This window comes from Nycticebus coucang, chromosome 11, assembly GCF_027406575.1.
Source record: "Nycticebus coucang isolate mNycCou1 chromosome 11, mNycCou1.pri, whole genome shotgun sequence".
Lineage (NCBI taxonomy): Eukaryota > Metazoa > Chordata > Mammalia > Primates > Lorisidae > Nycticebus > Nycticebus coucang.
The window spans coordinates 37,528,889-37,673,067 of record NC_069790.1 but is presented as its reverse complement, the minus strand read 5'-3'; the positions used below and the strand labels follow the sequence as shown (position 1 = coordinate 37,673,067).

The 144,179-nt window shown below is 40.9% G+C and overlaps 1 protein-coding gene across 2 annotated transcripts; it reads left to right on the top strand.

Moving 5' to 3' along the window:
• Positions 1–46,679: 46,679 nt before the first annotated feature.
• Positions 46,680–143,447, top strand: SP4 (Sp4 transcription factor). Of its 2 annotated transcripts, none has more exons than XM_053553765.1 (6): positions 46,680–46,904; positions 47,322–47,437; positions 47,949–49,503; positions 108,661–108,889; positions 114,645–114,844; positions 140,256–143,447. In XM_053553765.1, the coding sequence occupies exons 1-6, from the start codon at positions 46,898–46,900 to the stop codon at positions 140,501–140,503; spliced, it is 2,355 nt and encodes a 784-aa protein (XP_053409740.1). In that variant the 5' UTR covers positions 46,680–46,897; the 3' UTR covers positions 140,504–143,447. The 2 variants fall into 2 exon arrangements, with proteins under 2 accessions (XP_053409740.1, XP_053409742.1); XM_053553767.1 differs by lacking the exon at positions 140,256–143,447 and adding an exon at positions 132,579–132,660 and having other exon boundaries at positions 46,747–46,904.
• The last annotated feature ends 732 nt before the right edge of the window (positions 143,448–144,179 follow it).

The following is a 144,179-nucleotide window of genomic DNA, read 5'->3' as shown; positions in this document are numbered from 1 at the left end:
GATATGTTTTGGCTCCCGGCAATTGTGAATTCCTCGTCTCCTCATTAGTCCTAGGAAGCTTATTTCAAAATATGCTGCCACCCTTATTAACTAGAACCAGGACAAAATTATCAATATTAAGGATAAAGAATGAACAAAACCTATTTGATGTTTTGTCATATTGGTCTCCCTACTATAAATTCTTGTTGAGTTCGATGAGATTCTTCCTGCTCTATCAAGAAAGGAAAAAGGAAAATCTTCCCCCACAGTAGTCGAAGCTGAGCACTTCTCTGCCACTCTCGCCAGCACAATGTCTTTGGAAATGAGATACATTTTGTTCAGAGTGAGAAGAGAGGAGAAATGGTCGACTTCTCAAATGCTCTAAGTCAGTGGTTCTCAATCTTCCTAATGCCTCGACCATTTAATACAGTTCCTCATGTTGTGGTGACCCCCAACCATAAAATTATTTTCATTGCTACTTCATAACTGTAATTCTGCTACTGTTATGAATCATAATGTAAATATCTGATATGCAGGATGGTCTTAGGCGACCCCTGTGAAAGGGTCATTTGACCCCCAAAGGGGTTGGGGCCCACAGGTTGAGAACTGCTGCTCTAAGTACTATTACATTACAATAAAAAAGAAAGAGCGGTGCCTGTGGCTGAGTGAATAGGGTTCTGGCCCCATATACCAAGAGAGGCAGGTTCAAACCTGACCCCAACCAAACTGCAACAAAAAAATAGCCAAGGGTTGTGGCAGGCACCTGTAGTCCCAGCTACTCGGGAGGCTAAGGCAAAAGAATTGCCTAAGCCCAAGATCTGGAGGTTGCTGTGAGCTGTGACGTCACAGCACTCTATCGAGAGTGACAAAATGAGACTCTGTCTCTAAAAAAAAAGAAGGAATAAAAAATAAAAAAATGTTCTATTGCATATAGCTTTCCAGGGAGACTCAAGTGGTTAGGCCAAGAGAGGGTCCAGTCAGTCACTTAGGGTGAACCTTAAGATATTCAGGGTTCAGCACCCATAGTGCAGTGGTTACAGTGCCAACCACATGCACTGAGGCTACTAGGTTCAAACCCAGCCTGGGTCAGGGTTTGAACCTAAAAAACAATGACAACTGCAACAAAAAAATAGCCGGTTGTTGTGGCAGGCACCTGTAGTCCCAGCTACTTGGGAGGCTGAGGCAAGAGAATCACTTGAACACAAGAGTTTGAGGTTGCTGTGAGCTAGAATGCCACAGCAGTCAACCCCAGGGTGACTGAGTGAGACTCTGTCTCAAAAAAAAAAAAAAAGAAGGGCTGGGCACAGTGGCTCAAGCCTGTAATCCTAGCACTCCGGGAAGCCAAGGTCAGTGGATTGCCTGAGCTCACGGGTTTGAGACCAGCCTCAGCCAGAATGAGATCCTGATACCAGAATTTCACTCTTCAGTAGGTCCTTGGTCTCGGGGATTCGAAGAATGAACCCACGGACCACAGATCAGTGTTAAAATAGGACTTTTATTAGAAGTTAGAAAGGAATACAGAAAAGCATCAGAGCTTCTGGAAGGGGGAAAGAACCGAAGAACTCCCTCGGGAGTCTCCATGTGGGCTCTTTTATCTAGCAGTTTTAAGTCTAGAGGATTACGCATGGCTGGCAGTTGGTCCTTTACAGTCTTTGTCCCTGAGAAGGGATTAGGGTGTGTGCTCCTACCCAAGGTGGAACCACCCAAAAAACCATCACAGGCTGCTTTGTTCATAATCTTTTTTTTAATGTCACAAAACGTTCGTTTTTGTGCAATTAATGCCATCCAAACACGAAGAAGTATTATTAATGTTAGGAGATAGTTATTACATCCATAAAATCGAAAAGGTTAACAGGAGAAATATGACTTCCATTTGGGGACATTTTTGATACAAGGTGTCTCATTTTGAGGTGAGATTATAACTCTGAAGATGAACAGTATCATTCAAAAGTCTTGAGATAAATTAGAAAAATCCCTCGAAGAGCATCATTTTTCAATTGTGCTTTTATCTGTAACAGTTGGCATTGGCAACCTGTTCCCCAATTTACTCTCAGGGTGGCTGGCCGCACCCGTCCCCTCAGCTGGTGTCGTATCAGCGGGTGCTGGGACCAACAGAGGCAATGCCACAGGTCCCTGCTGCTCCTTCTCTGGTTTCCTGAAGAGGTGGCCGCCATGCTCAGGGAGGTGGAGCAGCTGGGAACAGGAGGCAGGGCCTGCAGTGGGCTGAGGACAGATGTCTGCCTTGGAGCCCCATACTCCTTGGGAAGGGCTGGCTGGCACCCAGATCTGCATGTCAGACCAGTGCAGCTTAGGTAACAATCTTCAGCTTTCTACATTTCCACCCAAACAAAAGGCGTAAAGCAAAGCCTGTGAACTGTTTTGGTGTTTTTGGACTTGGCACTCAGTTGAACTGCCTTGGAGAGAGCTTGAGCAGGAGTGCGGAGAACTTTGGGCATTGTCTAGGGCCCCAGACTGAGCCGCTGAGCCAGACAGAGCTAATAGTATTCAGCTGGGGGCCACCATTTGTTCATGATCTTATCAGAGCCCAGAGGGTGTATCCCGAAAAGGCAGTCTGTTTGTGCCTGCAAATGGGGGTCTGACCTCTGAGTTCACCTGGGCCTAGAGAATGAGGGGGGGGGGGGCGCTCTGTCTAGCCCTGAGTGGTGGAATCCTGTATCAAACCAATTTCTAAAAATAGCCAGGCATTGTGGTGGGCGCTGGTAGTCCCAGTTACTTGGGAGGCTGAGGAAGAGAATCACTTGAGCCCAAGATTTTGAGGTTGCTGTGAGCTATGATGCTACAGCACTCTACTAAGGGCTACAAAGTAAAATTCTGTCTCCCAAAAAAGGAAACAAAAACTTATTATTTTAAAGAAAGGCCTAATAACATGGCATTTGATTAAGTTTTAAAGGTTCAAATACTTTCCTCTAACTAGGTTAACTAGTTTACCCTCCTGCAGCTAGATCTAAGCTCCTCAGTGATGAGTTAAACAGCATATAGATTGTGAACCCCATCCATAATCTGCCCCAGATCATGTTAATTGTCTGAATAGCAGAAACTTCATGGGGGCAGACCCAGGAGGAAAGTTGTTTTGTTTTTTGAGACAGACTGTTGCCCAGGCTAGAGTGCCTTGACATCAGCCTAGCTCATAGCAACCTCAATAGCTCACAACCTCAAACTCCTGGATTCAAGTGATCCTCCTGTCTCAGCCTCCTGAGTAGCTGGGACTACAGGTGCCCACCACAATGCCCAGCTAGTTTTTCTATTTTTAGTAGAGTGAGAGCAAGTCTCACTCTTGCTCAGGCTGATCTCAAACTCCTGAGCTCTTAGGATCCTCTAGCCTTGGCCTCTCAGACTGCTAGGATTACAAGTGTGAGCCAACTCACCTAGCAAAAGAAGGAAAGTTATTTCCTTGGTATTGTTTGTTTTTGTTTTTCCCTAGACAGAGTGTCACCTGGTCACCCTCAGTAGAGTGTGGTGGCATCTTAGCTCACAGAAACCTCAAACACTTAGGCTTAAGCAATCCTCTTGCCTCAGCCTCCCGAGAAGATGGGACTACAGGTGCCCACCACAATGGCCAGCTGTTTGTTGTTGTTGTAATTGTTGCAGTTTGGCCAGGGCCAGGTTCAAAGCTGCTGCTCTCGGTGTATGGGCCTGACGCCCTACCCACTGAGCCACAGGCTGGTCTGGAATTTCTGGGCTCAGGCACTCCACCCATCCACCTCAGCCTCCTAGAGTGCTAGGATTACAGGTGTGAGCCACAGAGGAAAGTTTTTTATGGACTGATAAAAGCTTTTGAATGGACAAGGCAGAGTCACAGCAGTGTAAACTAAAATGAAATCTTAAGGTTCCCACCCAGCAGCTGACTAAGTGGACCCCCTTTTGGCCCAGGGGGTCCCTAAAACAGAATTGCTAGCCATGAGAAAGGAGATCAGAGATGCTCATCATGTCCCCCTCCCTTTGTAGAGATGTCCTTTGTGATTCATACAGGCCTAAGGCTATGCAAGACCTACCTGCAGGCCCTCCGTATACATAACAAAGCACTTGAGTCTGGGCATACTTCCAGTAATTTGTATTTGATTAACAGACCCATATCTTAACTCAAGCATTCCTTTTAACTGACTCTTGTGTTTTTCACCAAGCCTAACACTTTCAGCCAATTGTCAGCTGAAGAATCTTTAAGCCCACCTATAGCCTGTAAGCCCTCTCTCCTCCCCTTTGAGATGTTCCACCACCTTTTGGGGCCAAACCAATGTATGCCTTCCACATACTGATTTATGACTTTACCTGCAGTTTCTGTCTCCCTAAAATGTTACACCACCACAATAAATTCACTTGCTCAAGACTTCTTAAATGGTGGCTCTGAGTCATGGTCCTCAAATTTGACCCAGATTATAAACCTCTTTAAATTATGTTATAGAGTATGGCTTCTTTGCTGCTGACAGCAGCATCAAGTGGAGACAATGAGAGGCTCGTTTCTCTGTGATTCTGCCGTTAACTGGGAGGTTCAGTTCAGAGCAGGACCGAGTATGATGCTAGGGCCTGCAAGCCAAAAGGGAAGAGTTTTACTTACAAAGCAAAAACAATTTAAAGGGCGGCGCCTGTGGCTCAAGGAGTAGGGCGCAGGTCCCATATGCCCGAGATGGCAGGTTCAAACCCAGCCCCGACCAAAAAAAACACAAAAAAAAAGAAAAAAAAATTTAAAGCCTAAACTCTCAAGGCCAGTGCCCCTGGTTCATGCCTGTAATCCTAGCAATCTGGAGGGTCAAGGAGGGTGGATTGCCTGAGCTCGGGAGTTCCAGACCAGCCTGAGCAAGAGATAGCCCCCCGCCTTTAAAAATAGCCACTGAAAGACTTGGGGCAGGACCCCCCACTCTGCCCTGAGCGAAGACATATAGAAACCCTGACATATAGAAACGGAATCCCCATGTTCTTCCTTTTAACCAATCTCGGGCTTGCTTCCCTCTCTCCATGAAGGAAATATTTAGGGGGTTTGACCCTGCCCCGGTACTGCTTCTCTTTACGGTTATTAAGTTCCAAGAGGAAATGGGGTGCCAGGAGGCCTGCCCAGTCGTTTCACATTCCCATTGCTTACAATAGAAATTTTCTATCCCCCCGCATCTGTTGGCCTGGCTTCTCGTTCTCCCGTCCCAGGGACAGATATAGAATTCCGTTTGTCGCATCCGGCGCTGGGCAGGCAAGTTGCCACAGCCAGGGGTGTCTGCAATGTACTGGCCTTGGGATGTGGAGCCTCGGGTAAGCGAGCGCTTTGCCAAATGATGATCAAGGCTCGATGGGACCTCCTCAAAGGTCTCATCGGGGATATCCCAATTATTTAGCCCTGCTATTAAGGCGCAAATATCTGGGGTGAGGGATGGCCACCAGGTCCAAGGAGGGTCCTCTTTTATAGTACTCCATACTACATCACCAGTCTGAGAGAGAACCTGCCAGGTTAACCTCTGGGGGGCATGGGGATTGGGACCAGAGCTACTTATCACAGGGAGTTGTATCAGCAGGAGCAGGGCTACTGCGGTGGATGTGGAGCTTGAGGGGGTTATCCGTCTTTTCCACTTTCCACCCGGAGTCTGGCGGCGGTGCTGGTTTGACATGAGACGCGTGGATCCAGGCTGCGATGCCATCAACTTTTACTGCGGTCGGGGTTGTGAGCAGTACTAGGTATGGTCCTTTCCACCGTGGTTCAAGGTTGGCTGTCCGGTGGCGCCACAGTCTCATTACCACTTTCTTAGGTTAGGTTTAGTTAATTTGGTGGGACAGTTGACAGAACTCAGGGAAACATGTTTACTGATTACAAAGCATATTATGAAGATGAATAGTCAGATGAAGAGATGGATGTGGCAAAGTATGAAGTGGCAAGGTAGGGACTAAACATATTTCATATTATATCACAATAATACGTATTTTATATTATATTGCTGCCTAGCCCCAAATTTTCAAATATTCCCATCTTTATCTAGGAGTCCATAAGATTTGTGAGATGGTTAGAGTTCCACAGATCTTCTATGGAACTCCAATCTATGAGAGAGAGACTGAAAGTCTCGTGGAATTTCCTGGATGCTGGCCAACTTAGAAATGCATAGGGGTGGCGCCTGTGGCTCAGTGGGTAGGGCGCCGGCCCCACATAACCAGGGTGGTGAGTTCAAACCCGGCCCTGGCCAAACTGCAACAAGAAATAGCCAGGCGTTGTGGTGGGCGCCTGTAGTCCCAGTTACTCGGGGGGCTGAGGCAAGAGAATCCCCTAAGCCCAGGAGTTGGAGGTTGCTGTGAGTTGTGACGCCACTGCACTCTACCAAGGGCAATAAAGTAAGACTCTGTCTCTACAAAAAAAAAAGAAAGAAATGCGTACTCCATAGGCTCAATGTTTGTTAACTGTACACTGCAATGGTCATTCTTGAAGTCTGGACCTCAACCAGAAGTATAAACAGTACCTGGGATTTCACTAGAAATGTCTCTTCTCAGCCCTTCACCCCAGGTCTACTAAAACAGAAACTCTGGGGATGGAGATTGGCATCTGTGTTTTATCAAACCTTCTGAGGGATTCTGATGCAACTAAATTTTGAAAACCTGCTCAGTGCCTGTAGCTCAGCCACTAGAGTGCTGGCCACATACACCTGGGCTGGCCAGTTCGAACCCGGCTCAGGCCTGCCTAACAACAATGACAACAACAACAACAAAAATAGCCGGGCGTTGTGGTGGGTGTCTGTAGTCCCAGCTACTTGGGAGGCTGAGGCAAGAGAATCACCTAAGCCCAAGAGTTTGAGGTTGCTGTGAGCTGTGATGCTATGGCACTCTACTGAGGGTGACATAATGAGACTTGGTCTCAAAAAAATAAAATATAAATAAATTTTGAGAACCAGTGATTCAGAGTAGAAATGAAGTTTACCAGCCAGACTCCTGAAACATCCTTAGTATTGGTTCATACTATTATTTTTTTTTTATTTTTATTTTTTGTAGAGACAGAGTCTCACTTTATCACCCTTGGTAGAGTGCTGTGACATCACACAGCTCACAGCAACATCCAGCTCCTGGACTTAGGCGATCCTCTTGCCTCAGGCTCCTGAGTAGCTGGGACTACAGGAACCCACCACAACACTCAGCTATTTTTTTTTTTGTTTCAGTTTGGCTGGGGCAAGGTTTAAACCTACCACCCTTGGTATATGGGGCCAGCGCCCTACCCACTGAGCCACAGGAGCCGCCCGTATTGGTTCATATTATTGATCCATCAGAAGAAGGTGGACTAGTTATTCAGAAGAACACTCAAAGAAACTTTAAATAACTCCCAGCCAGGTTCATGAAGAATTATCATGGCTTTTGTGTAGATTATACTGTTTGTTAGTCATTTATTCCATAAATAAATGGACCATATAATTAAACAGAAACCAAGTAGTTTGGTAGGGTTTTCTCTTTCTCATCTATTTTATATAAATAGGCTGTTCTTACTTTCCAAATTAATAGTTGTAATGTATTCTAATTTATGTAATACCTTGTAAAATGCCATAATTACATTTCATGAAAAACCCAGCTTGTATAGTAATGCCAAAGTGATCAATATAATGTAACATTCTGTATAATACAAATACAGGAACGCATTCAAAATTTAAGGCTCAGAAAGTATTCATCACAGTTCTAGATAATAGAATATACAATAAACAATGCAACTGTGATTATATATTATTTATAAAAATAACAAATGTCAATTTGCCCTTGTTCTGATACAGAAGTGAAGGTAAAAAATGGAGACATCTGGGGCGGCGCCTATGGCTCAGTCGGTAAGGCGCCGGCCCCATATACCCAGGGTGGCGGGTTCAAACCCGGCCCCGGCCAAACTGCAAAAAAAACAAAAAATAGCTGGGCGTTGTGGTGGGCGCCTGTAGTCCCAGCTACTTGGGAGGCTGAGGCAAGAGAATCGCTTAAGCCCATGAGTTGGAGGTTGCTGTGAGCTGTGTGAGGCCACGACACTCTCCCGAGGGCCATAAAGTGAGACTCTGTCTCTACAAAAAAAAAAAAAAAAAAAAAAATGGAGACATCTAAGGAACACCAAGGCTTGCCAGCCACCACAGGAAGCTGGAGAGAGGCCGGGGATGGTTTTCCCTCAGGGTCTCCAGAAGGAGCCAACCCGGGTGACATCTTGATTTTGAATAAACTTCAGTTGTTTTAACTCAAAAAAAAAAAAAAAATTCTTGTGGCGGGCGCCTGTAGTCCCAGCTACTCGGGAGGCTGAGGCAAGAGCATCGCTTCAGCCCAGGAGTTGGAGGTTGCTGTGAGCTGTGTGAGGCCATGGCACTCTACGGAGGGCCATAAAGTGAAACTCTGTCTCTACAAAAAAAAAAAAAAAAACCCAGACAATAAGAAAAAGGTAACCACCCTTTCCCACCATGTTACCATGGCAACATAGTGAATGCCAATCAGCTGTATATGTGTGTTCTGTGTCTGTTCCTTTTTGCTATGTGTCTATCCTTATCCCAGTGCCACACTGTCTTGGTTACTACAAAGCTATAATTTTACTTTTGTCTTTACATTCTATGTACCTTTTCTTTATTTTCCACTATTATACTAGGACCTTCTGCATTAAATAAAAGTGCTGATGGTGGACATTCAAAAAAAAAATGGAGACATGAAGATGGAAATGAGTAACTGTTAGGAAGCTACACTCGATGGCCTCTAAGAGCTAACATTTATGGAGCATTTATATGTGCCAGGCCTTGTGTAATGAGTGCAGACCTGTGGTTCTCAACCTTCCTAATGTCGCGACACTTTAATACAGTTCCTCATGTTGTGGTGACCTCCAACCATAACATTATTTTCATTGCTACTTCATAACTGTAATTTTGCTACTGTTATGAATCGTAATGTAAATATCTGATATACAGGATGGTCTTAGGTAACCCCTGTGAAAGGGTCGTTCGACTCCCAAAGGGGTCGCGACCCACAGTTTGAGAACCGCTGTGCTAAAAGGTGCACCACACACTCACAAGGCTGCATACAAGGTGGAGCTCAACAGCCCTCGTTGTCAGCCACATACATACCCACAGAAGGGGTTGCGACCCACAGATTGAGAAACGTTGGTGTAGACAAACACTAACTCACTGGGGCATTAAAACATTACCACGAGATAGGTACTTTTATCAACTTTCTCCACTTCAAAGAAGAGAAAAGGGGCTTAGAACAATCCTTAGAAGAAAACATAGCAGTGATCTTCATGACCTTTGATTAAGAAATGGTTTCTTAAGTACACAGAAAGTATAGGCAATCAAAGAAATAGTAGCTAGAACTTCCTTTCAGCTGGAGATGCCATCTTCCAGCAATTCACAAAAATGACAAACACAAAGGGAAAGAGGAGAGGCACCCAATATATGTTCTCTAGGCCTTTTAGAAAACATGGAGTTATTTCTTCATATATATGCGAATCTACAGGAAAGGTGATATTGTAGACATCAAGGGAATGGATACTGTTCAAAAAGGCATGCCACACAAATGTAACCATGGCAAAACTGGAAGAGTCTACAATGTTACCCAGCATGCTGTTGGCATTGTTGTAAACAAACAAGTTAAGGGCAAGATTCTTGCAAGTTGGCATTGTTGTAAACAAACAAGTTAAGGGCAAGAGGATTAACGTTCGTATTGAGCATATTAAGCACTCTAAGAGCCAAGATAGCTTCCTGAAATGTGTGAAGGAAAACGATCAGCAAAAGAAGGAAGCAAAACCTGTCACAGATAAGTAAATGACAGAGGGAGAGTAGACAATGATTAGAATGTTTGGGAGAGTGGAGATTTAGGATAACTGTTGAGACTAACTTGATAGAAATTGGTGAAAGAGGGCAGGTGTGTGGCTCCCACCTATAATCCCAGCACTTGGAAAGCTGAGGCATGTGGATTGCCTGAGTTCACAGGTTTGAGACCAGCCTGAACCACAGTGAGACCCCATCTCTAAAAATAGCCGGGCACTGTGGCAGGCGCCTGTAGTCCCAGCTGCTTGGGAGGCTGAGGCAAGAGAATCACTTGAGCCCAAGAGTTTGAGGTTGCTGTGAGCTATGATGCCATAGCACTCAACCCCAAGGTGACTGAGTGAGACTCTGTTTAAAAAAAAAGTAGAAATTGGGCAGTGCCTGTGGCTCAGTGAGTAGGGCGCCGGCCCCATATGCCGAGGGTGGCGGGTTCAAACCCAGCCCCGGCCAAACTGCAACAAAAAAATAGCCGGGCGTTGTGGCGGGTGCCTGTAGTCCCAGCTGCTCGGGAGGCTGAGGCAAGAGAATCGCATAAGCCCAAGAGTTAGAGGTTGCTGTGAGCCGTGTGACGCCACGGCACTCTACCCGAGGGCGGTACAGTGAGACTCTGTCTCTACCAAAAAAAAAAAAAAAAAAAAACGTAGAAATTGGTGAAAAATGAACTATTTCTGTCAAGTGCTAAGAAACCAATTAAAATTAGATTGCATGCCTGTGTGGAGTGTCAACCAGCAGCAGCAGAGTTCTGTAGCCTTTCGCCCACAATCTGCAGGGTAGGGAGAATGAACAGGCTGGAGGGCTGCACACAGGGACTAAATTTAGGCCAGGGTGAAGGCTATCATTACTATGTCTTCTCTGGGTTCTTTCTCTCTTCTCTGACCATTTCTTCTTCTTCTTTTTTTTTTTGTGGTTTTTGGCCGGGACTGGGTTGGAACCCGCCACCTCTGGCATATGGGACCAGTGCCCTACCTCTTTGAGTCACAGGCGCCGCCCTCTTCATGTTTTTCTTTCTTTCTTTCTTTCTTTTTTAATAATAGAAACAAAGGGCTCGGTGCCTATAGCTCAAGTGGCTAAGGTGCCAGCCACATACACCAGAGCTGGTGGGTTCGAATCCAGCCTGAGCCTGCCAAACAACTATGACAACTACAACCAAAAAATAGCCGGGTGTTGTGGCGGGCACCTGTAATCCCAGCTACTTGGGAGGCTGAGACAAGAGACTCGCTTAAGCCCAGGAGTTGGAGGTTGCTGTGAGCTGTGATGCCAGGGCACTCTACCCAGGGCAAGAGGTTGAGGCTCTGTCTCAAAAAACAAAAAAAAAACAAAAAAAAAATAATAGAAACAAAGTATTTATATCATGGGAAGGAAGGTTTTTATTACATTCCTTTATTACGTAAAACATACAGAGTGGTAAAGTTGCTGTGGTATTTTTGTGTTACTACTGAACAGTGCACAGATGGGTGATGGTTGCTGTGTATGTGCAAGGACGGATTTCTTAAATGATGACAGTAATTCTATGATGCGCCGATCACATGGCACATGTGCCAGTACCCTTGATTGGAATCCTGGAAACACATTGGTAATTAATCACGGCTCTCAAGCTCTCCGAGCTCATATGCTCCTCAGAAGTTCTCTTGAGGCGGCACTTTCTTTTTTTTTTTTTTTATTGTTGGGGATTCATTGAGGGTACAATAAGCCAGGTTACACTGATTGCAATTGTTAGGTAAAGTCCCTCTTGCAATCATGTCTTGGCCCCATAAAGTGTGACACTCACCAAGGCCCCACCCACCTCCCTCCTTCCCTCTTTCTGTTTCCCCCCCCATAACCATAATTGTCATTAATTGTCCTCATATCAAAATTGAGTACATAGGATTCATGCTTCTCCATTCTTGTGATGCTTTACTAAGAATAATGTCTTCCACTTCCATCCAGGTTAATACGAAGGATGAAAAGTCTCCATTTTTTTTAATGGCTGAATAGTATTCCATGGTATACATATACCACAGCTTGTTAATCCATTCCTGGGTTGGTGGGCATTTAGGCTGTTTCCACATTTTGGCGATTGTAAATTGAGCTGCAATAAACAGTTTAGTACAAGTGTCCTTATGATAAAAGGATTTCTTTCCTTCTGGGTAGATGCCCAGTAATGGGATTGCAGGATCAAATGGGAGGTCTAGGTTGAGTGCTTTGAGGTTTCTCCATACTTCCTTCCAGAAAGGTTGTACTAGTTTGCAGTCCCACCAGCAGTGTAAAAGTGTTCCTTCTCTCCACATCCACGCCAGCATCTGCAGTTTTGAGATTTTATGATGTGGGCCATTCTCACTGGGGTTAGATGGTATCTCAGGGTTGTTTTGATTTGCATTTCTCTAATATATAGAGATGATGAACATTTTTTCATGTGTTTGTTAGCCATTCGTCTGTCGTCTTTAGAGAAAGTTCTATTCATGTCTCTTGCCCATTGATATAAGGGATTGTTGGTTTTTTTCATGTGGATTAATTTGAGTTCTCTATAGATCCTGGTTATCAAGCTTTTGTCTGATTGAAAATATGCAAATATCCTTTCCCATTGTGTAGGTTGTCTCTTTGCTTTGGTTATTGTGTCCTTAGCTGTACAGAAGCTTTTCAGTTTAATGAAGTCCCATTTGTTTATTTTTGTTGTTGTTGCAATTGCCATGGCAGTCTTCTTCATGAACTCTTTCCCCAGGCCAATATCTTCCAGTGTTTTTCCTATGCTTTCTTGGAGGATTTTTATTGTTTCATGCCTTAAGTTTAAGTCCTTTATCCATCTTGAATCAATTTTTGTGAGTGCGGAAACGTGTGGGTCCAGTTTCAGTCTTTTACATGTAGACATCCAGTTCTCCCAACACCATTTATTCAATAGGGAGTCTTTCCCCCAAGGTATGTTCTTGTTTCGTTTATCAAAGATTAGGTGGTTGTAAGATGTTAGTTTCATTTCTTGGTTTTCAATTCGATTCCAAGTGTCTATGTCTCTGTTTTTGTGCCAGTACCATGCTGTCTTGAGCACTATGGCTTTGTAGTACAGACTAAAATCTGGTATGCTGATGCCCCCAGCTTGATTTTTGTTACAGAGAACTGCCTTAGCTATACGGGTTTTTTTCCGGTTCCATACAAAACGCACAATCATTTTCTCCAAATCTTGAAAGTACGATGTTGGTATTTTGATGGGAATGGCATTGAATAGGTAGATTGCTTTGGGAAGTATAGACATTTTAACAATGTTGATTCTTCCCATCCATGAGCATGGTATGTTCTTCCATTTGTTAATATCCTCTGCTATTTCCTTTCTGAGGATTTCATAGTTTTCCTTATAGAGGTCCTTCACCTCCTTCGTTAGGTATATTCCTAGGTATTTCATTTTCTTTGAAACTATGGTGAAGGGAGTTGTGTCCTTAATTAGCTTCTCATCTTGACTGTTATTGGTATACACAAAGGCTACTGACTTGTGGACATTGATTTTATATCCTGAAACATTACTGTATTTTTTGATGACTTCTAGGACTCTTGTGGTTGAGTCTTTGGGGTTCTCTAACTATAAGATCATGTCGTCAGCAAAGAGGGAGACTTTGACCTCCTCTGCTCCCATTTGGATTCCCTTTATTTCCTTGTCTTGCCTAATTGTATTGGCTAGAACTTCCAGCACTACATTGAACAGTAAAGGTGACAGAGGACAACCTTGTCTGGTTCCAGTTCTAAGAGGAAAAGCTTTCAGTTTTACTCCATTCAGTAAATTATTGGCTGTGGGTTTGTCATAGATAGCTTCAATCAGTTTTAGAAATGTGCCACCTATGCCTATACTCTTCAGTGTTCTAATTAGAAAAGGATGCTGGATTTTATCAAATGCTTTTTCTGCATCTATTGAGAGGATCATGTGATCTTTATTTTTGCCTCTGTTAATATGGTGGATAACATTTATAGACTTGCGTATGTTAAAACAGCCTTGCATCCCTGGGATGAAACCTACTTGATCATGATGAATGACTTTTTTGATGATAAGCTGTAATCTATTGGCTAGGATTTTGTTGAGAATTTTTCCATCTATATTCATGAGTGAGATTGGTCTGAAATTCACCTTTTTGTTTGGGTCTTTTCCTGGTTTTGGTATCAGGGTGATGTTTGCTTCATAGAATGTGTTGGGGAAGATTCCTTCTTCCTCAATTTTTTGGAATAATTTCTGCAGTACAGGAATAAGCTCTTCCTTGAAGGTTTGATAGAATTCTGGAGTGAAGCCATCTGGACCAGGGCATTTTTTGGTTGGAAGATTTTTTATTGTTTCTTTGATCTCAGTGCTTGAAATTGGTCTGTTCAGAAGCTCTATTTCTTCCTGGCTGAGTCTAGGGAGAGGGTGTGATTCCAAATATTGATCCATTTCTTTCACATTGTCAAATTTCTGGGCATAGAGTTTCTGGTAGTATTCAGAGATGATCTCTTGTATCTCTGTGGGATCAGTTGTTATTTCCCCTTTATCATTTCTGATTGAGGTTACTAGAGATTTTACTTTTCTATTCCTCGTTAGTCTGGCCAATGGTTTATCTATTTTATTTATTTTTTCAAAAAGCCAACTCCTTGTTTCATTAATTTTCTGAATGATTCTTTTGTTTTCAATTTCATTGATCTCTGATTTGATTTTGGATATTTCTTTTCTTCTACTGAGTTTAGGCTTAGATTGTTCTTCTTTTTCCAATTCCATAAGATCTCTTGTGAGATTGTTGATGTGCTCTCTTTCTGTTTTTCGAATGTAGGCATCTAAAGCGATGAATTTTCCTCTCAAAACTGCTTTTGCAGTATCCCACAGGTTTTGGTAGCTTGTGTCTTCATTGTTGTTATGCTCAAGGAAGTTAATGATTTCCTGTTTTATTTCTTCCTTCACCCATCTGTTATTCAACAGAAGATTGTTTAGTTTCCATGCCTTTGGGTGGGGTCGAGCATTTTTGTTAGAGTTGAGTTCCACCTTTAGTGCCTTATGGTCTGAGAAGATACAAGGTAAAATTTCAATTCTTTTGATTCTGTTGATATTTGTTTTGTGTCCCAGGATATGATCAATTTTGGAGAATGTTCCATGGGGTGATGAGAAGAATGTATATTCTTTATCTTTGGGATGGAGTGTTCTATATGCGTCTATCAAGCACAGTTGTTCTAGGGTCTCATTTAAGTCTCTTATATCCTTGTTTAATTTCTGTTTAGAGGATCTGTCCAGCTGTGTAAGAGGCGTGTTTAGGTCCCCTGTTATTACGGTATTATCAGATATCATATTTCTCTGACTGAGTAAGGTCTGCTTCAAGAATCTGGGAGCATTTAAATTGGGTGCATAGATATTTAGAATTGAAATGTCTTCTTGTTGTAGTTTTCCCTTGACCAATATAAAGTGACCATCTTTGTCTTTTTTGACTTTAGTTGGTTTAAATCCACATGGATCTGAAAATAAGATTGCAACTCCTCTTTTCTTCTGAATTCCATTTGCCTGAAAAATTGTCTTCCAACCCTTGACTCGGAGCTTTAATTTATCTTTTGAAGCCAGGTGTGTTTCTTGCAGACAGCAAATGGATGGCTTGTGTTTTTTAATCCAGTCAGCCAATCTATGTCTCTTCAGTGGGGAATTCAAGCCATTAACATTTATTGAGATAATTGATAAGTGTGGTAGTATTCTATTCGTCTTATTTGGTGAGAGTCCATTGCTTAGTTTTATCTTTTGCATCAGTGTGGAGGTTTGGTTCTGTCCTTTAATTTCTGAGTTCTTACTTTGCTGCTGATCCATTGTGGTGGTCAGTGTGCAGAACAGGTTGAAGTATTTCCTGTAGAGCTGGTCTTGTTGAGGCGAATTTCCTCAATGTTTGTATATCTGTAAATGATTTGATTTCTCCGTCAATTTTGAAGCTTAGCTTAGCAGGGTACAGAATTCTGGGCTGAAAATTGTTCTGTTTAAGTAGATTAAAGGTAGATGACCATTGTCTTCTTGCTTGGAAAGTTTCATTAGAGAAGTCTGCGGTCAATCTGATGGATTTGCCCCTGTAGGTCAACTGGCGCTTACTCCTGGCAGCTTGCAGAATCTTTTCTTTTGTCTTGACTTTGGACAGGTTCATCACAATGTGTCTTGGAGAAGCTCGGTTAGAGTTGAGGCGACCTGGGGTCCGATAGCCCTCTGAAAGCAGTGTGTCAGACTCTTTGGTGATATTTGGGAAATTTTCTTTTATAATATTCTCTAGTATGGCTTCTATTCCTCTGGGGCATTCTTCTTCCCCTTCTGGAATTCCTATAACTCGTATGTTGGAACGCTTAATAAAGTCCCATAATTCTGACAGGGAACGTTCTGCTTTCTCTCTCTTCTTTTATGCCTCTTTTACTGTCTGAGTTATCTCAAGAACTTTGTCTTCTACCTCTGAAATTCTTTCTTCTGCATGGTCTAACCTGTTGCTGATACTTTCCATTGCATCTTTAAGTTCCCTGATTGACTGTTTCATTTCCTTCAGCTCTGCTATATCCTTTTTATATTCTTCATATCGTTCATCTCTTATTTAATTCTGTTTTTGGATTTCCTTTTGGTTATTTTCCACTTTATTAGCCATTTCCTTCATTGTGTCCATCATTTCTTTCATTGTTTTCAACATGTGTATTCTAAATTCCCTTTCTGTCATTCCTAACATTTCTGTATAGGTGGAATCCTCTGCAGTAGCTACCTCATGGTCCCTTGGCGGGGTTGTTCCGGACTGGTTCTTCATGTTGCCTGGAGTTTTCTGCTGATTCTTCCTCATGGGTGATTTCTTTTATCTGTTTCCTTGTCCTAATTTTCCTTTCACTTCCTCTTGCTCTTTAAGTTCTCGTGCCTGTGGACGGTTTTCCACTGTTTTGGTCCTCCTTCTTGGGGTCCAGAAGTCTCTCGCTGACTCCCTGTATCCTCTCAGGGGTGATGATAGGCAGATCCCACAAGCCAGAGATGCCTGGAGTCCTATATCCCCAGACTTACGGTGCCCAGATGCAAGGAAGCTGTTACTCAGCTGCCATCTCCTTCAGTGCAACAGAATAAATGTGTTCTGCTTCTCAGATAGGACTATAACTGTCACAATCAAAGGATTAGGCCTGAGTTAGGAAGCTCTGATCCTTTGTCGGTCTTCACATCCACCACCCGGGTGACTTCTTTGCCCCCAGGGCCTCTCCTTCACTTCTGCTCATTTTCTCTTCTTATCGTCAACTTAACTGCCTCAGACAGGGATGGAAACGTGCCGGGTCCTCTGGCAGTCGTAGTTGAGGGAAGATCGGTGCCAGCCCGATCTCCTCCCAGGGGCTGAGCGGGAGGGTGAGTGTCGACAGCCCGAAGAGGAACACACGGACCCTGGACAAAGCAGGAACTCAACTTTATTGTGACAAGCAGCCACTTATTGAGGCGGCACTTTCAACAGCCACTGCAGATTGATTGGGCTTGTCAATGCAAAATCGGGTGCATGTTCACATCCAGGATCAAGGTGCGGGCAGATTATAGGGAAGGCAACTAAGGAGTACACTGTCCACAGGCGAGGCTGGAGGAGTGGGCACCAGGACGTAGACACAGGGGAAGCAGTGTGGACAGAGATGCCAGTCATTTGAGGGGTGTGACCAGTTTTATCCGTCACCTCCCCAGCAGCTTCACAAGAGCCTGTGCCGGCTCTTGTGCAACCTCTTCCACCAGCAGGGCTTCTCCTACCACCGCGTCTTCCACTGGAACTTGCTCAAATTCATGCCCAGAAGTGGGGGAGGTGGAGAGCTGCCCCAATCTCCCGGCCTGTGGTCTGGACCGCAGGGCCCCCTTGCTGATGTCACTGGGAGGCCTGAGCCAGTCAGGAGCAGGCCTGAGGGAGCGTCCCCTGCAACCACCAGGCAACTCCTGGTGCCCAACAGCAGGCAGCGCAGTGCAGAGGGCGGCGTGAAAAGGCGCGTCTAGGACTCTGGGGAACCCACCAGCTGCTGCAGCTCAGGGCCGAACGTGACGGACCTCTTCATGTTTTTCTTTCTGCTGCCAATGTTCCTCTGTCCATCCTCCAAATTTCTGTGTCCTTAAGAGCTCCACACACCAGCCATCTACTCTTCTCCCTCCATGCTCTCCCTTGGTGAGCACACACACATTTTTGTGATTTAACTATTAATACTACATACATTACGATGAGTCCAAAAATATGTCCCTAGCTTAGATCTCTCCTGAGCATCAGATACTCTTACTCAGCTACCCACTGGGTGTTTCTACATATTTGTCCCATATGCATTCAATGTATGCACTCAATTCAATTGTATGCATGTATATTCAATTTAAAGGAGCATGTATCAAATATAAATTCCAAATGCAAATGCCCAATATTGCTCCTTCTCCATCTAGCTTATCCCATCAAACAAAATTTGTAGGAGGTCATTGTTTTGTACTAACTTTCTATACTTAAGACTAGACCAAAAATTAAAATCAAGTCATCTATGTTCAAATCATCAAACCAAGTTCTTGTCTGACCTAAGAAATCAAGACAAAGATATAATAGCCAATATCGAGATAAATATATAACAGTTTTAATCTTCAACTGGGATGAGAATGATATTCCCTCTGCTTTAATCCTTGCACAAAAAAGGTAGCATGTAGTTCCAGCTACTCAGGTGGCTTAGATGGGAGGATCACTTAAGCCCAGGAGTTCAAGACCAGCCTGGGCAACATAGTGAGACCCCAAACTATAATTAATTAATTAAATAGCCTGAAGTAACCTGACATTAACTAATCAGTTATTTTTCTTTTGTTCTAAGAGTAACTAACACATTCTTTGTTCTTTGCTCCTGTTTTCCTCAGTCCTTCTATGTCTATAGAGCCAAACTCTTATACTCAACTCACTGAAATACTAATTCTATTTTGTTGAATTAGTGGTGTCCTATTTTAGAATCACAACTAAAGCCACTTGAGCTCTTTAAACTAAGCTTTTTGTAATTTTGTCCTTTGACCACCTCATAAGATGATATGGTTTCTGGGCGGCGCCTGTGGCTCAGTGAGCAGGGCGCTGGCCCCATATACCAAGGGTGGTGGGTTCAAACCCGGCCCTGGCCAAACTGCAACAACCAAAAAAAAAATAGCCAGGCGTTGTGGCGGGCGCCTGTAGTCCCAGCTACTCGGGAGGCTGAAGTGGGAGAATCGCCTAAGCCCAGGAGTTGGATGTTGCTGTGAGCTGTGTGACGCCACAGCACTCTACAGAGGGCGATAAAGTGAAACTCTGTCTCTACAAAAAAAAAAAAAAGATGATATGGTTTCTAAGGAAGGAAGTGAAAGAGATTATTACAAAATTATCCTTTGATCAAATCACTCCTTTAGTGGAAAACTTTCAATTATTCTTTAATGTCAGAGATGAAAAATGAAATTACATGATTGCAAGAGATGATTGCAAGAGGGACTTTACCTAACAATTGCAATCAGTGTAACCTGGCTTATTGTACCCTCAATGAATCCCCAACAATAAAAAAAAAAAAAAATGAAATTATATATACTGTTACTCATAGTTCAGCTTTAGTTGTATATTCAATTTAAAGGAGCATGTATCAAATATAAATTACCTAAGTATATATTGTAATATAGACCTTGACCTGAAGTAGCTTATGATCTAGAAGGGAGGTTCAGGAGTAGTTTCCATGCAATGTATTAAATGTAAATAAAGATTAAGCACAGATGCTATGCAGCACATAGCACCTCACCCCGTAATTTGGGGGTAAGATGTGTTAGAAATGGCTTCCCTGGGGCCATGAGAATTACTGAAACAAGAAAGATGAATGACAGTATCCTGCAGTGGAAGAAGGAGTATCCAGGCAGGAGCTTAGCCTCTACTGGGGCCCCTTCAGTAATGTTGAATGTAGAACAGCTGAGGCTTGGAAGGGAAAATTGGTGAATATCAAGAGGAGTTTCAGTGAATAAAATAGGAGCAAAATTGAATGGGAATCGAGGAAATGGACAAGGGGATATAACATTTTCCCACAAACTTGGCCTTGAAGAGGGAGCAAAAAATAAGGCAAAGAGGTATGGCTTGGGAGAGTGTTTGGGGTTGTTAACACGTGTGTTTTTCTAAGATAGGAGAGAGGTGAGGAAGTCTAAATGCTGTAGGGAGTCACAGAGTGGGCACAGCTGTGTAGCAAAGTGCCTGAAGGAGGAGAAGCTGAGCAAGGTGAAGGCATCGGTTTCATTCGTGGGATTAGAGAGCAGGAGGGATGACTGTGGTGAGTAAGATGACAGCAATTTGATGGATTGTATTTTCACTGTCAGTGAGAGGACAAGTAGGGCAGATGGTTTGCAGAATGGGAAGAATGTTTGAATGACTATACTGACTACAGAAGAATTGAGTAGGAAGGACTGAGTTAATATAATAAACAGAAAATGAACTCGTATTTTCTATGAAGCTAGGGGATTAGCTAAATTAGGAGTAAATAAGTAAGAAAACTGCAAAGATGGGAAATAGAAGTTTGAAAATTAAATGTCTAATGATTTCAGAGGTAGATTAAACCCAGGTGAAGATAAGGTTTCAACCTAGCCACGGGACTGAATGGCTAATTGGTAGAAAAAGATGTGAAAGATATTAGAATAGAGACGGTCAATGAGCTGCCACCAAGTTGAATGCATCATCCAAGTGTGTACTAAATTCTCCGACCGGGGCAGCGCCTGTGGCTGTGGGTAGGGCGCCGGCTCCATATACCGAGGATGGCAGGTTTGAACCCTGTCCCGGCCAAACTGCAACAAAAAAAATAGCCAGGCATTCTGGAAGACGCTTGTAGTCCCAGCTACTGGTGAGGCTGAAGCAAGAGAACCGCCTGAGCCCAGGAATTGAAGGTTGCTGTAAGCTGTGATGCTATGGCACTCTACGGCACTCTACCGAGGGCAATAGAGTGAGACTCTGTCTAAAAAAAACAAATTCTTCAACTGACGGCAAGCCAGAGACAGGAAGGCTGGTCTTCAGAGGTGAAGATGATGGTCCAGTGGACAGTATGCTATAACTGGACAGCATGACCCTTCCTGACACATGCAGAATTTCTGCAAAATAGTGGGGAAATGATTCTCAACCTGTCTCCCTGCTTCCAGCATATTTCTGACCATGTTATCCCCTGTAAAGGGAAAAGCAAACAGTTTTTCCTTTATATTCTCACACTTGACACAGAACACTTCTGTTACCAGATGTGCCAGGGTTTTTCCTCCATTCACCAAGCAATTCTCCAGAGGGGGCTAACTGCCCATCCTATAATTCAATCAAATTCTAACACTATCTACCACAGGAGATGGTCTCAGATCCCGTAAGATAAGGGCTCAGGCCCACAAGACTGCCCCCACATCAAACGTCAGTCCCACACAGTAGGTTGTCACCTCTACTTCTGACAGACCAGTTACAAGCTGGGCTTCCCAAGACCCCTTTCTCGAGTTCAGTTACTTTGCTATGATAGCTCCCAGAACTCAAGGAAGCTTCTACTTACACTTGCAGGTTTGTTATGAAGGATGCAGATTAACAGCCAGACGGAGATGGACAGGGCAAGCAATAGGGAGGCAGGGCAGAGCTTCCCTGCCCCCACTGGGTGTGCCACCCTCCCAGCACCTCCACATCAGCAGCCTGGAAGCTCATTGGAGTTTACATAGAGCTTAATCTGCAGCACCTCCCCCCACCCCCACCCCCACCCCCCGCCCTTCCTTTTCCCTGGAGGTTGGCAGGTGGGGTGAAAGTTCCATCCTCTAGTCTTCTGTCATTTGGTCTTTGGTCTTTCTGGTGACTGCCCCTCCTTCCCCCAGGCTACATGGGGGCTTCACCTTAACCACCTCATTAACATAAACTCAGGTGTTAGAGAAAGAGGCTCATTATGAAAAATAACAGATACTCCTACCACTCAAGAAATTCCAAGGGTTTTAGGAGCTCTCTGACAGAAACTGGGGACAAAGATCAAATATACTTCACGTTATATCACGTTGCTGTACTCAAAACCCTCCCAGTACGTCCCACATCCTGCCTCTGTCTTCACCTCCCCTTCCCTGCCCAGCCCATCTGCCTTTCTGACCTCACCTCTTACCACTTGCCTGTCTTCAAGCCTCACTGGCTCCATTGCTATCCGCAAACCTGGCAAAACCTGTTCCCACCTCAAGGCCTTGCACTTGCTTTTCGTCTGCCTGGAAGCTCTTCCCCCAGTATCAGTTCTCTCAGCTGTCACCTTCCCAGCATGGTCTTCCCAGTCTCCTCCTATGCCCACCCCCACATTTACACCCCAACCTACCTCCCTGCTTGAATTTCCTCCACAGCACCCATTGCCCAGCAAACTGAATTTACATTTACTTTGCTGTATTTTTCTTTCCCAAGGGTATAAGGTGCAAGGGGACAGAAGGTTTGATCATTCTGCTCACTGCCGTATACATAAGAGGTATAATACACATTTTGTTTAGTGAAGGGAGTGGCAATGGGTGCTCAGAAGAACCCTGACCCTAACTGGTATGTGAGAGAATTCAGGGACACATTTCTGTTGAGGGAAGGCACAGGCAGGGAAAATGTGAGCATGCCACCTTCCCACATGCAGTGGCGTCCAGTGGGGACCCTGGGCAGTGTTGGTGGACCTGTCGGAGGTCACTGATAGAAGCCTAGAGCAGGGTGGGACACAAGGCAAGGAGGCTACATGGCCAAAGGAACAGACTTTTCAGAAAGTCTCCAAGGAGTTTACATAGAGCTTAATCTGCAGCACCACCACCCCAGACAGTGATGGGAAATGTGGTGGAATCTGTGATGGGGGGTGGTGCCTGTGGCTCAGTGAGTAGGGCGCTGGCCCCATATGCCGAAGTGGTGGGTTCAAACCCAGCCCCGGCCAAACTGCAACAAAAAAAAAAATAGCTGGGTGTTGTGGCTGGTGCCTATAGTCCCAGCTGCTCGGGAAGCTGAGGCAAGAGAATCGCTTAAGCCCAAGAGTTAGAGGTTGCTGTGAGCCGTGTGACGTCACGGCACTCTACTGAGGGCAGTACAGTGAGACTCTGTCTCTACAAAAAAAAAAAAAAAAAGAAATCTGTGATGGGAAATTGTGGTGACAATAAAACATATTGTCAATTGCCATCTGGATGGATTGTACTTCTGAAGGAACCCACAGGAGAAACAGCCAGAGACCCAAGGGCACGGGAGGAACACAAACATTTTGGAAGGATTTGCTCAACTTGTAGATGCATGCACAGCAAGGGCCCACAGGTAGGAAGGCAAGTAGGCCAGGGGCAGACAGAGCTCGGCTAACACCGGGCATCCCACCAAATGTCCACAGTGGCAGCTCTGGAATATTGTCAGGTCTAATCACATGTCCTGTTCTCCGTCCCCATCAAATGCCATTTCCAGCATTTGCTTCCCTTGACATCTACATTCACCTACAGTTTTCCCTGCCTGGAATGCCCTTTCCCTCCCCTACAGTTCTGTAACTATTCATATTTTGGGCATCCTTCAAGATCCAATTCAAACTCTAACCCCAGCCTAGGGAGATGGTTCCTTGTCTGGAGCTCCTATTGTAGTTACTAACTGTAGAATTCATTTAGCAATTAATCACCCACTGCCTGTGACATCTCTTCAACTATCTCATTGAACTCATATATGCCTTCTGGGTTGTGTAACTTTCCTTGTGATGAGGGCTTGTCACTTCAGCTTCCCTAGAGGCTCCTTGAAGGCAGGAGCAGGTTTTGTTGTTTGTCTTGGAGCCCCCACATCACCTGACACAGCCCCTTCCACAGGGAAGGTGGTCAGATCATGTAAGTTGATATACTGTGTTAACCATTAATGTTCCATGCTGACACCCAGACAGCTGATAGTCTTGTTTACCTTCAAATGATTTTTTTTCTTTGTATATTAAATAGAGTCTCACTTTGTGGCTCTCAGTAGAGTGCCATGGTGTCACAGCTCACAGCAACCTCAAACTCTTGGGCTTAAGTGATTCTCTTGCCTCAGCCTCCCAAGTAGCTGGGACTACAGGCTCCTGCCACAGCGCCCGGCTATTTTTTTGTTTTATCAGGCCCCGGCTGGGTTCAAACCCATAAGCCCTGGTGCATGTGGCTGGCACCCTACCCACTGAGCTATGGGCACTGCCCAAATGATTTTTTTTAAGAGTCAAGGGGTCTTGCTCTGTCACCCATAGCTCACTGCAGCCTTGAACTCCTGGCACTCAGTGATCCTCCTGCCTCCGCCTTCTGGGTAGCTGGGACTAATTGATTCATGCCACCATACTGGGCTACCTTTTTTTTTTTTGAGACAGAGTCTTACTTTGTTGCCCTCGGTAGAGTGCCGTGGCGTCATCGCTCACAGTAACCTCCGACTCCTGGGCTTAGGCAATTCTCTTGCCTCAGCCTCCCGAGTAGCTGGGACTACAAGCACCCACCATAACTCCCGGCTATTTTTTGTTGCAGTTTGGCTAGGGCCAGATTTGAACCCACCACCCTTGGTATATGGGGCCGGCGCCGTACCCACTGAGCCACAGGCGCCGCCCAATACTGGGCTAACTTTTTTTTGTTTTTGTTTTTTTATTATTGGGGATTCATTGAGGGTAGAAGAAACTAGGTTACACTGCATTTGTTAGGTAAAGACCCTCTATTGGGCTTTTTTTTTTTGCAGTTTTTGGCCAGGGTCGGGTTTGAACCTGCCACCTCTGGTACATGGGGGTGGTGCCCTACTCCTTTGAGTCACAGGAGCCGCCCTATTGGGCTAACTTTTTAAGAACTTTTTTTTTATTTTTATTTTTTTGTAGAGACAGAGTCTCATTTTACTGCCCTCGGTAGAGTGCCATGATGTCACAGGACTCACAGCAACCTCCAGCTCTTGGGCTTACTCGATTCTCCTGTCTCAGCCTCCCGAGCAGCTGGGACTACAGGCGCCCGTCACAACGCCCGGCTATTTTTTGGTTGCAGTTTGGCCGGGGCTGAGTTTGAACCTGCCACCCTCGGTATATGGGGCCGGCGCCCTCCTCACGGAGCCACAGGCGCCACCCTCAAGAACATTTTAAAACAATGTCTCGGGCGGCGCCTGTGGCTCAGTGAGTAGGGCACCGGCCCCATATGCTGAGGGTGGCGGGTTCAAACCCAGCCCCGGCCAAACTGCAACCAAAAAATAGCCGGGCGTTGTGGCGGGCGCCTGTAGTCCCAGCTGCTCGGGAGGCTGAGGCAGGAGAATCGAATCGAGTAAGCCCAAGAGCTGGAGGTTGCTGTGAGCCGTGTGACACCACAGCACTCTACCGAGGGCAGTAAAGTGAGACTCTGTCTCTACAAAAAAACAAAAACAACAACAACAAAAAACAATGTCTCATTATGGCTTGGCAGCTATGCTCAGTGGTTAAGGCTCCAGCCACATAACCGGTGCTGGCGGGTTTGAAGCTGGTCCGGGCCTGCTAAACAACAATGACAACAACAAAAAAAATATAGCTGGGCCTTGTGGCGGGAGCCTGTAGTCCCAGCTACTCAGGAGGCTGAGGCAAGAGAATCGCTTAAGCCCAAAAGTTTGAGGTTGCTGTGAGCTGTGACACCATGGCACTATACCCAGGGTGACATAGTGAGACTCAGTTTCAAAAAACAAAACAAAACAAAATACACAAACAACAACAACAACAAAAAACTATCCTTAGGTTTCACAAGGGTGATATCGGTGGCGCCCAAAGCTCAGTGGGTAGGGCACTGGCCACATACACCAAGACTGGCGGGTTTAACCCAGCCTGGGCCAGCTAAAACAACAATGACAACTGCAATAACAAAAATAGCCGGGCATTGTGGCAGGCGCCTCTAGTCCCAGCTACTTGGGAGGCTGACACAAGAGAATCACATAAGCCCAAGAGTTTGAGGTTGCTGTGAGCTGTGATGCCACCTCACTCTACCCAGGGTGACATAGTGAGACTCTGGCTCAAAAACAAACAAACAAAAAAACAATGTCTCAGTACATTGCCCACCCTGGTCTCAAACTCCTGGCTTCCTGTCTCAACCTCCCAAAGTACTAGGTTTACACGAGTGAGCCACCATGCCCAATCTCAAATGTTTATTTAATTGGAGAATACTGTAATAATATTGCTTCTCGCTGTGAACATGTTGTGCACTTTCCCTTGTCCATTACAGATGCTTCCGAGGACTGATGCTGTTGAGGTCTCTGCCAAACGATTTGATCTTAACTTTTCAGCAGAGGCAGAAGAGCTTGGTAGACTACATGGATAGCTCTGGACCTAGATGTCCTGGTTTGGAAGGGTGAGTCTGGGCAAATCATTTAATTTTTCCATACCTCATCTGCAAAACAGGGATTATAACAGTTTCTCATTGATTAGTCATAAGGGGTTAAAGTACACCATGTAGGTCAGCATCAACACTCCCTAGCTGTTATTTCTATGTAACTAGAAAGTTCAAAATTAAGTAATTAATTAATTTTTTGGAGACAGAGTCTCACTATGTCGCACTGGGTAGAGTACCCTGGCATCACAGTTTATAGCAACCTCAAACTCTTGGGTTTAAGCGATTCTCTTGCCTCAGCCTCCCAAGTAGCTGGGACTACAGGTGCCCACCACAATGCCCGGCTAATTTTTTGTTGTAGTTGTCATTGTTGTTTAGCAGGCCCAAGCCAGGTTTGAACCTGCCAGCCTCAGTGTATGTGGCCGCCGCCCTAACCACAGAGCTACAGGTGCCAAGCCGAAATTTCAAAATTTAAAAGATGAGATTCTCATATGTCTTTTCAGCTTGCCTTCATCACTAAGAAACAGAGAGCAGGTGGTGAAGGTAAGCTGTTACCGTCTCTGCCTCAGAGGACTAAACTGCAGCCTGAACTCTGCCACTTAATTCGTGTGTTATTTTAGGCAACCTCAACCTCTTTAGGGTGCTGTAAAGATCAGGGTGTAAACATCTGTTAAAGTACTTTGTAAACAGTGTACTTGCTTTACCCAAAGCAAGGAGCTGTGGTTCAGAACAGGAAACAAATTTAATTGGTTCTGTTTTGAAAGTCTTACCCTTAGAAAATTTGCCTCAGGAAAAGAGTAACTCTTTTGTCTCACACTGGTTGGATTACCCTGATTATCTTACATGGCCTTCATATTTCTTTTTCGTTTTATGTGTTTTTGTTTGTTTTTTTTTAAAACCACTTGTGCTGGGGGAAGGTCTTTTTGAGCCTATGATAGGCTTCCTTTTCTCACTTACAAATCTAGTTGGTCTACTGAACAAACAACCTCATTCACCAAAGTCATACACGTCTTTCATGACTTAAAATCTGTGGCCTGCTTTGACAAAGGAGCTCTGTGGGGAATGGTAATGTGATTAGGATGTTAACTGGCTGGAGGAGCTGGGAACACCCAAAACCAGACAGCCCTCCTTGCAGAGTTCCTAAGAGTGTCCGAGGCAGGTTAAGAGCAAGGTCTCTGGAATGAGCCACCTGGATTCCACTTATTTCCTGGGGGAAATTGCAAAGTACTAAACCTCTGTGTGTCTCTGGTTTCACATCTGTAAAATGGGAACAACTATAATACCTATAGGGCTAATGGAGGATTAAGTGAGTTCATATACATAAAGTGCTTGTGTATAACATGGTAAGTGCTAAATAAGTATTTGTTATTAATATATACACCATCAGTGGCAGCAAAGACATGTCCTTCTCTACTAAATGAGGCTTGACAAATGCCAATGCCCCTTCAGGAAGTTGTACTGCGACAAACAGAGAACTTACTTTATTTAGGCTAGAGGTTTAAAAGTAATACAGGCCTAATAGGTTTCTCCTTTTCTTTCCTTTTTTCCTCAAAGCCATAGCCAAGGCTAGGAAAAGTGAACCTAGGACACACCAAATAGCTAGAAAAAGGTAAGAGAGTGGCAGTGGCTGGCAGAGCCTGCTGCCTGGGTCTTTCTAGTGCAGAAGGAGTCATTCCTTATGAATTTATTGCCGGGCTTATTTTTTTTCAGCTGATAGTAAGACAGAGGAAGAGAAAAGGGATGGGATGGGGAGAGCATGAGAGAAAGAGAATGATGTAGTGAATCTGGGCTTCTCCCTGGAGTAGGAGCCAACCCTTGTCCCCATCATTCCTCTTCAACCTCTCATGAGGAAATGTGGTTGCCAGAGGGAGAAAGCTGGACCTTCTGCCAAATATAACTCGCACCTCAAGTTTGAACTATCCTATCTCACTAGTTGCATGAAAGGAAGAGAACCCAAACAGTGAAGGGTCAGTGAGAATCAGGTGGACTGGGCCTCCTCTTTAGGAAGAGCAGGCCAGCCACTTGCTGCTTCTCACTTCTGTAACCACATAAAAGGAAATGCATTCCAAGAACCCAAGGAGGGGTCCTCAGAACTGCACAGCAGGGGAGGGGAGCATTTTCATGGTAATCTAGATAACACTTCTCAAACTTTGCAAATCAATCACATTGGTGGGCCTAGGATTTTTGCATTTCTTTTTTTTTTTTTTTTTTTTGCATTTCTTTTTTTTTTAATTGAGACAGAGTCTCATTTTGTTGCCCTTGGTACATTACTGTGGCTTCATAGCTCAAAGCAACCTCCAACCTCTTGCCTCATCCTCCCTAGTAGGTGGGACTACAGGCGCCTGCCACAACATCCAGCTATTTTTGTGTGTGTGTGTGGTTGTTGTTTGTTTGTTTAGCAGGCCCGGGCCAGGTTCAAACCCACCGGCCCCCGAACCTGTGGCCAGCGCCCTAACCAATGAGTTTCGAGTGCTCAGCTGAGATTCTGCATTTCTAACAAGCTCTCAAGTGATGTCATCCCTGCTGGACTGAGGACTTCACTTTGGATAGAAAGGTATATAAGAGTTGTGCAGTGTGCAGGGATTTCCGCTGACTGTCACCTCCTTGATAATGCAGTCCATCTGTGTCTACTTGAACTTGGCCACCTGCTTCTTGGGAACAGAATAAGAAAAAAATGCCCCAGTCTTTGATTCTGATCCAAAGTTTGAAAGACTAAAGAGGGGAAAAGGAGGACAAAGGAGCTTATCTTGACCAACCAGTTTCTTGAGTGATTTTTCCTTCTGTTCACAACAGGTGGTTGATGTAAGCCTTATGTGAATATCACAGTTTGGCAGCATTTCATTCATTCTTGTCTTTTGCCTTAACTTGGAAGATGTGGAACAAGGTTATTCATTATCTTCATGATGACAGGTGAGATGATGCCAAGTGGTACTTTTAAAAACCTTTTCCTTATCACTACCCAAGTCTTGTTAGTCCTTTAATTTAGCAATTTCTTCTTCTTTTTTTTTTTTTTTTAGAGAGACAGAGTCTCACTTTATTGCCCTCAGTAGAGTGCCGTGGCCTCACACAGCTCACAGCAACCTCCAACTCCTGGGCTTAGGCAATTCTCTTGCTCAGCCTCCCAAGTAGCTGGGACTACAAGCACCCGCCACAACGCCCAGCTATATTTTTGTTGCAACTTGGCTGGGGCCAGGTTTGAACCCGCCACCCTCGGTATATGGGGCCAGCACCCTACCCACTGAGCACAGGTACCGCCCTAATTTAGCAATTTCTATATATCAGTGCTTTACATACAAAAATTCATTTAATTTTGCCCCAAATGTTTTTATTTTTATTTTATTTATTTATTTGTTTGTTTTTTTGAGACAGAGCCTTCAGCTGTCCCGCTGGGTAGAGTGCTATGGCATCACAGCTCACAGCAACCTCCAACTCCTGGGCTCAAGCAATTCTCCTGCCTCCGCCTCCCAAGTAGCTGGGACTACAGGCACCCACCACAGTGCCTGGCTATTTTTTTTTTTTTTTCTGGTTACAGCCATCATTGTTGTTTGGCGGACCCAGGTTGGATTTGAACCTGCCAGCTCAGGTGTATGTGGCTGGCGCCTGAGCCGCTTGAGCCACAGGCACGGAGTCGTCCCAAGTATTTTTAAATAGAGATCATCACTTCAGTCTTAGACAGGTTAAATAGTTTGCCCCAGGTTACCAGCTATGTGAAGACTTAGGCAAGAAAGGACCCCAAGTCGTCTTTCTTCATTTCTTCTTTCTTTCCACTACTTCCATGCAGTCTCAGAGATAGCAAAATAATTATTTTAAAATTAAGGAGAATTGGGCTAAGCATGGTGGCTCATGCCTATAATCCCAACACTCTGGGAAGCCAAGGTGGGTGGATTGCCTGACCTCAGGAGTGCAAGACCAGCCTGAGCAAGAGTGATACCCCATCTCTAAAAAATAGGCAAGTGCTTGGTAGGAACCTGTAGTCCAGCTACTTGGGAAGTTGAGGCATGAGAATCACTTGAGCCCAAGAGTTTGAGTTTGCTGTGAGCTATGAAGTCACAGCACTCTACCCAGGGTGACAAAGTGAGACTCTGTCTCAAAAAAAAAAAATTAAGGAGAATTATTCATTATTTAAAAATAAATTTGGTGGGCGGCGCCTGTGGCTCAGTTGGTAAGGCGCTGGCCTCATATACCGAGGGTGGCGGGTTCAAACCCGGCCCCGGCTGAACTGCAACCAAAAAATAGCTGGCTGTTGTGGTGGGCGCCTTTAGTCCCAGCTACTCGGGAGGCTGAGGCAAGAGAATCGCTTAAACCCAGGAGCTGGAGGTTGCTGTGAGCTGTGTGAGGCCACGGCACTCTACCGAGGGCCATAAAGTGAGACTCTGTCTCTACAAAAAAAAATAAATAAATAAAAACAAATTTGAGGGCCCAGCGCCTGTGGCTCAAGCAGCTAAGGCGCCAGCCACATATACCTGAGCTGGCAGGTTCGAATCCAGCCCAGGCCCACCAAACAACAATGATGGCTGCAACCAAAAAAAAAAAAAAATAGCTGGGCATTGTGGCGGGCACTTGTAGTCCCAGCTACTTGGGAGGCGGAGGCAGGAGAATCACTTTAGCCCAGGAGGTTGCTGTGAGCTGTGATGTCACAGCACTCTACCAGGGTGACAGCTTGAGGCTCTGTCTCAAAAAACAAAACAAAACAAAATATTGGGGCTTGGTGCTTGTAGCTCAGCAGCTAGGGCACCAGCCAAGTACATCAGAGCTGGTGAGTTCTAGTCCAGCTCGGGCCTGCCAAACAACAATGACAACCACAACCAAAAAATAGCTGGGTGTTGTGGCGGGCACCTGTAGTCCCAGCTCCTTGGGAGGCTGAGGCAAGAGAATCGCTTAATCCAGGAGTCTGAGGTTGCTGTGTGCTGTGAGCTGTGACGCTACAGCCCTCTACCCAGGGCAACAGCTTGAGACTCTGCCTCAAAAGAAAAAAAAAATTGAATTTCATAGTTGTTTGATATCAACTGACTTCCTTGATGTAAATTTTCTGTGAAGCTGATGAAACTTACAGTTCAAGGACTACTCACTTGTGGCATCTAACCTTTATTCATAATGTTGTATTTTTTGTTCTAAAATGTTCTCCCCAAACTTAAAAGCTTTGGTCGTTTGGGCCTGCTGCTGCTGCTTTGGTACATATAAATCCTCCTTGACGGCATTCCTGATCAGTTCAGCCTGTGCCTGAGCACCTCCCATTAAGAGGTGCTCACTACCCCAAGGGAATCTGTTTCAGTTCAGACAGTTCTGATTCTTCAGAAGTTCTTTTATGTATTAATCCTTTGACCAACATCTCCCCAGTCCAGAAGTTCTTTTTATGTTGAGCCAAAGTCTACCTCCTGACCACATCTATTTATTAATCTTCAGTCCTCTGCAACGACAGTAAGTCCTCATTTAACGTGGTCGATAGGTTCTTGGAAACCAACTTTAAGAGAAAGGACATATAATGAAACTCATTTTACCACAGGCTAATGAATATAAACAAGAGTTAAATTCCACTGCATATCTCTAGTCAAAAACATAACCAAATTTCTAAATAAAGATCCCAAACACCTCTAATATTAAACATTTAAATAAATGTTTATTTATGTGAGCATACATACTTTAAGAAAGATTTATAACAATAAAAAAAAGAAAGATTAATAAAAACAAGATAATTGTTTACTAGCTTATCCCAGTTCAGGATTGGGAGAAGCCAGCCAGAGCCCATCACGGCAGCTCAGGGTCAAGGTGGAAACCAGACCTGGACAAGCTGCCATCCCAGCCCAGGGCATGCTCACACCCACACTCACACTCACTCTGGGAGCTTGCAGACACACAAGTTTACCTAACCTGCACAGTTTTGGCAGTGAGAGGAGACCAGAGCAGCTGGAGAAAACCCACCAGAACGTGGGGGGAATGGGCAAACTCCACACAGCAGCTCAGTGGGAATGCCTTTTTTTTCCTCATTGACATCATAACAAAAGGATCTTGAGCAAACCCATGTTTATCGAGGACCTGTTGTACCTCCAGTAAACTTAATCCTTCTTCCTTGAATTGACCCAAGATTGTCTGAAGACTGTTAAAGTACTCTTTCTCAAATGGCCTTCCACACTTACAACCATTCCTCAATTTTTGCCATCCTGTCCCATCTTCCAGTTGATGTTCTTCTTAAAAAGCACCCCAGGGCCCAGCACAGTGGCTCACACCTGTAACCCAGTACTCTAGGAGGCCAAAGCACATGGATTGCTTGAGCTCAGGAGTTCGAGACTAGCCAGAGCAAGAGGGAGACCCCTGTCTTTAAAGATAGCTGGGCTTTGTGGTGGGCACCTAATAGTCCCAGCTATTTGGGAAGCAGAGGCAAGAGGATCTCTTGAGCCCAGGAGCTTCAGGTTGCTGTGAGGTATGATGCCATGGCACTCAGAGCCACAAAGTGAGTCTCTGTCTCAAAAAACAAAAAAAAAGGAAAAACATTCCGGATTTGTTTTTTTTTTTTGCAGTTTTTGGCCTGGGCTGGGCTTGAACCCTCCACCTCCGGTCTATGGGGCCGGTGCCCTACTCCTTTGAGCCACAGGCACCGCCCTCCTCTGTTAAATTTTAGTTGAATTGTTTTCTGTAAGCTTTCTAGTAACTTGTTTTAAAAATTTAAATGTATGTGAATCCTGAAACCCAAAAAGGCTACCAGTGACCCCAGAAGTCATTGTTTGCTCATGGAAAACCTTTCACCCGCTTAGATTGCTCACTACATTTCAGAACTAAGAGAACAGCAAAATTAAGGCTTAATTTTTATGAAAGATAATATAAACACTGGGAACCAGAAAGAAAGAAATCCAGATTAATGAAGTGTCTGCCATAAAGATTACCTTATTGAATCTTCCTAATAACTTTGTGGTAGGAATTACGATGAAGATTTTACATACAGATGAGACAACTCCAGAGAGGTTAAGTAACTTGTTTGCTTGGTTACAAGCCCAGCTAACATTCACCCTTCTTGACCTCACTCAAGCTCCATGAACTCTATTATTGATGTTTTCTTTTACTTTCTCTCTCTTTTTTTTTTTTATTAAATCATAGCTGTGTACATTGATATAATCATGAGGCATCATTCACTAGATGTTTTTTTTTCTTTCTTTCTTTCTTTTTTTTTTTTTGTCGAGACAGAGTCTCATTTTATCACCCTTGGTAGAGTGTCGTGGCATCACAGTTCACAGCAACCTCCAGCTCTTGGGCTTAGGTGATTCTCTTGCCTCAGCCTCCCCAGTAGCCGGGACTATAGGTGCCCGCCACAACGCCCGGCTATTTTTTGTTGCAGTTTGGCCGGGGCTGAGTTTGAACCCGTTACCCTCGGTATATGGGGTCGGTGCCCTACTCACTGAGCCACAGGCGCCGCCCCTTTCTTTCTTTTTTTTTTTTTTAAGAGACAGATTCTCACTTTGTTGCCCTCAGTAGAGTGCTGTGGTGTCACAGCTCACAGCAATCTCCAGTTCTTGGGCTTAGGCGGTTCTCTTGCCTCAGCCACCCAAGTAGCTGAGACAACAAGTGCCCGGCCACAACACCTGACTATTTTTTTGTTGCAGTTTGGCCGGGGCCTGGGTTCAAACCCGCCACCCTCAGTATATTGGGCCGGTGCCCTACTCATTAAGCGATAGGCTCTGCCTTATTATCATTGATGTTTTCAAGAAATTTGCACTTTCTGGGCATCACAAGAATCTGGATAGGCACGAACAGTAGTAGTTTGACAAACTGGAAAACAATTCTGAGCAATTCCAAATAAATGCTGCATTTCACATCTTTCCTATCTTCTTTATACTTTATTTTTAAACTTTCAATTCACCTACAGGTGGACTGGATAGTGTTCCTTTGTTGAGTGAATATACTAAGGATTTAATGTTATTACAAACCAGAGTAATCTTGGTAAATAACCATTCCTGATAAACAGAAGAGTTAAAACTAAAAATCTAAAGCATAAAGTCTCTGGCATTCGCAGAATTCTTAGATATCTAGTTTGGAGTTAATTCATTTAGCTATTTTATGGGTGTCTATGTGAATTTTTTAAATGCCCAAGGGAAACTTTTAATACAGTTTGGAACAACCAAATTATAGATTCTTTTTTTTTTTTTTGAGACAGAGCCTCAAGCTGTTACCCTGGGTAGAGCACTGTGACATCACAGCTTACAGCAACTCCAACTCCTGGGCTCAAGCAATTCTACTGCCTCCACCTCCCAAGTAGCTGTGACTACAGGTGCCTGCCACAATGCCCGGCTATTTTTTGGTTACAGCCATCATTGTTTGGTTACAGCCATCATTGTCCAGGGCCCGGGCTGGATTCGAACCCGCCAGCTCAGGTATATGTGGCTGGCACCTTAGCCGCTTGAGCCACAGGCACCAAGCCCAAGTTATAGATTCTTAAATTTTAAATTAATAGTCAATTTATTTTTTTATGTATTTGTTATTTATTTATTTTTTTAGTCAATTTATTAAAGCCATATTTTTTTCTTTTTTTTTTTTGTGATTTTTGGCCGGGGCTGGGTTTGAACCCGCCACCTCCGGCATATGGGACCGGTGCCCTACTCCTTGAGCCACAGGCGCCGCCCAGAGCCTATTTTTTTCACCTCTAGCCTTCAGGCCTAATTGTCATGTCATATTGGTTAATTTTTCAGTTTGTAAGTATTTGCATAAAACAATAAAATTACTGATCTTTGAGTTGTGCATCATAATCTCAAAATTAAAAGCTTTTACAATAATCCCATGGGGTGGCACCTATGGCTCAGTGGGTAGGGCGCCAGCCCCATAAACCTAGGGTGGTGGGTTCAAACTCTGCCCCTGCCAAACTGCAACAAAAAAGAGATGGGTGTTGTGGTGGGCACCTATAGTCCAGCTACTTGGGAGGCTGAGGCAAGGAAATCGCCTAAGCCCAGGAGTTGGAGGTTGCTATAAGCTGTGTGACTCCACGGCACTCTACCGAGGGCGATAAAGTAAGACTCTGTCTCTAAAAAAAAAAATAACAAAAATAATAATAATAATCCCGAAGGCTCATCTGAGTAGCTCAGCGGTTATGGCCCCGGCCACGTGCACCAGGGCTGGCAAGTTCAAACCCAGCCCAGGCCTGGTAGATGACAATGACAACTACAACGAAGAAAATAGCTGGACATTGTGGCGGGCGCCTATAGTCCCAGGTACTTGGGAGGCTGAGGCAAGAGAATCGCTTAAGCCCAAGAATTTGAGGTTGCCGTGAGCTGTGACACAACAACACCTTACCAAGGGCAATATAGTGAGACTTTGTCTCAAAAAAAATAAAATAATCCCATATAGGAAATTAATTAACCGATTAATTAAAGTCCATTAAATATTTTAGACCACATGCCTAAATTTAATATAATACTTCCAAGCATTTTAAATGCCTGAAATGGCAAATTCATAGCCCAAATTTGCAAGTGGCATTTACAAAATACCTACCAATCTTTAGAGCTATGCAAAGCATTGCTTCTCTCAGAAACTGGTCATTTTTCTTTTTCTTTCTTATTATGAGATTGTAAGTAGTACACCAATTGTGTTTCTCTTCTTTAGCTGCTAGGAATATCAGATTCAAAAGTAGAACTCAGATAAATCATATACATTGACACTATTTGTGGTAATATTTGGTTTTTCTTCTTCCTGGGACCTGATATTCTGTTATTTTTTTTTTTTTTTGAGAAGAAGTCTCAAGCTGTCACCCTCAGTAGAGTGCTATGGCATCACAGCTCACAGCAACCTCAAATTCCTGGGCCCAAGCGATTCTCTTGTCTAAGCCTCCCAAGTAGCTGGGACTACAGGCGCCCACCACAGCACCCAGCTATTTTTTGGCCTGGGCTATATTCGAACTTGTCAGCTCCAGTGTATGTGGCTGGCATCCTAACTGCCTGAGCTACAGGCGCCGAGCCTAATTTTCTATTTTAATCCATACTTCACTATTTTACTATCTATGACTTGAGTCCTTATGAGAAAAAGAAGTTATTAATGAAAATAAATAAGGAAATAGAACCTTACGCTATTATTACCACTAGCTGCCTTTGGATTCTCTTTCATTAAAAAGAATCCATAGGCTTGGTCCCTGTATCACAGCGTTTATGGCACCGGCACATACTTCCAGGCTGGCCCGTTCAAACCCGGCCCAGGCCAGCTAAGCAACAATGACAACTGCAACAAAAAAATAGCAGGGCATCGTGGCTGGTGCCTGTAGTCCCAGCTACTTGGGAGGATGAGACAAGAGAATCACTTGAGTCCAAGAGTTTGAGGTTGCTGTGAGCTATGATGCCACGTCATTCTATCTAGTGTGACAAAGTGAGACTCTGTCTCAAAAAAAAAAAAAAAAATCAATGCCTGTAGTGCCAGGGAGAATAATTGTAACATTGGGGTGCTTCTTCTGAGATAAATTCCTCTAGCCACCCCTACCCTCCTTGGTAAATTTCATAGTCTGTGTTTTAATTCAGGCCATTACAAGTATCCTTCAAATTTGATAAAAATAATTTCAGTCATTTTGCTGTGATGGAGTAACATTATCTTATTTATATAGAACTACTAAAACCTTAACATTTATTGACAATAAATATGTAGTGAATGCTTACCATAAGCCAGGCATTCTTCTGGGCATTTAGCAGTTAGTTGTATATGTCATGGGCAGGGGAGGGCTTATGTGGAAGGGTCAGGGGTGGGGGAGCAGAAAATAATAATCTACTTCTACCGTGGTGGAGAAAACAATTCTATCTAAATGATATAAAAGGTATCTTATTCCTATGTATACAAACATATTTTAGGGAATCATGAAAAACATTCATTTAGGTAAGTACTATTCTGTCTAAAATAGATTTCAACGTAGATTATACAGAATACATGGCAAAAGAAAAAGATAATAAATTGGGAAAAAGATATTAATACAAATGACAAGCAAAAGCTTAATATTATAAGATACATTCAGCTCCTAAAAATTGATAAGAGAAATGCAAACAATACTATAGAAAATAAAAGAGGCAAGGAAATGAACCGGCAATTTGCTGCGGTAGGCCATGCACATGGCCAGTAAGCAAATGCAAAAATGCTCAGTCTCTCTAGCAGGCAGGTAAATACACCCACCATTTACAGTAACTTACCAAGTTGGGAATAATCAGTGTTAATAAAATCTTAATTTTATTTTATTTTATTTTATTTTGAGACAGAGTCTCACTATGTCACCCTTAGTAGAGTACTGTGGTATCACAGCAACCTCAAACTCTTGGGCTGAAGTGATTCTCTTGCCTGAGCTTCCCAAGTAGCTCGGACTACAGGCACCTGAGACAACACCTGGCTATTTGCTGTTGCAGTTGTCATTGTTATTTAGCTGGCCTGGGCTGCGTTCCAACTTGCCACCTTTTGTGTATGTGGCTGGTGCCGTAACCACAGTGCAACAGGTGTCAAACCCCAGCTATTTTTTTGTTGCAGTTGTCATTGTTGTTTGGCAGGCCCAGGCTGGGTTCGAACCTGCCTGCCTCGGTGTATGTGGCAAGCATCCTAACAACTGAGCTACAGGTGCCCAGTCATGAAGGAATATATTAGTATGTTACATTAAAATAGTGATTTGGGGGTGGGGGAGCAGAGTCTCACTAACTCCCAGCAACCTCAAACTCTTGGGCTTAAGTGATTTCTTGCCTCAGCCTCCCAAGTAGCTGGGACTACAGGTGCCCATCAGAATGCCCAGCTATTTTTTTTTTTTGTTTGTTTCAGTGGTCATTATTGTTTTAGCAGGCCCGGGCTGGGCTCGAACCTGCCAGCTTGGGTGTATGTGGCCAGCACCCTACTCACTGAGCGACGGGCGCCAACCGCCAACCCAGGGATTTTCCTTTATATATTTTTTTGTCCTGAAGAGATGCCCATAATACCACATATATCAAGGTAAAAAATGCAAGTTTTCACATATATGTTTGTGCCTGTGTACATGTGCAATTTTTTTTTTTTTTTATGGTTTTTGGCCGGGGTTGGGTTTGAACCTGCCACCTCCAGCATATGGGGCTGGAGCCCTACCCCTTTGAGTCACAGGTGCCACCCCGCACATGTGCAATTTTATCTTAACATCTCATATACACGCATATGGATTTGTGTAGTTTAGAAAAAAGTGAGAGTGGGGCAGCTCCTGTGGCTCAAAGGAGTAGGGTGCCAGCCCTATATGCCAGAGGTGGGCAGGTTCAAACCAAGCCCCAGCCAAAAACTGAAAAAAAAAAAAAAAAGTGACAGTGGATATACTATCAGTTAATGTTCGTGAATTCAGTGTTTGGAATAGAGGTAGATGTAACAGAGAGAGTTTTCTTTTTTTTTTTTTTTGAGACAGAGCCTCAAGCTGTCACCCTGGGTAGAGTGCTGTGGCATCACAGCTCACAGCAACCTCCAGTTCCTGGGCTCAAGCGATTCTCTTGCCTCAGCCTCCCAAGTAGCTGGGACTACAGGCGCTCACCACAATGCCCGGCTATTTTTTGGTTGTAGTTGACATTGTCATTTGGCAGGCCCGGGCTGGATTCGAACCCGCCAGCTCAGGTGCATGTGGCTGGCGCCTTAGCCGCTTGAGCCACAGGCACCGAGCCAACAGAGAGGGTTTTCGTTATGTATACAATTCTGTGTTTGATTTGTTGCAACTAGTATTTTAGCAATAATATTAGTGATGATAATAAAAATAATGGCTAACATTTAATAAGAGTTTACTAGAGACTAATTTAAGAATTTTGAATCAAGGGTGGTGCCTGTGGCTCAAGGAGTAGGGCGCCAGTCCCATATGCTGGAGGTGGCGGGTTCAAACCCAGCCCCGGCCAAAAACCACAAAAAAAAAAAAAAAAAGAATTTTGAATCTCCCATGAAGGCTACATTGAACAGTTTGATGAGATTATTTCAGATTGTATATGAAACCAGTACATTGTACCCCTTGATTGCACTAATGTACATAGCTATGATTTAAAAATATATAAATAAATACATAAATAAAAAGAATTTTGAATCTCATTCAGTTCTTGAAATAACACTATGAGACGGTAATATTATCATATTCCCTGTTTTATAGATGAAGGAATGAGGCTCAAAGGGGTTAAATTCACTTGCCCAAAGTTACTTTTCTTTTTTGAAACAGAGCCTCAAGCTGTCACCCTGGGTAGAGTGCTGAGGAGCTCACAGCAACCTCCAACTCCTCGGCTTAAGCGATTTTCTTGCCTCAGCCTCTCGAGTAGCTGGGATTACAGGCGCCCACCACAATGCCCGGCTATTTTTTGGTTGTAGTTGTCGTTGTTTGGCAGGCCCAGGTTGGATTCACACCCACACTTCTGGTGTATGTAGCTGGCACCTTAGCCGCTTGAGCTAGAGGCGTCGAGCCCCAAGGCTACACTTTTAATAAAAGGTAGACAGTAATAGAAATCTAAGTAGTTTGAGTTTAATGCTTATATTCTTTACATAAAAATCTAACAAATGATTCTTTTATTCATAAAAATATAATAGGTGGCGCCTATGGCTTAGCGAATAGGGCGCCGGCCCAATATACTGAGGGTGGCAGGTTCGAACCCGGCCTCCGCCAAACTATAACAAAAAAATAGCCAGGCGATGTGGCAGGTGCCTGTAGTCCCAGCTTCTTGGGAGGCTGAAGTAAGAGAATCACCTAAGCCCAACAGCTGGAGGTTGCTATGAGCTGTGATGCTACAGCACTCTACTGAGGGTGACAAAGTGAGACTCTGTATCCAAAAAAAAAATATATATATATATATATATCTAAAATAAATTAGGCATATGGAATTGGATGAAATCAGCATGCTTTGGAAAGTCACAATTGCAAACACACAGGGCATTTGTGCCTTATGTTTTCATAACGTTTGATCTTAAGAAAATTAATTTTCAGCCAGGTGTTGTGGCAGACACCTGTAGTTCTAGCTGCTCGGGAGGCTGAGGCAAGAGAATCACCTAAGCCCAAGAGCTGGAGGTTGCTGTGGGCTGTGATGCCATAGCACTCTACCGAGGGCAACAAAGTAAGACTCTGTAAAAAAAAAAAAAAAAAATAGCTATGTGGTCTAACATGAATCATTAATAAAAGTAACGATGCCAAAATCACAAACTTTAATCACTTAAAGATCATATCATGAATTAAACCTTCTGAAGTTGTATATGAACATACCATGAAAGAATTAAGTGCACATGAAAGACAGCAATGCCTTCCACTCTTGCTGGAGAAACACAGACAGCCTGAGGGCTTATCTTTGTTATTTGACAGTACCTGTTACATGTGATAGTAGCAGCTACAAATATTATTTATAACTCTTAAAAGGCCTACACATATAAAATCACCTCTTTTATTTACTTCCATATAACTGTTATTTATATTTAGTTCCCAATTACATTACACTTAAACTTTCTAAAACTTTCTTGCTTCTTGAAAATTATTATTGACAAAGAATAAATTTTTTAGTGTAATTTTATATACTACCAGGGATTTATTATGGTAGCAACTATACACGATCTCTTAGATGTACTAATGAGAGTACTTGTTCTAAATGAAATAGGTTCACTGAGCCTGTGTCTAATTTATGGTTGGTTACACTCTCAGTCAATGCACTTTGGAGCAAAGGTGGATGTTAAACTTTGCCCTTTCTCTGGTTTGTGATCTCTCCAAATCTTTTTCTATCTGCTTCCCAAAGACAAAATAAAGCTGCTTAACAGTTACTTTGACAAGCAGCTTCCTGAAGGAGACATTCTAAGAAAGTCCTTTTATCTCATTCATATCTGGGCCTAAATTTCTTCCCCCGAAATATTAAATTTATCAGCCTCTGGAACTGCTTCTATCCTATTCATCCAGTATAATGAGATACCGGGAAGGCTTTGTTTTATTTTTATTTATTTATTTATTTTTGTAGAGACAGAGTCTCACTTTATGGCCCTCCGTAGAGTGCCATGGCCTCACCCAGCTCACAGCAACCTCCAACTCCTGGGCTTAAGTGATTCTCTTGCCTCAGCCTCCCGAGTAGCTGGGACTACAGGCACCTGCCACAACGCCCGGCTATTTTTTGGTTGCAGTTTGGCCGGGGCCAGGTTTGAACCTGCCACTCTCGGCATATGGGGTGGCGCCCTACCGACTGAGCCACAGGCGCCGCCCCGGAAGGCTTTGTTAAAATCCCTGCCCTTAGGGCGGCGCCTGTGGCTCAGTGAGTAGGGCGCCGGCCCCATATGCCGAGGGTGGCGGGTTCAAACCCAGCCCCAGCCAAACTGCAACAAAAAATAGCCGGGCGTTGTGGCGGGCGCCTGTAGTCCCAGCTGCTTGGGAGGCTGAGGCAAGAGAATCGCGTAAGCCCAAGAGTTAGAGGTTGCTGTGAGCCGTGTGAGCCACAGCACTTTACCTGAGGGCAGTAAAGTGAGACTCTGTCTCTACAAAAAAAAAAAAAAAGAAAAAAGAAAAAATCCCTGCCCTTGGGCAGTGCCTGTGGCTCAAGGGGTAGGGCACCGGTCCCATATGCCTCCCAAATGCCGGAGGTGGCGGGTTCAAACCCAGCCCTGGCCAAAAAAAAAAAAAAAAATCCCTGCCCTTTGGGCAGCGTCTGTAGTTCAGTGGGTAGGGCACTGGCCACATACACCAAGGCTGGAGGGTTTGAACTCTGCCCAGGCCAGCTAAAACAACAGTGACAACTTCAACAACAACAACAACAAAAATAGCTGGGCGTTATGGTGGGCACCTGTAGTCCCAGCTACTTGGGAGGCTAAGGCAAGAGAATCACTTAAGCCCAAGAGTTTGAGGTCGCTGTGAGCTGTGACACCCTGGCACTCTACCCAGGGCAACAGCTTGAGACTCTGTCTCAAAAAAAAAAAAAAAAAAAAAATGGGTGGCGCCTGTGGCTCAGTGAGTAGGGTGCTGGCCCCATGTACCTAGAGTGACGGGTTCAGACGGGTTCAGACAGGTTCAGGTTTCTGTTGTTTCTGCAACAACAGAAAAAAAAAAAAAAAAAAATATATATCTGGGCGTTGTGGCGGGCGCCTGTGGTCCCAGGAGGCTGAGGCAAGAGAATTGCCTAAGCCTAAGAGCTGGAGGTTGCTGTGAGCTATGATGCCACGCACTCTACCGAGGGCGACAAAGTGAGACTTTGTCTCTTAAAAAAAAAAAAAAAATCCCTGCCCTTTGCCCTCTTAGGAGCTTGTGGTTTCGTTGAAGAGTTAACTGATTAAATGAGTGATTAATTCAGAACTGTCAGGATCTGGAAAGTGGGGATCAGCAGATATTTTATATCTGAAAGGGACCTGTGAAAAATTCCAACAGCATTTTTCCAAATGCAATGATTCAGTGCATAGAGCAATGCACAGACTTGATTGGATTCTAGCTTCTGCAGTGTAATTAGACATATGAACTTTCTTTCCCACAAAGTAGGATTGGTAACAGGGGAGAAAAAGGCCACTTGTCACTGCTTATTTAACTCTGGGGTTGCTAGTAGAATTTTTTTTTTTAAGTCAGTGGTGGGGGGGAGTTGAAGTCGGGGAGGAAGTAGAGAGCACACCACACACAGGTAGGAAGACTATTTTTTCTCCAGGCTTTGTCAACACAATTGGTTGACATTCAACTGATAAACATTGATAATGACTCTTAACAGCTGTTACTCTCTGGATGAGTAAGTAACTAGTGTCCAAGTCATTTCCTTGCCCACCAGCATTGTTTCCCCACCCTGTGGAGGTTACTCCCTGGTTATTTCAGGGGTAATGGGTGGCAGGGGGTCCCTGGGGTACTGATTGCTTATCACAGCAACATTTGACCTAAGTCATTAGTGACTTAACATTTCTAAATATTTTGGATAAAAATGCTGGTTATTTTCTCTGTTTGTGCATATGCTGGGTCATAATATAAAATATATTTATTCCTGTTGGTCACAAGAAAAGGAAAGTTTGAAAGCCACTAGCCACTAATGAGTATCAGATGAAACATTTTTAGACCAAATGCTTCCTGAGAGAAAAGATCACCCTGGAAGTCCTGAGGCTAAGTATTTTGTTGAATTTATATTCATACTGTTAAGAAAAAATAATTCATGATACTTGTTAAAGATAGTAAAGAAGAGGGCGGCGCCTGTGGCTCAGTGAGTAGGGCGCCGGACCCATATACCGAGGGTGGCGGGTTCAAACCCGGCCCTGGCCAAACTGCAACCAAAAAATAGCCGGGCGTTGTGGCGGGCACCTGTAGTCCCAGCTACTCGGGAGGCTTAAGAGAATCGCTTAAGCCCAGGAGTTGGAGGTTGCTGTGAGCTATGTGAGGCCATGGCACTCTACGGAGGGCCATAAAGTGAGACTCTGTCTCTACAAAAAAAAAAAAAAAAGATAGTAAAGAAGACTTTATTCAAGGGAAAACTATGGAGATAGGTATACGGACCACTGCCATGGGGTCTTGAAATGGGAAAGATTGGATTCAGTTATGAATACAAGGACAAGTAGAGATCTGTATTCAAGGGGCAGGGTGGGCCAGTGAATGGAAAATTAATAAAAGAAACATCCTGGATAAAAGGGAGGGGTTCTGACTAAACCATTTTGACAGGATTATTGTTGAAGGCATGCCAGGGTGATAAGGAATCTGATAAGATAATGTGCATGATGAGATACTAAGGATGAGGGATTTTTTGCCTGAACCGGCAGGATTCTTGCTAAAACTGGACTAAATGGGCAAAACCACTACACTAAAGACAGAGCCCAAGGTCAGGAGCTGGTCAGAAAAAGGACTCAAGTTTCAGCAAAGAAAAGAGTCTTTGTCAAAAATTACCTCATATAGCAAAACTGTCTTTCCACTTACTGTAGTGATACAGGCTTCTCATCTTAAACAAATGGTTTAACTCAAAATATTAAGTAAATCATAGTATAGGTAGTACACAGCTTAAGTTAGGAAGAGTGTGTGGTAATGATTGTACTCTTGGAAATATCTCATCTAGCTAAAACTTCTATTATACAGCCAAGAAGATGTTGGTGCCTATGAAGTGATAAATTTGTCACCTGCTCTAGGTTTCATGGCTCAGCCAGAGTCTCAGTCAGACCAGAATAACACAGAAGGGGTGGCTTACAAACAAAAGCGATTTATTTCTCACATTTCCAGAAGCTGAAGTCTGAGATTAGGGTGCAAGCACAAATCTGTTTCTGGTTAGTACCCTCTTCTGGGCTGTAGATTGCCTACTTCTGATTGTATCATCAAGTGGAGGAGAGTGGAGGGAGTGGAAGCAATGTCTCCTTTGACTCTTCGAAAGGTCATCATCCTATTCCTAAGAGCCCCAAGTTCATGACCTTATTTATCCTAATTTTCTCCCCTCTCTTGGGGGTGGGAGGAGTGTCTGAGTTAGAGTTTCAACATGTGGAGTGGGGAATGCAAACATTTTAGACTGTGGGCTTTTGATCCACCATTAAAAAAGCAGGGCTTCTGGCTTGGCTCCTGTGGCTCAAGCAGCTAAGGCGCCAGCGACATACATCAGAGCTGGCGGGTTCGAATCCAGCCCAGGCCTGCCAAACAGTGATGGCTACAACCAAAAAAAAAAAAAAAAAGGCCAGGCGTTGTGGCGGGCACCTGTAGTTCCAGCTACTTGGGAGGCTGAGGCAAGAGAATCGCTTAAAGCCCAGGAGTTGGAGGTTGCTGTGAGCTGTGATGCCACAGCACTCTACCCAGGGCGACAGCTTGAGGCTCAGTCTCAAAAAATAAAAATAAAAAAATAAGTAGGGCTTCTAACTTTGCTTCCTGGATACCAGCATTACCACTCATCTACAGGTTACAGAGTATTTAGGACTTTGTAGATCCAAATGAATGGATAAGCGTAATTTTTTGGGTTCAGAGTCAGTGACATTGCCTCTCGGAAATAGGTTTTCTAAGGCAAAAAACTATAAGGACTGTCCCAATTCATAAGACTGCAAAATGTCTTTCTTCATTCATCATGGTGCATTTGGGGGGGGGCTGTCGATGGGGTGGGGGGTGTGTGTTTGCTGAGGACAGACAGCATATCCGTAAATGTCAGAAGCACTTTTGAGCTTTTTGTACATGTACTGTACATGATGGGGGAAAGCAGGTTATCTAAGGATTTTCAGCTAATTTCATAAGATGGAGTAGACAATACTATGCAATTCTTTATTCGAATTGAATTGCTTTGTCTTGCCGCACAGCTCTGTCAAGGGCTAATGTTGCAATTACCTTAACAAGCAAAGGAAATGTCAGTCAAGTTCAGCACCGGGTACCTTCACAGCCTTTCAACGTGTTAGACCTCTGGGCAGGAGGCAAAAATGCCCAAGGCTGCGTGTGGAGCCCAGGTAAAAAGGGAGTGGATGGCTTTGAGCCTCTGTGTGTACTGGTGTCTTGTCCCCAAGGCCAATTATTTACATTAGGGATCACTTCTACCTTTGGTACACTTAATCAGGTTCTCATTATATGCCTTGGCATCACACTGACTTCAGGACTTTGGAGGAAAGGAGACTGCTTAAGTGCATTTGACAATAAAAATGCTTTGTGCAACCAGATGTGAATTCCCCTGCCCCATAAGCTTACGCTAAACCGTGAACGGACTGACCCACATGGAGCAGGGCTTTTCTTCTCATGAAACCTTTAAGAGTAAGAAGTCAGGTAGGCTATTCGGCAAAATACAATGTGAGCCTAGAGGGCGGGTCATTGCTCTGCATCAGCAGCCAGCCAGAGACAACTAATAAAAATGGAAGATCCTTCTCTGTGACAAAACAGGCCTCGGACTCAAGGCGGGAGGCCTCAGCAAGGAAGGTGAGCAAAGAAAGGTAAAGCTAAGGCGCTGCTTCAAGAAGCCGGGTTCATTCAAACCCCGAGGACAGCAGACCCCGCCTCCCCACGCCGCCGCCCGCTCAATCGCGGAGCGCTCCGGGAGTAAGCTCGCCCCGCGGGGAGCGGCTTGGAGCCGAGGAGGCGGTGGCAGAGGTGGTTTGGGCAGCCCCGCGCGGCGGATAGGCCCAGGCAACCAACACCCATTCACCCTCCCCCTCGCTCAGTTCAACTCCCACTCGGCCCCGGCCACGCCCTGCCGCCACCGCCCCCTCGGGCAGCTTTCCGCTCGGCAGTCGGGCCTGGGCCGTGGGCGGGAGGGAGGCGGTGCCTTGCAGGGGCCGCCGCGGCCGCAGAAAACTACAGGCGCCGACAGCCTTTGCGGCCGCGCCCCACCCCCTTTCTCCCACCACTCAGAGCGCGTCACCAGGGGTTCAGCCAATGGGGAGCGAGCCAGGGAAAAAGGGCGCCCGGGTCCGGATGCGCCTCAGGAAAGCCATGCTCCCTGCGCGGGGGCAGCGGGCAGTTCACCCGTTGTGCACAGCCTTCCGTGGCCGGAGCGCGCCTACATCCGCCCCTCTCGCTTGCTTTGAGCGACGGCCCTATTTTTTTCTTTAGTGGCAATCCGAGGAGATGCCGGAGCGGGTTTTTGAGTGGAGGGCGCTGGGAAATGAGTAGGGGGCGGGATATCCTGAGACAACAAGTTTGGCTGTATGGAAGGCCTACCGGCAGCGCGCCCAAGCTAGAACGCCGAGAGAAAGAGCGAGAGGAACCGAGGGAGGCAAAGAAAAGCTGCCAAAAGAATAACCCCGAGAAAGGGGGTGGAGAGGAGGCGGCCCCAGCGCCCCGGCCCCCGGCAGGTCGGCGGCCAATCCGCTGGGGGAAGGGGTGGAGAGTCGGCGGCTCCGGCGGAGAGAGGCCGAGGGGGGTGGGGAGTCGGCCGGGCTCGCGCCGCCCTGGCCCCGCCCCTGGCCCGCGCCGCCGCCCGCGCCGCGCGCCGCCGCTGTCAATCAAGAGCGAGTCAGCCGGGCTCGGGCGGAGAGAGGACCTGCTACGCCACAGCCCAGCGGCGGCCATTCGCGGAAAAAGAGGCAGAGCCTGTGCCAGCTACAGCCTCCTCCGAGCCACCGCGGGCGGGCGGGACCGGCCTCTCCTCCTGCCTCGCCCCCACCCCCACCCACCTCTATCCCAGTGTCTCCGTCTGAGGGTTTGTCCTGTTAATGCGGGATGAGCGGTACGTATTCTCCACCCCCCTCGGTCTCCTTCACCGCCTCCCTCCTCCCTCCCTCCCTCCCCAGACCCTGCTCGGTTCTCCCCCTCCCCCGGGGCCGCTGAGATGCTTTAAGGGGAGGAGGAGAGGGAGGGAGGGAATCGGGGAGGGAAGGAGGGTTGTGTTTTGTCTTAATGTCTGAGAGAGAACAACCTCCTTCTGGGTGTTGCTCTGGAGCCGATGGGTCGGGTTTCAAACCACGTTTTGTGATATCCCCCTCCTCCCTTCCCTCCTTCTCCCCCACCCCCTGCCGGTGTGCGTGGATCGCGGGTTTATGGAGATTAATGTTCGGGGGGAGGGGGAAGAAGAGGAGAGGGGGAAGACGAATAATAATAATCCTAATAACCTGTTGTCCTGTGTGTATGGGGGGGTTTGTTGCAGATCAGAAGAAGGAGGAGGAGGAGGAGGCGGCAGCGGCAGCCGCGATGGCTACAGAAGGAGGGAAAACCTCTGAGCCAGAGAATAACAATAAAAAACCCAAAACCTCAGGCTCCCAGGTAAAAACAAACATAAAAAAAATTCATCACAATACATTAGGAGAGAGAGGGAATTATGCCCTTTAAATGCCCAGAAGAAGTAAAGAACAGAATAAAAATGTTTATACACTCAAAGCATCTTTCTGAGAGTGAGGACCTTAACTTGTAAATTCATGAAGGTTTCACGTATTCGAGGGTATAATATAGTTTAAAATTACGTCAAGAACTCAGACTACATAAGAAAACTGTGTGTTTTCCCAAGGGCATTTTGAGTTTAGGAAAATAGCACTTTAAAAAGTTTGTTAGAAATTTTCCTTTTATTTAAAGTTTATATTACAGTATCTGTTTCCTTATTCATATAGCTCTTACCTGCTTTTGTTCATATTTCTTTTTGATTTTCTGCCGTTTCCCGAGTAAGTTCTGATTTGTAGAGCTGTCAAAATAAATAAATAACCCCCTTCCAACTACTGGCCTCCACTAAATACACCCGCTTTTTTTTCCCCTCCTCTCCTTTACCATCCCATTTGGGTAGGATTCTCAGCCCTCTCCTCTGGCTTTACTGGCAGCTACTTGCAGCAAAATAGGGACTCCTGGTGAAAATCAAGCAACTGGACAACAACAAATTATCATAGATCCAAGCCAAGGATTGGTGCAACTTCAAAATCAACCCCAACAGCTAGAACTGGTAACAACGCAACTTGCTGGGAACGCTTGGCAACTTGTTGCCTCTACTCCTCCTGCTTCAAAAGAAAATAACGTTTCTCAACCAGCTTCTAGTTCATCTAGTTCTTCCAGCAGTAATAACGGGAGTGCATCTCCTACAAAAACTAAATCAGGTAATTCTTCCACTCCTGGTCAATTTCAAGTCATACAAGTACAAAATCCAGGTGGTAGTGTGCAGTACCAAGTGATTCCGCAACTTCAGACAGTGGAAGGTCAGCAAATTCAGATCAATCCAACTAGTAGTTCATCTCTACAGGATTTGCAGGGTCAAATTCAGCTCATTTCTGCAGGTAATAACCAAGCTATACTCACAGCTGCTAACAGGACAGCTTCTGGGAATATTATTGCTCAAAACCTGGCAAATCAGACAGTTCCAGTCCAAATTAGACCTGGTGTTTCAATACCACTGCAATTACAGACCCTTCCTGGTACTCAGGCTCAAGTTGTAACAACTCTACCAATTAACATTGGAGGAGTGACTTTAGCTTTGCCAGTGTTAAACAACGTGGCTGCTGGAGGAGGGACTGGACAGGTTGGCCAGCCCACTACTACTGCTGATAGTGGGACTTCCAATGGGAATCAGTTAGTTTCCACACCCACCACCACCACTGCTTCCGCCAGTACTATGCCAGAATCTCCCTCCTCCTCCACTACCTGCACAACCACTGCTTCAACATCACTGACAAGCAGTGACACATTAGTGAGCTCAGCAGAAACGGGCCAGTATGCAAGCACATCAGCCAGTAGTTCTGAACGCACCATTGAAGAATCTCAGACACCTGCTGCTACTGAGTCTGAAGCCCAGAGTTCCAGTCAGCTTCAGCCTAATGGAATACAGAATGCACAGGAGCAATCAAATTCTCTTCAGCAGGTTCAAATTGTAGGCCAGCCTATCTTACAACAGATCCAGATCCAACAGCCGCAGCAACAGATTATTCAGGCTATTCCACCACAGTCATTTCAACTCCAGTCAGGGCAGACAATTCAGACCATCCAGCAGCAGCCTTTGCAGAATGTTCAACTTCAAGCAGTAAATCCGACTCAGGTGCTTATCAGGGCTCCAACTTTAACACCTTCAGGGCAAATCAGTTGGCAAACTGTACAGGTACAGAATATTCAGAGTCTTTCAAATTTGCAAGTTCAGAATGCTGGGTTATCCCAGCAATTAACCATCACCCCAGTGTCTTCAAGTGGTGGCACAACTCTTGCTCAGATTGCTCCTGTGGCTGTTGCTGGTGCCCCAATAACTTTGAATACTGCCCAGCTTGCTTCAGTGCCTAACCTTCAGACAGTGAGCGTTGCCAACCTGGGTGCTGCAGGCGTTCAAGTGCAGGGAGTTCCAGTTACAATCACAAGTGTTGCAGGTAAGTAATGGCATCTTTTCTCTTTACCTCTTAAATAGTTTTTAATAATGATCAATTATTGCTTTTCTTTGCTAATTTTTAGATTTGACAGAACTCTAAACAGATAGTCATAAGGAGTCAAACAAGAGTAACAGCCTAACAGCAATAACACAGTGGTAATCAGTGTGACTTTTTCACTTTTGTAGATTTTAGTGTTAGGTTTTATGTGTTACATTTGTTTTTAAAATGTATTGTTTCATGGAACAAAACTTTTTTGTTAGAATCATAATTGCCTTTTGTAACCTAGTGATCATACTTGAGTACACTTGAACTCTAAAGAAGGAACCCTAGTTGAAATGATAATTTGTCTCTTTGAGGAAAGTAGGTTTAAGCTGAATTGGTATGTAATTGTGAGTCTGTTGAAGTTTAAATTCTAGTGTCTATTAAGGCTAACTTTTTTAAAATTGGAAGTTATATCTCAGCGTCTTTTCGCCCATGCTTTTGTGTTTTTATTACACATAGAGGTAGAATTTTAAGTTGTAAATTGTTTGATAAACTTTTTTGTCTACTGTTGTGCTAAAATCAGGATTTGCCCAGGATTTTGAATTTATGGTCATGTATTTGTAAAGTTATACTTAAGTAAATCTGTGGGCATTATGTTATTTATAGATGTTTACTGTGAGGTGTGTGGAAAGCAATTAAAAATGTAGACAGTAAAATGTCGCTAATTTGAATTACTTGTGGCAATAATTTAACCCAGTTATAAAAGCTGTTAGGTCATACAAATAGATAGGTACTTTCAAAGTACTTGGAAAACTAGTGTAATAAGTTGTTTAATCTTTTGGACCAGTCGTCTTGTACCTAATACCTTTTATTTTGCTGAAATTAAATGCTTTTAATTAATTCTGATTTGGTGAAAACCTAGTTACGGTTTTAGTGACCGATACTTTTAGACCTTGTTAGTTAAATATTTCTATTTTGATAATCAAAGATAAATAAGTTTATCACTTTTGAATGCCCTTCAAAAGTGCTGAAACAAGTTGCTGAAAAATTATGCTAAGGTTCTTTTTTTACAGTATATGCATATGTATGTAAAATTGGAAATTGCCAGACAGAGCCTTCTGATTCAGGAGAATTGAGGTTAGATTTTTTTCTTTAGATACCCACTACCTGTACACTAGAACTATCCAGCAGAACTTTGTGTGATGCTGGAAATATTTTCTATCTGTCCTATTCCATATGTTAGGCACAATCTACATGTGGCTGTTGAGTAGTTAAAATGTGGGTAGTGCAACTGAATTTTTTTTTTTTTTAATCTTCTAAAACAAACAAACTTTTTTTTTTTTTAATTTTTTTATTAAATCATAACTGTATACAATGATATGATTATGGGGCATCATACACTCACTTCATAAACCATTTGACACATTTTTATCACAGTGGTTAACATAGCCTTTCCGGCGTTATCTCAGTTACTGTGCCAAAACATTTACATTCTACATTTACCAAGTTTCGCAAATACCCCTGTAATATGCACCACAGGTGTGATCCCACCGATTCCCCTCCCTCTACCCACCCACCCCCTTTCCCACTTCCCCCTATTGTTAAGTTGTAGCTGGGTTATAGCTTTCATGTGAGAGTCCCAAATTAGTTTCATAGTAGGGCTGTGTACATTGGGTATTTTTTCTTCCATTCTTGGGATACTTTATTAAGAAGAATATGTTCCAGCTCCATCCATGTAAACATGAAAGAGGTAAAGTCTCCATCTTTCTTTAAGGCTGCATAGTATTCCATGGCATACATATACCACAATTTATTAATCCATTCGTGGATCGATGGGCACTTGGGCTTTTTCCATGACTTAGCTATTATGAATTGGGCTGCAATAAACATTCTGGTACAAATATCTTTGTTATGTTGTGATTTTTGGTCTTCTGGGTATATGCCCAGCAGAGGAATTACAGGATTGAATGGCAGATCTATTTTTAGATCTCTGAGTGTTCTCCATATATCTTTCCAAAAGGAATGTATTAATTTGCATTCCCACCAGCAGTGCAGAAGTGTTCCCTTTTCTCCACATCCACGCCAACATCTCTGGTCTTGAGATTTTGTGATATAGGCTAGTCTCATTGGAGTTAGATGATATCTCAAAGTAGTTTTGATTTGCATTTCTCTGATGATTAAAGATGATGAGCATTTTTTCATATGTCTGAAGGCCGTGCGCCTGTCTTCTTCAGAGAAGTTTCTCTTCAAATCCCTTGCCCAGCCTGTGATGGGATCCCTTGTTTTTTTCTTGCTGATGCGTTTGAGTTCTCTGTGGATTCTGGTTATTAAACCTTTGTCAGAGTTATACCCTGCAAATATCTTCTCCCATTCTGAGGGCTGTCTGCTTGCTCTGCTTACTGTGTTCTTAGCTGTGCAGAAGCTTTTTAGTTTGATCAAGTCCCAGTAGTGTATTTTTGAAGCTGCTTCAATTGCCCGGGGGGTTCTCCTCATGAAATACTCACCCAGACCAATTTCTTCCTGAATTTTTAATTTAAGTAGCCACATGGGGCTAGTGGCTCCCATATTGACAGCACAGTAGTCTAGGCAATATTTTAAATGTGGCATTTTTCCCCCTAAACTATTATAACACAATTATATAAATGCTTCTGCAGAATAAAATCTTTAATTTGCTTTGTGTCTAACTTTTCTAAAAACAATGATGACAACTGGAATATTTCAGAAAAGTGTATTTTTGGTGGGTTGAATGATAGTTTGCGTTGTCAAAGCAGAAGTTGTTTCACTTACATTTCATCTTGTCTGTTAAGCATTAGTGAGTTGTGATTAAGAGAATTGAGTAACTTGTACTTTAGGTTAGAAATAGTCAATTCTGCTCTCTAATTGATACCTGTTAGAATCCAGAGGTTTTCCCTTACACATTGTGAGGGTAAGCAAAAGCTTTGGCCTACCAACTCAGATTCACTTGAGTGATGCTTAGTAAGCACAAGATCCACCTTCTAGAACGTTTAAGTTTTGAGGTATGGGGTCTAGGAATTTGTCTTTCAAACAAACTTTCCAGGTGATTCTAAAACTGACTTAAGTTTGAGAAACAAGGGATCTAGTCATCAGCAATGAACCAAAAGACAGTATTATGGAAGCAGGTGGGTGTTGAGCTAGTTCTTCATTAGCTCATTAGTGTTAATGTGTCTTAGAGCAGTGGTTCTCAACCTTCCTAATGCCGTGACCCTTTAATACAGTTCCTGTGGGTTGGGACCCAGAGGTCGAGAACCGCTACCTTAGAGAGTAGATTTTGCCAGCAAGTGCAACTTTTTAGTTTTAATTCTACAAATACATATTAAGTGGCTACTATGTGCTGAACACTCCAAAGAGGTGTGATTATTCCTTCATTTTCAGGGATAAGTTTTTTCACTTAAAGAATTGAAATGATTTGGGGAGCTTCACTTAAGTATATGAGGAAATTTGAATTTTATGTAGTTGGACTTTTTTTTTTTTTTGCTGAAACCAAAGATTTAAAATTTTATTGATGTTAAAGAATTAATGTTCAAATAGATATGTTCAATAATTTTTAAATGTATCCTGATTTGTATAAGACACCGCAGTTATCTTCTAGGCCTATTTGGGGATTTCACTCTATTGCCTAGTGTAGTAGAGCTTTAGAAATGCTTTTTGGGGCGGCACCTGTGGCTCAAGGAGTAGGGCGCCGGTCCCATATGCCAGAGGTGGCGGGTTCAAACCCAGCCCCAGCCAAAAACCACAAAAAAGAAAAAAAAACAGAAATGCTTTTTGAATGAAGGTATAAAAAGGTAATGGAGAAAATAGAGGAGTTTGGAATGGGTCCCTCCAAGGGACCCATACCTTGGAGTGGTGTTAATGAAGCTAATCATACAGCTCTGTTTTCATTAATTTCTTTCAGCTTTATGTTTTTAAGACCAGAGTGGGATACCAGGTACTTCACTGTCTTGAGAAAGGAGAGAATGAACAATAATGACCTATAGGTCCCTTTCTATGATATCCCTTTTATACCTACAAGTTTAGATGTTTTACTTTGTGTCCCCATTCACTTCTGTAAGTACTGCTTTGGTTATTTCACATTTCCCCCTGGACAATGGTATTTTTTTCATTGATGGAAAAAATTTTGCTCTAAATATTCACTACAGCTATTATCGAGGTTTTGAAAAAGTATTAGCTTCAACAGAATGTAATGGCTTAGTCAAGGACAAAGGAAACTCTTACCATCTATCCTCATTTTACTCTTCAGCAAGTAAGGGAATCTAGATGATGTGGACAGAGAAGGAAAAGATCACGCAGGAAACTAGTTACTGAAGCTGGGTAGTTTCATACTTAGCTTTTGTTGTTTTGTTTGTTTGTTTTGTTTTTGAGACAGCTTCACTATGTTGCCCTCAGTAAAATATTGTGGCGTCACAGCTCCCATCAACCTCCAACTCTTGCCTCAGCCTCCCAAGTAGCTGGGACTGCAGGCGCCCACCAAAATGCCTGGCTATTTTTGTTGTTGTTGTTGCATTTGTTTAGTTGGCCCCGGCAGGGTTTGAACCCACCACCTTCAGTGTATGTGGCTGGCGCCGCTAGCGCTGTGCTAAAGGCGCCAAGCCTCATACTTAGTTTTTTTTTTTTTTTTTTTTTGTAGAGACAGTCTCACTGTACCGCCCTCAGGTAGAGTGCCGTGGCGTCACACGGCTCACAGCAACCTCTAACTCTTGGGCTTACGCGATTCTCTTGCCTCAGCCTCCCGAGTAGCTGGGACCACAGGCGCCCGCCACAACGCCTGGCTATTTTTTTGTTACAGTTTGGCCGGGGCTGGGTTTGAACCCGCCACCTTCGGCATGTGGGGCCGGCGCCCTACTCACTGAGCCACAGGCGCCGCTGCCCCATACTTAGTTTTATAAAATGAGAACGTTACTGACTTGTGGGACACTTCTTTCCTTTATAATGCATTCTATAATGTGTTTTTATGCTTTGTTTTCAACTGAAAATTCTGAATTCCAGGCTGAGCCTTAGTTAGAATGAATGTATCTAAATACATTTAAATATACGTATCCTCTGTAGAAACCTAATTTAAATAATAATAATAATTATTTTTTTATAGACAAGGTTTTGCTATGTTGCCCAGGATAAGTTTCAAAATCTTAGGCTCAAGCAATCCTCCTGCCTCAGCATCCCAAGCAGCTGCAATTATAGATTGTGATTACAGACCCACACCACTGCACTCCAGCACAAAGATAACTAATTATAATTCTGTCTTAAGAACTTCTTTATTTTAAGGAGAATGGAAGGTCTTTTGCTGAAAAAGAACTACCTGTTTTTGCAGTGTCCTCAAGTAGCCCTACATAAAGTGAATTTCGGGAGTTACATTTCCTTGATTAAAGAATTTAGAATTTGTAGGAACCGTTGGTATCTAAATCTGTAATTAACTTGCAGTGGCCAGCAATTTGACTTATTTGGGGTCATAATTACCATGTATGGTTATAGATCATATTGTAAGCCTTTTGGTTGATGAATGGATGTTTAGCAATTTAAATAGAGATTAACATTTTTATGCTAGTTCTCCCATAAAAGAAGTCCAGACTTGATAAGATGCTGCTTGCCCAATCAAGAACTTGACTTTTCTTACCTAATTTCTTCACTTTTCCATGTAATTAAAAGTATGAAACCTGGACATGTAGTATAAAACCAGGAATGGGAGGGCCAGTTTTTCATTGATAAAAATGGAAACCAAAGGAAATAATTGAAATTTCCTTCCTTCCTTCCTTCCTTCCTTCTTTCTTCCTTTTTCTTTTTTTCTTTCTTTCTTTCTTTTTTTTTTTTTTGAGACAGTCTCACTTTGCTGCCCTTGGTTTTGTAGAGTGCTATGGTGTCGTGGCTCACAGCAACCTCAAACTCTTGGGCTCAAGCTATTCTTTTGCCTCAGCCTCCCAAGTAGCTTGTAGTAACAAGCACCTGCTACAAAACCCGGCTGTTTTTAGAGATGTGGCCTCCCAGGGTGTATTTTTTCTTTCTTGAAAGAGCAAGTTTAGAACCAAACAGATAAATAAATACCTTATGTAGGTAAGGAAATCCTTAGGCCATTGAGATATTGTAGTATCTTTTCTCAAATTATAGTTAGAAATGGATTTTTTTCTTAGACTTGTGTCAAAAAGAAATGGACTTTTTTTTTTTTTTGCAGAGACAGAGTCTCACTTTATGGCCCTCGGTAGAGTGCCGTGGCCTCACACAGCTCACAGCAACCTCCAACTCCTGGGCTTAGGCGATTCTCTTGCCTCAGCTTTCCGAGTAGCTGGGACTACAGGCGCCCGCCACAATGCCCAGCTAAGAAATGGATTTTTTTTTTTTTTTTTGGTAGAGACAGAGTCTCACTTTATGGCCCTCGGTAGAGTGCCGTGGCCTCACACAGCTCACAGCTGTTGAGCTTAAACTCAAACTGTTGGGCTTAAGCAATTCTCTTGCCTCAGCCTCCCAAGTAACTGGGACTACAGGCGCCCGCCACAACACCTGGCTATTTTTAGAGATGAGGTTTCTCTCTGGCTCAGCCTGGTCTCAAACCTATGAGCTCAGGCAACCCACCCACTTTGGCCTCCCAGAGTGCTGGGATTACAGGTGTGAGCCACCATGCCTGGCCTTATCATAGCTTCTTATGTTGCATGAACAACAACACTGGGATCAGAGATAACTTTGAGTCACGGCTCTTCCATTCACTGGAGAGCAAATGCTAAAGAAATAAAGCTCCGTGAGGCTATCTGTAAAATGGACATAAAACCTATAAGGATATTATGGGGTTTAATGAGATAATATAAATACTTAAGCCAGAAGTAGTAAAGGATCACACCTGTTAACTCAGCACTTTGGGAGAGCAAGGAGAAGGATTACACTAAGCCAGTTCAAGACTAGCCTTGGCAACATAGAGGGATCCTATCTCTACAAAAATACAGAAAAATTAAGCAGGTATGGTGGCGGTGTGCCTATCATCCCAGCTACTCGGGTGGTTAAGCCCGAAGGATCACTTGAGCCCAGTAACTTGAGATTGCATTCAAGCTTGAGCAAGAGGAAGACCGTGTCTCTAATACATATTTCATACACACATACATATCATGCCCAGCACTTGACATGTATCAGTAAAAAATGAATGTTCGTTTCCTTCCTCCCCAGGCTTCCTTTTTTAAAAAAATCCATTTCTGGGCGGCGCCTGTGGCTCAGTCGGTAAGGCACCGGCCCCATATACCGAGGGTGGCAGGTTCAAACCCGACCCCGGCCAAACTGCAACCAAAAAAATGGCTGCGTGTTGTGGCGGGCGCCTGTAGTCCCAGCTTCTCGGGAGGCTGAGGCAAGAGAATCACCTAAGCCCAGGAGTTGGAGGTTGCTGTGAGCTGTGAAGACACAGCACTCTACCGAGGGTGACATAGTGAGAACCTGTCTCAAAAAAAAAAAGCTATGATATATCTATAGATAAAGGCTACTTTTTTCTGAATGGCATTTTTATCAGATAAAATGACCTCCCAAAAGGCTTGATATGCATACTTAAATTCTTTAAAAGGTGGACAGTTTTCAGCTCTTGGGAGGACGAGGCAGGTAGATTGCTCACAGGCTCCAGCCTGAAAAGGAGCAAGACCCTATTTCTAAAAATAGCTGGGCATTGTGGCAGGAACCTATAGTCCCAGCTACTTGGGAGGCTGAGGCAAGAGAATCAATTGAGCCCAAGAGTTCGAGGTTGCTGTGAGCTGTGATACAATGGCATTCTACCGAGGGCCATAAAGTGAGACTCTGTCTCCAAAAAAAAAAAAGAATAACATTAGGAATGCAGAAATTCATAATAAAGCTAGGCATTTAAAATTATTTAAAATAACTTATACGGCTTTGTATCAATGCAAGAAAAACACATTGCTTGAGCAAAATTGTGTAGTACTGTACGTATTAAGAGCGAATAGATTAAAAGCAGAGCTTCTTCACTCTGCTTCTGTTAGTAACCAGCAAGGAAAATGAAGTTGCAACTGAAATGACTAGCAGTGTAATTCTCTGAGATGTTTGTTCAAGATAAGGGGATAGAGGATATTTTTTGATTTTTAGAAGTCAGGATGATGCAAATGAATACTATCCTAGGACCAGGAGGAATTTTCAGATTTAGTTTCAGGCAAGTATCAGTGACTTAAAAATTATGTAACTTGGCAATTGTTAACCAAAATATATGGCAAAAGTAAACACCTCAGTTTTTCAAAACGCCCTAAACTTTGGACAAATGAGCTTGATAACCATCCTTAACAGAGTCTTTTAATGAAATATTGAGTGGTTGGCCTCTGAACATTAAAGAAAGCATTCAGGAATCAATGGGAGCCACTGTGGGTTCACTAAGAAACTAGATTTGTATTCTCTTTCTTCAGGATTTCCAGATGAGTATACAAAGGAAGTAAAGTTAACACAATGTATCTTGATTTTAGTGTTGGTAGTCAGGATTTCTTTAAAGGCTCATAGTTGCTTGTACAATGACATGAAAAGTGGTAATTGTCCACCTCAGTAGAGGTTTCTGGTATTAAGGTGTGGGGTTCTGTCTTTGATATAGTCCTGTTTAACTTTTTTTTTAATATCATTACTATATTTTATTTTATTTTATTTTTATTTATTTTTTTGCAGTTTTTGGCCAGGGCTGGGTTTGAACCCACCACCTCTGGCATATGGGGCCGGCGCCCTACCCCTTTGAGCCACAGGTGCCGCCCTTAACTTTTTTTTTTTTCCAAAAACCAGGCCAAAGTATGGCCTTATTTACTGAATTTACAGATGAGACAAAGCCAAAAGGCAGTGCTAATATGACAGGATGTAGAATTGATATTCAGAGTAATCTTTTTTTTTTTTTTTTTTTTGTAGAGACAGAGTCTCACTTTATGGCCCTCGGTAGAGTGCCGTGGCCTCACACAGCTCACAGCAACCTCCAACTCCTGGGCTTAAGCGATTCTCTTGCCTCAGCCTCCCGAGTAGCTGGGACTACAGGCACCCACCACAACGCCCGGCTATTTTTTGGTTGCAATTTGACCGGGGCCGGGTTTGAACCCGCCACCCTCGGTATATGGGGCCGGCGCCTTACCGACTGAGCCACAGAGTAATCTTAATAGGCTGGAAGGCTGGGCCAGAGTTAGCAAGACCAATGTAACAGGTAAGATCCTCTACTTAAAGTGTGTGTGGGGGGGATATATCCTTACAAAATAAAAAAGTCAGTGTGGCAGCAAGGCTTGTGAAAATGATTTGGGGTTTATTGGCTTAATGTGAACTTGAGAGTAAAGCTCCTTCTGTACTTGGTGCTTGTCAGACTTTCTGCGGTATTGTGCATAGTACTGGCTGGCACATGGTAAATGGGACATTGACAAACTGGTAAACATATTGGGAAGGATTCTTAGAATGAAGAGTGTGGAAAACATTTCATTGAAGAGCAGGGAGTTTTATTGTTAAAAGAAAATGAAAGAAATTGTGACCAATGTCTTTAGAGATATGAAGGCCTGCTTTTGAAACTAAAATGGCTTTATTTTGTTTTATGTACAGAGATAGACTTTAAAAGAATTTCTTGTACTGCATACAGAGTTCAGTTAGAGAAACTATAAACTGTGAGTCTTCTAATTCTAAAATTTTAGGTTCTATGAATATTTGATCGTATGGTCCCATTCTGGGTATTCCATTACAGCATATAGACGCCTCTGTAAGTCTTACTTAAACTTAAATGATTAAGTATTTAGGGATTTGTGGGGGTGGTATTGAGGCTGACATTTACTATTTTTCTTATAAAAGCAGCATAATTAAGGTGAATCTAAGCAGTTACTTTATTTAATTCACAAATACATTTCTTCATTATTTGTAGACTGTGCTTAGGTACGTTTTTCTATGTCATTTGTTCTTTTATTTGATAAATACTGAATCGTTAGTATTTTAAGCACATATCCCAATGCCTAACACTGAATTCGGAGGCAAGTTATCTTATCTCAGTACAGGAGTCCTCTCTTCTCCATGGTTTCAGTTACCTGTGGTCAACTGTGGTCTGAAAATATCAAATGGAGAATACCAGAATACAGTTCATAAGTTTAAATTGTATGCATGCTGTTCTGAGTAATGTGATGAAATCTTAACTTTGTTCTGCCTAGAGCAGGAATCTTCCCTTTGTCCAGTGTATCCGCTCTGCCTAAGCTCTTCTGTTGGTTCCTTGGTAGCTCTCTCGCTTACCAGATTGATTGTCATTGTTTCACAGTATTTATGTTTAAGTAACCCTTCTTTTACTTAATGATGGCCCTAAAGTGTAAGAGTGGTGATGCTGATAATCTGGATATCCCAAAGAGAATAAAATATATGCCCAAGAGAAGTTGTTAATCTTTCACTGTGCCTAAGTTAGAAGTTAAACTTTATCATAAGTATGTATATATAGGAAAAAACACAGTATATATAGGGTGCAGTACTGTCTGTGGTTTCAAGCATCCATTGGGGGTCTTGAAACATATTGCCTTTGAATAAAGGGGACTGCTGTAGCCCTTTAGCTGCAGTTGTGTTTCTAATACTGTCTTTAGTATCAGTAATGTGATTATGTTGATTCAAATTAAACAATGGTTGGAAAATCTAGGATCCTAATAAGAATCCAGGCTCGGCACCTGTAGCTCAGCGGCGGGGGCACCAACCACATACACCAGAACTGGCAGATTCAAATCCAGCCCGGCCTGCCAAACAACAGTGACAACTACACACACACACAAAATAGCAGGGCGTTGTGGTGGGTGCCTGTAGTCCTGGCTACTCAGGAGACCGAGGCAAGAGAATCGCTTAAGCCCAAGAGTTAGAGGTTGCTGTGAGCTGTGATGCCATGACACACTGAGGGCGACATAGTGAGACTGTCTCAAAAAAAAAAAAAAAAAAAAAAAAAGGGCAGCGCCTATGGCTCAGTGAGTAGGGCGCTGGCCCCACCCAGGGTGACAGGTTCAAACCCAGCCCTGGCCAAACTGCAACAACAACCAAAACAAAATAGCCAAGTGTTATGGCAGGCACCTGTAATCCCAGCTACTTGGGAGGCTGAGGCAAGAGAATCGCTTAAGCCCAAGAACTGGAGGATGCTGTGAGCTGTGCTCTCATAGCACTCTACTGAGGGCAACAAAGTGAGACTCTATCTCAAAAAAAATAGAGTCCAAACTCTGGGAAGTACTCACAACTTTAAATTTGTTAATTTGCCTTAAGGAGTAAGGAAATTCAGTAATGTCTTTCTTTTTGGCTTAAAATACTTAGCAGAGCTTTTTATTTATTTTTATATTTTTAGAGACAGAGTTCCACTTTATCACCCTCAGTAGAGTGCTGTAGCGTCACAGCTCACAGCAACCTCCACCTCCTGGGCTTAGGTGATTCTCTTGCATCAGCCTCCCGAATAGCTGGGACTACAGGCACCCACCACAACGCCCGGCTATTTTTTTGTTGCAGTTTGGCCAGGGCTAGGTTTGACCCCGCCACCCTCGGTATATGGGGCTGGCGTCCTACCCACTGAGCCACAGGCGCTGCCCAGCAGAGATGTTTTTTGAAAAATCTTTGAGACTGAAGAACCCAATGAATAGAAGAAGTAATAATTCACATACATAAAGGTTCTCTTTTCCTCAGAGCTGATAATTAAGTTAGGAAAATAGGAAATGTCTGTGCTTGACCAAAGGTGTGGTTCAAATAGTGTGCTTATTATTGCAGACACATGTATCCAGAGGCTTCATAGAGCACAGGACTAAGAATTAAAACTTCTGTTTTTGCTTGGGTGCTACCCCACATTACCCCTTTCCCCCCGGACAAAATCATAATTCTACCTTCATTTCTTTTTTCACTTCTAAGTGATATTAATTCCTTCCCTCATTATCTCATAAAGTTTCAAAGGTCAAATAAGCTAATATGTATAAAAAGGCTTTGAATATTATAAAGAAAACTTTATGCAGAAGATAGAATCTCTATATAGTGACACCCACTAGAGGAGTGTGAAGTATAATAAGTAAAGTGGGAGAATGAGTTATTTTAGGTTATGGATATTAACTTGACTAACATGTCAGGAGTAAATGAGAGGAATACCAGAAAGCTTTGGTAAAGTGCAACCAAGGGTATGGGGAGGTTTATAAGTGGAAAAAGAAGCAGTGTATTTCAGTGTAGTAAGAACTAAATGTCTAGATCGTTGCCCGTAGCTCAGTGAGTAAGGGTGCCAGCCACATACACCGAGGGTGTCGGGTTTGAACCTGGCCCGGGCCTGCTAAACAGCAATGACAGCTGCAACCAAAAATAGCCAGGTTTTGTGGCGGGTGCCTGTGGTCTCAGCTACTTGTGAGGCTGAGGCAAGAGAATCGTTTAAGCCCAAGAGTTTGAGGTTACTGTGAGCTGTGATGCCATGGCATTCTACTGAGGGCGACATAATGAGACTCGGTCTCAAAAAAAAAAAAAGAACTAAATGTCTGCTGTGTGCTTAACCTTTGTTAGGTTCTGAAAGTAGTAACCTGTCTTAAAAGGATACTTAGGTTGGGGGAGATAAGGTTTATATACATCATATATGGTCACCTTAACTGCATGTGAGAATTTATACTTAAGTACATGTTTCTTTTTGTTTTTTGGTTTTTTTTTTTTTGTAGAGACAGAGTCTCACTTTATGGTCCACGGTAGAGTGCCGTGGCCTCACACAGCTCACAGTAACCTCCAACTCCCGGGCTTAAGCGATTCTCTTGCCTCAGCCTCCCGAGTAGCTGGGACTATAGGCGCCCGCCACAACGCCCGGCTATTTTTTGGTTGCAGTTTGGCCGGGGCCGGGTTTGAACCCGCCACCCTAGGCATATGGGGCCGGCGCCTTACCGACTGAGCCACAGGCGCCGCCCTGTTTTTTGGTTTTTGTTTGAGACAGTCTCAAGCTCACCCTGGGTAGAGTGCAGTGGCATCACAGTTCACAACAACCTCAAACTCTTGGGCTTAAGTGATGCTCTTGCCTCAGCCTCCCAAGTAGCTGGGACTACAGGCACCCACCACAACGCCCGGCTATTTTTTTTTGTTGTGGTTGTCATTGTTTACCAGGCCCCAGCTGGGTTCGAACACGCCAGCCCCAGGGTATGTGGCCGGCGCCCTAACCACTGAGCTATGGGCGCCAAGCCAAGAGAGAGGATATCTTGAGTTAAATTGCTGAACTTAGAGAAGATTGAAAAACCATAGAAGATTGAAAATCCATAAAGTTGGGTGGCGCCTGTGGCTCAGTCGGTAGGGCGCCGGCCCCATATACCGAGGGTGGCGGGTTCAAACCCAGCCCCGGCCAAACTGCAACCAAAAAATAGCCGGGCGTTGTGGCGGGCGCCTGTGGTCCCAGCTACTCGGGAGGCTGAGGCAAGAGAATCGCTTAAGCCCAGGAGTTGGAGGTTGCTGTGAGCTGTGTGAGGCCACGGCACTCTACCGAGGGCCATAAAGTGAGGCTCTGTCTCTACAAAAAAAAAAAGAAAAACCATAAAGTTCTCGGGTGGCGCCTGTGGCTCAAAGGAGTAAGGCGCTGGCCTCATATGCCGGAGGTGGCAGGTTCAAACCCAGCCCTGCCCAAAAACTGCAAAAAAAAAAAAAAAGAAAAACCATAAAATTCTCATATGGAACCTTACACCTAACACATGGAGGGTGTGGTGATTTCTGTGTACTTCATAGAGAGGTCCAGGGTTCTCCCAGATTAGTAGCTCAGATTTGCCAATTGAACAACCTGCCACCCCCGCCAGAGAAGTTGTGTTTTAAACTATTTCCTAACATTTTATCTGAGGAAGAGATTCTGCCAAAATAATAATAAAAATAAGTTTGAAAAAAAAAAAAGTTTGAAATGGGCGGCACCTGTGGTCAAGTGGGTAGGGCGCCGGCCCCATATGCCGGAGGTGGCAGGTTCAAACCCAGCCCCGGCCCAAAAATAAATAAATAAATAAGTTTGAAAAACCTGAATCTTGTGGATAGAAAGATTGAGTGGAAATAGTTGTGATGCAAATGATACTTATTGGTATGTTTCCCTGTAGATCAAAGTGTAGAGAAGTTAGAAATTAGGAGCCCAGTTAAAGGTATGTTATTGGAGGTATTTAGTCATGAAATCACAGTGATCTTTAGAAAGGCTATGGTAGCGAAGTAAATGGTTGCTAAATATGGAAAACAAGTTGTTAAACTTCTCTTTATTGTCTAGGATGATAACATGAAAGAAATAGTAAGGGATTAGGGAAAAACATCATGTTTGTTTGTTCTTTTCCACTACTCTGTATCAAGTATGGTAATAGGTATTGAGAAACTAAAGATAAAGTGAGATATATTTTCCACCCTCAAAGGATAAGTTAGCTGTTATGAGTTGGGTGGTGCCTGTGGCTCAGTGGGTAGGGAGTTAGCCCCCTATACCGAGGGTGGCAGGTTAGAACCAGGCCCGGGCCAAACTGCAACAAAAAATAGCCAGGCATTGTGTCAGGTGCCTGTAGTCCCAGCTACTCGGGAGGCTGAGGGAAGAGAATGGCCTAAGCCCAGCAGTTGGAGGTTGCTGTGATCTGTGATGCCATAGCTCTCTACTAAGAGTGACAAAGTGAAGCTCTGTCTAAAAAAAAAAAAGAAAAAGTTATCTATTATAAGAGATATACTATATTTCCTTCTAGAATGTACATTTTAACATCTTTGAAATTGAAATACACTTTATAATCAAAGGCATGTCATGGTTTAATTAGTAGAATTTTTTTCTTTCTTATAGTTACTTGTGTGTTAGACTCAATAGAATATGATGTATATATGGTTAATTAAATTACTATGTGGTGTTCAGTTTATAAAAGCTATGAATGAAATGTTACAGAAGCCCATAGGAAAGAGCAACTAGTTCTGCTTGGTGTAGTGTTCTGGGAGAGGGTAGTATTGAGCTGAGACTTAAAAAAATGACTAAAAATTTGCCAGATCAGAAAGAGGAGGAAGACCATTTCAGGTTACATTGGATTCCACACACAGGTTGGCAATTCAGTTGGTAGTTTGTCAAACATGGAAAAATTCATACTTAGGCCTCAGTGCCTATAGCATAGTGGTTATGGCGCCGGCCACATACACTGAAGCCGGTGGGTTTGAACCTGGGTTGGGACAGCTAAAACAACAATGACAACTGCCACAACAACAACAACAACAACAAAACAGCCAGGCACTGTGGTGGGCGCCTATAGTTTCAGCTACTTGGGAGGCTGAGGCAAGAGAATTGCTTAAGCACAAGAGTTGGAGGTTGCTGTGAGTTGTGATGCCATGGCACTCTACCCAAGGTGACAGCTTGCTTGAGAGTCTGCCTCAAAAAAAAGAAATTCATACTTAGATCAGGGAATATTAGTATATATTCAAGTTGAATTATAAGCCTCACATAGGTAGAGTCTGTATCTTATATATAATAGACCCAGTAGAACAGGCGTCCTCAAACTTTAAACAGGGGGCCAATTCACTGTTCCTCAGACGGTTGGAGGGTTGGACTATAGTTTAAAAAATAAAACAAAACTACGAACAAATTCCTGTGTACACTGCACATATCTTATTTTGAAGTAAAAAAACAAAGCGGGAACAAATACAATCACACTGCCTCATGTGGCCCGAGGGCCGCAGTTTGAGGACCCCTGCAGTAGAACCTCCATAGTGGACCACCTCCCTGAGTTGAGCAATGAAGTTGCTCTAATTTTCATAGGCTACACCTGCACCATGTACAGTAGGCCTGATTCCTTTTTTTTTTTCTTTTTTTTTTTTTTTGTAGAGACAGAGTCTCACTTTATCGCCCTTGGTAGAGTGCCGTGGCGTCACACAGCTCACAGCAACCTCCAACTCCTAGGCTTAGGCAATTCTCTTGCCTCAGCCTCCCAAGTAGCTGGGATTATAGGCGCCCGCCACAACACCCGGCTATTTTTTTTGTTGTTGTTGTTGTAGTTTGGCCGGGGCCGGGTTTGAACCCACCACCCTCGGCATGTGGGGCCGTTGCCCTACCCGCTGAGCCACAGGCGCCGCCCCTAGGCCTGATTCCTTATGTTGACTATCTTCATATGTTCCCTAGTTTGTTATAGTCCCTTGGATGGTCAACTTACAGAAGTTCTACTGTATATTGTTTTTCTCATAGCTCTATGAGCATTGCTCAGTACATAACAGTCCTGATATTGAATTGGAGAATGAACATAAACAGAGAATTTTGATTTCCTAGGGGAATGTGGTGGCTGGAACCTTGGAGTAGACTCAAGATGAATACTTACAGGAAGAAGAGAGTTTATGGTCATAATAAAAAAAGTGATTAGTAAGGTGAAATAAATGGAATTTACATTAGTTTGTTTCATATGTTTTGGTAGATAGCTGCAAGTGACCATCTTAGCAGTCAGGGGAGTAGTGAGGAGAAATTGAACGTATGTAAAGTTTTCAAGTTGTTTCTGTCCCTCTGGAATTATTATGCAGTTGCCTTTTAATGTGGCCAGTCAGAAGGTGTTTAGTACAGTTCTGTAAATAATGAGTCAAGTCACCATAGCTTTTTGTTCACAGAAGCGGAGCTGCTTTTGCACAGGAGTATAGAAACCAGATAGTGATCTGTGCCGTGGTAAGTGGGTACCTGTGCCTGGAATGGGGTTGAGGGAGGGGGTGGAAAATACTTGTTTGGATATAGTTGAGGATGTCTGTGCCAGGGAATTGAGGCAGAAGGAAGAAGAAAAGCTTAGATGAATTTGATGACAGGTACTAACTGCAGTAAATAGGAGAAATAAATACTTAAAGTAGTTTATAAATCCTACAGGCTTTCTTTTTTTTTTTTTTGTAGAGACAGAGTCTCACTTTATGGCCCTCGGTAGAGTGCTGTGGCATCACACAGCTCACAGCAACCTCCAACTCCTGGGCTTAAGCGATTCTCTTGCCTCAGCCTCCCAAGTAGCTGGGACTACAGGCGCTCGCCACAACGCCTGGCTATTTTTTGGTTGCAGTTTGGCCGGGGCTGGGTTTGAACCCGCCACCCTCGGTATATGGGGCCAGTGCCCTACCGACTGAGCCACAGGCGCCGCCCCCCTACAGGTTTTCTTAAATATTTAAATATACATATAAGCCAGTTCGAGGTATAAACATTTGACAGATATTTGTCATAAATACTATGAAGTATGGTAATACACTGCTGTAAGCAAAATTTGATTATTTGTGATTTCATTAATACAGTTTTGTAAAGTTAGAGCATACCATATTTATTTTATTTATTTTTTGAGATGAGGTCTCACTGTGTTCTCCAGGTTGGTTTTTTTTTTTTTTTGACAGAGTCTCAAGCTATCGCCCTGGGTAGAGTGCTGTGGCATCACAGCTCACAGCAACCTCAAACTCTTGAGCTTAAGCGATTCTCTTGCCTCAGCCTCCCAAACAGCTGAGACTACAGGTGCCCATCACAATGCCTGGCTACTTTTTTTTTTTAATTGTAGTTGTCGTTGTTTGGCAGGCCTGGGCTGGATTCGAACCTGCCAGCTTCGGTGTACACTAGCTGCTTGAGCTACAGGCATAGAACTTCCAGGTTGGTCTTGAACTCCTGAACTGAAACACTCTTCCCAAGTAACTGCGATTATAGGCGTGCACCACTATGCTAGGCCATACTGTATTTTTATTTCTAGACTTTCTCTCACCTTTTTTCCTCATTGATAGGATTCACTGCCTGTATTGGTGGGGCAGGTAAATGATTTTAATAACTGCTTGACAGACCTTCCTCCATTTCATGGACTACCTCCTGGCAGACTGTATACAGGAATTCAGTCAGCAACTAGATATTTGGCATCTATATTGTGCAGCTTGATATGTTTCTTAGAAGGTGGAATAACATGGGACTGAACTCTTGCTTCTGTAATGTTATAATGGAGACAGAAAATGTGCCGTTTTCTTTCTTGTATAGAACAAGTAATAGGTCCTCCTTCTTTGATTGTTTATTTGTTTTATTTTTCGGCTGACATTTACTGCATCTTTATAAGTATGTAGCACTTGACATAACAATTCATTTAATCTTCAGGACACATTATAAGGCAAGTATTATTACCTTCCTGCCTTTTAGGTGTAGAAACTGAGGCCTAGGGCGGCGCCTGTGGCTCAGTGAGCAGGGCGCCGGCCCCATATACCGAGGGTGGCGGGTTCAAACCCAGCCCCGGCCAAACTGCAACCAAAAAAAAAATAGCCGGGCGTTGTGGCGGGTGCCTGTAGTCCCAGCTGCTCGGGAGGCTGAGGCAAGAGAATCGCGTAAGCCCAGGAGTTAAGAGGTTGCTGTGAGCCGTGTGACGCCACGGCACTCTACCCGAGGGCGGTACAGTGAGACTCTGTCTCTACAAAAAAAAAAAATAGAAAGAAACTGAGGCCTAGAGGAGTTCAAGGCCACATTATAAATGATGGAGTCAGAATCTAAACACATTCTGGCGCTAGAACACCAGACTTTAACCATTACCCCTTTTACTGCCTCTCACTATGACTCCCTATATACAACGGAGTTTGTTTCCTGTGCCCTTTAATGGAAATAATTCATTGTTTGTCTCTTACATGTCAGGCACTATGTTTAAGCGCTTTATATATATATTGTTTATTTTTCACAATCCTATGAAGAATGTGATGAAAATGAACTCTGTTTATAGAACAGGAGACCAAGGCTGTCAGAAGTTAATTCACTTGCCCAAGGTCATATAGTGGATAAGTTAGGGAGCCAGTAGGTAAATATCCTTTTTTTTTTTTTTTAGTAGAGAGCCTCACTTTGTCGCTCTCGGTAGAGTGTTGTGGTGTCACAGCTCAGAGCAGCCTCCAGCTCTTGGGCTTAGGCTATTCTCAGCCTCCGGAGTAGCTGGGACTACAGGTGCCCACCACAATGTCTGGCTATTTTTTGTTGCAGTTTGGCCAGGGCCGGGTTTGAACCTGCCACCCTCGTTATATGGGGTTGGCACCCTAGCCACTGAGCCACAGGCACTGCCCCATTTTCATTAATAGTTATAAGACCTAAAAAAGTATAGACTTTATAAGGCTTATATTTCATGACTTGCTTCATAATTAGGATGTAACATGTTATTAAATAGGAATTTGTGCTTATTTTTGGAAGGAACTAGCATTAAGAAATGACTTTAAGGCCAGGCACAATGGCTCACACCTATAATCATAGCACTCTGATTATGCCAAGGTGGGAGGATTGCCTGAGCTCAGGAGTTTAAGACCAGCCTGAGCAAGAGTGAGGTCCCAGGTATTTGGGAGACTGAGGCAAGAGGATCACTTGAGCCCAAAAGTTTGAGGTTGTTGTGAGTTATGGTACCATAGCACTCTACTGAGGGTGACAAAGTGAAAGTCTGTCTCAAAAAAAAAAAAAATGACTTTAAGAAAACTCAAAGACCCTAAGAATTAGTATATGTATAGAATTTGTGTTTGTCAGGTAATCCTGCATGCCGTTTTTATGTAACATTAGTTCACTTGGCAAGAATGGTGCTGACTTTATTTTCTAGTGGATAATAATAAGATATATATAGTGTCTGCCACTGTATGTCAGACATTGTTCTAAGTGCTAGGGAATCAAGACAGACATGTTCTTTAATCCTGGGGACTGTACTTTGTTCTGTAGGATTGTGTTTTATCTAGTTCATAGATGATTGCTATTTTTTTTTATTATTTTTTTTTTTGGTAGAGACAGAGTCTCACTTTATGGCCCTCGGTAGAGTGCCGTGGCCTCACACAGCTCACAGCAACCTCCAACTCCTGGGCTTAAGTGATTCTCTTGCCTCAGCCTCCCGAGTAGCTGGGACTATAGGCGCCTGCCACAACGCCCAGTTGCAGTTTGGCCGGGGCTGGGTTTGAACCCGCCACCCTCGGTATGGGGCCGGCGCCTTACCGACTGAGCCACAGGCGCCGCCCGATGATTGCTATTTTTAATAAATGAGAAAATCAAGGCTCATAAAGTTTAAATAATTTGGTTGGGCATAGTGGCTCATGCTTGTAATCCTAGCACTCTAGGAGGCTGAGGTGGGTGGATTGCCTGAGCTCACAGGTTTGAGACCAGCTTGAGCAGGCGTCCTCAAACTTTTTAAACAGGGGCCACTCTCAGACTGTTTGAGGGCCAGACTATAGTTTAAAAAAAACTATGAACAAATTCCTATGCACATTGCACATATCTTATTTTGAAGTAAAAAAACAAAACGGGAACAAATACAATCACACCGCCTCATGTGGCCCGCGGGCTGCAGTTTGAGGACCCCTGGAAGCTCAAGAGCAAGACCCCTGCCTCTAAAAATAGCTGGGTGTTGTGGTGGGCACCTGTAGTCCCAGCTACTCAGGAGACTGAAGCAAGAGAATCTCTTGAGCCCAAGAATTTGAGTTTGCTGTGAGCTATGATGCTAGATACACTACAGAGAGCGACAAAGTGAGACTGTTTCAAAAAAAAAGGAAAGTTTAAATAATTTGCTTAGGGTTACAGAAGTAATACATTGGAACATTGGGAAAAGAACCCAGATTCTGTTGGGCTTCAAAGTTTTTTTTGTTTTTTTTTTGAATTGAGACAGAGTCTCACTTTGTCACCCACTGTAGGGTGCAGTAGCATCACAGCTCACAGCAACCTCAAACTCTTGGGCCTAAGCGATTCTCTTGCCTCAGCCTCCCTAGTAGGTGGGACTACAGGCACCCACCACAATGCCCAGCTATTTGTTTGTTTGTTTCATTTATTAGGCACAAGCTGGGTTCACCCCCACCAGCCCCGTGGCTGGCACTCTAACCACTGAGGTCTGGGTACCCTGTGGCTTTGAATTTTTTTTTTCTTTCTTCTTTTTTTTTTAAGAGACAGAGTCTTACTTTTATCGTCCCTGGTAGAGTGCTGTGGAATCACAGCTCACAACAACCTCCAACTCCCGGGCTTAGGTGATTCTCTTGCCTCAGCCTCCCAAGTACCTGGGACTACAGGCACTCTTTTTTTTTTTTTGGCTTCGAAATTTTTCTTGCTACTTCATCATAAATCCTTGAAGTTGGCTAGGCTCCTGGCTCAGTGGTTAGGGTGCCTGCAACATGCTCCAGGGCCTACTAAACAAAACAATACAAAAAATAGCTGGGCAGAAAAAACAAAAACAAAAAAACAAACAAAAAAATAGCTGGATATTATGGCTGGCGCCTGTAGTCCCAGCTACAAGGGAGGCTGAAGCAATGGCACTGAGAGTGACAAAGCGAGACTCTCAAAAAAAAGAATAAATCCTTGAAGCCAAGGAAATCATAGTTTTTTTTTTTTTTTTTGGTTTTTGGCCGGGGCTGGGTTTGAACCCGCCACCTCCGGCATATGGGACCGGCGCCCTACCCCTTGAGCCACAGGCGCCGCCCGGAAATCATAGTTTTTTAAAAGAGGTTTGTCATTTTTTGCTAACATACTACCAAAGAGAATTAAAGACCAATTTATATTTTAGAAGAGACTGATACACCAGAGTACCTTTATAGTACTATACAAGAATAGAATAAAATTAATTTAGTCTACATTTCCAAAATGTATGATTGAGTTAATTTTGTACATCCCTGTGTTTGTATGCATGTGTGTATGTATGTATATTTGTATGTGTGTGCACATTTACGTACGTATAGTACATTTACTCATTAGAAACAGATCGGGGGGAAAAACGTAAGGGAATTGTGTTCTATACCTATTCACCAATTTCCTTGTTCTTTCACCCGTACCTTGTTATTATTAAGGATGCCAGTCCATTTTGGGATGTTTCTAAAAATTAGGACACCTCTTCATAGTCTTCCCCTCTCCCAGAGGCACAAAGAAAACTTAAAGATTGAAATCAAAGTATTCAGACAGGCCTTTCAGTTCTTTTGAAAGGTTTCTTGGGCAGCTTTTTGGACTAGTGGAGAGAAATGTATAATTTTCAAAGTGGAAGGCAAATATGTCTCATTACATAAGCAGTTTGTGATGAGGAGAGGTAAGAAAAGAGCTCAGTACTGGAGAGCAATTTGTCTCAGCCATTAAACAATTTTTTTTTTTTTTTTTGAAATAGAATCTCACTTTGTCACTCTTGGTACAGTGCTCTGGCATCATAACTCACAGCAACCTCAAACCGTTGGGCTCAGACAATTCTCTCGCCTCAGCTTCCCAAGTAGCTAGGACCACGGTGTCTGGCACAACGCCCAGCTACTTTTAGAGACGAGGTCTCACTCTGGCACAGGTTGTTCTCGAACCTGTAAGCTCAGGCAGTCCACCCGCCTTGGCCTCAATAAACAATTTTATTACCTTTGAGAATGGAGGTCTTGGGGTTTTTTTTACCTTTATGTACAATGAAATATTTGTGTGTTTTGTAAAATCAAAGTATTTTCATTTAGTATTAAAATTCCATAATTTAAAATACCACAAGAGTATAGAAGCCAAATTGAGCTTAATTTTATTTCAAAGAGACAAGTGGAAAACTCAGGAAAAATTTTACTTACTAATATTGCTAGTTTTAAAATAAGTTGTTTACTTTTTGGAGTTAAACTGTGAGTGAACCATGTTAGTATTTCCAAAAATGCAGGGTTTTGTTTTGTTTGTGTTTTGGCAAATCCTCAGAACCAGATATAATATGGAGACTAATGCTTTTCTCATTTAATGAAGTTCAATCTCTAGGTTTGAGTCATTTTTAAGGATTTACAGAATTTTTTTTTTTTTTTTGATTTACAGAATTTTTAAGGAAATAATTCATTTGCCTATATCCTTGTAACTAGGCACGTGCCTTCAGCAACAGCAAAGATGGAGGCAACCCCTTAACCCTTGGGCATTTAGATTGCCATCTGGGACCTCATCTGACTACTCCAAATGCCCTTGCCAGAGGATACAGACAGTGAAGATGCCTAGTCAGAGACCAGCTGCCCATTAAAGCCAGGAAGTGTGTGCTTGCTTAGGCCTGAGCTTCTCTGGCTTACAAGCAGCATCGCCCTGTGACACTGAAAGCTGCCACAGTAATTTTGCAGAGAGCTCTCCTGCCCAATATTACCTTCTTACCTTTTCAAAAGCCGGTGCCTGATCTTCAGACCAAGGATTTTACCATAGTTGTTGCTCCTTCTCTCTAACTTTTAGTAACCACCCTACCCTGCCTAACGACTTTACTCCTTTAGCACCTTTTGATTTGGATTTCTAGTCAGCCTGCCCCAGTGTCAGACAATAGTTGTAAAATCTGGAAATTTACAAGTAGAAGAGTTAGGTGAATCCTGTATATGTCAGTCCCAAAGGGGAAAACTTTAATTCTTCTGGAAGGTGAGGAATATCACATCTGTTTGGTAGTCCAAGAGGTCTCGTAATAGCAGCAGTAACTTCATCTTCTGATCTGTAGAATTTTCTACTTGAAGGCATTAAGGCCAAGAGAATACCACTTTCAGCCTGTCAACTACTAGCAAGCACAAATAGAGTTTAATATTGGATTCTAACTGCTATTTTAGGAAGAAAGAAGTTTTTTAAATGCTGGATTGCACTAAAGTCAAAGGATGCATTTACAGAATGACCTCCTGTGAAGAATTTTTTATTTTATTTTTTTATTGTTAAATCATAGCTGTGTACATTAGTGCAATCAAGGGGTAACAATGTGCTGGTTTCATACACAATCTGAAATATTCTCATCAAACTGTTCAATGTAGCCGTCATGGCATTTTCTTAGTTATTGTATTGAAGAATTTTTTAAATTAAATAATGATAAAATACAGAAATTTTATTTATTTTTTTTTTTTTGAGACAGTCTCCCTATGTCACCCTCGGTAGTGTGCTGTGGCATCACAGCTCACAGCAACCTCGAACTCCAGGGCTTATGCGATTCTCTTATGTCTGCCTCTCAAGGAGCTGGGACTACAGACGCCTACCACAACACCCAGCTGGTTTTTTTTTTGTTGTTGTTGTTATTGTTGTTCTTTTTGCGGTTGTCATTGTTGTTTAGCAGGCCTGGGCCAGGTTCGAACCCTCCTGCCTCAGTGTTACATGGTTGGCACCCTACCCACTGAGCACGGGTGCCAAGCCAAAATACAGAAATTTTAAATATGATATTTGCTTTGTATTTCATTGTAGGTTAATCTAAGTTTATAGAAATTTTAAAGAAAAAGTTTACTTATTCATGATTATTGAGAAATGAAAGAGCTGTTTTAGAAATTGTCTCTTAGGGGCGGCGCCCGTGGCTCAGTGAGTAGGGCGCTGGTCCCATATGCCGAGGGTGGCAGGTTCAAACCCAGCCCCAGCCAAACTGCAACCAAAAAATAGCCGGGCATTGCGGCGGGCGCCTGTAGTCCCAGCTACTCGGGAGGCTGAGGCAGGAGAATCGCCTAAGCCCAGGAGTTGGAGGTTGCTGTGAGCCGTGTGACGCCACGGCACTCTACTGAGGGCAATAAAGTGAAACTCTGTCTCTACAAAAAAAAAAAAAGAAATTGTCTGTTAGAAAGTTTAAGTGATAGCACTCTTGGAGACCGAGGTGGGTGGATTGTCTGACCTCAGGAGTTTCAGACCAGCCTGAACAAAAAATGAGACCCTGCCTCTAAAACTAGCCTGGAGTTGTGGTGGACGCCTATAGTCCCAGCTACTTGGGAGGCTGAGGCAAGAGAATCACTTGAGCCCAAAAGTTTGAGGTTGGGGCGGCACCTGTGGCTCAGTGGGCAGGGCGCCGACTCATATACCGAGGGTGGCAGGTTTGAGGCCAGCCCTGGCCAAACTGAAACAAAAAAATAGCCGGGCGTTGTGGCAGGCGCCTGTAGTCCCAGCTACTCCGGAAGCTGAGGCAAGAGAATTGCCTAAGCCCAGGAGTTGGAGGTTGCTGTGAGCTATGATGCTACGGTACTTTACTGAGGGCGATGAAGTGAGACTCTGTCTCCAAAAAGAAAAAAGTAAGAAAGTTTATATGAGGTCTATCTAGCACACTGCTAATATATTGAATTTTAAAAAATTGCCTCCAATACCATATACAAGTACTCTTAGTAAAGAATTTGTTTCACTAATCACTAGGAATCCTATATACTTTTCTTTTCTTTCTTTTTTTCATAGAGACAGAGTCTCACTTTATGGCCCTCGGTAGAGTGCCATGGCCTCACATAGCTCACAGCAACCTCCAACTCCTGGGCTTAAGTGATTCTCTTGCCTCAGCCTCCCGAGTAGCTGGGACTACAGGTGCCTGCCACAACGCCCAACCACTTTTTTGGTTGCAGTTTGGCTGGGGCTGGGTTTGAACCCGCCACCCTCGGTATATGGGGTCGAAGCCTTACTGACTGAGCCACAGGCGCCGCCCAGATGTAAACTATTCTTAGTCATTATAAGCTTACCCTACTGTTTTCTTCTAAATTAATACATGTGTATGGTTAGCATTTTGTAGTCTTAGTTTCTATGCCATGGCCATTTGTATTATCTGTAACACACAGTGCAATATTGATATTAGTGAGAATTCAATGAATATCCAATTGAAATGAGACTTCCCTATTTCTTAGCTCAACTGGCTATATTAATCCTGACTTTTATTTTTCTATTCTGGTGAGCCCTTCCTGATCTTGGAAGGACTGCCCCTCCCAGGGTTAGCCAGTTCCTAGAGATAGTGAACAGTTACCCTGCAAATACCCTTTCAAATGGAAACCAGCCAATCCAGATTCTACACCCCAACCATCTTTTTTGGTCTCTCACATTTAGGCACCTGCCCTAATCACCCCAGGACCAGGTATCAGACAACTTGGGACAGCTCCTATGTTCCAGCCTCTATACTCTAAAATTATTCACACTAGCCCATCACCCTAAGCCAGTGGTTCTCAACCTTACTAATGCCACAACCCTTTAATACAGTTCCCCGTGGGTCACGACCCACAGGTTGAGAACCACTGCCCTAAGCTCTCTTTCCATGCCTTACTGCCTGTTTCTGCAGAAACCGCAATAAAAGTTCTTTCCCAGTTTTCCCCCTACTTCTGCCTACCCACTGACACCCCACCCACTCTGTGGTATGCCATGCCCCGCCCCATCCTCTTGGGAACTATAGCAAACTCTCTTTTTAATGGCAATCAATTTTCTTTCAATATACTATTTATTAGAACCTCCATAGTTGATCATCTCTACCTTGACCACCTCCTTAAGTTGACCTAATTTTCATAGACTAGACATGTACCACATACACAGTAGGCCTAGTTCCTCATGTTGACCACCTCTGTATGTCGACCAGTTTGTTGTAGTCCCTTGCGTGGTCCACTTACAGAGGTTCTACTGTACTTTAAAATGTTGGGCTACTGATTTTCTAAAAATAATCCTTATGACAAAGAATCTTATTATGAAAGTATTAAATACTCTCAAAGTTTTCGGAAGTAACTTGAATAGAGATTCAGAATAGTATTAAGATATGTATGTATGGGCTCAGCGCCTGTGGCTCAAGCGGCTAAAGCACCAGCCACATACACCTAAGCTGGTGGGTTCCAATCCAGCCCAGGCCCGCCAAACAACAATGATGGCTGCAACCAAAAAATACCGGGCATTGTGACAGGCGCCTGTAGTCCCAGCTACTCGGGAGGCAGAGGCAGGAGAATCACTTGAGCCCAGGAGTCGGAGGCTGCTGTGAGCTGTGATGCCCAGCAGAATTCTACCCAGCATTCTAGAATGCTGGCATTCTACCCAGGGCAACAGCTTGAGGCTCTGTCTCAAAAAAAAAAAAAAAAAAATGTGTATAGATAAACATATACATGTACTTATATATATGTGTATATGTATAAAAATTGTTTTAAAAATCTCATTGGAAAATGACAGAAATTCTGATTTCTAAGCTGCCTTTACAAATCATCTTTGAAAAAAACTAGGGCCCAGACTTGATATGTGGTTTATTGAAATCACACCTTTATAGTTGTTGGCAGAGCCAGGATAACCCAGGTCTAACTTCTTCAGCTTTAGATATTTAAGTGTTGTGAGTAGTTTTTTTTTTTTTTTTTTTTGAGACAGAGTCATTATGTTGCTCTGGGTAGAGTGCTGTGGTATCACAGCTCACAACCTCAAATTCTTATGCTTAAGCAATTTTCTTGCCACAGCCTCCCAAATGGCTGGGACTACAGGTGCCAGCCACAACGCCTGGTTAGTTTTTTTGTTATTGTCATTGAGCCTCAAACTCTTGTGCTTAAGCAATTTTCTTGCCACAGCCTCCCAAATGGCTGGGACTATAGGTGCCTGCCACAACACCTGGTTAGTTTTTTTTTGTTATTGTCATTGTTTTTTAGCAGGCCCTGGCTGGATGTGAACCCACCAGCCCCAGTAGGTGTGGCCGGCGCCCTAATCATTGAGTAATGGACACCGAGCCTGTTGTGAGTTTTTTATTAGGAAGAATATTCTAGGCAAGTTTTTCTTTCTTCTTCCCTTTCTCAAGGGACTAAGGTATTAAAGTTAATTTTGTTTTCGCTTATCCCAAGTGGCAGTGTTTTGGTTGCTAAGTAATTGTTCGAATTGGTATAGTTTTTCTATCTAAAATTTGTTATAGGCTTTGGCGCCTGTGGCTCAAGCAGCTAAGGTGCCAGCCACATACACCTGAGCTGGCGGGTTCGAATCCAGCCCACGCCCGCTAAACAACAATGATGGCTGCAGCCAAAAAATAGCCAGGCGTTGTGGCAGGCGCCTTTAGTCCCCAGCTACTTGGGAGGCAGAGGCAGGAGAATGATTTGAGGCCCAGGAGTCGGAGGTTGCTGTGAGCTATGACGCCATGGCACTCTACCCAGGGTGACAGCTTGAGGCTCTGTCCAAAAAAAAAATAAATAAATAAATAAAATAAATTTTGTTATAGTCATTTACGTTTTATCTCATACACTTTTCACAATAGTAGAACCCAGATATTTTACGTCCAAAATCTGCCTATTTTGTATCTTGGATTTTTTTGTTTTTTTCTTACTTTGTTTTAGTTTGCTTTTGGTATTAGATTCACAAATTTAGAAACTTGGCAGCAGCCTTTAAGCTGGGCACTTTATTGTAATCATTTTCTAGTATCCTTTTATGATAAATTTGAGTGAATAAAATAGTCATATTGTGAACAGAGATAATAAGAGGAGAAATTGTTGACTAGAGATAGCAATGAATTCTAGTGAAACAAAAAAACATTTTAGGAAATAATGGTTTTTCATTTTAGGAAATAATGGTTTCTTGGTTTGGGGTTTTTCGTGAATATAATATTAAGAGGTAAACATATAAGAATTTGGAGTAAAATTGCTTTTTGTTATGTATTTCTGAGCCTTTATGTAAATATTGGATCAAGCTTAGTTTCCCACATTTTTAGGAGAAGTGAAGCCTGAGAAATAGCATAAGGATGATCCTTTATACAGATACTTGTGATGGTTCTCATTTTCTTAGAAAATTGAACAAATTGTAATCACGATGAAAGAAGAAACTTAGGTTAAATTAAAGAAATCATTTTTAATAATGAAAGTGCTTAACAGGGTATAACTTAGTGAGGAAGGGTATTGAAAATGCCTGTGAAAGGGCGGCGCCTGTGGCTCAGTTGGTAAGGTGCCGGCCCCATATGCCGAGGGTAGCGGGTTCAAACCCAGCCCTGGCCAAACTGCAACCAAAAAATAGCCGGGCATTGTGGCGGACGCCTGTAGTCCCAGCTCCTCTGGAGGCTGAGGCAAGAGAATCACGTAAGCCCAAGAGTTAGAGGTTGCTGTGAGCCGTGTGACGCCACGGCACTCTACCCGAGGGTGGTACAGTGAGACTCTGTCTCTACAAAAAAAAAAAAGAAAATGCCTGTGAAAATCTTTCAAATTCAGAGTGGCCGTAAAGTCTGATGGCAACTCTGTGCTACATATAGGCAGTCTCTGAGTTACAAACATCCAACTTACATACATCCAACTTGCACTTACGAATGGAGGGCTATTACTTTACTGTTGTGTTCTAGAATTGCATGTCATCTGCTTGCCAGAGAGCTTCTAATTTCTTAAATAAAAGAAGGTACATTTTTGGATTATATAGGTGATTTTATAGTAAAATCTTAAATCATAGGAGAATGATATGGAATAATCTGATTTATTTGAGAACTCATGGATCTTTAAAAAAAAAACAAACTTTCATTTCTTGCCTGATTGCCCATAAGGCTCTTTTCTTTCTTTCTTTCTTTTTTTTGCAGTTTTTGACTGGGGTCGGGTTTGAACCTGCCACCCTCCATATATGGGGCCGGCACCCTACGCCTTTAAGCCACAGCAGCAACCCTTCTTTTTCTTTTTTGGGGGGAGTCAGAGTTTCACTATGTTGCCTTGGGTAGAGTACTGTGGAATCACAGCTCACAGCAACGTCAAACTGGTGGGCTTAAGCGATTCTCTTGCCTCAGCCTCCCAAGTAGCTGGGACTACAGATGCCCGCCACAATGCCTGGCTATTTTTTGTTGCAGTTGTCATTGTTGTTTAGCTGGCCCAGGCCAGATTCAAACCTTCCAGCCTCCGTGTGTGTGGCTGGCGTCGTAACCACTGTGCTATGGGTGCCGAGCCAGAAGGCTCTTTTCTTGCCAACTCATGTACCTGGTCTGCATGAGACCCTTAGATGCTACAGCTTTCAGCTTTTGTAATAGAAAACACACAGCTGTAAATGGGAACTAAGTAATGGTCCCCTTTTCTACCTCTGTCTGTAATGCTTGGTCATCTGGCTTTCTCTAGTGTGCATAGACTGTGCATATGGCTGGTGCTTAATAAATTCTTTAATGAGTAGATACATCTTGTATTGAAAAAAATTGCTTTGTATTTTATTATTTGATTTCCCTTTCTATGAGTCTATGGGCATTTTCCAAACTTGTCAGTTATTTTAAGGACCGAGGGTGCTCCCAAAGTCACCACACATAGGGAACATGGGAAATTGTAGCTAAGTGTACCTTTATTTACAAAATACTCATTACAAAATTTTACAAAATATTTACAGTATATCTCTATGTGCTGGCCACCTCTTTGTAAACATTGTAATGAATATTTTGTAAATAAAAGTACACTTAGCTACAATTTCCCATGTTCCCTATGTGCGGTGACTTTGGGGAGCACCCTGTATTTATTTCGGCTGTAGTAAGCATATAGAAATTTGGATTTCTTTTTTTTCTTTTTTGAGACAGAGTCTTACTGTGGTGCCCTCGGTAGAGTACCATCGCTTCATAGCTCACAGCAATCTCTGACTCTCTTGTGCTTAAGTGATTCTCTTGCCTCAGCCTCCCAAGCAGCTGGGACTACAGCTGCCCGCCACAACAACTGGCTAGTTTTTGGTTGTAGTTGTCATTGTCATTTGACAGGCCCTGGGCCAGGTTTGGTGTATGTGGCTGGCACCCTAGCTGCTGAGCTACAGACGCCAAGCCAGAAATTTGGGATTTCATCTTTTAAAATTTTGGGGGTTGTTTTGCTAGTTGCATAAGAGATGATTGTTTTATTATTTCCCTGGTAGTGTGAACATCTTAATATTCTGTAGTACTAGAAAATCTTCTGATTTTATTTGAAGATGTAGTTGTTTTATATTGACTTTGTGTTTTGTAAGCATTAATAGAAGTTACATTAAACAATTGAGTTTTTCCTTATTTAGTATTACAGTTCATTTTTGTACTAGAACATTAGATGCTCCTCTGGACATAATCTAGAATTATAAATCTGGCCAAATTTTATTCTTTATTGTTCAGGATTTTAAAATCATTAACAAATTCTTTGTTATTTAATTAAAAGTGAAATTTTTATGTGAAACAAATCTAGTAGAATCCTTGTAAGTACTTAGTAACTTTTCAGGTTTCTTAAGAAACATGACTAAATGTAGTTTTGATTTTTTTTAAATCCAATGTCTAAATTTATAATTTTTACTATATTTAGAAATAAAAACATGTGCATATTCCCTTCCTCTTCAAAAAGATCAAGGGTAGGCAGACCAGAAATATTCTTTCAGAATGAATAGATCGTTATTTGTCTAAGCTGACAAAGTACATGGAGTTTTTTAAGGGACAAGATAGAAATCTAAAATAATAATAAAATCTCCCTCCCTAGTGTAACAAAGGAATGTGACTGTGATCACTGTTGTTAGGTTTTTTTCATTAATTGTTCTTTACTTTATATCATTTCTTTTCCATCTATTGCCATCTTATATCATAGTGAAGTACACATACGTGGAAATAATCTTGAGCTGTCTTCGCTGTGAGCAATTAGTGAAATAAATCACTAAGTTTTGAAATAGTAATATAAGTATCACAAATAGTCTTTTTGGAGGTTTATTGTGATGAAATTAGAAGGATAAAATACTCTTAAGAGTTCTTATAATTGTTTTGAAGAGGATATGTAGATACTATTTGTTCAAAAGGATTTGGCTTTGATTATAGTTTTACAGTGAAGTTCATTACTTGTCTGAATGCCTCTTTTAAGTTATTTAAGTTAGTCTCTTTACTCAAATACGTAAGCGGTTCTCCTTTCTGTCTGTCCAGGTATATTTCTATAAATGTGCTTCTTTTAAATTATATTGTGAATTTATCAGGTTAGGAAATAAAGTCTTTACTTGGCCTATGTTCTAATTTCTTCTCCCTCCAATATGCCAAACGTTATTTGTGTCCAAGAAGGTAATGTAATAATTTGTTAAAAATTCTCTTTTCCTCTCAAATAAGTACTCATGCTGTTTTCACCTTAATTGGGCATGAAAAGAGATGTCTAGAGTTGAATTCCCTACAAGAGAAGATAGGTCTGGATTGTATAGTAGAATATGGGAGATGGATTTTAGATAGTAAGAATGACCACCTCTGCACCTCCTAAGTTGTCAAAAAAAAAAAATTGTGGCCAGTCCATCTACATTTTAGAGTAGAAATCTAGTATTTCCAGGTTGCTCAATTTGCTGTTAAGAGATGCCGCTTAAAATAGCCATGTATGGCATTAAACTGATCCATGACAGCTTAACAGCATTGGACCAGCCTCCCTTGGCCCTAAACTGTGCACCTATTTTAAGCTATGACCCTAAGAACTGACAGGGCATACTCGACTCTCTTAGACCTAAGTGCCAGTTCTGTATTTCCAGGGCTGGACAGATAGCTAGCTGTCAGCTTCTTCCATGGAGTTAAGCTATCATTGAATGTTTTGGTAACACACCTTCTGGGGGCAAGACATGATTGCAAGAGGGACTTTACCTAACAAATGCAATTAGTGTAATCTGGCTTATTGTACCCTCAATGAATCCCCAACAATAAAAAACAAAACAAACAAACAAAAAAACCTCACCTATTCAAGCTTCCAACTTGCCTTGATATATCACATTTCAGTAAAATAAATACCATTACAGAAAAGATAATTAAAAAACAAACTGTATGTTTTACCTGGATAATGTATTTCGAACGTTGTTTCTTTGGGTAAACTGCCTATAAAACAGAAAAGTCCCGAGAGTTACTCAATGATCGCTGTGACAAGATTATGCTATTTTTAGATGGTTAGTATACGAATACCCGATTCTGTGATTGTTTCTTTGCCCATATTCTCTACTCTCATGTCAGATTGCTTTCCCCCCTTATGTCCTGTTTTACACACTGAATTGTTAGTGTGCTTGGTGGCTGTTTTTGTCTTTTTCTTGTTACTAACCATTTCTCAACTACATACCTGTTTCTTTGTGATTATTCCCTTAATTGCTATTAAGTGAAGGAATAGGGCTAAGTTCTGAGATTATAAAGGTAGAAGTCTGCCTTCTGAAAGCATATGTTGTGGTTGAGGAAACAGAATATTCATGAAAATAAAAGATGGCACATAGGCATAATACACTGGCATATACTAAAAGTGAAATGAATAAGAATACTGAAATTAAGAGTGGGATGCAGTCACTGAGAGCCAGGGCAGAAATGAAAGGCTCCATGTAACCTAAGAGGCTTGAACTGATGCTTTAAGAAAATGAGGCCAAGCACAGTTTCTCAGGCCTGTAATCCTGGCACTCTGGGAGGCTGAGGTGGTTAGATTGCCTGAGCTCACAAGTTCGAGACTAGCCTGAGGAAGAGTGAGACCCTGTGTCTAAAAATAGAAAAACTAGCTGGGCACGGTGGCACATGCCTGTAGACCCAGCTACTCAGGAGGCTGAGACAAGAGGATTGCCCAAGCTCAGGAGTTTGAGGTTTCTGTGAGTTACAATGATGCTGTGGCACTCTACCCAGGGTGACAGAGTAAGACTCTGTCTCAAAAATAAATAAATAAATAAATAAATGAACAGAGAGCGAGAAGGGAGATCCCTAACAAATATGTGTATGGATAAAGAAGGAAGGCATTACAGGATGAGAAAACAATAGATGCAGAAGATAAAGCTAGGGTATGCTTTATTTAATTAAGAAAGAATAGATAGACTTTCTAAGTTGTAGTGGTGACTTTGAGAGAAATGTTTAGAAATGAAGTTGGCAAGGTTGGTAGAAGTCTGATTGTAGAATGACAATGTCAGACCAAGGATAGGTGACAAGTCATAGAAGGGGTGTGTGAATGTGTGTATTTTTGGGGCGGGGGAAGGGTGAAGAAGAAAGGAAGTTTCATTTTTAGAGTTTTAGGTTTATTATTTAGCAGACATAGGAGAAACAGGGAAGCCAATTTTTGGACCATAGGGTTAGTTTTGATAATTTAGTGATAGGGAATCTGAACTTGAGTATAACTTGTGTGATTTTCAAGAGTCTTTGAGGAAAAAAAAGACAGGATTTGGTGTATGACTATAAAGAGAAAACATTATTTAAGGATAATTCTTAAGAGTTTGAATCTGAGTAATCAGGAGAGTGGTTATACCATTAAAAGAAATTATATTTAGAAAAAGGGAAAAAGAAGGTGAGGAACTTGAGTTTTGATATTTGTTAAGTCTGAGCTAATAGTAAAACATTTCACTGGAAGTGTCTAGTTTTCATTTGGAGATTGGGTCTGAGCAGAGAGATTAGTCTGGATTGAGAAATCTGCATAGATATAGTGATTGAAATTATATCAGTGTGTGAAATTGTTGAGGGAGACAGTTTTGAGTTTGAAGTACATAGGCTGAGAACTGAATTTAGGATTATGGTTATACCTAGTCTTTGAGGACTGAAAGAACAAAGTTAAGTCAAGAAAAGTGAGAGAGGTTAGAGAGATAGAGAACAGGGTAGAATGTCAACTAAGAGGAATCTCAGTGTTTAATGTAAAGATGACTTGGGAAGTAAGTATTGAGAAAAGTTCAGTGTATTTTACATTTGACTCACTTGATAAGACCTGAGAACTGTGTTTATCAACATGAAAGCCAATAGCCACACGTGGCTTTTAAAGGTAAAAAAAAAAATTAAAATCAAACATTTATTTTCTCAGTTGCATTAACCACATTTCAAATGTGAATAGCCATATGTGGCTAGAGGCTATAATATTGAAAAACTGAATTGGAACATTTTCATTATTACAGAAAGAGTTGACCTCCCTACGCTCAGAAAAAAGGAACGTCATTACCTCTGAAGATGGGGACACAGAGAAAAATCTCAGTTCCTCTCAGCTTATTCTCATTAAATCATACTTTTTATTATCCAGTGATACTTCTCCACAACTACTTACGTCTCCATCAAAACTGAAGAAAGACATGGTTTCTCTGTTTCTTTGGGTTTTCATTTCTTTATAAAGGCTCCCATGTCACATAAAATTCATTAAATGAATCTGTATGTTTTAATAAAATGAACTTAAGAAATGCCAAAGCAAAAACTTTATTAAGTGGGTGCAGGAGTGGTGAAAATATTGACCTACTAAGTGTAGGATGCACTATAGAAAAAGTTTGAGAAACAGAAGAAGAGGACAATGTCTTGGAGGCTGATAAAAACTTTCGAGACTATGATTGTGTTTGTTCACTTATTAAATATTTATTGGGAGCCTATTGTGGCAAATACTGTACAGCAGATATTGTGCTAGGTATGGACACTGCAGTGCTAAAGAAGGCTTTATTAAAGAATATAGAAGCGGCTTGGCACCCTTAGCACAGTGGTTACAGCACTGGCCACGTGCACCAAGGCTGGCAGGTTTAAACCCAGCCTGGGCCAGCTAAACGACAATGACACCTGCAACAAAAAAATAGCCAGTTGTTGTGGCGGTACCTGTAGTCCCAGCTACTTGGGAGGCTGAGGCAAGAGAATCGCTTACACCCAAGAGTTTGAAGTTGCTATGAGCTGTGATGCCACAGCACTCTACCAAGGGTGACATAGTAACACTCTTATCTCAAAAAAAAAAAAAAAAAAAAGAATATAGAAGCATAATGGCATCAGGGATGTTGAGGGACCAAAAATCAAATTAGTTATGCTATAGTTTGATAATGCTTTATATAGAAGGAACCATTTTCTGCGGGAACACAAAAGTGTAGTTTGTTATCACCTGAGGGAATTTGTGAGGAAGGTCTCCTGGAAAATGTGGTATAGGATGGCTTAGGTAGGACAACTAGAAATTAGTGAGGTTGGCAGAGAAAAGACATTGCAGGCAAAAGGTCAGAGTCATATAATAGCATGATGTAATTGTGTGTTCTAGCCAAGAGTATGTGTGCTGTAGCCATGATGGCAAGACCAGGTCATGGAGATTCTTCCCTTGCCATGATAAGAGACTTAAACTGTATCCTGAAAGTTATGGAGAGGCTTCACAGTACCTTAAGGGAGTATCATGGATGAATTTATATTTTAGGGTTGTGGAGTGTGGACAGTGGATGAGAGCAGGTAATCTAGTTTCAAGGAGATTGGTTATTATAGGAAGATGGAACTAGTGGAGGGGGAAGGACTTAGAGGAGAGTAAGGGGATAACTGAGTTTTTCTAAAGCTATAGGTAGTAGGAAGTGAAATCACATACACAAATGGAAGTGCTTCTAAGGGTTCAAACCCGGCCCCGGCCAAACTGCAACCAAAAAATAGCTGGGTGTTGTGGCGGGCGCCTGTAGTCCCAGCTGCTTGGGAGGCTGAGGCAAGAGAATCGCCTAAGCCCAAGAGCTGGAGGTTGCTGTGAATCCTGTGACATCACGGCATTCTACCAAGGGTGACAAGGTGAGACTTTGTCTCTTAAAAAAAAAAAAAAAAAGATGAGTCAACATTAGGAGAGCCAGTCAGATGCTGCTAATAGAAGGGGGATGAAGAGATTTGTGGATGACTTCTCAGTAAATTAGGAGGCAAAGTCATGTACTGATTATAAAGTGCAACCAAAAGGGAAAGAGGTTTTGAGGACTGACAGAAAAAATTGGAATAGCCAATGAAAGGGATATGTCTCATATATGTTGCCAACAGAGGATGAATGAAAGGATACCAAGCAACAGTGCTGGCCCAGGAAATGTTCCATTAGAATAAAATTTTAGGGCTTCGTTAGCCCTCTTGTAATCCCTGTCTTTTGGTGCTTGGCAATCTTTTTTTTTTTTTGTGGTTTTTGGCCAGGGCTGGGTTTGAACCCGCCATCTCCAGCATATGGGACTGGTGCCCTACTCCTTAAGCCACAGGCGCCGCCCGGTGCTTGGCAATCTTAAGAAGACCATAAAGTGGATGGTGGGAATTACTACCAGGTATAGCAGAGGTTCAAGGTCAGAGAAGGATTGACTAGAAAACAAAGTGAAGGGCGGCACCTGTGGCTCAGTTGGTAAGGCGCTGGCCCCATATACCGAGGGTGGCGGGTTCAAACCCGGCCCCGGCCAAACTGCAACCAAAAAATAGCTGGGTGTTGTGGCGGGCGCCTGTAGTCCCAGCTACTCGGGAGGCTGAGGCAAGAGAATCGCTTAAGCCCAGGAGTTAGAGGTTGCTGTGAGCTGTGTGAGGCCACGGCACTCTACCGAGGGCCATAAAGTGAGACTCTGTTTCTACAAAAAAAAAAAAAAAAACAACGAAAACAAAGTGAAGTTGAAGATGAAGTTCAGAAGTGTTAGGAGTGAGAGTGACAGAGGTTAATGAAGAAAGCACTGAGCCCACCTTTCTGGGAGGTAGAGCAGTTCTAATTGATGACAAAGTTTGGGCTAGGGTTCTGTTTGTAGGAGACATCTTGAGCAGAGAACTGATTTTCCATTTCAAACTGCTTCCCCTTCTGGGCTCCTTTGTCTCAGTTAATGGGATCATCATCCTCTTGGTCACCCAGAGTAGATTTTTTTTTTTTTTTTAAGACAGAATCTTACTTTTCCACCCTTGGTAGAGTGCCATGACGTCATAGCAATCTCTAACTTTTGGGCTCAAGTGATTCTCTTGCCTCAGCCTCCCGAGTAGCTGTGACTACAGATGCCTGTCACAATGCCCGGCTATTTTTAGAGGCAGGGTCTTGCTCTGGCTCAGGCTATTCTCTTTTTTTATTTTTTAGAGACAGAGTCTCACTTTATCACCCTCAGTAGAGTGCTGTGGCGTCACACAGCTTACAGCAACCTCCCAACTCCTGGGCTTAGGTGATTCTCTTGCATCAGCCTACCTAGTAGCTGGGATGCCTGGCTGTGTTTTGTTGCAGTTTGGTCGGGTCCAGGTTTGAACCCGCCACCCTTGGTATATGGGGCCAGTGCCCTACTCACTGAGCCACAGGTGCCACCCTCAGGCTGTTCTTTATCTTCTGAGTTCAGGCAACTCTCCCTCCACCCCCCAGAGTGCTAGGATTATAGGCAAGAGCCACTGTGCCAGGTCAAGACTAGAATTCTTTTTTTTTTTTTTTTTCCAGAGACAGTCTTACTTTATAGCCCTTAGTAGAATGCTGTGGTGTCACAGCTCACAGCGACCTCTAACTCCTGTGCTTAGGCGAGTCTCTTGCCTCAGCCTCCCAAGTAGCTGGGATTACAGATACTTGCCACAACGCCTGGCTGTTTTTTGTTGCAGTTTGGCCAGAGCTGGGTTCAAACCCGCCACCCTTGGTATATGGGGCCAGCGCCCTGCCCACTGAGCCACAGGTGCCACTGTTTTTTGTTTTTTTTTTTTTTTTTAGAGACATGTCGCCCTTGGTAGAGTGCTGTGGCATCACAGCTCACAGCAACCTCAAACTCTTGGGCTTAAGTAATTCTCTTGCCTCAGCCTTTCAAGTAGCTGGGACCACAGGTGCCTGCCACAACGCCGGGTTATTTTATTTTATTTTTTTTTTGTAGAGACAAGAGTCTCACTTTATGGCCCTCGGTAGAGTGCCGTGGCCTCACACAGCTTACAGCAACCTCCAACTCCTGGGCTTAAGGCGATTCTCTTGCCTCAGCCTCCCCCGAGTAGCTGGGACTACAGGCACCCACCACAACGCCCGGCTATTTTTTGGTTGCAGTTTGGCCGGGGCCGGGTTTGAACCCGCCACCCTCGGTATATGGGGCCTACGCCTTACCGACTGAGCCACAGGCGCCACCCACGCCGGGTTATTTTTTTGTTGCAGTTGTCATTGCTGCTTAGCTGGCCCAGGATGCATTCAAACCTGCAAAGCCTTGGTACATGTCGCTGGCACCGTACTCACTGAGCTATGTAGGGGCACCAAGCCCGCCACTTAATTCTTAATCAAGGGTTTCTCTGGATCTGAGTGTCGTCATCTGTAAAATGGCAGTCATCATGTTAATTTAGTAGGAGAATGTGTGTAAAGTGCTTTTGTCTAGTGCTTTGTACACAGAAACAATCAATTTTTTTTTTTTTTTTTTTTTGAGACAGAATTGGTGAAGCACCATGGCAGTCAAAGTTCACAGCAACCTCAAACTCCTGGGTTCAATTGATCCTCTTGTCTCAGCCTCCCAAGTAGCTGGGACCACAGGCATGCCCTACCATGCCCGGCTAGTTTTTCTATTTTTAGTACAGTCTGGGTCTTATTCTTGCTCAGGCTAGTCTCGAACTCCTGACCTCAAGCATTCCACCCATCTCAGCCTCCCAGAGTGCTAGGATTACAGGTGTCACCTGGGATACCGGCCCTCACAGAAACATTTTTACTGAGTAGCAACTACTTATTATAATAATTATTATATATTCTTATATTTGGTTCATTTTTTTGTCAGAGCTCTTTAGGCCTCATCTAAAAGATAAAGTACTTCTTTCCTACTTGATATCTCTGCCTCTAGATTTTTGTGTCTGGTCTATACTTGATTTTAGAGTTTTTGTAAAACTCAGATTTGGTGAACTGTTTCCCTTCCTCACAATCTTCATAGGTTTCCAACTACAGGCTTTTCATGTTTTCAAACTTTCAAGAGGTGATAGAGCCCAGTGTGGGATAATAGTTGATGATAGAAGTTCAATAAATTCAGTACTACCAATGGAGACTCTTTTTTTTTTTTTTTTATTGTTGGGGATTCATTGAGGGTACAATAAGCCAGGTTACACTGATTGCAATTGTTAGGTAAAGTCCCTCTTGCAATCATGTCTTGCCCCCATAAAGTGTGACACACACCAAGGCCCCGCCCCCCTTCCTCTGTCCCTCTTTCTGCTTCCCCAATGGGGACTCTTTTTACCTCAGGAGGACCAGAAGGAGCTTTAAAACTTTCAAGAATATTTAAAATTCCACGTAGAAGTAATCCAATTTTTCTTTTCTAATTGGTTTTCACTGCCATTTTATGCAAGTATTGTTCAATGTAGAATAAATAGAATTGGCTGGGCACAATGGCTCATGCCTGTAATCCTAGAACTCTGGGAGGCCGAGGCAGGAAGATTGCCTGAGCTCAGGAGTTTGAGACCAGCCTGAGGAAGCATGAGACCCCCGTCTCTACTAAAAAGAGAAAAACTGAGGCAAGAGGATCATTTGAGCCTGAGTTGGAGGTTGCTGTGAGCTATGACAACACAGCACTCTACCCAGGGCGACAACTTGAGACTCTGTCTCAAAAAAAGAAAAGGAGTGGATAGAATGAAGGAAAATTCAGTTTCCTTGTTTTTTTAAAATACGTGTACTGCCAATTCTTGGAAATATTAACATCTTTCTGGGGTTTGTCTGCTGAGAAGGGTTTCTTCAACATACATGTTTCCCTGTAACAGTTTAGAATAGTTGACAGTTAACTGAATAAAGGAGAGAAGAAATAAAAATAACTCAGCAGAGTAGAGTGTATGTCTTTGTTTTGACTGAGTTTTTCTCCAACTCCTGCCTTATTCATGTGTGTATTCCCATCGTTTTTAATGCCTAGCCCTGGGGAGGCATGTAGCAAATGCTTGTTGTAGCAAGTTGATCTGGATGCATAAACAGGAGCCTCTTTATACATTGGGTTATTTGTCAGCTTCCTAAATTTTGAGGAGAAAAAATACATACTAATTGAGTCCTTTTACTTGTATGCCAGTTATTAATTTGTAACCCTGAGAACTGCCCACTAATGTTCTACAACCAAATAACTTTGGAGAAAAACGTGGACTTTTAGTACGAACTAAAATCAGAGATTTTTATCATTAGTAGTCATTATTCCAGTAATTGTAGGGAAAATACTGCTGCTAGTTAAGTATAAGAAAATAAGTGAAGTTTTCTGTGGAATATGAGCTCTACAAAATAAGCAAGGACACAAATAGTTAAATTTACTTACGGGCAAGTGTCATATTTTTTAAACTAGGCATTTGTGGAGATCTATTACAGTCCTCATGACACTAGGGTATTGTGAGTCTCCAGGGCATTAATTTGGTGGTTTCTATCACTGTTTTTCCCAAAGTTCTTATTCTGGAACATGTAATCATTATGACTCAATGTATTTTGTGTGGTTTAGCATAATTTTCAAGCTATTTATATTTGCCCATATATTCTCTAAGAATTGTTAGCCTGCTTTTTAAATTAAATTTCTTATTATTGCATTGTTGAAATCTGTGTCTATGTATATGATGATTTGTATTTAAGATGGTTAGGTAATTTTTCACTTTAAAGCAGGCTTAAAAGTGTTTATTCGATAAAATCTAAATAGATCTATGATTTAGTCTCCAGGTTTACAATTTTAGGAACTGATTTTCTGTGATTAGATTCTAAAGAAATTGGTTTTAAGAATCAGGATTCACGAGAGTCTGATTTAAAAGCAAGAATACTGTTGTTTTTTTTGTTTGTTTGTTTTTTTTAATGTTAGCTCAGAGACAAAAATTTCTAATTACTGAATGCTCTTAATGTTGTATTCCTGGGTGCCAATTGAGAAACCAAATAGTAATCAAAGTTAATTGGTAAGCATGGACTTAGAGCATTGGGAGGTAGTCTTTGGAATAATCTATCAGCAGGTGATATGTGAAGGATTTAAAAAGGTTTATCTTTCTTTCTTTTTTTTTTGTAGAGACAGAGTCTCACTTTATGGCCCTCGGTAGAGTGCCATGGCCTCACACAGCTCACAGCAACCTCCAGCTCTTGGGCTTAAGCGATTCTCTTGCCTCAGCCTCCCAAGTAGCCGGGACTACAGGCGTCCGCCACAATGCCCGGCTATTTTTTTTGGTTGCAGTTTGGCCGGGGCCAGGTTTGAACCCGCCACCCTCGGTATATGGGTGCGGTGCCTTACCGACTGAGCCACAGGCACCGCCCAAGGTTTATCTTTCTAAGATGCTGTCCTGCAATTACTGTTATTTTTGCTTTTAAAGATGACAGTTCTAGATAGAGATAAATTCTTACTATTCAGTACTTTTTTCCCATATGGGTAGATAGATAAATCAATATGCAAATCAAATGATGACATTTTAGACCATATCAGTTATTAGTGGATTTGAACAAATTTAATTGTGGACTTTTAGTAGTTTCCTTGGGCAAACTTTCGCCATTGTGTCTGGGTGGGTTTATGTTTGCTTTTTAATACTTCTAATTTTTATGCCTCGATCATGATATTCTGAAAGATGCTTACCTCTGAAATAGAAAGCAGGCTAGAACTTGTTTTTCTAATTAAGTCATTTACATGTTTTTTTATGTAAGTTGTATAATGTACATATTGATATGCATTTTGTTATGTGCATAGGTTATAAATAAATAGGTTACGATGTCAAGATATTGTTGGTGGTAGGGCTAAACAGTAAAAATCCTTGGGGATCACTGGTGTTTGTTTTCTTACCATCAGTGCTCCTTGTGCTTGGTTCTTAATTCTGCTTAGATGTCCCTCCTTGGTGTACTCATTCTGTGGGAAAATGTGAATTCTTCCTCACACTTTTTTGAATTTTGTAAGTATCAGGTCATTAGTGAAGTTTAGGGTACATTTTAAAAAATATCTACATTGATTATTCATGGTAAGGCATGAATAATGGCAGCTTTGCTGGAACTTTTAAGTGGGAGGACAAAAGCCGAAGTACCACCTACTATGCTTCAAGGTAGCAGATTGTTAAGTGACTGGAGTTGCTTTTCCTTCCTAGTTCAGGGAGTTTCAAAAGAGCAACACTTTCAGGCTTCAGAATTGATAGGTGTTACCCATGTATACCTCTTAACTCTGAGTTGCCCTGGAAAGTCCAAATAGCCTTAGTTTGCAGGAGGAGTGTACAGCCCACTGGAAAGGAGTGCTGAACTCTGGATTCAGGCTGACCTAGGTTCATGTCTTGGCTTTGCTACTTAATCTTGCCTGAAATTTATAACTTCCCTGAGTCTTAGAAGAGAGCATTAGGTAACAAAGTATAAGTATAAAGTAGTTGTGTGCATTTCAAGCACTTTATAACTTCAGTAAACTCAAGTGGCAGTATTCTGTGAATTGGGGTTGGGAGGGAAGAACATGACACCTTCACAAAGGCCCCTCCCTCTTGCTCTGTCCCTCCAACTGCCTGTTTAGCCCCTCACTTGAATTCTAATCGTCAACAGTATGCCTGCTGTCCGAGTTAACGCCTTTAAATGTACCCTTCTGTGGGCTTCCTGTGTGTCTTTACTTTTTCCACTTGTGAGTGGTTTCTCTCTCCTCCATGAAGTCTTCTTGTTTCTCCTTGAGTAAATCATTGTCCATAAGATGCTACTTAAGCATCTTATTCACGTTTTTGTTATTGCACATATTACAATTATTTGAGTTTGTCTCCTCTAAAGGCAAGAATTTTACATCAGATCTTACTCATCTTTATTTCTACAGCAGCATTAAGCACATTAGCAGATGCTCAAGAAATGTTTGTTGAATGAATAAATCTCCCTTATTTATAAGGTTTTCATCCAAAGATCCAGGACTTAGGGAAATGTGAATGGATGTTATTAAGTACTTGTCTTAAAAATTTTTGTAGTTTCGCTTATAATAGGGTTGACATTCCTCTTGAGTGTTTATCTTTCCAGACATTGTGCTAAGTGTGTTATATACATTATTTGTTAATACCTCCCACTCCCAGGTCCTCAAAGGAAGAAACTACAGAGCATCAGAAACTCAATGATAGGTCTGCTTGCTTCTAAAGCTCTATTTGACCTGTAGACTCTATGAAACTGTCAGTTGTGCTGGTGTTGGTTTACAAAGTTTGCATTACCTGTAGTATATTAATAGTCCTGGAAGTCCATGGCTAATAAGATTTGCCTTCAGTTGAGAAGTACAGAGAATATTCATTTATAGGATATAGTTCAACTGTAGGAAAAATAGTTACAGCTCTTGTTAAGGGGTATTTTGTAATTAATAAGCTTAATTTTCAAAACCATAATTTATAAGATATTATAAAATTTTATTACCAGTATACCATGGAATCTCTCCACTCATGTCCATCAAAGCTGTCACAGCTTACTCCCAAATTTATATTACTGTCTTTGCAAAGGTTTTTTTTTTTCCTTGTAGTTTTTGGCCAGGGCTGGGTTTGAACCCGCTACCTCTGGCATATGGGGCCGGCACCGCCCCTTTGCAAAGGTTTTAATTCAGAGTGATGTAGTTTCGGTTTTTATGGAGACTCATGTAGTTTATAGTTTTTATAGGTGTCACACACATGTACCATATTTTAATTTTTCATATATCTTATTTCGGTTATGATTTATAATCATATGAATGAGAGCCCTAAACATTATAATGTTGAGTTATTCTGATGCTGAGTTTCAGCACATTTCTTAACCTTGGCACTACTGACATTTTAGGCCAGGGAATTCTTTGTTTGGGGGTCTGTTTTGTGCATTGTGAAATGTTTAGGAGCATCCTTGGCCTCTGTTCTCACTATATATACCACTAGTCTCTCAGATTTGAGCAACCAAAAATGTTTCAGAGCTCAATAAATATCTCCTAGGAGGCAAAATACTTCCATTTGAGAACCACTTGTTTAAGGGATTTAGAACCAACAGAAGTGAAACTTTTAGAAAGTTTTTAAAATCTAGTTACCTTTAAAAAGAGAAAAGCTCTATTGAGATATTCACATACCATATTGTATAATAATTTTAAGTGTATATTAATGGGTTTTGGTGTATTCACAGGCTTGTGCTAGGGCCACCACAATCTAACTTTAGAACATTTTCATAACCTCATGAAGAAACCCCCATTAGCAGTCACTCTCCATTTCTCCTTTCCATTCCCTGAGCCACGTATTTGGTTATCTTTTTATATTTAGGAATATGTAGCCTCCTTGTTTGTTTTAAGTCAAATCATGATGCAAACCAAGTTCTATCTCCGGCTGAGTATGTTTATTGAAAGTTATTTGCAATGTAAGGAAACATACTCTTTCAGAGTTCCTTAGACTTTTTAAAGACAAACTTCAAGATTAATGTGTAAAGGAAATCATTCTAGATAAGCCAAATTAAGAATCATTTTAATTTTATTCATAAGAGTGAAAAGTTGGCTGCGCCTGTGGCTCAGTCAGTAAGGCGCCAGCCCCATATACCGAGGGTGGCGGGTTCAAACCCAGCCCCGGCTAAACTGCAACCAAAAAATAGCCGGGCATTGTGGCAGGCGCCTGTAGTCCCAGCTACTTGGGAGGCTGAGGCAAGAGAATCGCTTAAGCCCAGGAGTTGGAGGTTGCTGTGAGCTGTGTGAGGCCACGGCATTCTACCGAGGGCCATAAAGTAAGATTCTGTCTCTACAAAAAAAAAAAAAAAAAGTGAAAAGTTTTCCTGCCTCCCCCCCCCACCACCTGGAAAGTTTTATATTGTAGAAATCAACAATGTTTGTTTTTCCTGATCAGTTCTAGTAGAAAACCTCATTCCTCAGGCTATGGACACAAAACACAATTACCTAAAATTGTATTTTCGACCTGCTGTGTAACTATTATTATTAGGTCATTTTGGGTTAATTGGTACTTGTGTTAATTTATTTATAGGTAGTTAGATAAATAGTGGGTTTTGTTTTGTTTGTTTTTCAGATTTGTGGATTTATCTTACCTATACAATAATGTTACTTGCTAGTCAGTATAAGAAAAATCCTTGGTCAGATATGGTGGCTCATACCTATAATCCCAGCACTTGGGAGGCTGAGGTGGGTGGATTCCCTGAGCTCACGCATTCGAGACCGGCCTGAACCAGACCAAGACCTAATCTCTAAAAACAGCCGAGCATTGTGGCAGGTGCCTATAGTCCCAGCTACTCGGGACACTGAGGCAAGCGAATTGCTTGAGCCCAAGAGTTTGAAGTTGCTGTGAGCTGTGATGCCAAGGCATTCTACCAAGAGTGACATCGTGACACTCTGTCTCAAAAAAAAAAAAAAAAAGAATCCTTGCAAATTATTTTTTTTACATAAGAAGAAATAAAACCTAGTTGGATTATCTTGGGTCTATTTTCTTATCTATACAATAGAAATTTTAATAACTGTCCTACTTAACCTCAAAGGATTAGTGTGATATGCTAAAAGAATCAAATTAGTAGCAGTAAAAGGGAATTGGCAATAAGTTGTACCTTCATCATTTATTATTTCTATTTTCCCCCCATCTTCCTGTATGTTTAAATTTTATTAAGGCGTCAGAATTTTTTCTAATTTTTGACTAATATGAGGGTACCTACAATTGAATCAGTTTTTTTTTTGGAGACAGAGCCTCAGGCTGTCGCCTGGGTAGAGTGATGTGGCATCACAGCTCACAGCAACCTCCAACTCCTGGGCTCAAGTGATTCTCCTGCCTCCACCTCCAAAGTAGCTGGGCTAGATTTGAACCCGCCAGCTCAGGTGTATGTGACCGGCGCCTTAGCTGCTTGAGCCACAGGCACTGAGCCTTTTTAGTTTATTTTTTTCTGAGACAAGCCTCAAGCTGTTGCCCTGGATAGAGTGGTGTGGCATCACAGCTCACAGCAACCTCCAACTCCTAGGCTTAAGTGATTCTCTTGCCTCAGTCTCCCAAGTGGCTGGGAATACAGACATCCACCACAACACCTGGTTATTTTTTGATTGTAGTTGTCAATGTTTGGCAGGCCTAGGATAGATTCGAACCCGCCAGCTCTAGTGTATGTGGCTGGTGCCTTAGCCACTTGAGCTATAGGCATGGAGCCTTTCCTTTGGTTTAATGTATATGATTAAACTTTGCACACCATATAAAATATTTTCAACAAATTAAATTGAGGGTCTTTAATAGAGCTTACAAAAAAACCTGAGTTCTAATGGATAAATGGCAAAGAACATAAACACATAATTCAGAAAGAATATTCAAATGAGCAAGAAATGTTTGAAAATTATATTCAACTCCTTTAGGAATAAAATAAATGCAGATAAAAACAATGATGAAATGCCATATTTGGTTTATTAATAAAGTTTTCTTTTTAAATTTAGTCTTTGATAATGCTAGTAAAACATGGAAAACATTTTTTCTTGTTAGAAAAACTGCAACTAAGTAAGGCTAAAGCTGTCACTGACTGCACCTTTTTAGAGAGAAACACTCCTAGTTTGTTATATGTCCTCTGAAATCTTTCTTCATTTATTTACTGCATGTGAATGTCATTGTAGGAAATAGGAAGTACCTGTGGGGGTATACATCATAATGTAAACCTTTTTCAGCAACTTTGATTATTTTCACATAACTGTTTGTTTTAAAGGTTTATCATATGTTGGTGCATAAAGATTTCTTTCATACTTTTTGGTGGCTACAGAATATTTCACTTTATGTTTGCTCCACAGTTATTTGTCTGTTCCTGAGTCAATAGTTATATTTAGGTTACTACTGATGTTTGACTTCTTGACAACACTGTTGCAATGAATATCCTTTTGTAGTCTGTGGAAAAAGAAAAATTGAGCGAAGTGTAAGGAGAATGGGATTGCTGGGGAAAGGAGGCCATTACAGAATAGAGCGGTCAAGGATGGGTAGGCCATATTGAGACGGTAACATTGGACCAAAGACATAGGAAGTAAGGAAGTTGAACATACACATATACTGGGGAAAAACCATTCTGGCATAGAGAACAGATTGCAGAGGCTCAAATTTGGGACCATGCCAAGTGTGGAGAAAAGAGACGAGCAGCATTGAAGTGGAGTGAGCCAGGGTGTGAGATTGGGGAAGTAACAGGTGGCTAATTTATATGGGACCTTGTAGGCAATTATCAGGCCTTTTGGCTTTTATTGTGAATGAAATAGGCCATCACTGCAGGATTTTAACTTGTAAAGTGACAGGATCTGACTTTACATTTTATGATTATTTTTCTGGTAGCTGTAAGACTTGTAGAAAGTAGGGCAGTGGTGGCAGAGAGACCAGTTAGGAGGTAATTGTAGCAATCAAGCAAAAGCTGTCCGGGACAAAGGTACAAACAACTGGGCTGACGGAGAAATTCCTGGATCCTGGGTATGTCTTGAAGGGGAGGTCAGCAGAGTTGATAACATTATGAAAGAAAGAAAAGAATCAAGAATAAGAACCATCCAACAGATTTTGGTCTAAGCAGTTTGTAGGATGGAATTGTATATACTTGTCTTAAGAAATTGATTTTTTTTTGTACAGGGTGGGGGACAGAGTCTCACTCTGTGCCTACGATAGAGGGATAGGGATAGAATGCGGTGATATGATTATAGCTCACTGCAACCTCAAATTCCTGGGCTTACATGATCATCCTGCTTTAATCTCCTGAGAACCTGGGACTACAGTCACACTCCACCATGCCCAGCTAATTTTCAACTTTTTGTAGACACAAAAAGTTGTTCTCACTATGTTCCTTAGGGTGTTCTTGAACTTTTGACCTCAAGCTTTGCTTCTACCTCAGCCTAGGATTATAGGTGTGAGCCACAATGCCTGGCTCAAAAATTTAAATTTTGATATGGTCAAATTTATCAATACAAATAGAACCTCTGTAAGTTGACCACCCCAAGGGACTATAAGAAACTATTCAACGTACAGAGGTGGTCAACATAAGGAACTGGGCCTTCTGTACTAATACTTACATGTAGTGCATGTCTGGTCTGTGAAAATTAGGTCAACGTGAGGAGGTGGTCAACTAGGGGGTTCTACTGTATTTTCCATTGTCTTTTTTTTTGTAGAGACAGAGTCTCACTGTACCGCCCTCAGGTAGAGTGCTGTGGCATCACACGGCTCACAGCAACCTCTAACTCTTGGGTTTACGCGATTCTCTTGCCTCAGCCTCCCGAGCAACTGGGACTACAGGCGCCCGCCACAACGCCCAGCTACAGTTTGGCCGGGGCTGGGTTTGAAGCCAGCACCCTACTCACTAAGCCACAGGCACCGCCCCCCATTGTCTTTTGTTTTGGGATCTATATAAGAAGACCCTGTGATTCTTCTGTATTTTTGTCTAATATTTCTATCTTATGTTTTGTTTTTATTTTTACATTTACAAAAATCCGTTTGTAATTTACTTTTGTGAATAGTTTGAGATAGAGATCTAAACCTTCTCCTGTCCGCTGTGTATATCCAGATGACTAATAGTGACAAGCCAAAACACTTGGTTTTTTCCTACTTTCCCTCAAATTTAAGATGTCATCTTTATTAATACTAAAGTTAATACACACCAAATCTGTTTAGACAGTATATTCAGTTCTGTTACTCTATTCCTGAACCATTAGAACGTTGTTTTAATTATTGTAGCTTTATAACACGTGTTACTCTATTCCTAAACCATTAGCACGTTGTTTTAGTTATTGTAGCTTTATAACATACCCTTATTGTACTATTCTGCTTTTTCGTATTTGTCTTAGCTGATCTTTTACATGTTGAATCAGCCAGAGTTCCATGGAAAATTTTTGAATTTAATTTGTGATTGCATTCATTTCATAGGTAATTTAGAAAATTAACACATTTATAATAATGATTCTTCACATCCAAGAACATAATTTCTTCATTCGGGTTTTTTTTTAATGTTCTTTATTAAATCTTCCTCAAGATCTTGTACATTCCTAATTAGACTTTTCTTGAGTATCCATGGTTATTGTTACTATTATTAATTGAATTTTTTTTTTTTTGACTTGTTAGATGCTGATGTAGAGGGAAACTACTGATTTTCTTATGTTGGTCTTGTATTTGACCGTCTTGCTAAAATGTCATATTTTAATAATGTATCAATAGTTTGTCTAATGGGATTTTTTGTAGTTTTCCAAACATATAATTTCATCTTTTATAGATATGACGGTTATGTTACTTCCTTTTACATCTGTATTTCTTGTATAGACCTATTATTTCTTTATCTTACTGCATTGGCTTAGACCTTAGGAAATATAAAATGTTAGAGGTGAGAGCAGGAATCATTTCTGTTAGTAACCACAGAAAGCTATCAATTTTTTATTTACTAAATGCTTTAAAAAATGTTATTCAATTTCACCTGTACATGAGATGCATCAGGATTCTCATATACTTCTAGTGGAGATGTAAATGAGTGCAGCTCTCTATATATACTCCTATAAGACTGTAATCCATATAAAGTTCTATAAATATTTCATACCCTTTGACCTAGTAATCTCACTTCTAGGACTGTGTTGCTTGGAAGAAAAAAGATATTTAGGTTCAAGTTGTTTATGATGTTACTTATAATAAGTGTTTGGAAACAATTTAAATGTCTAATAGGAGAGTAATGGTTTTGTAAATTATGGTATATGCAAATGATGAAAATTGTACAACCATTATGTTTTTTTAAGTAATTTGTTATAACTTGGGGGGCTATGTGTTATTAAATAAAAGAGCAGAATACAGAATTATGTCATAGAATTACATTAGTGTCAAAATGCACTGAATAAAGATTAGAACAAAGATTAGACCATTATATTAAAATGTAATAGTGGTAATCTCCGAGTAATTATTATATGCATTATTATTTTTTCTCTTTTCTACTTTTCTATGGTGAAGTATTGTTTGTAAAGTCAGAAGAAAGCGAAAAAATCTGTATTTGTAATACTGAATGATTCACTTTCCTCTAAATAGAAAGGAAAGAATTTTAGTCTAGTTTCTAAATGACAAGTTTAATTGCAATTTTTTTTTTTTTTTTTTTTTTTTTTTTTTATTGTAGAGACAGAGTCTCACTTTATGGCCCTCGGTAGAGTGCCGTGGCCTCACACAGCTCACAGCAACCTCCAACTCCTGGGCTTAAGCGATTCTCTTGCCTCAGCCTCCCGAGTAGCTGGGACTACAGGCGCCCGCCACAATGCCCGGCTATTAATTGCAATTTTTTAAAGTTAAAAAATTTCTTTCTTTTCTTTTTTTTTTTTTTTTTGTGACAGGGTCTTATTATGTCTCCCTTGGTAGAGTGCTGTGGCGTCACAGCTCACAGCAACCTCAAACTCTTGGGTTTAAGCGATTCTCTTGCCTCAGCCTCTGGAGTAGCTGGCACTACAGGCGCCTGCCACAACGCCCAGCTATTTTTTGGTTGCAGTTGTCATTGTTGTTTAGCAGGCCAGGGCCGGGCTTGAACCTGCCAGCTTCGGTGTATGTGGCCGGCACCGTACTCACTGAGCTACAGGTGCTGAGCCTATAATCTTTTTTTTTTTTTTTTTAAACAATCTCACTTGTCACATTGGTAGAGTGCTATGGCGCCATAACTCACAGCAAACTCAAACTGTTGGGCTCAAGTGATCTTCTTGTCTCAGCCTCTCGAGTAGCTGGGGTTACATGTGCTGGCCACAACACTCAGCTGTTTTTAGAGACATGGGTCTTGCTCTTACTCAGGCTGGTCTCCAACCCCTGAGCTCTGGCAATGCACCTGCCTCAGCCTCTCAAGAGTGCTACCCTGTTTCCCCGAAAATAAGACATTCGCTGAAAATTAGACCTTCTTACAGGAAAGATAAGACGTCCCCTGAAAATAAGACCTAGCGCATCTTTGGGAGCACACCTTAAAATAAGACACTGTCTTATTATTTTCGGGGAAACAGGGTAGTATTACAGGCATGAGCCAGCCCTAAAGTTAAAAAATTTTTATAATCTTATAATATTCTTTTCACAGAAGAGCTTGTTGAATGTAAGTAACAAATGTTATAGGATAGATTTGAACCCTGAGTGCGAAGTACATGGTTTCAGTAGTAAGATTAAGATTTATACTCTAGAATTTGCTCCTAAATAATTCACTGAATCAGGAGGGAACTGTGGTACATACCCACTGTTTGGTTTCTTACTATCTCATCCGCGTTGCATGTGTATTGTGCACTAGCTGTCGTCTAGTAGCCCTGTGTTATATAAGAAAACTTCTGGTTTTACATGGATTTTAGGTTATCATTTACTTTAAGAAACATTCACAGAATATTTCCAGTGTGCCAGGAACTTTGATTAGCTAAAGGGTGAATGACATAAAACCACACAGTTGTCCTCTGTCCTGAGTACCTTTTGTTGGAAATAGTTTAATATTGTGATGCAATGGAATAGTTTAATATTCGATGAGCAGAACCAGCAGTGCTTAAATTGAATTCTACCACTCTTTGAGGTCTCTCAGGAGCTGGGTATATTGAAATTTAGGTAAGAGTTTGTTGGTTTGGGTTCAGGCTCACTGCCTCAAAATCAAGAGAACAAGGCTAATCTATATGGAATATGCCATTTTCCTTTACTAGTTAAACGTACTTTTCCTTCTTCCTGTAAGCTTAAATTCAAGTCTCAGATCTTGTTACTCTACTGATGCTAAAGGATATGTGGAAGAAATTAAGTTTTTCTTAATACCCTTTCTAGACATTGTTGAGCATCTAACAGTCTAATATCTTGATACCTACCAACCAACTGCAACACTCCCTCTTCCCATTACCTTGGCCTGGTTTCTATATTTGAAAAAAGAGCAGAACAAAAAAAGAAAGTTGGCTTGGCTGCTCCAAGCAGCCTTGGAATGCTTTTACCTCTGACAGCATGAAAGAAAAAGAAGGGCTATCTTCAGTCTGTTCCACCATAACGTATAGTTACAATATTAAGAAATCTTGAGTTATTTTAAGAATTATTTTATAAAACAGTTTTACTGGTTGGAGAAGGGTTAGAGACTAGAATTTCAGAGGACAACTAATGAGTAACCTTTTTCCTTTAGAGATTCTGATAATGATGGTGTTTTATAACTGTCAATCTATGGTTTCTATAAGGGCTGACTCAGTATCACTGGCACTTATCATTAGCACAACTTCTTATGTATTTTAACATTATTACCAGTGTTTTTATTAATAAATTGAATACATATCCATTTTATCAAACTAGCTTTTCCCCCATCTAACAGCTTTTTCCTATGCTTGGTTTTTTTTTTGTTGTTGTTGTTGCAGTTTGGCTAGGGTCGGGTTTGAACCTGCCACCCTCGGCATATAGGGCCGGCGCCCTACATGCTGAGCCACAGGCGCCGCCCTCTTATGCTTGGTTTTTAAATTATGGTTCTAATTTTCCTGATTGACTTTAACTAGTAGTAGTCTTACTAATGCATATTTTATTCTCTAGTTAATAAGTCATATCGTACCCAGTTCATCCTACTAAAAAAGTTACACTTCAGGAGAAATTCTTATACTCAACAATTTTAACACAGTGACAGCACTTGGACTTACCATGTGTTCATAAGTGTAACATATGCAGGCAATACATTTTTAGGAATGAAAAATTAAGGGAGGCTGGAAAGACAGAAAGGTATTTATAAAATACATTCACCATTACAGCTTGTCCATTGTGATAATAAAATTTTGATATTCTGGGAAAATAGGGAGGAGCTACCTGACCCAGGCTCAGAGAGAAACTTATCTGGAAGTCTTTCCAAAGGGATAACTGAACTGACTTCTGTAAGTAGTCTTTTGCCAGACCAAGAGAGATAGAGATTTGGGGTGGAAGAATGTGTTGGATTCTAGATATCTATATATATCTATATCTGTATCTATTTATCTATCTATACATATTTTTTTTGTTGTTGTTGTTGATTCATTGAGGGTACAATAAGCCAGGTTACACTGATTACATTTGTTAGGTAAAGTCCCTCTTGCTTTCGTGTCTTGTCCCCAAAAGGTGTGGCACACACCGAGGCCCCCCTTTCCCTCTCTCTTTTCTTCCTTCCCCCCCCCTCCTTTCTGTCTCTGCTCTCCCCTTCCCACACCCCCACCGTGACCTGAATTGTCATTAATTGTCCTCATATCAAAATTGAGTACACAGGATTCATGCTTCTCCATTCTTGTGATGCTTTACTAAGAATAATGTCTTCCACTTCCATCCAGGTTAATACAAAGGATATAAAGTCTCCATTTTTTTTTTCTCTCTTTTTTTTGGCAGTTCTTGGCTGGGGCTGGGTTTGAACCCAGCACCTCCAGCATGTGGAGCTGGCGCCTTACTCCTTTGAGCCACCGGGCCGCCCGAAAGTCTCCATTTTTTTTAATAGCTGAGTAGTATTCCATGGTATACATATACCACAGCTTGTTAATCCATTCCTAGGTTGGTGGGCATTTAGGCTGTTTCCACATTTTGGCAATTGTAAATTGAGCTGCAATAAACAGTCTAGTGCAAGTGTACTTATGATAAAAGGATTTTTTTTTTTTTTTTTGTAGAGACATAGAGTCTCACTGTACCGCCCTCGGGTAGAGTGCCATGGCGTCACACAGCTCACAGCAACCTCTAACTCTTGGGCTTACGCGATTCTCTTGCCTCAGCCTCCCAAGCAGCTGGGACTACAGGCGCCCGCCACAACGCCCGGCTATTTTTTTGTTGCAGTTCGGCCAGGGCTGGGTTTGAACCCGCCACCCTCGGCATATGGGGCCTGCGCCCTACTCACTGAGCCACAGGCGCCTCCCGATAAAAGGATATTTTTTCCTTCTGGGTAGATGCCCAGTAATGGGATTGCAGGATCAAATGGGAGGTCTAGCTTGAGTGCTTTGAGTTTTCTCCATACTTCCTTCCAAAAAGGTTGTACTAGTTTGCAGTCCCACCACCAGTGTAAAAGTGTTTTTCAAAGGCCCAGAGACAATCAAGGGTGGAATATTAAAGGAAATTGGAGTTCACTGTAGGTGGTGGTGAGAGCAGGAGTAGAGGAAGAATGCCAAAAGATGAAGCTGTGAAAATAAGAGCTAGATTATGCAAAGCTTTATTATGTATGCTAAGAAATGTTGACCTTATTATGAGTGTATGGACTGCTCATTGACTTTTGGGGAAACCAGATCTGCATTGTGGAGATTGGGAGGGGCAGTGTAGTGATAATAAGTCTCTGAACTTATGTACAAGCAGTAGAATTGGAGAAAATTGACAAATTTGAGATATTTTGAAGACATAGGCTCAGCAGGGATCTCTGATTAACATAAATAATATATACAACAGAAAGCCCTTGGAGTTTGCTAGATCAGGGTTCAAATCCCAGCTCTGTCACTTATCCATTTTATGACCCTGGATATTTCATGTATCCTCAGAACCTTAATTTCCTTATCTTAAAATTGGGACACAGTACTCAGCCCATAGGGATATATATGAGGAATAAGTGAAATAATACATGTAAAGCATCCAGTAATGTTTCTTACCACATAGTAGATATAAAATAATGGCTGCTTTGGTTGTGGGGAATGAAGGAGATGGAGGGGAGTCAAGAACAACTTCCAAGTTTTCTGTTTGATTGATGAGAAAGAGCTAGATTAGGAAAGTGAGTTAACCTGCCTGGTTCTTAGATTGCTTGTGAGGATTCTGGGGTGGAACTGTTCCCTGGCAGATGACAGTAAGAGTGTGACACTCCTGACTAGAAGGTATAAATTTGGGAGACATCAGCTTACACTTGGTATTACAAGTTATGAAAGTGGATGAGATCATCCAGGAAGAGAATTAGAATGGGAAGTCAGAACCCTGGAGAGTAGCTGGAGGGTAGCCTGGCAGGAACATTGCCTGTTGGGTGGTCAGAGGAGGAGGGAGGGAGCAGTATGAGTGAAGCCCAAGCAGGAGAACAGTGCCAGAAAAGAGAGTAATTGGCAGCTAAAGGGCTCCAGAGAGTTGGAATAATATCCAGGGGAAGGGTATCTTTGGGTTTACCAACAAAGAAATCATTAGTTACTTCTGCATGATTTATGATACATGTTTAATTTCAGTGGTTTGAAGAGAGAATGAGAGATGAGAAGTAAAGGGAACCAGGGTAGATAAATCTCCTTAAGAATGTGACACAAATTTAGATTTAACTGGTGATTTTATAAAAAAGAGCTAACGGAGAAAGGGTTTCTGAGGAGGTTGGCTGTTAGCTCAGAGAGTCGAGTCTCAAGAAGGATGTAGTGGTCAATTTTGTCAAGTGCAGCAGACCAGTCTTGTAATGCTCACTGAGAAAATGTAGATTTGTATTTAGCCATTAGGAAGAAGTCCGAACCTAGAGCTAAGTCTGTGTGGTGAGTACTTTGAATGCTAGACTTTGTTCAGTGGAGAATGAGTAAAAGTTACTGAGCATGGAAGTGAGATGATCAGAACACCACTTTTTGACTTTTTGGCAGAAGTTTGAAGGATCAGATAGGAGGGAAGAGTCCATTTAGACTAATAAAGGCACAAAGTAACAAAGGCCTGGATCAGAGTGATGATCATGCCAAAAGAAAAATGAATGTAAGTGCTCTTATGAGTAGCACCTTTATAACTCGACAGTTACTGGATGTAGTGGGTAAAGAAGTAGCCTCAAAGTTAACAATTTAGGGGGTTGTTTTGTTTTGTTCTGGAGACACAGTCTCACTTTATTACCCCAGGCTGGAGTATACTGGTGTCAGCTTAGTTCACAGCAACCTCAAAGTCTTGAGTTCAAAGAATCCCGCTTCAGCCTCGCTAGTATCTGGAACAGACTATAGGTGTCCACCACCATGCTCGGCTAAGTTTTCTTAGTAGAGATAGGGTCTTGCTTTTGCTCAGGCTGGACTTGAACTCCTGACCTCAATTAATTCACCTTCCTTGGCGAATTTGGCTTCCCAGAGTGCTAAGATTACAGGTGCTAAGATTACACTGTGCCCATCCTCCATTTTAAGGTTTTGAGTATAATAATGAGAACAAGGCCATTTGTAGAAGCGAAATTGGAAGATATATTTGTTATTCATTTTTAAACTTTAAATTTTTTTTTTTTTATTAAGCATATGTTATTATGTGGCTACTATGTTTTGATCCCTGTTTCAGATACTAGAGATTCAACAGTGAACATAATAGGCAAGATACCTGCCCACATGACAGGGGAGGTGAAGATAGAAAAAACAATAATAAGAAGACAAGCTAGTTTAAGACAAACAAGACAAAACTAGGAAATGATACAGAGATATATGGAGGAGAACACTTTTCGATGGTGTGGTCAGGAATGGCATTTCTAAAGAGGAGAGATTTGAAGTGAGACTGGAATTTTTTTTTTTTAAGGCCAAGGCTGGGTTTGAACTCACCACCTCCATTATATGAGGCCGGCGCCCTACTCCTTTGAGCCACAGGCGCCGCCCGTGGGACTGGAATATTAATAAGAAATCAGCTATGCCAAGATGTGGGTACAAAGGCATTCTCACCCAGAGTGGAGAGTATGTGCAAAGGCCCTGAGAAGGGAATGAGCTTGATTTGTTTGAGGGCCAAGAGAAAGACCAGTATATTAGGAAAAGAGTGAGCAAAGGAGCGACTAATACAACATGGGATCTGAAAAAGTTAATGCAGTTAAACGGGACCTTGGCGGTCTTGCTGTGGTTTGGTGGCTTATTAGTAGCAGTGGAAATGAAAGAAAAATAATGTTGAACTCAGGCTGTCTGTAGGACATCTAGGTAAAGAAGTCAGTTATCAGGTTTAAAAATAAAAGCTCAAATATATTTTGTCTAGTATTAATTCATTGAAATAACTTGCCAAGTTGTTTAATAAATGCTGATAATATGGAAGTATGTCCAGGAAATGGCCAAGAGATCGAAAGGATCTCTAGCAGTTCTTTAACATAATAAAGGTTGTTTTAAATATTTTTGCAACCTGAAAGGACGGACCAACTGTTGTATGAATATACTGTAGTAGCTGGAAAAATTGTGGCCATAAATGTCTTATGATCTCAGGTGATGTGAAGAATACTTGCCAGCCTAAAATGCCTACATCTCCATGGAGAATGTGCAGTGAAGACTTTGTGTAGTGCTTATTCAGACTGAACTCTCATTTCCAGAACTGAATTTTTTTGCAGTAAACTGGGAGTATGTGTATTGCTGTGCTTTTAGGCACATAGGTAATTGGAATAGTTTGCTTAGCCGGGGTCATCCTTAAAAGATCTGGTTTTCCTGAATGTGTGCTCAAAAAGACACACTGAGACAGAATCATTATACTTTACAATTATGTATTGCCTTACAGTTTATGTATCTTTTACCTGTGGAAAATCAACTTGATTCTTAGAACCGCTCTTCAAAGTAGACCTTTAGGGAGGTCAGTGTTAATATTTTAGAGTTGAGGAAAGGCTCTCCAAGTGCATGGGTTGTTTGTTTGTTTTTTGAGACAGTCTCACTAGGTCGCCCTCCGTAGAGTGCTGTGGCTTCACAGCTAACAGCAACTTGAAACTCTTGAGCTTAAAAGATTTTCTTGCCTCAGCCTCCCAAGTAGCTGGGACTACAAGGGCCCACCACAGTGCCTGGCTATTTTTTTGTTGCAGTTGTCATTGTTGTTTAGCTGGGCTGGGCTGAATTCAAACCCGTCAGCCTGGGTGTATGTGGTCGGCACCCTACCCACTGAGCTACAGGCTCTGCTGGCATATTTTATTCTTGTATTGCCACCCAACTCAATGGCTATTAATAGTAATAATAACTAACATGTAATGAACAATTCTGTGCTAGACACTGTGATAAAGATTTATAGAAAATCAACTTCATTTAATCTTTTTATCAACTGAGGTGGGAGCTTCCTTTATAAATTGGTGTTTTCAGTTCCTTTACATACTTGATATTCCCTGATAGAATGTAGAACTGTTAGAATGAAAAGGTAATTAATTATATGGCATTGTACTTTATAATAAAGTTAAGCCATGCAAATACATATTTTTTGGTCATATTTTATGTTGTTTATTATATTTAGATATATGTATTATATAATATATATATATATATTATATTTAGAAGCCAAGCTTAGTATATATACTAACCTGAGAGATGAAATCTAAGCTATGGTAAGTGAGTGAATAAAGTAATAATGTGAAATGTCTTTGTACGACTATAGGAACAGTATGTTAAAATTGTTGGGGGTTGTACATTTAATAAAACACTTAAAAATGGCTAATCAATAAAGAAGTATATACATACACTATTTAGAAATGAGAAAAATGGGGCGGCGCCTGTGGCTCAGTTGGTAAGGCGCCGGCCCCATATACCGAGGGTGACAGGTTCAAACCCAGCCCCAGTCAAACTGCAACCAAAAAATAGCTGGGCGTTGTGGCGGGCGCCTGTAGTCCCAGCTACTCGGGAGGCTGAGGCAAGAGAATCGCTTAAGCCCAGGAGTTGGAGGTTGCTGTGAGCTGTGTGAGGCCACGGCAGTCTACCGAGGGCCATAAAGTGAGACTCTGTCTCTACAAAAGAAATGAGAAAAATGAGCTCAGCACCTGTGGCTCAAGCCACTAAGGCGCCAGCCACATACACCTGAGCTGGTGGGTTCAAATCCAGCCTGGGCCGGCCAAACAACAATGATGGCTGTAACCAGAAAAAAAGCCAGGCATTGTGGCAGTCGCCTGTAGTCCCAGCTACTTGGGAGGCGGAGGCAGGAGAATCGCTTGAGCCCAGGAGTTGGAGGTTGCTGTGAGCTGTGATGCCATGGCACTCTACCCAGGACGACAGCTTGAGGCTCTGTCTCAAAAAAAAAAAAAAGAGAAAAATGTTCTTAAAACTTAATCCTTTATTTAGTGACGTTAGTGACAGAGATGTGTTGCTTACCGTGGAAATGGTAACAGGGCTTTGTGTATATATAGTACCTCTCATCCAAGGAGGTCCTTTTCAAATGTCTCGTGAATCCTTACAGTACTTCGGTGAGGTAAGTAGAGAGGGAGTACTATTATCTTCATTTTATAGATGGAGAGAGAAATTAAAATTAAGACACAAATAAGATTAAATGATTCACATATATTCTTGTTATCTAAAGTGGCAACCTGAGCTATTAAGGTAAGAATATTATATTTTAGGAGGATTGACACAGTAACCCCTTTACTTTTGTACTTCATACAGATTATTGAGACTAATGTGTTAGCTTTAAAATATCCACTTGAATTTTTTATCATTTCTTTAGAAGTAGAAAACATATAATATTTTTTTCCTTCCTTTTTAAGGTCAGCAGCAAGGACAAGATGGAGTAAAAGTGCAACAAGCTACAATAGCCCCTGTGACCGTAGCAGTTGGAGGAATTGCTAATGCAACGATAGGTGCTGTTAGTCCTGACCAACTCACACAAGTGCATTTGCAGCAAGGCCAGCAGACTTCTGATCAAGAGGTACAACCCGGCAAGAGGCTTCGAAGAGTTGCCTGTTCCTGTCCTAATTGTAGGGAAGGAGAAGGAAGGTAAGTGCTCTGTCTTCAACTTACTCTCTGGAAGGCACAGTACAGTAGTAGTTAAAGCCAAGTCGTTGATAGGTACTTTGGTCACCTTTGTAGCTCAGAAGTTGAGATACAATGTTAGGGAGGGAATTGAGTTGGGTTATTTTAGGAATGGAATTTGAGTGGTCCTCTGCCTTGTACCTTACACTTTTAGAAAACACAGTAGAACTTCCATAGCTGACCACCTCCCTACATTGACTGCATCCTTAGGTTGACCTAATTTTCTTAGATCAGACATGCACCACATCTACTAAGGCTGTTCCTTATGTTGACTACCTCTGCATATTGACCACTTTATTACAGTCCCTTGGGTGGTCAGCTCACAGAGATTCTACTGTAGTTTTCCTTTTTCATATGTTATGCAATAGTTTTACACCTTTATTGATATAAAACTCAACATACAGTTCACCCATTTGAAGTGTACATTTCAGTGGTTTTTAAATAAATACATTCATGGAATTGTGTAGCTGTAACCATAATCAATTTGAGAACTTTTGTGTCATCCCCAGACAAAATCTTGTCTCCTTTAAACAGTGCCTGCTCATCCCCCCAACCTTACCATCCTAGGCAACCAGTAAACTAATTTCTGTCTTTGTAGATTTATCTATTCTGGATAATCCATGCAAATGGAATCATATAATATGTGGTCTTTTGAGACTAGCTTCTTTTATTTGCAATAATGTTTTCAAGATTCAGGCTATATTATATTATTATTTTTTATGGATAATATTCTATTGCATGGACAATAATTTTGTCTCCTATCACTTGATAGACATTTGAGTTTTTTTCATTCATTGATGATTATCAGTGATGCTGCTGTAAACATTCACATAGTGTTCGTATGGGCATATATTTTCTTTTTTGTAATTTTTATTTATTTAATTTCAGATTAATGTATGGGTACATATGATTAAATTACATTGTTTGCATTTGTTAGGTAAAAGGCAAAGTTGTAGTTGAGCCCTTCACCCAGGAGGTGTGCCATGTACCCTACATTGTACTTGTTAAGTGAGAGCTTACCAAATCTCCTCCATGTATTTTTATTTTTCTCATGTTCATATACCTCGAAATGGTATTGGCAGGTCATATGGCAGCTCTTGAGTTTGACTGTTTGAGGACTATTTTTTAGAAGGGCTGCACTGTTTTATATTTCCACCACCAGGGTATGAGAGTTCCTGTTTCTCTACATCATTGCCAGTGCTTGTCATTATCTGACTTTTTGATTATGCTATCCTAGTGGATCTGAAGCGATATCTCAGTGTGGTTTTGATTTACATGTTTCTGATGTCGAACTATATTTCCATGTGTTTTTTGACTATTTGCATATCTTTGGGGAAATGTTTATTTAGATCTTTATTATTCTTTGTCTTTTTATTATTGAATTTTGTCTCTATACAAGTCCCTTATCAGATATATTGGCAAATATTGTCTCCCACTGTTCGTATTTTTTTTTTTTTTTTTTGAGATAGAGTCTCAAGCTGTTGCCCTGGGTAGAGTGCTGTGGTGTCACAGCTCATAGCAATCTCCAACTCTTGGGCTTAAGCTATTCTTTTGTCTTAGCCTCCCAAGTAGCTGGGACTACAGGCACCCGCCACAATGCCCGGCTATTTTTTTATTTATTTCTTTCTTTTTTTTGTTGTTGTTGTTGCTATAGTTGTCATCATTTGTTGGGCCTGGGCTGGATTCGAACCTGCCAGCTCCGATGTATGTGACTGGTGCCTAGCCGCTTGAGCTATAGGTTGTCAAGCCTGTTCGGATTATTTTTATGCTTTCTTGTTAGTGTTCTTGAAACACAAAAGTTTTTAATTTTGAAGTCCAGTTTTTTCTGTTTGTTTGTTTTTTTTTTTTCTTTATTGCTTCCACTTTTGGTGTTGAATTCATTCCTAATTCTGAGGTTATGGAGATTCCTAGGGGTTTCTTTGTTCTTTGTTTTTGGGGGGAATGTTTTACAGTTTTTGCTCTTACATTTAGGTTTTTTATCAATGCAGGCTTAATATTGTGTATAGTGTTAGATAAGGGTCCATCTAGGAACATTTGCTGAAAAATCTTTTCTTTCCACATTGAATGGTCTTGGCATCCCTGTTGAAAATCAGTTGACCACAGATATCTGAGGTTATTTCTGGACTCCCATTTCTATTCTATTGATTTATATGTCTGTCTTTATGCCCATACCGCACTTGGTTTTTTTTTTATTAATATTAAATCATAGCTGTGCACATTAATGCGTTCATGGGGCATCATACACTGGTTTTATAAACAGTTTGACACATTTTCATCACACTGGTTAACATAGCCTTCCTGGCATTTTCTTAGTTATTGTATTAAGACAATTATATTCTACATTTACTAAGTTTCACATGTACCCTTGTAAGATGCACCGCAGGTGTAATCCCACCAGTCACCCTCCCTCGCCCATCCTCCCTCCCCTTCCTCTCCCTCTTCCCCATATTCTTAGGTTATGATTGGATTATAGCTTTCATATGAAAGCCATAAATTAGTTTCATAGTAGGGTTGAGTACATTGGATACTTATTCTTCCATTCTTGAGATACTTTACTAAGAAGAATGTTCCAGCGGTTTTTTTTTTTTTTTTTTTTGCAGTTTTTGGCTGGGGCCATGTTTGAACCTGCCACCTCAAGTATTTGGGGCCGGCGCCCTGCTCCTTTGAGCCTCAGGTGCTGCCCATGCACTTGTTGTTTACTTTGGCTTTGTAATAATTTTGAAATTAGGAAATGTGAGTCTTCCCCACTTTGCTATTCTTCAGAATTGTATTGACTGTTAGGGACACTTGCAATTCCATGCGAATGTTAGATTCAGTTTACCAGTTTTTACTAAGAAGCCAGGTCTTATTCTGATGGTAATTGTATTGAATCTGCAGATCAGTTTGGAGATTATTGCCAACTTAAACAACATTATGTCTTTTGACCCATGCACACGGGATGTTTTTCTGTTTATTTAGCTTTTCTCTAACTTCTTTCATTGATGTTTTATAGTTTTCAGAGTATAAGATTTACACTTTTGTAAAATTTATTCCAGTTTTTTCTTTTTGATACTATTGTTAATGGAACTGTTTTGTTTTGTTTTTTTTTTGTAGAGACAGAGTCTCACTTTACTGCCCTCGGTAGAGTGCCGTGGCGTCACACGGCTCACAGCAACCTCCAGCTCTTGGGCTTATGTGATTCTCTTGCCTCAGCCTCCCGAGCAGCTGGGACTACAGGCGCCTGCCACAATGCCCGGCTATTTTTTTGTTGTTGCAGTTTGGACGGGGCTGGGTTTGAATCCACCACCCTCGGCATATGGGGCCAGCGCCCTACTCACTGAGCCACAGGTGCCACCTCTGGTGTATAATATTTTTAATGTTGCTAGGTCCAGTTCACTAGTTATTTTCTAGAGGATTTTTTTTTTTTTTTTTTTTTTTTTTGTAGAGACAGAGTCTCACTGTACCGCCCTCGGGTAGAGTGCCGTGGCATCACACGACTCACAGCAACCTCTAACTCTTGGGCTTACGCCATTCTCTTGCCTCAGCCTCCCGAGCAGCTGGGACTACAGGCGCGTGCCACAATGCCCGGCTATTTTTTTGTTGCAGTTTGGCTGGGGCTGGGTTTGAACCCGCCACACTCAGCATATGGGGCCGGTGCCCTATGCACTGAGCCACAGGCACCGCCCTTTCAGGAGGATTTTTGCATCCATAGACATAAGAGTTATTGGTCTGTGGTCTTTCTTTTTTGTAATTTTGTCTTTTTCTAGTTTTGGTAATATTAATACTGTCTTCACATAAAGTGTATTGTCTGCAGTTTTATTTTTTTGAAAGACTGTGAATAACTGGTATTAATACTTTAATATATTTAAGTGTTTTATGGAATTTAACAGTGAAGCTGTTTTTCTTGTGAGTAGTTTTAATTACTAATTCAATCTTTTTACCTGTATAGGCTTATTCTGATTAAGTGTTCTTGAGTCACTTTTATCTTTCTAGGAATTAATCCACCTCATCTTAGTTATCTAAGTAATTGGCATAGAATTGTTATAGTAGTCCTTTATAATTCTTTTTATTTCTGTAAGGTTGGTAGTGATGTTGTCTCTTTCATTTCTGATTCTATTAATTTCAGTCTTTTCTTTTTCTCTTGGTCAGTGTAGCACAAAGGTTTGTTAATTTTGTTGAACTTTCTAAAAAATCCCAGTGTTTAACATTTATTCTGACCCCAGGAAGGCTTCTTTCAGCTCTTTCTTTGCTTCTGTCTGGCAAAATAGCCAGCCTGGAATTTAGCCTATATCTCCAACCAGTCTATTAGTCTCCTCCGATTTACCTTTTGCAACAATCTCCAGTTTTTTTGAGAATACCCTTAGGTTTGAACTTCTCACTCTGTAGCAAATAGAGTCCGTTCCTTTGGGAAGAGATTTTGAATTCTGTTTTAGGCTGTGGCCAAAATTTCTGGGTCATGGCTGTCTAGCCAGGGTTTGAGACACTGGTACATTTCTCTGTGGGCGATACTTCTGCTTTAGGAGCTGACCACTTGGTGGAAGGAACAGCAGTACCCTCAGGTCTTCTCTGCTTGCCTTTCTGGGTTTAGAACCTACACTTGATGAGTTAAGAATGCACAAGGTCAAGAGCAATCCGGACCTCAGCGTTTTTAATCACACCTGTATCCCAAGGTTAAGGGCTAGGTTTCAGGCACTCTTGCCTGGAACTTAGTCTCAGCCACATGTAACTGGGGTTAGGATGAGAAATGCAGATGTCCTGACTCCCGTGGGGGAGATAGTTCTCTGACTGGGAGGTGAAAAGAGAGGGAAGCTTATTCTGTGTCCTGCTAGGGAGGAGGGAAGGAGTATTGGTTCACATATCACAGACTCCCACTATTTTTACTGAGTTTTGTGTGATCTTCTTGAATAACTGTTTATGTGCTATTATTTATTCATAGGACCATTTCCAAGACTATTTTTCTATTTTATTTATTTATTTATTCATTTATTTTTTGAGACAGAGTCTCACTATGCCACCCTTGGTAGAGTGCTGTGGCGTCACAGCTTACAGCAACCTCAAACTCCTGGGCTTAAGCGATTTTCTTGCCTCAGCCTCCCAAATAGCTGGGACTACAGGTGTCTGCCATAGTGCCCAGCTATTTTTTGTTGCAGATGTCATTGTTGTTTAGCTGGCCCGGGCTGGGCCAAACCCACCAGCCTCAGTGTACGTGGCTGACGCCATAACCATGGTGCTATGGCGCTGTGCCATTTCCAGAGACTTTAAATCATTTTTTTTTTGTTATTTATAATTTTCACCAGTTTCAGTGGGAAACAGTTTTATGGAACTCCTCGCACTGTCCTGCTGGAAATAAAATTCTGCACCTTTTACTTTTGACTGTAGTTGCCATCTTTTTTGTATTTTTGAGGAGAATTTTCAAGTGCCTTGAAAAGCTGAAGAGATTTTTTTCCCCAAGGGAAGAGCTGATGAGGGAAAAAACATGAATTCCATAGTAGAGCATAAACTCTTCAGATTAACAACACATTTTTATAGCATTTTTGTGTTTTAGTACACAGACTTGTTTTATTTTTCCTTTTAATGGAAATTTTTTTGATCTTTAGCTGCAATTATGACATCATAGTCAAAGAAACTTATTCAGAAAAGCAACATTTAATCACCTTGTTTCTTTTTTATTTTTTTCATGATTATAAGTCTAGTGTTTGGGAATGTAATTAAATTCTTGTTTGGTTTTTGTTTTTGTTAGAGGCAGTAATGAACCAGGAAAAAAGAAACAGCACATCTGTCATATTGAAGGATGTGGAAAAGTTTATGGCAAGACATCTCACCTACGAGCACATCTTCGCTGGCATACTGGAGAAAGACCTTTTATATGCAACTGGATGTTTTGTGGCAAAAGATTCACAAGAAGTGATGAGCTTCAGAGACATAGAAGAACCCATACAGGTTAGTTGGTTTATTTTACGACTCGTACTTTCTACTTATTTTTTTCATTGTTTACATAAACACTGAAAGGATAGTTTAGCTATCAAATTGGAAATAAGCAAGTACAGAGCAAAGTATTCATTTTAATGATTATGCAGAAGATACTTAAGACCAAAATTCTTTCCCTCATTTCTAAGATGCATTAAATTCTACTTTTTATAAGTTTTATCAGCATATTTACATGAGCTAGAATTTATTCCGCTTGTTTCTCTTATATTCTTAGCATGCTGAAATCACGTTTTTTTTAAGTGTTTAAATAGGTGAAGAACGTTGAATCATATGATCTTAATGGTAACCTTCATTTGTTTTAGTTGTTTCTCTTTAACAAATCTAGAAAATTTACCCAAGTATTGAGAATAATGTAACAAACATCCACCCAATAACCTTCATTCAGAATTGGCAGCTGTTAATATTATATTTTCTGTTTTTTTAAAAAAACCCATCACTTTATAAAGTAGGCCTCATCTTTGCTCTTCCACCTCTCAAAAATAACAGCTCATGAATTTAATGTGTCTTAAGTATTTTAGTACATTTTTAATACTTTTACATATGTTACTCATGCATTTATATATAAAATATTATTTTGTATGTATTATTAAGTTACCTACTATGTTTTGAGATCTGTCCAAGTTTGTATATATGTACATTTACATTGGTATATTTTAATTGCTGTATAGTATTCCATCACATGACTACCACACTGTATTCATCCATTTCCCAAACTGTTGATGTGAACATGTAGTTAACATGTGTGAGAAGTAGAATTTTTTGCCGGGGGGGTGCAGGGAGAGGGGACATCATCATACTGGACGCCCTTGGTAGAAAGCCCTAGCATCATAGCTTGCAGCAACCTCATACTGTTGGGCTCAAGCACTTCTCTTGCCTCAGCCTCCCAAGTAGCTTAGCTGGGACTATAGGCACTCGCCACAATGCCCAGCTATTTTTTTGAGATGGGGTCTTGCTCTTGCTCAGGCAATCCACTCTCCTCAGCTTCCTAAGTGCTGGGATTACAGGTGTGAGCCACCATGGCCAGGAAAAGTAAAGAGTTTTTGTTTGTTTTTTATAAATTATGCAAGTTTTATTTATTTATTCGAGACAGAGTCTCCCTCTGTGCCTTAGTGTTTTTTTATTTGTTTTGTTTGAGACAGATTCTCACTTTGTCATCCTTGGTGGAGTGCTGTGGCATCATAGCTCACAACAACATCCAGCTCTTGGGCTCAAGCGATTCTCTGGCCTCAGCCTCCCAAGTAACTGGGACTACAGGCACCCACCACAACGCTCAGCTATTTTTAGAGATGAGGTCATTCTTTAGCTCAGGCTGATCTCAAGCCTGTGAGCTCAGGACAGTCCACCCACCTTTCCCCCCTGAGTGCTAGCTTATTGGCATGAGCCACTGTGCCCGGCCTGAGAAGTAGAATTTTTGGATCACAGAGAATGTATATGTTTGATTTTTCTAGATAAGAATGTCTGAAGTGACTGTTATAATCTTTAATTCAGAAGCAATGATTGGCCAGGCTCAGTGGCTCACACCTGTAATTCTAGCATTCTGGGAGGCCGAGGCGGGTGGATCACTTGAATTGAGGAGTTCGAGACCAGCCTGAGCTGGACCCTGAGTTCGAGACCCTGTCTCAATTAAAATAGAAAAAGTAGCCAGGCGTTGTGGCAGGTGCCTGCAGTCCCAGCTATTTCAGAGGCTGAGGTCAAAGGATCGCTTGAGCCCAGGAGTTTGAGGTTGCTGTGAGCTATGATGACATTATGGCACTCAACCCCAGGGTGACAGTGCGACTTTGTCTCAAAAAAAAGGGCAGTGATTAATGATTTCCATTTCACTGTGTGCTCACCAGTGCTCGGTACTATCAGGCCTCGAAAGTTTTTGTTACTCCGAGGAAATGTTTTCTCATTTTTTAAGTTTATATTTTTCCTGATTGTCAGTGAAATTAAGCATCTTTTCTTATGTATTCATATATTCATTTATATACTCTTTCTGTTTATTCTGTTCCTCACTTTCTTTTGAGTTGTTTTCTTTTTCATTTGTGTGTGTTTTTTTTTTTTTTTGTAGAGACAGAGTCTCACTTTATGGCCCTCGGTAGACTGCCGTGGCCTCGCACAGCTCACAGCAACCTCCAACTCCTGGGCTTAAGCGATTCTCTTGCCTCAGCCTCCCGAGTAGCTGGGACTACAGGCGCCCGCCACAACGCCCAGCTATTTTTTGGTTGCCGTTTGGCCGGGGCTGGGTTTGAACCCACCACCCTCGGTATATGGGGCCAGCGCCCTACCGACTGAGCCACAGGCGCCGCCCTCATTTGTGTGTTTTATATGTTATAGTTTCCCCCGTATTGATACCTATTTAGGACTCTGTTTAATTATTGAATGAATTAATTTGAATAAATTATCAAACTAGAGTTTAACATGTACCAAGGTACCTATGAGGACAAAACGGGTAATAGAACTGACATTTTTTTGATCAGCTACCATATATCAGATGTTGTGAATATATTACTTAATTGGATACCATTAGCAACAATATGAGACAGAAATTACCTCCATTTTAAGATCAAAAAGTAGTCTCAGAAAAGGAAATAAATGAGATCTATTAAAAATGATAAATACAGGGCGGCACCTATGGCTCAGTGAGTAGGGCGCCGGCCCCATATGCCGAGGGTGGCCGGTTCCGACCCAGCCCTGGACAAACTGCAACAGAAAAATAGCCGGGCATTGTGGCGGGCGCCTGTAGTCCCCGCTACTCGGGAGGCTGAGGCAAGAGAATCGCGTAAGCCCAAGAGTTAGAGGTTGCTGTGAGCCGTGTGACGCCACGGCACTCTACCCGAGGGCAGTACAGTGAGACTCTGTCTCTACCAAAAAAAAAAAAAGATAAATATAAGTTATCTAATTTGACATGCACATAAAGTGGTAACACAAGTAAGTATAATTTGAGTATCTGTTATCTGAAATGTTTAGGACCAGAAGAAGTATTTGAGGTTTTGGACTTTTTAGGATTTTGGAATATCTGCATATATACAATGCAATATCTTGGAGATGGGGCCCAAGTCTAAACATGAAATTTATTTATGTTTTATATATAATATATACCTCATACATATAGCCTAAAGGTAATTTTATTTATTTATTTTTGGTGAAGGTAATTTTATGTAATACTTTATTTTTGTGTGGAATTTTAGATTTTGAGGCATTTCTGATTTAGGAATGCTCAATCTGGCCCAGTCCTCGAAAGCACTGAACTTTTAATTAAGAAAAGAAGCTTAGAAACCTTTCTGTATGGTACTGTCTTGGGACTTCTAATACTGTCTCACTACTGACATTGGCAAATATAATGTGATTTAAAATTAATCTCACATCGGGCGGCGCCTGTGGCTCAGTCGGTAAGGCGCCAGCCCCATATACCGAGGGTGACGGGTTCAAACCCGGCCCCGGCCAAACTGCAACCAAAAAATAGCCAGGCGTTGTGGTGGGCACCTGTAGTCCCAGCTACTCGGGAGGCTGAGGCAGAGAATCGCTTAAGCCCAGGAGTTGGAGGTTGCTGTGAGCTGTGTGAGGCCACGGCACTCTACCAAGGGCCATAAAAGTGAGACCATGTCTCTACAAAAAAAAAAAAAAAAATTAATCTCACATCAATGTTGATGTCTGTTTTAGAAAAATGCTGTTTACGTCTGTATAAAAGGATGCAGTATTTTCACCCTGGGTTAGCAGTGGGATGGGTTAGGGAAGCCAAGAAAAATTGCCACTTTGTTTGATTTGTAGCCTCGCTTTGTGATTACATCATTTTGTCTGAGAAGTGATGAGTTTGTAAGTCCTTCTCTGTCCCAAGTCCACAGGCATGCAGATACACAAAACAAATCTATTCAAGAATGTATATACATACACTTCAAACCAGATATTAATGATTTATGGCATGTCTTCTTTTTAAAAATTATCCACACCATTATCATCATCTACTAGCTTGATAATTCAGAATCGAATGTTCTTTATGTTTACTTTCATTGGTTCAAATGCCTTAAATATATCATACACAAGATTGTTTAATTAAAACATTTTAACCCTAAAAAATATTGAGCTTAATACCAATATACTTGTTATTGATGTTAAAAATTTAACATTAAATAACTTTTTAAATTTCAAATATTAAGGGGGTGCAAATGTTTCGGTTACATGGGTAGCTTTTATAATGCTTAAGTCATTAAGCATGGGACTATTACTGTGCCCACTACCCAAATAGTGTTCATTGTACCTGATAGGTAGGTTTGACCTCCCCCTGCCTCTTAACATAACTTCTATTTTAAGTGTTTATTAAATTTGTTGAAAAGAATATGAAAAAGTATTTTTAAAATTAAGTATTGATTAAGCAATTAATGTAAGTTGGAAGCCTTCATCATTCATGGCAAAAGCCAAGTTTTATTCAGTGTCTAACCACTATTATAAGTAAAAACTCATTGACTTACTGTAAATGAATGAAGAACTAATTTGTTTTACTACTGAAAATGGTGAAGCTCTATTTTTTTTAAACAGTAAATACAAAAAAGGTTTTTAAAATGACACATGTATATGGTATTTAAAAATCAAATCATATAGAAGAGTAAGGAAGCTCTTTACTCCCCATTCCCTTTTGTGCTCCCCAGAGAAAACGATATCTACTCGTTTTACTACATTGCTTTTTTGTTCTTCCCATGATGACTGCCATTTATCTAAATTATATACTTATACTGTTATTTATTGAATTATCAATATTAGACATTATCTGTTGACTACTTGCATTGAAAGTTAATGATTTACTTCACTTTGCACTATCTGAAGACATTTGAAGATTTTAAGATTATTTTTTAAAATTATATGTAGGCCAGATATTATTTCTTGACTCACTATTCTATGATGTGAATATTACTGTCTGTTCTTCACTTCCCATCCCTTTTACCTTTTATCTCATCCAAAGTGTATGATTTTTCTTAAGATTAAAAGCTTGCACTAATCTCTTTCTTTATAGCTTAATTATTAAGGTTGAAAATTAGTAAATAATTATGACTATATAATGTAGTTTCATTATGTTTTCTTTTTTGTGTGGTTTTTGTTTCTTTTTAGAGTTTCTAATTGCCATTTTTCTTGCATTGTCTAACTTTATCTACCATCTTTGGTTATTCCAGATTTTCAAGAATAGTAATCAACTCCATTCATTTTTTTTTTTTTAATTCCAGAACTTTACATTTTTCTGATAAATATGGACTGATTTTTTTGTAGGGCACTGCTACCCAGCTGTAATCTTTGAGATTTTTCTTCCCTGCTCTATTGGTTTGGATGTCATATGGTTCTCAAGATCTCGTATTTTTATTCTGGGTCAGTCTACTCTTGGTTGCTAAAAAACATTCTAAAATGCTTCCTAACAAAAAGGATAGGAAAGTAAATTTGTCTGAAAAATTACTTATTTAGCTTACTACTTAATTTGATGGGTTGGCCAATATAGTGATAGAAAACTATACTCTCTCAAATATCAATGGCACTGCTCTATTATTTTCTTGCATTTGTTTTACCAATAAGAAGTCCTTTCCTAAGGCCCGGCGCCATGGCTCACACTTGTAATCACAGCATTCTGGAAGGCCGAGGAGGGTTGATTGCCTAAGCTCACAGGTTCAAGACCAGCCTGAGCTCGAGTTAGATCCCATCTTTAAAAACAGCCAGGCCTTGTAGCGGGTGTAGCTGAGGCAAGAGAATCACTTGTGCCCAAGAATTGGAGGTTGTTGTGAGCTATGACACCATGGCACTCCACCGGGGGCAACAAAATGAGACTATCTCAAAAAAAAAAAAAAAGTCCTTTCCTTTAGTATTCTTTCCTGGTTTGTTGTAGGTGACCTGATTTTTCCCTTGTAACTTCATTTATTTATTTTCAAATGATTTCCCATGTATCCTTCACCAAGCTTCCCTTAATGCTAACTTCTCATATAAAAACTATGGAATTAGTATTGTTAAAATATTGTTAACTAATCTACAGACTTTTACACCAGTATGTCTTTTGTCTTCCCGGAGTCAATCTAGAATATCACATTGTATTTATTTATTATAGCTACTTGGTCTTCTATGATAGATCTGTGACTTTTCGTAATTCTTTCCTTATCTTTTATTACCTTAACACTTTTGAAAAATACTAGGTTAAATATTTTGTAGAATGTCCTATGATTTAGGTTTGTTCTAATATTTTCTAATAATTAGAGTGACGTTATGAATTCTTGCTGGGAAGAATATCACGGGCATTATAGTGCCTTTCTCATCACATTACAGGGGGGTTACATATGATAAATATGCCTGATTGTGGGTGCTTTTAACTCTGATGAATTGGTTAATGTAGCGTTTGCGAGGTTTCTCCACTGTAAAGTTACTATTTTCTCTTTCTGTATTCTGTTAGAAATAAGTCACTTAGCTTAGTCCATAGGTGAAGGGAAGAGAGTTTTTTTTTTCCTTAACTGCCTCTTGTTCTCATTATATGGATGCAGACACTTGCTGAAAATAAAAGTTTTCATCTACAATTTTGTGTTTCCTCCAGAATAATTTTTTGTCTGTATCTTGCTTTTTCCACTGTTGTTGGCCTTCCTGACTTATCTAGTGATCCTTGGTTTTTGTTCAAGTGGATGATGATTAATAAATATGTTCAAGTGAAAGATTTTTGAAAACTTCATGAGCTATGGCTTTTATTTTAGATAATTGGGTAGGAAACTGTTACAGTAGAAGATGCTAAATTACCAAAATACAGTGGAACTATTTTCTTTAGATACATATTCTCAAATATTTTGCCCATTTTTTTCATGGTAGAGTTAAGTTCCTGTATAGACATTAATTTTCTGTTTTATGTTCTATGTCTCCCTCCCACCATTTTGAATCCCAGACTTTTACAGGTTACTACAGAAGAAAGATTGACTCTTTTCCAGAACATATCCTCTTCCTTGACAGTCTCTTAGTTTACAGAAATTTGATACAATTATTGTTTTGCTGATGTACTTCCTTTCCTATTCTTTTTGTTACCACGGATTTAACTCAGGTTTACACCTTCACTATTATTTTAATGGGTGTCTCAGTGAGGAGAAGAGATAAACAGGTGTGATTTTGCTGCTATCTTAAACATTAGAGATTTACATTTACCCAGGTGTGGTAGTGCATACCTATAGTCCCAGCTCCTTGTGAAGCTAAGGCAGGAGAATTGCTTGAGCCCCCGGGGTTAGTGCTGTAGTACCTTAAGATCATGCCTGTGAATAGCTGTACTGCTCTGCAGCCCTGATAAAACCCTGTCTCTTAAACAGAAGAAAAAAAAGAAAGAAAGAAAAAGATTTATATTTATTTTCCTATTAACTAAGAACTATTGTAATGATATAACTAATATAATGATATAACCGAGTAATATTTATAGTAAGGTTGAGGATGTCATTATGTAGGCATTCACATTTAATGTGTCACTTGTATTAATATAGTTCACCTTTTGGAAATATTTCGCCATTCATAGTGTGCTGAGCAATAGGCACTCCTGGGATGATTTTTACTAACTAGTGTTACAGAGTGATTACATCTTCAACCATACTTCTAATTCTTTTTCACCAGCTAAGAACATTTTCACAAGAGCACCTAAAAAAAATGTTTTTAACTGTGAAAGGGGTTTTCCTAGTATGCGATGACTTAAAGTATTTTTTTTTTTTTTTTTTTTTTTTGTAGAGACAGAGTCTCACCTTATCGCCCTCAGTAGAGTGCCGTGGCATCATACAGCTCACAGCAACCTCCAACTCCTGGGCTTACGGGATTCTCTTGCCTCAGCCTCCCGAGTAGCTGGGACTACAGGCGCCCGCCACAACACCCGGCTATTTTTTGGTTGCAGTTCAGCCGGGGCCGGGTTTGAACCCGCCACCCTCGGTATATGGGGCCGGCGCCTTACCGACTGAGCCACAGGCACCGCCCCGACTTAAAGTATTTTATCCAAGATAAAACATCATATAAAGTTACATATATTCTAAATTATGTCAATAATTATAAACTTAAATTGAATAGATTCTATAAAATACATTTGAGAGAGAATGAAACTGATTTTTTTTATAAGGTGAGGAAACCTTGATCAAAATTGAACATTCAGGAAACTTTATCAATTGCATAGATGTTTTCTATCAGAATTTTTTATGGATATTTCAGTTAGTGTGTGATATGGTCGAAATTGTTAACCTTGGAGTCCACTGCTGGCCAAAATGGATTAAACTACAATTCATCTGTACCTTTGATGACACTAAAAACTCTGAATAGAGTTTGTTTTTGTTTCTTTTATTTGTCTTCTTCTTAAGCATCTGAATGAGAGCAGTGAAAAACGAACAATAGCAGAAAATTGAGAAATGAAGCCAAAACTTGAAAACAGTGTACAGGGTAGGTTTATTTCACAGAGTTTTGTTTCCTTCATCTCAGCTGTAGGTAGCAAACACTCTAGGAGAAACCTCCTATCTCCAGCTAGGGAAGCAAGAAAAGGAGCCCCTGTCTCCAAAGCCAGTTTTGTTTGTAGGTTGCACAGCAGTAATGACAGCACAGACACCAACAAACCCTAGAAAATCTCCGTATCTCTGTTTAGAGGAACTAGGAAACAGGATTTTTGTTTTCTAATGAATCCTAGAGTAATCACCATTTTTCTCTCTTGCAACTTTCGATTTGAAAGTGGTCCCACTCACGGGATAGGTGCAGAACAGTACAAGAACTCTCAGAGAAGTAGGGCGCCGGTCCCATATGCTGGAGGTGGTAGGTTCAAACCCAGCCCTGGCCAAAAAAAAAAAAACTCAAGAACTCTCAGAGAACCCTGATTTTGTGGCCAAGAGAACTAGAAAAAGGGACAGTTGGAGGTTGGGATGCATGGGGAGAATTTTGAACAGAGATACAAAAGTGTTCCCTAATTCTTTTTGTGGATCAAAAGAAATTCTGGCCTCAACCATGAGCTGTATTATGTATGTTCACAGAAAGACACAGTGAACCATAGCAAAGGCCTCCTGAACTGAACTAACTTAAAAGCCACAGCCGGTTCTTAGCATGTAGTGGCCATTCCCAAACAACATAACAATGCCTTTGAAAACTGAATTAGTGTTGGAAGTACTGCTCAAAAAAGGCAAGGTGGAACTTAGTCTGAAACTAAATGGATTGATTGCCTACTAAAACAAAAAAACATTCTTTAGAGGATTTTTAACAGGACCCAGAATCTTTATAATACAGTATGCAAAATGTTCAGGGTACAGTCCAGAATGCCTTGAGTCATGAAGTCTGAGGAACAGAGAGGAAAAAGATTGGGGTGTCAGAAAATGAAGTAGACCTCAGGGGTCTGTGGTACAATAATAAAAGATCTAAAATTTGTGTTATTAGGCTCCCAGAAGAAGAGGTGAATGATTGATAACTAGAGAGAAGATTTGAAGAATTAATGGCTGAGATTTTCCATATTAAGGTGTAAATTATAGATTCAGGAAGTTCATCGAATCTTAGATAAGAACTGAAAAATCATGCTCAGACAGATCATAATTAATCTGCTAGAAATCAAAGATAAAGAAAAAAATCTTGAAGTCAGAAGAAAATGACACATTAAGTATAGGGGAGCAAAATTTCAAATGATGGCAGATTTTTCCTCAGAAACTATGGAAGCCCAAAGAAGGAGGGGAAGAAAATCTGTTAGCATTCCTCAGGCTGTACAGTAACAAAGATAAAAATAAAGATATTTGTGGAAGAAGGAGAATTTGTTGCTATCAGATGTCCAAAAGAAATGCTAAGGAAGTTCTTCAGGATAAAAAATAAATGATACTAGAGAGAAAATTGACATTAAATAATGAAAGAAGGGCAAAAAATAGTCTGCTGTATTTACCCAGGCATTTGCCAGAAGAAATGGCAAATACAGCAGACTACTTTTCCTCTGCCTTAATTCTTTAAAATACAGATGATTACTCACAGTGAAAAAATTTAACATTGTCTGGTAGGTTTCCATTGTATGTTGATGTAATACATAAGGCAAAAGTAAAGAAGGGAGGGCAAAGAAGCCTGTGTAGTTGAAAACCTTTGTTTTACTGTGCTTAAAGGAAATTTACAGCTTTAAATGCTTTTATTAGTAAAAAGGAAAGGTCTTAAGTCAGTATCTGAGCCAGGGTGGGGCACATTTTCATGTTGGAAGGCCACATTAGTTTATCTCTACTCAAATAAGCCTGCATTCCAGCAACTTTAATTCAATATACTTATAAAAATGTATGGTGTTTTGTTAAAAAAACTAACCCCCGTGTACTTAATAATTTTAAAAAATGAAAACTATTTGTTGATTCTAAAGTTAACTTTTTTTTTCCCTAAAGTTAACTTTTTAATGACTTTATTGCATCTGCTTTTTGTTGGAAAGCATTTGAATATATGTTTGCTGCATGGAGGTCTATAGTTTCCATTGATCCTCTAGATGGGTATCAGTCATCTGTGACCTTAAGGTTATCTTGATTTGAATCAGGTAGGAGAATATAAATTCTCAACAATAAGTGGTTGAAAAGCAAGAAAGCATTTTGGGGGCCTGTTGCTGAAGGCATGGATATTCAGCATTTTCTGAATTTCAATCATTTCTTTCTTAGCCCCAGACAATGACTTTAAAGTGTCATCTACTGAGAGCTCAGTTAATTTCATCTGTAGTTCTGCAGGTGCCTTGGTCATATCAACTAGGTGAGGCTAAAATGCTAATTTGACAGTGATGTCATGATTCTCAAAGAGAGTAAACCTTTCCTTGTATTCTCCAATTAATAGCTCTGTAGCAGCTCGTATTCTTCAAATGATTTGCATATATCATCCTTCTTATCAGTAACCTTTCCTAACTAAGAAAAATGTTCATCTGAAATTTCCTTTTAAAGAATTTTTTTTTAAAGATAGCTTTTTTCAAAATGTTTGGATTTTTTTTTTTTTTTTTTTGGCTACATATCATATGTAGACTTAGTTTTAAAATACAAAGAAATACTCAAGTTGTTTTGATCTGAGATGGTATCACCTAGAAATCCTGCATTCTGGTAGAAATCTTTTGATAATTCGCATTGCTAGTTCTGTTCTTCATAAAGTTTATCTGTTCTTGCAGAGATAAATTTAGGCTAACACCTGTCCCTGCCATAGGCAACACACTTTAGAATGATATTGAAAGACTTGGGGCAGAACCCCCCACTCTGCCCGGAGCTCTGACCACCCCAATCAACCGCAAGAGATGGCACTTGATGCAAAAACGCAAGAGGATTTTTATTCCTGCATGCCGGGGCTTGACCCACAACTCTTTTTAGAAGCCGAGGAGTCAAGCCCTGCACAGCAGTTTTTACAAGCTTATAAAGGCAAAAACTACAAAGTAGGCGGGAATAGCAGACATGGCAGGGGCTCTAACCATAAAGTAAGAGGGAGTAGACATAGCAGGGGCTCTAACCAGATAAGAAGAACTCTGGTTCATTATTCAACTGTCTTAAGATAAGATCAACAGTCAAATATTTGTCTTTAACAATAAACATTCGCTTATCTTCTGGAACAGTTACAAAAGGTCACATTCCTATGGTAGGGAGTGAGAGGTGGTCACATTCTCATGGTAATATTTTCTTTCAATATAGTAAATCCACAAAAATACCTCATCCTTCAACTTTAGCATGTTACTAAATTGACAGTGTCCTGTTGCATTTGCACAAATATAGTTAAAAATACTTATAACTTGTTACAAGGTGTCACTTAAAATTGCATCTTTAGCACAGAGATCTTGGTGATGCAGATTAGAATGAAAGGAAATGAGGGCATCTGGATCTGTTAATTCTCTTAATTCCTTTTTTTTTAAAGTGAGACAAGGTCTTACTCTGCTGCCCTGGGTAGAGCCCAGTGGCCTCATAGCTCACTGCAACCTCAAACTCCTGGGCTTAAGCTATTCTCCTGCCTCAGCCTCCTGAGTAGCTGGGACTAGAGGCACGCAGCACCATCCCTTGTTAATTTTTCTACTTTTAGAGGGGATGGAGTCTTGCTGTCTTTCAGGCCGGTCTTAAATTCCTGAGCTCAAGTGAGCTACTGCACTTGGCCTGTTAATAACTTTTTTATCTGTGCAATAAATCCTTCATGTTTTCTAGTCACGGAAGGTGTATGGTCTACACATACACTCACTAAATTTACCAAATTCAGTTCAGCTTGTGCATGACTTTTATCTTGAAAACTGTTGAAGCTATCTATTCCCTGTGTTCTGTTCACAAGAATGCCCAAAGTGAGTAACTCTTCAAAGCAAAGAAAATCCTCAGTTGTAACCAGAATGAAGTATAAACCCTGAGTCATGTCAGTAGTATCAGTTGATTCATCCAAAGCAATGAAATAATATGTTTTCCTTTTGAGAATACTGCATGGAAGGCTATTTCATGCTGCTGATCACTTATGGTTCTCCTTGAAAGAGGCATTTGTTTGTGCTTTGAAACATTATGGGGGTCTAAGCATCCTACAACTTTGACTGCATTCTTTCACGATTTCTGCCTCACTGAATGGCTTCCCCTTTTCCCTGAATATATGAGCCACTTTATAAGTTGCTTCAGTGGCATTATTTCCGGGTCTTATTGCTGCTTGAAAGAATTATCTTTGCCTTTCATCTTTTAATTTCTGCAGTACAACCTGCCATACCGCTCCCTCTAATTTAAGACAGTTGTGGTTCTTACTAGTGTTATTATTCTGATGAGCTTTAAATTTCTTTAACATTGATATTGCAGCATCACAAAGCAAGCAAATCACTTTATCTTTAGCAAAAACCATTCCTAATCCGCATTAAAAAAATCTGTTTTCTTCCTTTAGCATTCTCTTGGTCTTCTGACATGATAAGCTGACAAATTAAAAAATACTGTGGAGCTGTACAACTAATCACAAATTCTACTTCAAACACAGTGTACTGTTGTCAAACACTGATAACAGACTGGCATTTCCGACCCCATAAACTCTCTCTAACGGGGCAGGTTAGAACTAAATTATAAGCACAGCAGCCTTCAATTTAGCTCTGTGGCTTACTAATGTTCCAATTGTACTGGTCAATCTTGGAAGATTACTTCATTGAAACTTATTTTTTTCTTTGTATTTGAAATATGTTCATCTTAAAAATAAAAATATAAAAGATGAGCAAAATGTATTAATAAAAATAAAAACATTTGTTCCATAAAATTTGGATTCAGTCAAAAGGCCACACTTAAAGATCTAGAAGAAGGCTACAGATTTCCCACCCCTGATCTAAATGTTCACCTTAGGAAACTAGGAAAGGGAGAGCAAATTAAATTCAAAACAAGAAGGGAGGAAATAGTAAAGGTAAGAGCAGAAATAAACTGAAAAATATGCGTGTGAGAAAATCACACCAAAATCTGGTTCTTTGAAATGATAAAACTGATAAATTTCTAGTCAGACTAGCCAAAAAAATTGATAAAAGAAGTAAAAATACATGTAACTAGAGACTCTGCAAACATTAAATGGGTGATGAAGGAATACTGTGCACAACTCTACACCCCAACTTTGAGAACTTTTATGAAATGGACCAACTCAGCTTGGTGCCCGTAGCTCAGTGGTTAGGGTGCCGGCTGCATACACCTGGGCTGGCGGGTTCGAACCCAGCCTGGACCTGCTAAATGACAAAGACAACTACAACCAAAAAATAGCCGGCAAGAGAATCCCTTAACCCCAAGAGTTGGAGGTTGCTGTCAGCTGTGATGGCACGGCACTCTACCGGAGGTGACACAGTGAGACTCTGTCTCAAAAAAAGCAAAAAAGGACCAACTCTTTAAAAGATACAGTTTGTATCAATATTTGCTAAGGAAGTTCCTATATCTGTTAAAGAAATTAGATTTGTAGTTAAAAACTTTAAACAAAGAAATCCCTGGGTCCCAATGGTTTCATTGACAAACTTTGCCATTTACGGAAGAAAGAATACCAGTTCCACGCTTTCAGAAAATAAACAAGGAAGAAATACTTCCCAACCTGTTCTATGAGGTCTATATTAATAGTATACCAAAAGCAGATAAAGATTTTATTAGTAGGAAAAAGGGAAAAATCTACAGAACGATATCATAAGTGTAGATGTCAAAATTTTCAACAAAGTCTTAGGAAACGAAATGTGGCAATATATTAAAAGAATAATGCATTGTAACTGCTAAGTAGGGTTTATTCCAGGAAAAAAAGCTAAAAATCACGTTTACTTAAATAAGTATACAATAAACATTTGGCAAAATTCTGCATCCATTTTTATAACATTATCTGCAGACTAAGATTTGAAAAGGACATCATTAACCCAGCAAAGGATATTTACAAAAATTCTGCAGTTAACATCATACTTAATGATGAAGGACTACTGCTTCCGGTTAGAATCCGGTTGGAATCAGGAACAAGGCAAAGCTATCTGATCCTGTCCTATGGCTATACCCCCCAGAACATGCCCAAACTTCTCTGACTGGGGGGAATTGTGGAGAACAGGGTCTCACTTTGTCACCCAGGCTGAAATGCAGTGCAGTCATATTAATAGCTTACTGCTGCCCTGAACTCCTGGGCTCAGCTTCCCAAGTAGCTGGAAGTACAGGCACATGCCACCATGCTTGATTAATTTAATTTAATTTTTTTTTTTTTTTAAATAAAGAGATGGGGGTCTTACTATGTTGCTCAGAATAGTTTTGAATTCCTGGCCTCAAGTAGCACTCAGGTTACTAGAATTGCAGGTGTGAGACACTGCACCCCCGCCAAATCTTAAGAAGTCTTTTTTTTTTTTAACTTATTATCGATTTTTTTTATTAATTAATTTATTTTTATTGTTAAATCATAGCTGTGTACATTAGTGCAATCAAGGAGCACAATGTGCTGGTTTCATATACAATCTGAAATATTCTCATCAAACTTCAACGTAGCCTTCATGGCATTTTCTTAGTTACTGTATGTAGGCATTTGTATTCTGCATTTAGTAAGTTTCGCCTGTACCCATTTAAGAAGTCTTTCTTAATTGACTTCTTTTCCAAGGCCCTAAATATAGTTCCTCTTGCTGCTTTCTAGATTTTGTCTTTGGTGACTTTCAGCAGTTTGATTATAGTGTATCTCAGTGTGAATCTCTGCATTTAACCTACTTAGAGTTTATTACACTTCTTGGATATGTAGATTAATGTTTTTCATCAAATTTCTGAAGTTTTCACCTATTATTTCTTCAGATGTTCTTTCGTTAAACTTGAAGCCATACGTCTGTGCTGAAGGGGCCAGTCACCCTTTGACATCTCTGACATAGCCAGGCAGAGCCTTGAACGTTAGGCACAGGGGAGAACTGGGACCTCCTTAGGCTTATTCTGAGCAGGCTCACAGCCTTAACTACCTGTGTGACCTTAATTCTCAGGGATAGATAGATCAGCTTTTTAAAGCCCCTATGGATATCTTACCTACCAGCTAGCTTTTCCTTTCAGGCTTGTTTGATTAATCTTTTGTTTGTCATGAAGTTCAATATTAGCTTTGTAATTGTTTTAAACAAAGACACAGCCTAGTTCCACCCCTGAGAGGAAGCATTTCCTACTGGGCTACCTCAGAGTCATGTTAAATATGACAGTGAGCAGGGTCTTCAGAGAACCTCCATACAGATCGGTGATGAAATAAGGCTTTGAAAGAGCTCTTCTTGTGTTCCACTCCCTCTGGTGGCGACTAAGCTGTGCTGAGAATTCAGGCTGTTGTCTTTCTTTCTTTCTTTCTTTCCTTTCTTTCCTTTTTCTTTCCTTTCTTTCCTTTCTTTCTTTCTTTCTTCTTTCTTTCTTTTTCCAGTTTTTGGCCGGGGCTGGGTTTGAACCCACCACCTCCGGCATATGGGGCCAACACCCTACAACACCCTACTCCTTGAGCCACAGGCACTGCCACAGTCCGTTGTTTTTCAAGCTGCCAGAGGTGGGAAGTGGAAATTAGAACTAGTAATTAAAAGACCACAGAGCTTGACATTGTAAATTCAGCCATTTCCCTGAATAAACACCCCCCACGTGGCTATAAGCCTTGATTAGTTGCCAGAATCTAAAATGGTTGCTTTTGACCACCATCCCCCCAAAACCAGGTTTTTGGTGCTTTTATAGAAGAGCAGTTTTTTTGAGTTTTTGACTTCACTATTTTAAGTGACATCACCTTTTTTGTTGTTTTTGCTCCCCGTCACCCTTTCTTTCTGAAGCATAGGGATCAGAAAAAGCAATGACATGTTCAATGATGCTGCCTGTGGCACATTTAGGAGATGTCTGATTCACAGCTGACTTTAGGAATCTGGATCTTATTGTTGTCATCCATCTATAGATGATAGCTAAAACTATCAGAGTGGGTAAGATTGTCTAAATAAAGGCACAATATTTCATTTATAATGAAATAACTAAAGAATTTCTATATTTGAATTAATAATTGCTATAAGAGAAAATGAAAAATTACTCATTATGCAGTCCCTATAAATTCATGGTTTCTAATCTCAGCCAGACTGTCAGAAGTGCCTATCAGTCCTATTCTTCCTTGTCAGTTTTCTCATTTCTTTAGTAATTATCTCCTTTTTTTTTTTTTTTTTTTGTAGAGACATCACTTTATTGCCCTCGGTAGAGTGCCATGGCATCACACAGCTCACAGCAACCTCCAACTCCTTGGCTTAGGCGATTCTCCTGCCTCAGCCTCCCGAGTAGCTGGGACTACAGGAGCCCGCCACAACGGCCCAGCTATTTTTTTGTTGTTGCAGTTTGGCCGGGGCTGGGTTTGAACCCGCCACCCTCGGCATATGGGGCCGGCACCCTGCTCACTGAGCCACAAGTGCCACCCAGTTATCTCCTTCTTAAGTCTTCTTATATCCCTCAGCACTCTCCTTACTAAGACCTTCCTCTTAGTCCTTTACTTCAAGAAAATGAAAGCCACATGACTTCTCTCTAATGATCATTTCTCCCATCTTTATAGTTTTTATAGTTGGCCTTTTGTATTTTGGGGGTTCACTTCTGCAGATTCAACAACTGTAGGTAGAAAATATTTGTTAAAACCCCCTAAAAATAATACCAATATAAAACAATACAGTACAAAAGTTTACATGATATTAAAAATTGTAAGTAATCTAGAGACGAGTTAAAATATGCAGGAGGACATGTGTAAGTTATTTGAAAATATGCCAGTTTATACAGGGACTTTTAACATCTGAAGATTTTCATAACCTCAGAGTCCTAAAACCAATCCCCCACAGATACTAAGGGACAACTATTTACTTTTATCCATGGATAAATAATTTAGAGAAATTGAGGTGGTGAAAAGACTTTAGCTATTCTAGACTGTGTAGGTAAGAAAGAGAATCTAGAAGGGACTGATAGACTGGGGGTGGGACAGGAATGTTGGCAGAATCTAGGAACTACTTGTCTCCCAGTTTGAATAACTTGAGTGATTGTAGTTGGCCCTGGAATAATGTAGGAGTTAGGGTGTCAACCCCTGAGTAGTCAAATCTGTGTATAACCTTTGACTTCCCCCAAACTTAACTAATAGTCTGTTATTGAACTAAAGCCTTACCAGTAAGTCTGTTAACAGGTATTTTGTATGTTATACAATTTTATTCAATATTTTATTCTTATTGTACTCTAGTACAAAAATGTTAAGAATATCATAAAGACAAGAAAGTTTGCTATTCATTAAATACAAATAGATTATCATGAGATCTTCATCCTCCTTTCCTTGTCTTTATGTGGAGTAGACCGAGGAGGAGGACGATGAGGAGGGCTTTGTCTTGAAGTCTTGGGGCGGCAGAGGCAGAAGAAAATCCGCCCACATGGTTTAAACCCATCTTATTCAAGGGTAAATTGTATTTTAATATGAGTTATATATAAAAGCCTGTTTCCTTTCACTAAGAAAGGAAATTGTATATATGGTACATACATTTGATGGAAGTTATTGAGTAAAGGGTGTGTGTTTTCAATTTAGGACACTTAAAAATGTCCCTTTGGTGGGTTGAATTTTTTTTCTTCCAAAAAGAAGTCCTAATTTTAGTCCTATGTTTAAGTCTTAATCCCCAGTATCAGTGAATGTGACCTTACTTGGAAATAGGATTTTTTGCAGATAAATGAAATTAAAATGAGGTTCTACTAGATTAGTGTGGGCCCTAAATCCAATAGCTGATGTTCTTACGAGAGGAGAAGGCACCAGGGAAAAGCCCTGAAGGGAAAGGCATAGGAGGGGTTGAAACCGTGCAGCTACAAGCTGAGGAATTGTCCAGGACTGCCTGGAGTCACCAGAAGCAGGGTGAGGCAAGGAGGGATACTTTCTTTTTCTTTGTTTCTAAAGACAGAGTTTTTACTCTGTCACCCTAGGTAGAGTGCTGTGGCATCATCATAGCTCACAGCAACCTCAAGCTCTTGGACCGAAGCCATTCTCCTGCCTTAGCCTCCTGAGTAACAGTCATGTGCCATGCCCAGCTAGTTTTTTTCTATTTTTAGTAGAAACAGGGGTCTCACTTTTGCTTACGCTGGTCTTGAACCCCTGAGCTCAAGCAATCCACCCACCTTGGCTTCCAGAATGCTAGGAAAGTGGGCTTGAGCCACCACACCCAGCCAGGGTACTTTCATTGAGTCTTTGGAGGGATCCTGGTGCTGCAGATACCTTGATTTTGGACTTCTAGCCTTCAGAACTATGAGAGAATAGATTTTTGTTGTTTTAAGCCACCAAATACATGTTATTTTTTTTACAGAAGCCCTAGCAAACTAATACTATGTACATACCCTTAGTTTACTCCTGAAATTAATTTATAAATATGAAGTATGTTATCAAATAAGAAACTTAGAATAGCATTATTAATTCATAAAATGTTTTATACTTTGTTTTTTTTTGTAGAGACAGAGTCTCACTGTACCGCCCTCGGGTAGAGTGCCGTGGCGTCACATGGCTCACAGCAACCTCTTAACTCTTGGGCTTATGCGATTCTCTTGCCTCAGCCTCCCGAGTAGCTGGGACTACAGGCGCCCGCCATAACGCCCGGCTATTTTTTGGTTGCAGTTTGGCCGGGGCTGGGTTTGAACCTGCCACCCTCGGCATATGGGGCCGGCGCCCTACTCACTGAGCCACAGGCGCTGCCCAGTGTTTTATACTTTGTATTAGCTTAGATTTAAGGGTAACATTTTGAAAGCCAGATTATAGGTAGAACTATGACAGCTAGATAACTGACTCTTGATGGATAGATACTTCATATATATAAAACTTAAAAGATCTGATTTATTCTAGTCAGCCGTTCCAATTGTGGTTCCATTGGAAAATCAATTTGGTAATTTCCAAGGGAAATTATTGTTAAAAATATATTAATAGTCAAATGTAGTTTCTAAATATGCATTTTATATTTAAATCCTTTATATTTAAAAGATTGTCTTCTCTTAATAATAATGTGATACAACACGGTATTCTCTTAATTTTATAGACAAAAGAAGCAACTTTTTTCTATAGTTGGTTTAGTCGATTTATTGAAATTAATTTGTGTTGCATTCTTGAGAATGTCATACAGAAATAAAATTTGGAATTTGTCCCTGAAGTGTTCTGGATACTTGTAATTAAGACATTTCATAGATCTTGAACTATGTGATAAGTCAAATATAATTTACTTTAATTAGGCTTTCATTTTTTGCAAGGTTATATCTTACATAACTGTATTAGTTTTCTATAGCTACCACAAATTTAATAGCTTGAAATAACACGAAATAACACACGTTTATCTCATCATTTCTTTAGGTCAGAAGTTTGGGTGGGCTTGGCTAGGTGCTTTACTTAGTGTCTCCGGAAGCTGAAATTAAAATGTCAGCAGGGCTATGTTCCATACTGAAGGCTCTAGGGAAGAATCTTCTTCCAAATTTGTTCAGTTGGTCAACTAAATTCAGTTTCTTGCTGTTGTAGGACATAGGGCCCTGGTACCTTGCTGGCTGTCAGGTGGAGGCTGGTGTTGACTCTGGCTGGCTAGTCACATTGCTTCTCATACTTCCTGTATGACCCCTCCAGCTACAGCAGTTAATGTTATTCTCAAACTTATAATCTCTATGATTTCAGTTGAAGATAGCTCTCTATTTTTAAGAGTATGTGGGATTAGATTTGGGCTACCTACATTTTTCAGTATAATCCCCTATATTAAGCTCCATAACTTTGGTTATATCTGCAAAGCCCCTTTTACCTTGTAACAATACATAAGAACCTCCATAGTTGACCACTTCTCTACATTGACCACCTCTTTAAGTTGACCTAATTTTCATAGACCAGACATGCACCATATGTATGTATTAGTACAACAGACCTAGTGCCTTATGTTGACCAGTTTGTTACAGTCCGTGGTGTGGTCCACTACAGTATATTTACAAGTTCCAGAGACTAGTTTCAGATACTTGATACTGTCTACCATAGTAACTAATGTTAATACTCTTGATAATCAGTTCTACTAATTATAAAGTATTAATATATTGTGAATAATTATACAATAATTAAAATAATCGTTAAGTATAAAAACATTTCACATATAGTTAGTACTAGTCTTTGCCTCCTTGAGATAGTATAAAGTATAATGATAATGTTTACTAAGAGTAGGTAATTTAGAAATTAACAGAGCAGAAAACACTTCTGTGGAAAAAAGGATAAATTAAAATGAGTTATTCCCCCCTAAAATGACAGTGTAATTGTGCAACATAATTAAATTTTTTTTTAGAGTCTTACTTCGTTGCATTCGGTAGAGTGGTGTGCCTTCATAGTTCATAGCAACCTCACACTCCTGGGCTCAAGCATTTGTGTTGCTTCACCCTCCTCAGTAGCTGGGACTACAGATGCCTGCTGCAACACCCAGCTCTTTTTTTTTTTTTTTTTTTTTAGAGACAGTGTGTCACTTTGTTGCACTTGTTAGAGTGCTATGGCGTCACAGCTCACAGCAACCTCTTAACTCCCAGGCTTAGGTGATTCTCTTGCCTCAGCCTCCCAAGCAGCTGGGACTACAGGCACCCGCCACAAGGCCTGGCTATTTTTTTGTTGCAGTTTGGCCAACGCCAGGTTTGAACCCGCCACCCTCGTTATATGGGGCTGGTGCCCTACCCACTAGGCCACAGGCCAGGTCTCTCTCTAGCTTAGGCTGGTCTTGAAGTCTTGAGCTCAGGCAGTTCACCCACCGTGGCCTCCTTATAGGCGTGAACCACCGCTCCTGGCCTCATAATTTACTTTTTTGAGATTCTAGCCAGCTTGAAATTAATTGAGTACCCATATGACTTATGATTACACAGACTATAAAGTCCACACATAAACCATGTCACTGCCATTTCCTTCCCATTTTTCTTGTAACCGAGTTGCAACTGAGTAGCTGGGACTTGACTTTTTATTTCTTAATTGGTACTTACAGTTCTATATGACTGTAAAATGGAAGCTTCTGAAAGTCAGAAACTTTGACTTGTTCATTTTTATATTGCCAGTGCCTGACACGTTGCAGATGTTCCACAAATATTTGTGGAAAATTGACTAAGTTTGTGAACATTATAATTTACAAATATTTGTCAAACTGTCCCTATATACAGGTTGGTCAGCTGTGTACTTACTGAATGATCCCATGTCTTCAGGCCATCACCACCACATTTCTTTTTTTTTTTTCTTTTTTTGAGATGAGTCTTACTCTGTTGCCCTCCGTAGAGTGCTGCGGCAGCACAGCTCACAGCAATTTCCAGCTCTTGGGCTCAGGCAATTATTCTCTTGCCTCAGCCTCCCGGAGTAGCTGGGACTACAGGCGCCCGCCACAACCCCCAGCTATTTTTTGTTGTTGTTGCAGTTTGGCCGGGGTCAGGTTCCAACCCGCCACCCTCAGTATATGGGGCCGGTACCCTACTCACTGAGTCACAGGTGCCACCCAGCACCTCATTTCCTTCTGATAATTCACAACCACTGTTGCTACAAAATAACAGTGGTTTCTAGTCACATTTTGGTAGTGTAGCATAAACATCCTAAACCAGAAACCAGATGCCTTGAATACTGCTCTGACATTAATAAGATTGGTAATTATTATTCCCAAGAAAACTAATTTCTGAGCCTCACCTCATTCATCTATAAAATGAAAACATAAAGTAAGATCTTCAAGATTTCTTTCAGTTTTAAAATTTATAAACTGAGAATTTTCCTTTTGAAATAAAGTGGGAAAGTTGACAGGATACAGTAGTTCATAATTGATCCTAAATAGCATTTAATTTTTTTGTCCTTAACCAAGTGTCAGCATTCATAAAGTTCAAGTACTTTTACCTTAAAGATTAATATCTTTACTTTTAATATCTTGAATGTTTTTGAGAATATTGTTTAAAGCAATTACTTATCTTTCAGTTTTTTGCGACTATGAAAGAAATAGAAGAAAAGTTCTCAGAATATTGTGAATGTAATTTTTTTTTTTTAAGTGGGCCACTTCTTCCTACTTTAGAGAAGTTGTTCTAGGTTCTTCCTGTCAGAACCAAGTTAGACCCTAGAGCAAGATGAAGGCAGAGACCAAGACCAGGATTGCAGAGTGTGGCATGGCATGGGGTCCATGCCCAGCTTGGAGTGGACACTTGTCTCTGTACACACTTTTCTTTTTGTCTTTCCCCCTATATCTTCAGGTCTGTATGATGATCAGCCATACTTATAGTGACAAGCCTGCCAGTCCATAAAACATTATGTAGTTCTTGTGTTTTTGGTTAGTCATTCCTGATGCTTTCTCTATATATGTGTATATGTGTTTGCATTACACATTAACTTATGTAAGTAATGGTTTTGCTTTTTGATTGATTATAAATCTGGCAACTTGACAAATTTATTCTAAATGTTGATTTTCTTGGATTTTCCATGTAAATGGTAATGATAATTATAAGTAATCTATTTCAATACTTTTTTTGTTTTCATTCAATAATTGTTCCTCATTTTCTTACCTTATAGCTTTGTCAGAGCTTCCAATGTTATTGGAAAATAGTAGTGAGATAGATTTAAAATAGCGTGCTTGTTCCTGATAGTTAAGGCAATAGTTCTAAAGTTTCTCCACTAATTATGATATTTGTAGTGGTATGGCGGAGGTGTTACTGGCCTTTAACAGATGAAAGAAATTAATTTTCATCTCTGGTTTGCCACAGGAACTTTTTTTTTTTTTTTGAGACAGAGCCTCAAGCTGTCACCCTGGGTAGAGTACTGCGGCATCACAGCTCACAGCAACCTCCAACTCCTGGGCTCAAGCGATTCTCCTGCCTCCACCTCCCAAGTAGCTGGGATTACAGGTGCCTGCCACAACATCCGGCCTTTTTTGGTTGCAGCCATCGTTGTTTGGTGGGCCCAGGCTAGATTCGAACCCACCAGCTCAGCTGTATGTGGCTGGTGCCTTAGCCGCTTGAGCCACAGGCGCCTAGCCCACAGGAACTCTTATTATTAAAATATGTTGAATTTGGGTGGCGCCTGTGGCTCATATACTGATGGTGGTGGGTTCAAACCCAGCCCCAGCCAAACTGCAACAACAAAAAAATAGCCAGGCGTTGTGGCGGGCACCTGTAGTCCCAGCTACTCAGGAGGCTGAGGCAAGAGAATCACCTAAACCCAGGAGTTGGAGGTTGCTGTGAGGTGTGATGTCATGTCACTCTACCAAGGGTGATAAAGTGAGACTCTATCTCTAAAAAATAATAATAATAATAAAAATATGTTGAATTTTATCACTTTTTTATGCTTCTGTTAAATTATTTTTTCCTTTCACTCTCTGAGCTTTTAAGCTATACAGTTTTTTTAAATTTCAAATTAATATGATGGTACAAATTTTAATTTTACATTGTCCTCACTTCTACGGTAATATTCTAAGCCATACAGTTTAATTTCTGTATAATCAAATTTGTCTATCCTTTTCTTTATAATTTCTAGATAATCTATTATGCTTTTAAAAGTGTCTCTGAAGTCCAGGTTATAAAAATGTTTTTCTGTTTGTTTTTTTTTAAAACAAGTAACTTAATTTTAGGCTCTGCCTATAGTTCAGTGGTTAGGGTGCCAGCCACATACACCAAGACTGGCAAGTTCAAGCCCAGCCTGGGCCTGCTAAACAACAATGACAACTGCAACAACAACAACAAATAGCTGGGTGTTGTTGCGGCCGCCTGTAGTCCCAGCTACTTGGGAGGCTAAAGCAAGAGAATCACTTAAGCCCAAGGGTTTGAGGTTGCTATGAGCTATGATGCCATGGCTCTTACTGAGGGGTGACATAGTAAGACCCTCTCTCAAATAAATAAATAAATAAATAAAAATAGTTAATTTTAAGTCTTTAAATTCCAAAGCATGTATTTTGGTGTGTGGTATGACTTGGAAGACCAGTTTTTTTGTCTTCTTTCAGATGCATGGCTGATACACTATTTTGACTTGCAGCGTTTTGTAAGTTTTAATATTTGTTTATGACAGTAATAGAGAAGCCTAGTATTTTTGAGAGTTATTAAAACAGTAGAAGCAAACACACAAAGAGAGAAATACCTGACATGGACAAACTTGAGCCTGTAGATTTTCTATCGATAAGTCAAAAACACAGGTCCAAGACAAGAAGTCAGTCAAACTGAAGTTTTTTACTCTTCAAGTTCTACTATCAGACAGAAAAACAACATTTTATTCCTTTATAAACAATTTTAGAGGGAAGGACTAAAACTAATAGTTAGCTATTTTATACATCAAGATATACCATTTAACTAAATTTTTATGTGCCTCCTTCATTATGTACAAAAATAATTATTTTTCCTTTTTAGCTAATAGTTTTATTCCAAAGCATAGAAATAGGTCCTGTAAAACTTGTGTTTTGATGAGATCATATTTAAGTTTTTTTTAACAAAAACTGTTATTCTGTGAGACCTAAAGACCCTATTAAATTTGAAATTTAGTAAGTGATTGCCTTCCATTTTTGTCTTGTAAAGAACTCAGTACACCATTCAGTTGTTAACTTGTTTTATTTGAAATAGTTCTAAGATATTTTATACCTCTAGGGATTAAAATAAAACCCAAATAGTGGTTTTAAAGAAGAGCAGACATGAACCTTGAACATGATATGTTTGTTAGAACTAGTAGGGATTTTCAAAATCATCTGTTACTAAACTCTTATTTTTCATATGGGAAACCAAGATTCAAAATGGCTATGGTATTTGCTTCAGCTTTTATTTTCAGTTTGTAGTACAAGCAGGACTTTTATCTCAGGTTGTTTATTCTCAATCACATGGTCTTTCTCCTATACTGCACTGTTTGTTTGATAATACTTTTAAATAAAACATATTTATTTTGCAACTAGTCAAACTATACAAAAATCATAACATACAAAACGTACAGTATGATCAGAAGAGAAATTACTAAAAATTATAATTTCATTTAAAATATGTGTAACTTTATTTACTATTTTTTTTTTGTACAGGTGAAAAGAGATTTGAATGCCCGGAGTGTTCTAAAAGATTTATGCGGAGTGATCATCTCTCCAAACACGTCAAAACGCACCAGAATAAGAAAGGTGGTGGGACAGCTCTTGCCATTGTTACCTCGGGAGAACTGGACTCATCTGTTACAGAGGTGCTTGGCTCCCCAAGGATTGTCACGGTTGCAGCCATTTCTCAAGATTCAAACCCAGCAACTCCCAATGTTTCAACCAACATGGAAGAATTCTGAAAAGTTATTTATAACAGAGACCTCTAGTGCTGCACTTAAGTTTACACACCTTTGAAATTCTGGAAATGGGCTGGTTGAGTGGATTACAGAGTAGGAAATCATGTTTCATTCTTGGCTTCTTTAAGTATTCCAGGGTTTTGGGTCAACACATGAAGTGTTGAATTTTAACAGATACAAAAAAACAAACTGATGTACTGGAAACAGAAAAGTATTTCCTCCATACTCTAAGTTGTAGTTATTTGGAAATATATTACATGACCTTTAAACAGAATCTTTCTGTATCTTAATATGATGTGTTAACATGTTTTAAAAGACAGACCTCAGTAGTTTGCAGGCTGGACCTTAATTGGACTTATTTCTTTGAAAGTACCTTGTTATAAATTCAGCCAGTAATAATTTACATGTATTTCTTTATAGCACAGAAAACAGTTAACTGATGATAGGTATAATACTATATTTCTTTAACTTGATTTTTGGAAAATCAACTGAAAATAGTTTTGGCCGTCTTTTCTAAATGTTAGAAATTCAACAGTTGAATTAGGTAAGTTCCAAAACAGTAATCTGAGATGCATCTCAGATCTTTATTACCACTACATTGTAGTAGTGTGTATGCAGACAATCAGTGAAGTCCAATTACTTTCTCCATTTGGAGACAACAGGAAGAACTTAGAGCTAAATCTTAGGTTAAATTTTAGGTTGAAACTTTAGGAAAATGCTGGGGGGGGAAATGGTTAAAACAAAACTCATAATAGCTTCAGATAAATAAAATGAGGCATCTAACGCAATGTTTTCAAGTTAGGATTGACTATATTCTAACCCTAGTTTGAACCACAAAATTTCATTTTAAATGTTTATATTGGAAATATTTGCATAGAATGTAAATCGTTCTGTAGTTTCATATTCTGTAAATATGAGTTATGTTAACAATATGCAGAATTCTTTATGCTTTGACTTGGTAGCCAAAGAAAAAATTATCATACTTTTTTTCAAGGCCAGCATAAAATTATCTTTTAAACTACATTACAATTCTGTTTTAATCTTATAAAAATTGGTCAGTCTCATTTTATTTCTAGTTCAGTATTAGAAAGTTAATTAGGAATTTATAATATAGTAATGTTATGTGAATAACTGAGTTTTCCCTAAAAATTAGCCAATGAACATGTACTAAATATGATTATGAAGCAAAACTTATTTTTGAAAAATGAGAATAATTTTCAATCAAATAAGTGACTAAAGAAAAAAGTTTATTTCATTGTTTTAGGTAAGGGTCTTATGGAAGAGGGTCTTACTAGGAAAGATGGCCAAAAATTTCATGTGAAAAAAATTTGGATTGTACCAGTAGGTTAAATAGACATCAGTAAGATATTTTATGTTTTTAAAAAGTATTTACACAGAATCATAATCAACAAAATTTACCATTTGAAAATGAAAGTGTTTACCTGCTCAATTTATTAACATCATTGGTTTGGGGACTGTTTGAATGTAGGTACATGTTTTCTTGTGCATTCTCTATTATTTCAGGAAAAGTACTACTCATTGAATTCTCTTCCAAAATTGTAATGTTTCTTGTATTTTTGATGAAGGAGAAATACTGTAATGATCACTGTTTACACTATGTACACTTTAGGCCAGCCCTTTGTAGCGTTATATAAAACTGAAGGTCTTTTGTGCTTTCAGTTTGTATAAAAAAGCTTTGAGATTAAAGGAAAAAAAATTTTTACACTGTGGTTATAAATTTCAAGTTTCTTAAAGCTTTTGTAGACTTGTAACAGAGTCTTTAAATTTTAGTTGGATTTTGTAAATTGTTTTGTATATTTTATTTAATGTACTCTTTAACAACTGATGTATCTGGCTTTAAAAACATCAGAATCAGTTTGTTGTTTTGTTTGGTACAGAGGAGCATTTGTAGTGTTAATTTTAATTTTATTATATAGGAGCTGAAACATCAAATATATATTTTATCTATCATTATGCTACACAATCAGTGCTATAAATTTTTTTATGCAAAGAAACTTTCTTAATGTTTTAATCATGTTTTCTCAGAGTGACGCTTTTTGTTGTTGTGTTGTTAATACCAAGTATGAGTACTCTGCGTCATTATTCCATAAACTAGTTTTAATGCAAACCTATGTATGTTTGTTAGAAATGGAAGTTATTTTTTAATCAACAATGAGGCCTATTATAAATTTATCAAACTAAATCTGGATAGCTTTATAGCATATGAAATATATTAATTTGTTAGCAGGTGCACATTTCACCACTGAAATTAGAAATATTTTGACAGTGTTCTGCATACCATTCTGAATCCACTTTTCTGTCTTATAAGAATCGTAAATTTCAATGTCCTTTATTTGACTCAGTGGGATATAGCTGTTATAAGAAATAGGGCACAGATGTGCAGTAGAGTCTTGTTTAATGGCATTTCACCGTTCATTCCCTTTGCCACCGTTATAAAACTTTTCTTTATTGTAATTATCAGTGCAAAGCTATGTATTTATCATGGTAAAACTCCAGTGTTAGAATAGTTTTTTCTTACAGTATACTTTCTTTGGTTAGGTTTGTGTATGTGTTGCTGATTACATTAGAACTTGATGTTAAGTCATTATTTATCACACTCTCATGAGAGCAGTAATAAAAGTGTGTAATCTAGGAGAAAAAGTTAATTTGTCAAACTTAGATAAGCATGATGTTTAGGTCCTATTTTTCAATTTTATAACTGTTTTATTGCAACAATATTTGTATTTAAGTCTCCATTTTAATGCCTTGTGGTGTTTTTTTTATGCATGTCACTAAGTTGTCATCTCACATAAATTGATGTGCAGCATAGGGTATTAAATCTACATAATGATTTTAAAACAGAAATAGTTGATGGTAAAATGTAAATGTTTTGCAAAAATTCCTTATAAAAAGTTTTGTAGTAACATTTCACTTGTAAATTTTTTTTGTATAAAAAGAAGAAAGAAAATGGAAAAAAAAGATGAATTCAGAAAAAAACCTGTTTCCCATATCCTAGACTTTAGACAATTATTCTGCCAGCAAAGCCTCTGGGGCTGTAATTGACATTTTTACAGTGCTGATTTGTATAAAATTTGTTTTTTGTGGATTTGGAAATAAAATCATGTACAAGTTGTTGCCTGCAATAACAATTGCAAGTAACCTATTAAAAATTCCCTTGAGTTTAACATGTTTCATTTAATTATGTATACTATAAGGCAGCAATAAATTGTTTGAACTATCAACCTTATCACGATGAACACTGGAAAGTTAAATGCTTCTCACTAGAAAACGTATTGGCAGCCTTTCATAATTTCTGGTATTACGATTTGGTCACCGTTTCTCTGAACATATTGCCAGATATCACCAATTCAAATTGCATGTTAATTTGTAGCCATTGCTCTGGACATTTATTGAAATTAAAATTTGATTTAGAGACACTTTTTTACTTAAATATTTTTAAGCAATAAATATTTGGAAATTGTAGGAAGATATGAAAATGAAAAACATTAAAATATTTAAGCTTACAGAATCACTACAAAGCTATGCAGGCCACATAGATGCCACAGAGACTGTCAGCAAAAACTGTCTTTTCCTCCTGGGAGAGCTCTGCAGATCTCATGAAGAACCTACTGACATAATGAATACATTATTGTAACAATTTCATTTAACATTTTCAAGC

What these genes read in the sequence shown, in the direction of transcription:
- SP4 (XM_053553765.1), top strand. An exon ending in CCAAAACCTCAGGCTCCCAG is followed by an intron (nt 47,438 to 47,948) that starts GTAAAAACAAAC and finishes CCATTTGGGTAG; the next exon opens with GATTCTCAGCCCTCTCCTCT. An exon ending in TACAATCACAAGTGTTGCAG is followed by an intron (nt 49,504 to 108,660) that starts GTAAGTAATGGC and finishes TTCCTTTTTAAG; the next exon opens with GTCAGCAGCAAGGACAAGAT.